Here is a 144,179-nt window from a genome sequence, read left to right as displayed (position 1 = left end):
CCCCACTGAACTCCACTGCTTTCTTTTTTCCCTCATTTAATTTTTTAAATTGGTGCATTATAATTATGCTTAGTAGTGGAATACATTCTGCCTTACTAGTCCATGTACATAACATAATTTAATCAATCTCATTTCCCAGTACCTTCCCTTTCCCTCCCTCTTCTCTCCCCTAAACTACTTGCTCTACTCTACTAAACTCCCTTCTATCATCATCATCATCATCATCATCATCATCATCATTATTTTAATAAGTACATTATAATTATATATAAAAAAAGGATTCATTGTGGTATATTCATACATAAACATAGCATAATTTGGTAGATCCAAACTTCTGTCTTTAGAAGGAACTCATTATTGTTCTTATTCTGATTATAATTGCTACATAGAAAATTAACCCCTAGAGTGGGAGCTTAAAACAATCACTTTATTTTCCTTTTAATTATGTGAGTCAATCATTATGGAAGATTCATGAGACTAATTTTGCTTGGGGTCTCTTATGTCATTGTAGTTGGAGGTTGACTATGGTCATTTGAGGGGCTAGCTAGGCTGGCCATCCAAGATGGTACTCTCAGGTGTCTGGCAGATGATCTTGGTTGTAGGATGGATGGAAACTCAGCTGGTTCTGTATACTGAACTGACTCCTCTCTAGTCTGGTGTTCTCAGGGTAGTGTGATTTTATCTATCCCCAGAAAGCATCCCAAAAGAACCAAGTGAATACTGGATGACTTTTTTGGACATGGAAGTCACATAGCCTTAGAAGTCACTTCTGTTGTATTTTCTTGGTGCAAGTTAGCCACTAAAATCAGTTCAGATTCCAGGTGAAGAGAGAGAGAGAGAGAGAGAGAGAGAGAGAGAGAGAGAGAGAGTCCTACTTTTCAATGGAAGGAATACTAATAAATTTGTGGGCAAGCTTGAAATAGTTCTTGATTTTTAAGCATGATGCTTTGTGAAGAATACATTTTTAAGAAGATAAGATTTTCACTGGAACTAAAATCATACAGAATTTGTAACTAATTGCACAGAGATGGATCAAAGTATCAGGATTATATCTTAAGCATACAAAGTCTAATAAAATCTGGTTCCAGGGAGATAGTGAGAGACTTGGGACCAACTCAAAGCTGCCGGGTGAGTCTCTCCTGTTGGGGAGGCGTCCCGGATGGGGCAGTAGCCCCGGAACGCGGGGAATTTGTGAAGTGGAGTTGCTCGGCGAGACGCCCCTCCCCCCGCTGGAGCGGTAAACACGGACAACTGGGATCATCGTAGAGGAGGCGGCTCAGCATAGCGCTTGGACTCGAGCAGCCGCTAGGGCTCCGGGTGGCTGCCTGGGGAGGAGCTGCGTGGCGAGCTGTTTGGACCCAGAGTGACCGCTTCCGAACACCGGGGGGTTGCCCGGAGGAGGAGGAGAGGCCCGACGGGTCGCTTGGGTCTAGGAGTGACTGTACCAGAGCCATGGGCGGTTGCCAGAGCAGGAGCTGCGTGGTGAGCTGTTTGAACTCAGAGTGGGCGCTCCTGAGCGCCGGGGGACTGCCCGGAGGAAGAGGAGGAGCGCGGCAGGACGCTTGGTCTGGGAGTGACTGCATCAGAACCACAGGCGGTTGCCAGAAGAGGAGCTGCGTGGTAAACTGTTTGAACCCAGAGCGAGCGCTCCTGAGTGCCGGGAGGTTGCCTGGAGGAGGAGGAGGAGCGCGGCGTGTTGCTTGACCTGGGAGTGGCTGCATCAGAGCTGCGGGCGGTTGCCAAAGGAGGAGCTGCGTGACGAGCTGTTTGAACTCGGAGCAGCTGCTCCAGAACACTGGTGGCCTGCCTGGAGGAGGAGAGCGGTGGGACGCTTAGCCTGGGAGTGACTGCATCAGAACCACAGGCGGTTGCCAGAGGAGGAGGCGAGTGGTGACCTGATTGGACTAAAAGCAACCGCTCCTGAACACCGGTGGCCTGCCTGGAGGAGGAGCGTGGTGAGTCACCTGGTCTCGGAGCCACCGTTCCTGAACACCTGGGGGGCTACCCCAAGCAGGAGGAGGAGAAACAGGTCGGGTCACTTGGACTTGGAGTGACTGCCTAGGGCTACGGGTGGTTGGCGGGAGGAGGAGACCCGAAGTGAGTTGTTTGGATTCCTAGTGACTGCGTCGGAAACCGGGCGGCTGTCCGGAGGAGGAGGTGTGTGGCGGGTCTCTGGGTCTCGGAGCTATTGTACGGGGCTCCAGGTGGTGGCTCAGGGGAGGGGCTGCATAGCCAGGCGATTGGTGCAGAGCAGGGTCCCAGGAGCTAGGTGGCTTCTTGCTGGAAGAGCCGCACAGAGACACGCCTAGGGGCGGAGCGAAGTTTCCAGGGCTGCGGGCAGATTCTCTGGGAGAGGCAGCCTAAGGAGACTCGCCTGCGAAGGGTGAGGCTCCCAGGCCCAGGACGTAGGTCCGGGCCCCTGGGATCGTTGCAGAAGAAGACAGCCCAGCCCAGGAGGTAGTTGTAGATTGAGGGGAACCTCTAGGAGGGCAACTGACTAGCGAGACGTCCCCACCGAGTGACTCTTCCCGGCCGGGGGAGGTTTTCCCACAGGGACGGTAAAGCCAGAGACATAGGCACAAACAGGCCTTGCCTCAGCCCACAGTCTACTTCCCCATTGGATGACCATTGGTCAACAAGTGGAGGCACCTTCGCCCACTAGCAGGGAATATACGCCACCTGAGGGTTACCACCCCTAGAGAGGCAGCTTCTTCGTGGAGCTCTGCATTATCAACCTCCTCCAAGACTTCAGGCTACTGAAGGATAAGAGGGGATATACTAGCAATCTTCAGGGACATTATAAGTTGATAGAGGAAATCTGCAATATCTTAATGACCCACTGATCCCTGAACAATATGAGAAAACAAGGGAAGAAAATGCCCCAAACAAATCTAGATGTTACATCAATAAAATCCAACGACAGCATGGCAGAAGAAATGACAGAAAGGGAGTTCAGAATGTACATAATTAAAATGATTAGGGAAGCAAACAATGAGGTGAAAGAGCAAATGCAGGCATTGAACGATCGCACCAATCGACAGTTAACAGAGCAAATTCAGGAAGCAAAAGATCATTTCAATAAAGAGTTAGAGATATTGAAAAAAAAACAAACAGAAATCCTTGAAATGAAGGAAACAATAAACCAAATTAAGAACTCCATAGAAAGCATAACCAATAGGATAGAACAGCTGGAAGACAGAACTTCAGATATTGAAGACAAAATATTTAACCTCGAAAACAAAGTTGAACAAACAGAGAAGATGGTGAGAAATCATGAACAGAATCTCCAAGAACTATGGGATATCATGAAAAGGCCAAATTTGAGAATTATTGGGATTGAGGAAGGCTTAGAGAAACAAACCAAAGGAATGAACAATCTATTTGAAGAAATAATATCAGAAAATTTCCCAAATCTGAAGAATGAAACGGAAAATCAAGTCCAAGAGGCTTATAGGACTCCAAATACACAAAATTACAACAGACCCACACCAAGGCACATTATAATGAAAATACCTAACATACAAAATAAAGACAGAATTTTAAAGGCTGTGAGAGAAAAGAACCAAATTACATTCAGGGGGAAGCCAATACGGATATCAGCAGATTTTTCAATCCAGACCCTAAAAGCTAGAAGGGCCTGGAACAACATTTTTCAAGCTCTGAAAGAAAATGGATGCCAACCAGGAATCTTATACCCAGCAAAACTTACCTTCAAATTTGACGATGAAATAAGATCATTCCACGATAAACAAAAGCTAAAAGAATTTACAAAAAGAAAGCCAGCATTACAGAACATTCTCAGCAAAATATTTCATGAGGAAGAGATAAAAAACAAAGAAGCAAATCAGCAAAGGGAGGAATTATCCTAAAGGAACTGTCAAATAAAGGAGGAACCAAGATGTGTCAAAAATTTTAAATATGAACCAAATGACTGGGAATACAAATCATATCTCAATAATAACCCTGAATGATAATGGCCTGAATTCATCAATCAAAAGACATAGACTGGCAGATTGGATTAAAAAGAAAGATCCAACAATATGTTGCCTGCAAGAGACTCATCTCATAGAAAGAGATACCCATAGACTAAAGGTGAAAGGATGGGGAAAAACATACCATGCACATGGGCTCAGCAAAAAAGCTGGAGTATCCATCCTCATTTCAGATAATGTGGACTTCAAGCCAATGTTAGTTAGAAGGGATAAAGAAGGACATTTCATACTGCTTAAGGGAAGCATAAATCAGCAAGATATAACAATCATAAACATCTATGCCCCAAACAGTGGCTCATCCATGTATGTTAAACAAATCCTTCTCAATTTTAGAAACCAAATAGACCATAACACAATAATACTAGGTGATTTTAACACGCCTCTTTCACCACTGGACAGATCTTCCAAACAAAAATTGAACAAAGAAACCATAGATCTCAATAACACAATCAATAATTTAGACTTAACAGACATTTATAGAATATACCATCCAACCAAGAGCGAATACACTTTCTTCTCAGCAGCACATGGATCCTTCTCTAAAATAGACCATATATTATGCCACAAAGCTAATGTCAGCAAATACAAGAAGATAGAGACACTACCTTGTATTCTATCAGATCATAATGGATTGAAGTTACAAATTAATGAAAGAGTAAAAAACAGAAACTACGCCAACACCTGGAGATTAAACAATATGCTACTATATGATGAATGGATAACAGAAGATATTAGGAAGGAAATTAAAAAATTCTTAGAGGTAAACGAGAACAAAGAAACAACATATCAAAATCTCTGGGACACTATGAAAGCGGTACTTAGAGGAAGATTTATTTCATGGAGCGCATTTAATAAAAGAAGTAAAACTCAAAAAATAAATGACCTAACACTACAGCTCAAAGCCCTAGAAAAAGAAGAACAGATCAACACCAAAAGTAGTAGAAGACAGGAAATAGTTAAACTGAGAGCTGAAATCAACGAAATTGAAACGAAAGAAACAATACAAAAAATTGACAAAATAAATAGTTGGTTCTTCGAAAAAATAAACAAAATTGATAAACCTTTAGCCACACTAACAAAGAGAAGACGAGAGAAAACCCAAATCACTAAAATTCGGAATGAACAAGGAAATATCACAACAGACACGACTGAAATACAAAACATAATTAGAAGCTATTTTGAAAACCTATACTCCAACAAAATAGAAAATTTCGAAGACATCAACAGGTTTCTAGAGACATATGAATTGCCTAAACTGAACGAGGAGGACATACACAATTTAAATAGACCAATTTCAAGTAATGAAATAGAAGAAGTCATCAAAAGCCTACCAACAAAGAAAAGTCCAGGACCAGATGGGTTCTCAGCCGAGTTCTACAAAACTTTCAAAGAAGAACTCATTCCAATACTTCTCAAAGTATTCCAGAAAATAGAAGAGGAGGGAACTCTCCCAAACTCATTCTATGAAGCCAATATTACCCTGATACCTAAACCAGACAGAGACACATCGAGGAAAGAAAATTTCAGACCAATATCCTTAATGAACATCGACGCAAAAATTCTAAACAAAATTTTAGCAAATCGCATACAAAAACATATTAAAAAGATAGTGCACCATGATCAAGTGGGTTTCATCCCAGGGATGCAAGGTTGGTTCAACATCAGGAAATCAATAAATGTCATTCACCATATCAATAGACTTAAAGTCAAGAATCACATGATTATTTCGATAGATGCAGAAAAAGCATTTGATAAAATACAGCACCCCTTCCTGCTCAAAACACTAGAAAAAATAGGGATAGTGGGAACATTCCTTAACATTGTAAAGGTCATCTACGCTAAACCCATTGCTAATATCATTCTAAATGGTGAAAAACTGAAAGCATTCCCTCTAAAAACTGGAACAAGGCAGGGATGCCCTCTTTCACCACTTCTATTCAATATCGTCCTTGAAACTCTAGCCAGAGCAATTAGACAGACCAAAGAATTAAAGGGATACGAATAGGAAAAGAAGAACTCAAACTATCCCTATTTGCTGATGATATGATGGTATACTTAGAGGAACCAGGAAATTCCACCAGAAAACTTTTAGATCTCATAAGTGATTTCAGTAAAGTAGCGGGATATAAGATCAATGCACATAAATCGAAGGCATTTTTATATATAAGCGATGAATCTTCAGAAAGAGAAATTAGGAAAACTACCCCATTCACAATAGCTTCGAAAAAAATAAAGTATTTGGGAATCAATCTCACAAAAGAGGTGAAAGACCTCTACAATGAGAACTACAGAACACTAAAGAAAGAAATTCAAGAAAACCTTAGAAGATGGAAAGATCTCCCATGTTCTTGGATAGGAAGAATTAATATTGTCAAAATGGCCATACTACCAAAAGTGCTATACAGATTCAATGCAATTCCAATTAAAATCCCAATGATGTATCTTACAGAAATAGAGCAAGCAATTATGAAATTCATCTGGAAGAATAAAAAACCCAGAATAGCTAAAGCAATCCTTGGCAGAAAGAGTGAAGCAGGGGGTATCGCAATACCAGATCTTCAACTCTACTACAAAGCAATAGTAACAAAAACGGCATGGTATTTGTACCAAAATAGAAAGGTGGATCAATGGTACAGAATAGAGGACACGGACACAAACCCAAATAAATACAATTTTCTCATACTAGACAAAGGTTCCAACAATATGCAATGGAGAAAAGATAGCCTCTTCAACAAATGGTGCTGGGAGAATTGGAAATCCATATGCAACAGAATGAAACTAAACCCATATCTCTCACCATGCACGAAACTAAACTCAAAATGGATTAAGGATCTCGGAATCAGACCAGAGACCTTGCATCTTATAGAAGAAAAAGTAGGTCCAGAGCTTCAACATGTTGGCTTAGGACCAGACTTCCTCAACAGGACTCCCATAGCACAAGAAATAAAAGCAAGAATTAATAACTGGGATAGATTCAAACTAAAAAGCTTTCTCTCAGCAAAGGAAACTATCAGCAATGCAAAGAAAGAGCCTACAGAGTGGGAGAAAATCTTTGCCAATCATACTTCAGATAGAGCGCTAATCTCCAGAATCTATAAAGAACTCAAAAAACTCTACACCAAGAATGTAAATAATCCAATCGACAAATGGGCTAAGGAAATGAATAGACACTTCACAGAAGAAGATCTACAAGCAATCAACAAACATATGGAAAAATGTTCAACATCTCTAGTAATAAGAGAAATGCAAATCAAAACCACCCTAAGATTCCATCTCACCCCAATTAGAATGGCAATTATCAAGAATACAAGCAACAACAGGTGTTGGCGAGGATGTGGGGAGAAAGGTACACTCTTACATTGCTGGTGGGGCTGCAAATTAGTGCAGCCACTCTGGAAAGCAGTGTGGAGACTCCTTAGAAAACTTGGAATGGAAACACCATTTGACCCAGCTATCCCACTCCTTGGCCTATACCCAAAGGACTTAAAATCAGCATATTACAGAGATACAGCCACATCAATGTTCATAGCTGCTCAGTTCACAATAGCCAGATTGTGGAACCAACCTAGATGTCCTTCAATTGATGAATGGATAAAGAAAATGTGGTATATATATACAATGGAATATTACTCAGCCATAAAGAACGATAAAATTATGGCATTTGCAGGCAAATGGATGAAACTGGAGAATATCATGCTAAGTGAGATAAGCCAATCTCAAAAAACCAAAGGAAGAATGATATCGCTAATAAGTGGATGATGACACATAATGGGGGGTGGGAAGGGTTAGTGTTGGGGTTGGAGTTGGGTTTAGGGAGGGGGGCAGGAATGGAGGAAGGAAGGACTGTATAGATGGAGGGGAAGGGTGGGAGGGGAGGGGGGGAAGGGAAAAAATGGCAGAATGAATCAAAGAACATTACCCTATGTAGATTTATGATTACACAAATGGTATGCCTTTACGCCATGTACAGACAGAGAAACAACATGTATCCCATTTGTTTACAATTTTATAATAAAAAAAAAAAAATCTGGTTCCAGAATATCAAGCACAATTCAACTATTGCCAGACTTAGTGGAGATAAAATTTATTAGTTATTTTAGTGTAGTGTAGTGTAGTGTAGTGTAGTGAATGCCAACCTAGGAAGGTCCTCAGTATCTCAAATGGTATAAAATTCCTCCAAAACATATTTTAACTTGAAAAAAATATGCTATGTGGTACTCTTTAGAAAAATACAGAGAGAGTGCAGTCATAAAATGTGATGATGTGTAGTTCATTGGGTTGTTTGGTGATCAGAATTTAAAAAGGCCTAAGACTGGGATCACTTTCAATTAAGGCAAAAATCAAGTTGCTATTTTGGAAAGTGGAAAAAAAAAAACAATTTAACTTTCCATATACAACAGGTGTCTGTAGGTTTTCCATTTGGGACTATTTAAAAACCAGGTGTTGGGGATGTGGCTCAATGGTAGAATCTGGCAAGTGAAAGACCCTGGGGTTTGATCTCCAACACTATAAAAGTACGAAAAAAAATTTTTTTTTAAAGAATAAAAACCAAATATTCTCATGGGAGAAAACACATAACAGTATACCAAAAATATCTGTCCTGTGGAAAAATGTTTTTGATTCAAATATTATCTGCAGAAAAGATCACAAATTGTAAAGCTTCTATGAATGATATTTTGAATAAAATACTTAGATGAAAAATGTTATGAATTTCCTACAGGACTCTCTTGCAGGTTAGTTTTATCTGTTTTTCCCCCCCATTTTTTCTTTTCTTTTTCTTCTTCCCCTTTGTCTTCTTCCTTTCTTGCAATATTTGGGACTGAATCCTGGGGTACTCTACTACTAGGCTACACCCCCAGCACTTTCTGTGTTTATTTTAAGAGAGGGGCCCAGGCTGATCTCAGACTTGGAATCCTCCTGCCTCAGTCTCCTGAGTAACTGGAATTATAGGCATGCCCCACTGTGCCTTACTTTTATCTGTCTTTAAGCTTTATGTCTAGAGAGAATGTTATAGTATGAGTTCTATTGTGATCTGGTTTCTTTTGTACAGGTTAAGTATAACGGTAATTCGTTCATTTTCACGGCTGTGTAATATTGTTAATAAACTAATGTGATTTTTATTTATTGTTTTATTGTTGCTAGGCCTATTAATCAGCTTTCCATTACTGTAATAAAATGTGTGTGATAGGCTACTTATGAAGTAAAAAAGGTTTGTTTTACTTTCACTTTTAAAGGTTCAAGGGCATGGTACCTTCATCAGCTCTGTTCTGGTGAGGACCTCATGATGAATGGCAGGTGGCAATGGTGGGAACCTGGGTTGGGATGAACAGACACATCTCGAACAGGGAGCAGAGAGAGAGAGGATGGGGCCAGGCTGAGGACTGTATAACAACTCTCTTGTGAGAAATCAAGGAGTCTTATGAGAACCGTCTTCCCAGACATGCTCCCCATGACTTAAAGACCTCCCTCTAGGTCTCACCTCCCAGTAGCATCACCTTGAAGACCACGTTCCCGGCACACAAATCTCTAGGGAGACATGAGCCAAACCATAGAAATAGATATTTGTATTTATATTATTCCTATTCAGAATAGGAATAATTTTCAACTAGGGATGATTTTGCCACCCATAGTGGGTATTTGGCAAAGTACAGAAACATTTTTTGTTGTTATGACTAAGGGTTGCTATTGGAATTTAGTGAGTAGAGGTCAGGATGTTGATAATCATCCTTCTAAGCACAGGAAAGCCAACAACAAAAATTATCCAATCCAATCCAAAGTGTCAACAGTGCTGCAGCCAAGAAATCCTGGTTTAGGCTTATTACAATAACTTGACCACAAACACTATTGTATGTGTATTTTGGTGAATTATGTATACATTTCTCTTGAGTAAACACTTATAAATTTAATTTCTGAGTCATGGAATAGGCGCATACTCAGTTTTAGAACATGTGATCAAACAGTTTTCCAAAGTTTTACCAATTTACATTCCCAACATCAGTATAGGAGAGTTCCATTTACTCTACATCCATGCCAACATAAAATTTCTCCAGTGTTTTTATTTTGGCCATTATGATGGTTGTGTTGTCATAGAGCTTTGTACTTTTGATTTCCATGATGGCTCATGATTATGAATACTTTTTCACATATTTACCAGTCATTTAAATATCCCCTTTTGTGGAATACCTACTCAAGTCTTTTGACAGGGTTGTCTGATGTTCGCTTATTCATTTACAGAATTTCTTTATAAATTTTTGTATATGTAGCCAGATCTAAGTCTTCTCTCTTGGTGTCACAGGGGTTCATAATATATCTGCAACCTGGAAATACAAAATGCTCTTTTAGGATAAAATTTTGAGCACCAGGAAACAGAATTGATGGATTGTTTCTTCTTTTTTATTCCACCCTAGATAAATATCCTATAATATATGTTTACTCAGTCAGTTCCATAGAATTGAGCAACCAGTTGCACATACCAGAGGCAAACTCAGTAATTTCTCCTTAACTTTAAAAATCAGAAGCACCCTTCCAAAACTTTCCTGATAAATGATCTGCTCCGGTTCAGAGTTGGAATACCATAAAACTTATAGGTGCTGTTTTTAAGCTGATCTTGATGGATTACTTGAGTGAAAAGGTTTTAGTCCCATGAGAAGAGATCTCAAGAAATCTAACTACATCCACACCTTCAAAAGAAGATAGCACCATTTTTTAAAAAGGAATAAATGCTAATGATGATCTTGCCTCTGTGCAGTGTTCATGTCAGAAGATCTCTTAGATCGGTCCTCTGCCTGCCGAACTCACCGTATCCTTTAACTGACTTGCTGTAAATATCACATAGCATTTTTTAATGAAGAGCCCAAATTTATCCGCTTATAATTTTTACACATCAGAAGATAACCTTGGCATGCATCTGTTATACTTATAACACTGTGCTAAACTTTTACATATCCGTCAGAAAATCTTAACTCTTGAAATAATGATAATAATTAGTACCATTTCACAAATAAAAGATTGCACAAAGCAGTTTAGCAATTTAGGGCAGATTATTTAGCTAGTATCTGCATAAAGAGAAATTCAAACCCAGATCTTTCCAGTTCAAAAATCCTGTTTGATTAAGCACAAAGTTCCACTGCTTCACTTTGATCACAGTTCTCAATCCAAAGGTGATACATTTCCTGCTGACATCACATGGCATAATTTCAAGGGCATGGAGACAGTCACTGTATTGTTTCTTAAGGTTTCTTTGCAGTGTTTTCATACTGCTGATGATGGTGGTGGTGAGCAGAGAGGAGGAGGAAGATAAGGTTTAAGATTAGGATGATGACAATGAATCACCTAGGCCAGCTTCCCTTATAAAATACAAAGTGGGGAAATCTCTGGGGAAAAAAATTGTCATCCACCACGACATGAACAGATGGCTCAAGCTTAGAAGGAGCTAGGCAAACATGACTGGGAAACCGGAGCCTGCTCCTAAGCGTACAGCCGGTTAATAAAAGAAAACAAACATTTAGTAACCAGTGCTAAATGAGATAACAAGAAAAAGAACCACAGCCATAATAATAGGGTGTTGAGCAAGCTAGGAAGAGCATAAAGTGAATCTTACCCATATAAGAGTGTGCTTGTATTCCGTTTTCTCATCTTGAGAATGTTAAAATCTCTGTTACTAATGACTCACTGAAGGAGAGGTTGGAGTTAAAGAACATGGGCTTTGGGACTGCACATACTTGGGTTTAAATAAAAGCAGACTTTGCCACTCACCAGCCGTTTGTCTGGAAATTTTGCTTGATCTGGGAGGCTCAATTTTCCATCCATAAAATGGGATTTATAAAAGGAAACTCTGCAGGGATTTCTTGAAGGTAGGCGCTTGGGATTGGTTCCTGGCAAACAGTACAGGATGACAATTTGCATGTAAAAGTTTTATTGGGCTGTTCTCAGGATCAACACCTGTGGGAAGGAAAGGAAGCAAGGCAGAAATATTATCTGCTCCTGCTTCTATAAGACCTCTGGAGCTGGGAGGACCATTCAGAGCTGTCCTAACGATGGCAGGGATCTTTATATTCTTCCCCATGATCTAGACATTCCAGGTGAACTGTTTACCCAGGTGGGAGTGTGACCTGGGGATAGATGGTTCTTTAGCTTAAGTAAAATACCTAAGGCCTGGAGGAAGGAGAGTTTCCCTTATAAAGGAAGATCTGAGTAACGCCCCACAGATCCACTGGAATAGGTATACTCCAAATCCTTGGTTCAGTAAGTATTCCTCGTTCGAACAGAATTTTGGGCATTTTCTTAAGAGATGATAATTGGACCTCAAGCTGCCACCGCTGGATTCCACCACAGGCTTCTTCTGCCTTGCTGGTTCTAGTCCCAGTTTCTTCCCTGTTAGACCTTATACAAGGCCCTGCCACTCAATACAGGAATTGCTACTAGCTTTTCAAGTCCACATTCCAGAAACATTTACCTTGGGCATCTTTGCATATTTCTACTCAGCTTTGCTTTTGTCCAGTTACTGGAGCTTAATTTCCAAACACAAATCTGTTCCAAGATGAACAGTACCAAAAAAAAAAAAAAAAAAAGAAAAGAAAAGAAAAGAAAAGAAAGAAAGAAAAAAAAAAACTGCCAATAGCCAGATGGATCAGGTTGGAACCCACAAAACAGGTCCCACTGAAAGTATTGATATAGAGGTCAGAGCTTTTCCCATGATAAGGTAGGAAGAATGTGTAACCTGGTTGGGAATAACTAGTCAGCTGCCATATGGCACTTTCACACAGCCCTGGGAATGGTTGTTTTGCTTCGTATATTATGCAAATCCTTCCAGAGCATCAGTTCTGGCTTTAATAGCAACTAGCATTTATTGAGCCTAGCCAGAGGTCTTGTGCTGGGCTAAGTGTGCCACATGAATGATCTCATTTTACACTCCCCGAGATCCTGTGAGGATCCCACGAGGAGGGTAGTACAGTCTCCATGTTGTAAGTGGGCAAACTGAGGCTTAGAAATGACTTACTTGTCAAGGGTCAATATATTTTGAATCCAAGAATTCTGACTTAACACTTACACATAACTTGTAGCCTAAGGCACTGGGAGAGACACAGGATCCACACCTGCTCCTGTAGGCCCATGAATGACTCCTTACCACCAGGGAAGAACTTGGGTAGTATGTAGTGGGCAGAGTAGTGTTCCCCCTAAACTTCATATCTCAGAATGTGACCTTATTTGTCTTTGCAGATGTAAGTAGTTAAGGATCTCAGGATGAAATCATCCTGGGTTTAAAATGAGCTCCAAATCTAAAGAGTGCTGTCCAAGTAAGATGAGTAGAGAACATAGACACTTGGAAGGAAATCATGTGAAGACAGAGGCAGAGATTGGAGTGACATGGCCAGAAACCAAGGGATGCCTGCAGTCACCAGAAGCTGGAAGAGACAAAAAGGATTCTTCCTGAAACTCTTCAGAGAGAGTAGCCCTGCCCCTCCTATGATTTCACATTTTTATGCCTCAGAACTGCATGAGAATAAATTTCTGTATTAATTTATTACAGCTATTCTAGAAAACTGATTCAATGGTATAATACAAACAGTGAAAATGGGAATCATTGACCTTATTCTTTGGACCAGACTTTTACTATAAAATGAAGAGTCTAAATCACCTCCAGGATCCCTTTTCTTTATCAGTGTGTGATCCTAAATCACATCCTTCTCTATAGCTATTTGTCACATTGGTTAGGACTAGCACCCAGGAACAGCAAGTCAGCTCCTTCATCATGTATTTTTAAAATGCTTTTCTCCTGCAATCCCCTTAAATAAAATGCATTCTAAAATGACTTCGATTTTGGAAATACCCTTCATCTGTTCTTGCCATTTGTTCACCTCCTGAGCCAGACACTTATGGTGCAATTGATGGCATCAAAGGTTAATGCAAGCTTTTGGATTTGACTGAATTTGTCACTTTTCAGCAGGCTATGTCACTAATGTTTAGGCTCCAGAAAGGATCTGACTCTCAGAAGTAGGTAATCACATTAACCTAAAAAAGGCTATGAAAGGCAGCACTTTTTGCAACCCAGATAAAATCTATGTGATTACCCTTCTTTAAACTTTCATAAGACAGAACTGTGACTGCCCCTCCTCATCACAGAAGCAGCAAAATCAAAACATTAGCAAAGTAGATTTCTATCCCTAAAACACTGTGATCCTCAGTGATTCCAAAGTCAGAATATTCCAAAGATATAGGTTGCACTGTCTCCTTTTAGAGATTCTTCTTAGTTTTCCATGCTGCATACTAAAGACAACAGGAAACTGAGGTAAAGACAGGTTATTTTGCTTGCTCAAAGTCACCCATCCAATAAGTAAAGGGGCTAGGTTCAAACTTATTGCATCTGATTCCAGCACGTGTGCCTTTAATCCTTACTCTATTCCTACTACTTCTCCACTTGGAGAGGGTATGAAATGGAAGCGAGTGTGAACACAGAGACTGTTTTGTAATTGTTGTGCTGTAATTGTCAAAGGCAACAAACACACACTTGAATAAAGGTAGAAGTAACATTGTAAAGGGAGTGGGTTGCAATGTTAAGGAGGTGAAAGAGAGCTAGGAATTGATTTGATGGAGAGGATGCAGGCAACAGAGGATGGAGAAGATGGCATCTACATTTGTGTCTCGGTAAAGGAGTAAAGGGTGGTGGGAGTCACCTGAGGAGTCTGGGAGGATGAGGAAAATACTCGAGTACAGTTTAAGATAGGCCAATTTCATTTCTTTTCTCGTGGAGATGTTCATTAGATAGTTGTCTAAATGGGTCTCCCCAGATCTTCATGGCTGCTTCTGCCTCCCACCTGGCCATGTGCTTAATAGAGATCCAGGACTACTGCCACTGTGACTGTCAACACTGCTGGTAGATTCAGTCACTGCTGGGGAGAACCAGGCATTTGGCAGCTTTCATTGTCCCCAGCACAGTGGGAACCACTGCAGTTCTGGCCTCCAAACCTGACTTGAATGAATCCAGAGTCTTTTTCTACCACTCTGAACTAGATGAAATGTGTGCTGGGAGGTTGCCAATCCCAACAGTTTCCCATAACACAGAAATACAGAGAAGTAAATATTCACTATGGTAAAATTTGACTAATGAGAAATGAAAGGTGGAAATAGCCAGCACACTCATTGTTCTCCTTTCTTCCCTACAATTTCTTGTTCCACCGCACAAGGGTCCTAACATCCTGTCTGGATGTGTCCCATGTGCATGAACAAAACAACTGTGTTTCTTGGAGGCTGTTGCCAACTTGGTCATATAAAGCGTTGTTTTTGTTTTCCCTGATTTCCTGTTCCCCTCATTCTGGATTTTGCCTCCTACTGGAACCGAGCCATATCTTTTTGCCATTGTCTCAGACTTTTTCCCAGGGAGCATGGGTTGTGACAATGTGGTATGATGCTTTCACATGCACTTAATCGGTGCATTTAAGGTACAAAGTGAAGGAAAGGAGATAAGACATCAAGTGAGTACTCAATTGGTAGTAGGGCAAGAATAATTATAAGATAATCTGAGTACAGAGTAGTTAATTGGCAGCTTAAAGAATGTAGGTGGATCATTTCTAATCAAAAATCTGAAACATTTAGTGCCATACTGGTTTGCTAAGTTTTTCCTTATTATTGTTATCATTATTATTAATGATTGTTGGCTTTCTGTTTTTCTGAACTTATCAAAATGATCTTTAATTGTTCTTCTTTAACACAATAAATTACTTTTATTGTTCTTTGAATGTTAAAACATTCTTTAATAATCTGAGTAGTTTGGAGATGTATCAATTTTTTTTTTTTTTTTTTTTGAGGTGGTGGGGATTGAACCCAGGGCCTTGTTCTTGCAAGGCAAGCACTCTACCAACTGAGCTATATCCCCAGCACCCTCATTTTTTAATCATTTGGTTTTGTTTGCCTTTTTAGTTTAGGATTTGTTATCTATCTATGGGAAACATTGATCCTGACTTTACTTTTTTAGTAATGTCATTTTCAAAATTTGATATTGAGCTCACAATGGCCTTAAAACTAGTTGGGAAAGGTTCCTCTTTTTCTAAACTCTGAAAGGGTTTGTGTGAGGTTGGCATTATTTCTTCCTTTGGTATTTAATAAGACCTTAGGATCTGGATATTTTATATGAGGAAATTTGAATAACAAATTCAGCTTCAGTAATGGTTTTATGACTATAGTTGTTGTTTCTCCAAGAAATATTTCCAGTTCATAGTCAAATCTATAAGTTTTGAGTTATTATTAATGTTATTGATTATTATTGTCTGTTGGGTCTGTAGAGATGTATCTTTTTTATTCATTATATTTGCTTATGCTTTTTCTTTCTTTTTTCTTGATTAATCTTGTTAGATGCTCTTTGGCTTCATTAAACACTTTGTAGATCTTGTTTTTGAATTGTTATTTTATTATTGCACACTTGATTTCATTTCATTGACTTGGGCTCTTACATCTTGAGATAAAAAAAAAGTGTTGAGTGAGGATCTGGGGATGTGGTTCAGTGACTAAGTGCTCCTGGGCTCAATCCCTGGTACCAAAATAATAATAATAATAATAATAATAATAATAATAATGATAATAATTTTTAAAATCCCTCAATCTGATTAAAAATTCATATTTTAAAAAAATTTTCCTTTCTTGTAATGTCAGGGCCTGGTTTTAGCATCACAGTAATGCTGAACTCATAGAATGAGATAGGAAGTGTTTCTTTGCTGAATTCATTTATTAGTTCTAGAAGTTTTCTGGTGGAATTTTTTGGATCCTCTAAAATATAGGCATGCACCACTATGCCTGGCAAGAATTGGTATTATTTCTTTTAAAATGTTTCGTAGAATTTACCACTGAAACTGTCTGGACCTGGTGCTTTTTGTTTTGAAAGGTAATTAATTATTGATTCAATTTCATTAACAAAGTTAGGCCTGTTCAGAATATCTATTTATTCTTGTGTGAGTTTTTGTGTATTGTGTCTTTCAGGGAATTGATCCTTGTAAATAGAAAGTCATTCATAATATTTATTGTTCTTTTACCTATGGCATCAGTAGTGATGACCCCATTTCAATTTCTGATATTAGTAATTCATATCTTTTCTTACATACACATTTAGTGCTACAAATTTTCCTCTAAACACTGCTTTTGCTGTATTCCACAAATTTTAGGGAGTTGTATTTTCATTTTTACTCAGCTCAAAATACTTTTTAATTTTCATTATGACATTTTCTTTTACTCATGTTGTATATAGTGGTATCTTACTTGATTTCCAAATATTTTGGAGTTTTCTAACTCTGCTATTGATTCTATTGTGGTCTGAAAAAATACCTCATATGATTTCAATTCTCATAGCCCAGATGTGTTCTATCTTGGTAAATGTTCTATGTGAGTTCGAGAAGAATGTGTATTCTATAAATGTTAATGAGATACTCTTTGAAGGTGTTGCTTAGTTCTATGCTCTCCTTATTTTCTGCCTGCTGAGTCCATCATTTGCTGATAGAGAGGTCTCCAGCTTGAAAAATGTTTATTTCTCCTGTGCTTCTAGCACTTTCTGTCTAATAGTTTCTTGCTTCCTTACCAGGTTCATACCTTTTAAATGATTATCTGTTATGTTATGTTTTCACAGAGACTAGATCCCTTTATTTTTAATGGAATGCCCATAATAACTTTTCTTACTCTTAAATCTACTTTGTCTAAAATTAATATAGCTATCCCTGCTTTCTTTTCATTAACATTATCATTAGCATAGAACCTCTTTTTCCATCTCTTTATTTTAAATCTGTGTCTTTATATTTGTGGGTTTCTTGCAGAAAATGGAGTAGTTTTCCTAATTTCTCTTTCAGAGGATTCATCACTTATGAATAGAAATGCATTACACTTATGAGTGTTGATATTATATCCTGCTACTTTGCTGAATTCATTTATTAGTTCTAGAAGTTTTATGGGGGAATTTTTCAGATCCTCTAAATATAGTATTATGTTGTCAGCAAATAGCAAATAGTTTGAGTTCTTCTTTTCTTATTCTTATCCCTTGAATTTCTTTCGTCTGTATAATTGCTCTGGCTAGAGTTTCAAGGACTATGTTGAATAGAAGGAGTGATATTGGCCTTGGGCTTAGCGTAGATAGTTTTTAAAATGTTGAGGTAAGTTCCTACTATTCCTATTTTTTCTAGTGTTTTGATCATGAAGGGGTGCTGTATTTTATCAAATGCTTTTCTGTATATATTGAAATGATCATATGATTCTTAACTTTAAGTCTGTTGATGTGATGAATTACATTTATTGATTTCTGTATATTGAAGCAACCTTGCATCCCTGAAATGAACCCCACTTGATCATGGTGCACTATCTTTTAAATATGTTTTTGTATGTGATTTGCCAGAATTTTTTTTAAGAATTTTTGCATCTATGTTCATCAGAGATATTGGTCTGAAGTTTTCTTTCCTAGATGTGTCTTTGTCTATCTTGGCATCAGGGTGATATTTTAGCTTCATAGAATGAGTTTGGAAGGGTTCCCTCCTTTTCTATTTCACGGAATACTTTGAGAAGTATTGGAATTAGTTCTTCTTTCAAGGTCTTATAGAACTTGGCTGAGAATCTACCTGGTCCCAAGCTTTTCTTGGTTGGTAGGCTTGTGATGCCTTCTTCTATTTCATTGCTTGAAATTGATCTGTTTAAATTGTGTATGTCCTCCTGATTCAGTTTGAGTGGATTGTATGTACCTAGAAATTTGTCAATGTCTTCAAGATTTTCTATTTGGTTGGAGTGTAGATTTCACTCACCTCTAAGAATTTTTTTTATCTTTTCCCTGATTTCTTCTGCTATTCATGCATCATTCAACAGTGTATTATTTAGTCAACAGGTGTTGGAGTAGCTTCTATTTTTTATTTTATCATGGATTTCTAACTTCATTCCATTATGATCTAATAGAATGCAGGGTAGTGTCTCTATTTTTTTGTATTTGGTAAGAGTTGCTTTGTGGCATAACATATGGTCTATTTTAGAGAAGTATTCATGTGCTTCTGGGAAAAAAGTGTATTCACTCACTGATGATGAAATATTCTATATATGTTCGTTAAGTCTAAATTATTGATTGTATTATTGAATTCTATGGTTTCTTTGTTCAGGTTCAGTTTGGAAGATCTATCCAGTGGTGAGAGAGGTGTGTTAAAGCCACCTAGTATTATTGTGTTTTTTTCTATTTGATCCCTGAAATTGAGAAGGGTTTGTTTGACATACACATATGCTCCATTGCTTGGGGCATAAATATTTACAATTGTTATGTCTTGTTGATGTATGATAGATAATTAGATAATATGAAATGTCCTTCTTTATCCCTTCTGACTAATTTTGGCTTGAAGTCCACTTTATCTGATACGAGGATGGAAATTCCTGCTCTTTTATGGAGTTCATGTATGTGATATGTTTTTTCCCATCCTTTCACCTTCAGTTTGTGAATGTCTTTTCCTATGAGATTAATCTCTTGAAGGCAGCATATTGTTGGGTCTTTTTAAAAAATCCAATCTGCCAATCTATGTCTTTCGATTAATGAGTTTAATCCATTAACGTTCAGGGTTATTATTGAGATATGACTTGTATTCTTGGTCATTTTGGCTTATTTTTGGGTTTTAACTGACTTGGTTTCTCCTTTAGTGATGTTCCTCTCTTTGCTGACTTTCATTGTTATTTTTCATTTCCTCCTCATGGACTATTTTGTTGAGAATGTTCTGTAGTTCAGGCTTTCTATTTGTAAATCCTTTTAAATTTTGATAGTCATGGAAGGTTCTTATTTTTCATCAAATTTGAAGCTTAGTTTTTCTGAATATAAAATTCTTGGTTGACATCCATTTTCTTTCAGAGTTTGGTATATATTCCAGGACCTCCTAGCTTTTAGGGTCTGGTTTGAGAAATCTGCTAATATCCAAATTGGTTTTCCACTGTAATCTGATACTTTTCTCAGTAATCTGATACTTTTCTCTTGCAGCTTTTAAAATTCTATCCTTATTTTGTATGCTGGGCATTATAATTATAATGTGCCTTGGCATGGATTTATTGTAATTTTGTATATTTGGGGTCTTGTAAGCCTCTTGTATTTGAGTTTCCACTTCATCCTTCAGGTTTGGGAAATTTTTTGATATTATTTCATTGAGTAGATTGTTCATCTCTTTGGTTTATATCTCTGTGCCTTCCTCTATCCCGATAATTCTTAAATTTGGTCTTTTCATGTTATCCCATAATTCTTGGAAGTTCTGTTCATGATTTCTTACCATCTTCTCTGTGTGGTCAACTTTATTTTCAAGTCTTCCAAGGGCTCTAGTCTGTTGGTGATGTTTTCTATTGAGTTTTAAATTTGGTTCATTATTTCCTTCATTTCAAGGATTTCTATTCTTTTTTTTTCTTCATAATCTCTATCTCTTTATTGAACTAATCTTTTGCTTTCTACATTTGCTCTTTTAACTCTTTATTAAAGTGATCTTCCATTGCCTGCATTTGCTCTCTTATACATCCTTTACTTTGCAGATCATTTTAATTATGTACATTCTGAATTCCTTTACTGACATTTTTTCTACTGTGCTGTCAATGGATTCTATTAATATAGCATGTTTGTTCATTTGGGGCACTCTCTTCCCTTGTTTTTTTTCGTTTGGTTCATGTCTTCCCCGCTAGCAGTGCAGATGCAAGATATTGCAGTTTCGACCCTATAGCTTTATAGTGTCCCTGCAGGTTTTCAATACCTCACCTTTAAGGGGAGCATCAATATTAACAGCACCCAATGCAATCAATATGCAACCTTAAACCAAATAGTGCCTATTAAGACATTAACAGTTTTGTCACAATAAACAGAGATGATGTGTTGGATTATTATCTATAACATAAACTGTAAGTTTGCAATAAAGTCTACAATTTCTAATGGTGGACACAGATAGAATGGGGAAGGGCTGTAGGATGTGATGCTAATGAGGTAAGAGGTGAGAATATAGAGGTACTAGAACACAGGAAGAGTGAAAGAGGAATCAAAGAAGTTGGTTGTTAGCAGGAGAAAAGAGAGAAAGATACTACAAGGAAACATTTAAATAAGAGGAAAATAGAGCAAGTAATAAAAAAAGAAAAAGAAATGTAAAAAAAAAAAATCTACAACAAAACAGTAATATACTATTCAAACCTCCCAGTTCTCAGTAGCCTGATTCATGAAAAGTACTTGATTATGACAGTGGGAAACGAAAAGAGAAAAAATAGAAAAAAAGAAGTCTTGAAGGAAAAGTGAACACTTGTTTCTGTTGGAGTTCAATATCTTTTCTGCTTCTCTTCTCTTCTGATAGGTGGGGTTGTCTGGGTAACTCCATCCGCAGGATGGTGAGACTAACTAACATGGGAGGATTAAACTTGGAAGTGGAACTCCTAGAGGCAGGGTATAGCAATTGCCAGTTCCACTGGAAGACTGCATCCCAGGACTCTCCTTTGGGGACCACTTGTATGATGCATAAGCCTGATTTTAGCCCCTTACCTCACTTTGGACCCCACAATTCCTTGTCTCCAATTAGTCTGTAAATTGAATCTCTCCTGTTCCAGCCCTTTTGACTTCCCAATCAGGATCCTCTCTTCCCGGAGGCCCTGAGAGCTAAGCTCTGGGGCCTATGAGCCTGTCATGGAAAGTTGTTCTGTACTGAGCAGATCAGGACCAGGCATTGAGCACATGGGTCAACCACATAGTTACAATAACTGGGCCACGTTTGTGGCTAGGGGCTGGTTGTGAGACTCGGGATTGAGGAGCAGGAGGTCTCTGTTGATTGCCAAAGTGACTGGACCAGGTGATCGATAAGTGCCATTTTGGGGAGGAAGTCATGGACCAGGCTGATGTCAGGTCCCAGCAAGTGGACCTGGGATCCAAGTTGTCTCTGGGATCCTGGTGGGTACCAGACTTGTTGGCTGGATGAATTGGGATCAAGATGCCCTCACATCCTTTTCTAACCTACTGGGCCATTGCAAGACTCTCTCTTGCCTCTGCAGCAAGATGGTGGCTATTAACATACCTAGCAAGGATACTTTAGATGTAACCAAGCCTGCAGGGACCTTGGTGATATTCTTTCAGGTCCTGGCTGTTATCCCTAGATGGAAGAGGCATGTCCCTGGTTGGTGGTGGCAGTAGTGGCTAACCCGTAGGTACCTTGATATTGGGCTTCTAATCTCTGGCAGATGTCCCAAGATGGAAGATGCCCCAATTAAAGATGGCAGTGGTGGCAGTGAAGGTAACCCAAGATGGCAGCAGAGGTGTCCCAAGATGGAGGCTGGCACGTGTTGGTGGATGGGGAGCCGCAGCGCCGTGATTCCATGTGGGCATGAGGCTAGATCCTTGGGGTGGGCACTGGGCTTTGTAGCAGCATCAGTAGTGCAGGTGGGTTCAATAGAGCAGAGCAAAAACTTGACTCTGAGGAGAAAGGAGAAGGCCTTTCACTCTAAAGACAGTTTCTCCATGCAGCTGGGCGAGGGGCTCCTGCCATGTCTTATTATTAATTTTATTATTGTTTGTTATGAAATGGTTATCTTTCTCTAATAATGCTGTTTACTTAAAGTGTACTTTTTTTAATTAAATAGCTATACCATCTTTTGTTAATATTTGCCTGTTTTTATTAAGGTTTCTAATCTTTTATTTTCAGCATTTTTGTATTTATATGTAAGGTGCATTTCTTATAAGTAGCATATGGTTGAACTATTTTCTTTTTAATCTACTCAATATTCACACTCAGCATTTATGGTCTTTATTACTAATGAACATGGATTGATTTTTGCATTGGTACTATTTTTCCTATTTGACACTGCTTTATTTTTTACTTTCTTGCCTCCATGAGGTATACATCAACTAATTAACAATTTTAATGTCAATCAAATCTTTTTATTTGATTTTCTTTTCTATTAGCTTGATAGATATCCATTATTTTACTATCCTGTTGGTGGTTACCCTGGAGAATTGCAACATGTACCTTGTCTTACTGTGGTCTAGAGGTGCTTAACCACTGAGCCATATCCCCAGAATTTTTGTATAGTTTATTCAGAGACAAGGTCTTGCTGAGTTGCTTAGGGCCTCACTAAGTTGCTGAGACTAGGTTTGAACTTGCCATCCTCCTGCTTCAGCCTCCCGAGCAGCTGGGATTACAGGCATGTGCTGCTGTGCCCAGCTGTTAGTCTGTTATATATTCTAAATTTCATAAAAGTTTTTCTTAACCCAAATATTCATTTTTACATATGCTCTTTCTTCTTCATTTCTATATTTTCTAACAATAAATTCTTTTTTTTTCTGAAAAAAAAATCCTATTTGAAATACTTTAAAAGATACATTCACTGGTTGTAGTTTCTAAGCAGTTATTTTCCTTCATCACCTTAAAACCATCATTCTGTTGTCTCCTGGTTCCTTATTTCTGTTGAGAATGTAGTTTAAGTTTTAAAGTAGCATGTCATTTTCTCTGCCAGGTTTTAGGTTTTTCTTTTATCTTTGGTACTGAAAGCTTCACAATTAAGTGCTCATGTCTTATTTGACTTATTTAGTCTATGGTTTACAGCACATCTTACATGTCATTTTTCTTTTCTCTGGAGAACTTCTATTATCATTTCTTTACAAGGCAGGTGTCCTGGTAAGAAATTTCCTCCATTATTGTTTATTGGAGGTTCTTTATTTCTCCCTCATTTTTGAAAGATTGAAAGATATTTTTACTGGTACAGAATTCTAGGTTGATGGTTCATCTCTGGGTGAATAATTTTGACCAGTTTTGGAAATTTCTCATGCATATTTTCTCTATATATGACTTTTACCCCTCTCCTTCATTTATCTGTGAATTGGAATACATGACTGTACCCCCACAAATACCTTCTACTCTTTTCTGAACTTCCTATTCATTTTACATCTCAGTGTTAATTTCTAATTATTTTGTTGATGTGTTTTTCAGAACAACACTTTTGTTTCTTTCTGTGTCAAATATGCTGTTGACACACCTGTTTAGATTCTTAATTTCAGTTATAGCTTATATTTTTAAATAAATTATAATTCTCTGGTGGAGGTTAATCCATTTTTCCATCTGTACCTGTATATTCTTGTACATGCTAACCATAGTGGTGACTTTAAAATCTTTGTTTGCTAACTTATTATCTAGATCAGTTTGTGTTTGTACATTTTTTTCTCTCCTCTGTTTTTAAAATCACATTACATATATATGTTTATATATATATATTATTTATATATATATGTATGTATATTTTAATTAAGAGGTATGTATGGTATACCAAAATCTATAGAACCTGTAGCTAAGATTTCACTGTAGCCTTTGCCTTTTCTCTGCTGGGCATATAGAATGGGGTTAGTGATTTTACTGCAGAGACTTTGCTGAGTCAAAGCTGTGTTTTAGTTTTTGAAAGGCTCTGTCTACCTCTTATTCATCAAAAGTTCAATGTGTAGATTTTTAGTGCCTTTTTGTAAGAGTCTGGCATATTCACTGTTACCCTTCCATGCTGGCAAATCCTGAACTTCAGTTCTTATATCAATATCACAGTAAGATTACAGAAGGCAAATACTCTGTAATTAGAAGACTTCTACTGAGATTTATAACCTCCCAAGTCTTTCTGTTTCTGAAACACAAAAGTTCCTAGAGAGTAAAATGGCTTTCCAAAGGTTTAATTCTCCACCCTTCCCTTCTCATTGGAATCCTGCCTCCTCACATTTCCAATTTGTGTCTCACTAGTCCTATGAGAATTTCATAGTCTTTTCTAGTTTCTATCCTCTAGTTGCAACCCAAGGAAAGTCCAAATGTTCACCCCCTTAGCTTGCACCTGGAATTGACAAATACCTTCATTTACGAAGTAGCTACCCAAACACCAAACATCATCTTACTTTTCTGCAGTTTTTCACTGTTCATATCCTCATCTCTTTTAACCCTTGCTCCTTAGACAACTGTGGGATGCTATTTAACAGATATTTTTAAATTTTACTTGGAAATTCTAATCATTTTCATAAGGACTACAGATCTGCAAGCTACTCTACCCTATTTGGCAACAGAAATCCAACTTACCATTGTTTAAAGTGGAAAATATTGATTTAGGAAATCTTTAAGAAGTCCCTTGATTTTCCTAATGACCTATAAGGTACAGAGATATTTGAACTTGAGCATTAATTTTGACATAGCTGACTTAAAAAGAAAAGTGGTTAGACATGGGGGCACATGCCTGTAATCCCAACAGCTTGGGAGATGGAGGCAGGATGATTGCAAGTTCAAAGCTAGCCTCAGCAAAAGTGAGGCACTAAGCAACTCAGCGAGATCCTGTCTCTAATTAAAATACAAAACAGGGCTGGGGGTGTGGCTCAGTGGCCAAGTGCCCCTGAGTTCAATCCCTGGTACAAAAAAAGAAGAAAAAAAAAAAAAAAAAAAAGGCAATACCAGATTCCAAATCCATGGAATTAAATGAAAAGAGAAAGTACTAGGTACCACATGGAATAGATATTAGCAAGTTTCAAATTGTGTTAACACTAGATGAATGACATGAGATTATAGGTCCTATGATGACTTCATTATTTTTGCTTGTATTATGAATTATCCTAAAAAGAGTAATAATTGTTGTTTGAATATATACAACTGCTTGGGACTAGAGCTAGGAGATGTACCACAAGATAACATAAAGGATCAGGCATTAAATACTAATGACTTGATCTTATTGAGTCCTTTGAGTCTTTTCAGAGAAGTGACATGAATTTACATGGAGACTTCTGTTAGAAAGCTTGCTAAGTTTTCCTGCTTCTAAGTAACTCTTCCTGAGACCGTTTATCTTATAAAGACATTTTATGGTAAGCAGTGTGCTGTGGCTTGGATAAACGCATCCCAAAGTCCCATGTGGTAAAGACCACCAGTTTGTGGCACTATTGAGAGGTGGTGAAACCTTTAAGAGGTGGGGTCTGGTGGGAGGAAGTTATGTCATTGGAGACAAGCCCTTAAAGGGGCCGTTGGGACTCCAATGACTTCCTGTTTCTGTCATTCACTTCCTGGCTGTCATGAGGTGAGTAGCTTCCTCTGCCATGTGCTCCCACTCTCACATACTATTTTGCCACTGGTCCAAAAGCAATGGGTTAATCAACCATGGAATGAAACCTTCAAACTGTGAACTAAATAAACCTTTCTGCTTTTTCAGTTGATTATCTCAGGTATTCTTTTATTGTCATGAAAAGCTGTATAACAGTGCAGGGAAAAAATTCTAATGATGGAATTCTTAGTACTCTGTAGTCATTCTAATTTCTCTAAAGATATTCAGATTTATACCTACCTATATAACTATTTATATACAGGAGAAATATGTACAAATAGACCTATGTCTGTCTATCAATCATCTATCTATCTATGTTTGGTTCTGCTCATTGGTCATGAAGATTTGTGTTTGTGGTTACACACAATGGTAGAGAATAGATTTAATTTGATGCCATACTTGGCACCAGATTTCACTTTCCCTGGGCAGAATGAAGTGAATTTATTTTCTCTGTTGCTCTTCCTTTCCCCTTCTACCTATGTCATCAACATTTGTGCTGGTTTCTTTCTCCAGGAAAAACTATAGTGCTAAGTGACTAGAACAACTCTTGGCTTGAGGTCAACATCTGATTGTAATATTACTTACTAATATTGCTTCATGAAAAAGAAATTCCAATATTCAGGTTATCAAACTCTATGTGAAGATGAGAGCACTAAGTTCACAGCTGCTTGTGAACTTAACCTTTTTTCAAATGCTGAATGTTTAAACTAAAAGTTTTTAGAAGTGATTCTTATATATAGAAGTCATTCTCAGTGGTTACATTATGTATCAACTGCATGATTTTCATTGGTTTTGTTAATGAGTTTGTGATAATTAGTTTTTGGAAAACTTGGGGAAAAAAACCCCAGTGAAATAAATTATTTTTAGTCCAAGGAAAATACTTCATTTTCATCCTCGGAAAGTGTGTTGTAAAATTACTTACTTCCAACTAGACAACAATAAGACTAATTTAAAATTTTTGTATGTTGACTTAAGTACTATTTACCTTATTTAAAATGGATTTTATGGTAAATTCCTCCCAATCACTCAATAGAATTTTCTGGAAAGAAAAAAAATAGTTGATTACTTTCCTGGAAGTCATTTAAGATTCCTGTTCATTTAACAAATGAAGATAGTAGGCCCAAAGCAGTTAAATGACTTACCAGAAGATACACGCTAGTTTGTGATTGAGAGATTGAGCGTAAGAAAGACAGCTGGCTCTGGGGCTTTCTACCCTTCATGTGGTTGTGACATCAGCATTCAGGTGGGTACATAAGCCTCTACCTCTCATACTAGTTGTTTGTTTTTCCCTTATTTTTTTGTTAGCCTCTTGGAATAATTCTACCTTAAACTTTGGGTAGTTAAATTGATAACAACTATTTTATTCAGAAGAATTCCTGAACATGACGTATGTCTGTCCTTCCTTCCTTTCTCTTATTTTCATTTTTTAGTACTGGGGATTGAACCAAAGTTCACACTATATCTGAGCTACATCCCCAGTCCTTTTTTTCTTCTGAGACAGGGTCTCATTAAATTGCTGGGAATGGTCTCCACCTCACAACCCATTGGAATTATAGGAATGCATGACCATAGATGCCCCCATAATGCTTTCTTATATAATACCTTGGGAAAATAATTTACTCCTGTAGTTTACAACAAAATAATGCAAAAACACTATTTTATGAAAATACTCTGTGTTGCCCTGTCACTCATTCAGACACCCAGTTTAGTTCCCCATGGGGCTGTCAGTGTTTATTAGATTCTAGGATAGCTGTGTAGATACATTTTATAAATGGGCAAGAGAGTAAGTTTTATGCATTTTAACCAATTTACATGTTTATTGGTGTTCAGAATGAAGTCAAGACCTCTCGTATGTAAGTGTACACTCTACCACTGAGCTATATCCATGGTCCTTACCTGCTTTTTTAGTAACTGCTTCTACTGTGACAATAAACAACTCCAAAATGTTGATGGTATGTATCAAGAAACTTTTTCTAGGCTTCTTCAGAGCAAAGGAAACAATCAAGTGCTTGAAGAGAGAGCCTACAGAATGGGAGAAAATCTTTGCCACCTACACTTTAGATAGAGCATAATCCCCAGGATATATAAAGAACTCAAAAATCACCAAAAAAAAACCCATATCAATAAATGAGCTAAGGAACTGAACAGACAGACACTTCATAGAAGAAGAAATATGAATGCTCAATAAATACATGAAAAAATGTTCACCATCTCTAGCAATTAGATAAATGCCAATTAAAACTACCCTGAGATTCCATCTCACTCCAGTCAGAATGGCAATTATCAAAAATACAAGCAACAACAGATGTTGGCAAGGATGTGGGGGTAAAGGTACACTCATACATTTCTGGTGGGACTGCAAATTGGTGCAACCACTCTAGAAAGCAGTATGGAGATTTCTTAGAAAACTTGGAATGGAACCACCATTTAACTCAGTTATCCCACTCCTTGGCCTATACCCAAAGGATTTAAGATCAGCATACTATAGCAACCACAAAAATGTTTATAGAAGCTCAATTCACACTAACTAAGCTATGGAACCAAACTAGGTGCCCTTAACAAATGAATGGATAAAGAAAATGTAGTACATATACACAATGGTATATCACTCAGCCATAAAGAAGAATGAAACTATGGGATAAATGGAACTGGAGACTATCATGCTAAGTGAAATAAATCCATTCCAAAAAACCAAAGGCTAAATGTTTTCTCTTAGATGTATATCTCAGGATGATAGGAGAAGTGAATATTTAATGACTAATGATGCTAATTATTCACTTAGTATGGTTAGTATATCACTAATTATTCACTTAGTATGGTTAGTATACTCATGTTAGAGTTCACTTAACATAGAATTCACCCTTTTAAAGTATATAAATCAGTAGGCTTTAGTATACTCTAAGAGTTACATAATCTTCACAGCAATGTAATTTTAGGACATTTTCATCATCCCCAAAGAAATCCTGTACCCATATTGGTCATTTTAATCCCCCATCCCCTAGCCTTCAGCTATCATTAATTCATTTTGTCTCTGTAGATTTGCCTATTCAGTATATTTCATAAAAATGGGGTTATATAATAGGTACCTTTTTGTGAGTAGACTTTTTGTACTTTGCATACCATACTCAAGGTTCATCCATTGAATCTCATTGTGGCATGAGCAGGTCCTTTATTCCTTTTTATTACTGAATAATTTCTCATTATATGGACATACCATCTTTTGTTTATCTGTTCATCAGTTGATAGACATTTTTGAGTTGTTTCCACTCTTTTGCTCTTGGGAATTCTGCTTTCATGAACATTTGTGAACAAGTGTTTCTATGTGGACATCTGCTTTCATTTTCTTGGGTAGATATCTAGGTGTGGAATTGTGAGTCATTTGGTAATTCTATGTTTAATGATTTAAAGAACTGCCAAAGTGTTTTCCAAAGTAGAAGTATAATTTGCAATCCATTTGCAATATATGAAGGTTCCAATTTGTCCACATCCTCACCAACACTTTTCATCTGCCTTTTTATTTTAGGTGTCTCAGTGGATGTAAAGTTTTATCTCATTGTGCTTATGATTTGCATTGTCCTAGTATCAATGATTTTGAGCATCTTTCTATGTGCTTATCAGTCACTGATATAACTTCTTTGGAAAAAAATCACTTCTCCACTCTTAAATGAGTTATTTGTCTTTTATCATTGAATTGTAGTAGATATTTATGTACTCTGGATACCAGACCATTATCCGATATGTGATTATGAAATATTTTCTCCTATGTGAAGGATGTGTTTTCACTTTGTTGATTTGAAGCACAAAAGTTTTTAATTTTCACAAATTTAAGTATATTTATTTTTTCTTTTGTTGCTTATGGTCTTGCTATCATATCTAAGAAAGCAAAGCCTAAACAAAGGTCATGAAGACTTACTCTCAATCTTTTTTCCTAAAATTTTAGAGATTACATCTTATATTTAAGTCTATCATCCATCTGAGCAACTTTTTATAAATAGTGTGAGATAGGGATCCAATTTCTTTCTATTACATTTAGATACTAGTTGTCCTGGCACCATTGACTGAAGAAAGTCATTCTTTCTCCATTGAATGGTCTTGCCTATCTTTTAAAAAAACAATTGACTTTATTTGAGCTGTCAATTCTAATCCCTTTATCTGTATGTCTATCCTCATGTATCCTTTCTTGATTTCTGTACCTTTGTAGTAAGTTTGAAATAGGAAAGTGTGTGTCCTCTAACTTCTCTTTTTCAAGATTGTTTTGAATATCCTGGGTCCCTTGAAATTCAATATAAATTTTAGGAACAGCCTGGATCTTGATAAGGATTGCATTGAATCCCCACTGATTTATATACTTTAAAAGAGTGTGTTTTGTGGGAAGTGAATTATATTCTAACATAATTGTTATTACAAATAAAACAACAACAAAAAACTTTATGTAATTTTCCACCAAATTGAGAAAGTTTCAAAAGTTTGGTAACACATTGAGTTGGTAAAATATGAGACATCTTTTCAGCTTGTGTATATGGACACAAGGGGGAAATTTTCAATATCTGCCAAAATTAAACATCTGTTTTGGGTCCAACAATTCAACTCTAAGGAATTTATCTTGTAGATAGAACTTGAATATATGTGAAGTAATGTACATGTGAGATTACTCACTAAAGTCACTATAGTTTTGAGTTGAATTTATTTAGAAACTAGATAAGACTTTTTTTGTATTACTAAGTTCACTTGTATTTTTATTATTTTTGAACTAAGAACTCATATCTTTGGTTCTTTTCTTGTAGAGTACCAGTTCCAGTTCTGTTCTTAAATTGCTCAGATTATATTTAGAAACAAGATGGACATGTTTCATAGCTGCAGAGACATGTTTGGGTAGCCCTAGGATGGCGGTTGGCATTGAGCCAAGAGGTGGCGCATAGTTAGTGTTAACACAGCTTGATCTACTTTTGCCTGATTAGTTAATGTCTCCTCTGCGCTAGTGGTCAACAGATATTCCTCATTCTTTCTTAATTGGTACCTTGGCGCATGCTCCAACCATCCTACTCAATCCTAAGCTGATTGGCTGCCTTAGGGTATATAAGACATTCTCTTTGCCTGGGAGGAGATGGCAGAACGCAGGGTTGCAGATCGCAGATCGCAGAACATGGAACTAAGAACACAACTCTAGATCGCAGGTTGCAGGTCACAGGACGCACCACTAAGAAGCACCTCTGATAGAAAGCACCTCTGATAGCACGCACCTCTAGCAAGCACCTTTAGGACGCAGGATGCAGGATGCACCTCTAAGAAGAAGCAGCAGAACTCTAAGAAATAGCTTCTTTGATAAGCGTAGCCTCTTTGAAAGAGTAGCACCTCTAAAATTAAGCAAAGCCTCTCTTCCTCTATAAACTAGCAAACAAGCAAACAAGAAAGAAAGCAGCCCACCAGATAAAAATAATAGAAGTAGTTCAGTTCCAGTCCACCTCCAATAAATTACCGCGGGATTGTTGCTGCGGTTGGCAACACATAGCTATGCTGGAATACTCATAAACACTTTTTTTTTCAGAATCCTCTCAAAAGGAACAGGTGCACTGGCATTGTGGTATAGAACATTCCTGATTAAATCAACCAGACAAAAGAAAGTAATGACCTTAAACATGCAAAAAATAAATAAATAAATAAACCCACAAAAATTCCTCAGAGGATCAAGTGTTGTTTATTTAAATGTCCAGGGGTTGAAAAATGTTCCAAAATAAGTTTCATCAAAATATTAAGACAACTCATCCTTGGAAGAGTATGAATGTCATTTTATAAGATATAGATTTATCCTTAACATGTATTTTTCTAGCAGTTTTTTCTGCAGATGTTTTTTTTTCTTGTTTTCCATGAAAAGAATTTGCATAACTTATGCCTTTCTTCTGTTTTGAAGGATTTCTTCCAGTTTTGTGTTGTTACTTCTCTCTTCTTCTCTTACCTAGCATTAACTTAATGCTTCTTTTGTATTTTCCAACTATATTTTGTAGATGCTATATTTAACCCAGTCATGCTTCTTGGAATAAAATGGCTTAGGAATATAACTATGTCTTGGTTCGAGAAACAAATAGATCCCAGATGTGTCAAGACCAGAAATTAAAGTGTCACCATGAAGACAGAACCGTGACGAAAGTATAGGGGACATCACCGTCTACACAGATCAAGGGTCAGTGGTCAATGATTTTTCTATTCCCTCAACTATGCTGGGAATGAGATTCTAAGTACAGGCCTTTGAGGGCTTTAGCTTCAAATACAAAGATCTCTCATTCTATTCTCCAGGAGTGCTGAAAGAGTGCATTTTCGTTCACTCCAAATGACATTTCAATGCCAGCAGGCATTAATCAATTCCAGATCACTAACGGGATCTGTAGATTACTAAATGACTTTGACTGTCCTTGATAACACATTAGAGAAATGAATAAGGCAGTGGCATTATAGTATAATTAATTTAACTCATGAGCAAGGTAAATGACCATGCTTTCTAAGCAACTTTTTTCTGAGAACTTGCTACTGTCTCTTCACATCTGCTCTTGGGAACAGCTAATGTTCATTATCTGTTCAGTCTCTTTTACCTTTTTAATATAGGCTGTCCTGAAAGGTTTCCAATTATTATTTTTGGTAATAGAGATGGTGTTGTTAGGTGTGGACCTAGGGACCCCCTGGGCATATAGCATAAAAATAAAAATAAGTATACAAATTCGAATGTCATTAAGTGTGGCATTTCCATTGAAGAATGATATGAATGGAACTTTGCTTGTATTTATTTAATGTCTATCACCTAAGGAGGATAAAAAACTTTACCAATGTTGCTGTGAATCATCTATGCATCACTCAGAAGTGGTGCCAAATTCCATAAAGTCTTTTAATGGTAATAGTGTTAGCAAAGGGAATGACTGATATTTACCACTTCTGGTTAACCATGTTCCCCAGGTCTTTTTGATTTAGTTGTCTTAGGCAACAAGATTTATTTCATATATGGCTAAAGTTATTTTATCAAGAAATTGAGGAAAGGAAGGAACAAACTTCTATAGAAGTCTTTTTATGTGCCAGACATCATGCCAGATAATTAAAGGTATTATCATGTTTGATGTCATGACAATGCTACAAGGCAAGTTTTATTTTCTCCACCTATTTCAAAAAGGGCGTCAGTGAGATTAAGGTCATGGCAGAAGCGGACTGAGTCCTGGTCTTTCTCTTGCATGTTTCTGATTTCCCCCTTGTAGAAGTGAAATAAGGAGCCTGCACTCAGGATGTCAGGAAAGTGGAATTAGGTTTTCCCCGGTGTCAGGGTCCCTCCTGGTCCATAAAATCGCATTTCTGTTACATTCCAAAGTACTTCCTTCCCCTGTAAGGTTTTAGAATGCATTTCTCAATACCTTTACCTTTTCTGGGACAGAGGTCATCTCACTGGAAAAGGGTTTTCTGTTAGAAGAGGCAAAGTCTGTTATCAGTGTGCTTACCAAGGCTGACTTGGGATGGCCTTTCTGGACCATTTCACTCTTCACAAATGGATCTGAGCTTAGCATGTTCATTAGAGGTGAAGCTGTGCTTTCAGTTACTCTATAAGCAGGAGCAGGGACTGCTCTTTCCTTGGTCCCACAATCATGCAATACTAGATAGCTTATGATTTTTCTATTTTCAATATATATACTTACCTTACGAACCTGATTTTTTTTTTTGTGTGTGTGTGTGTGTGTGGTGCTGGGGATTGAATCCAGGGCCTTGTGCAAGTGAGGCAAGCACTCTACCAACTGAACTATAACCCCAGCCCACTAACCTGATCTTTTTATATTTACCTTACTAACCTGATCTTTTCTTGAGTGAAGAAAAATGTTCTTTTTTAAGACACTGAGATTTGGGGGTGAAGGGGAAATTCAGGAAATCTGTCTGTGCAGACTCTTCTTCACCTTTCTGTACAGCATTCCTTCCTCCCAGGTATAGGGCAGGGCCTCTTCTGGAATGAGAGCCTTATGATCAATTATCAGATGAGGTACTTGGGAGAATTGCCTATTGCCAGCCCCTACACAGAAAAGCAGGGGAAGCTATTTCTAGGTGTTACAGCTGGTATGCGGGGAAAAGAGGTCCTGGTTTCTATGATTGGTCTTGGGGGAGAGAAACTCTGGTTTCTATGAATCACCTTGAGGGAGAAAGGGGATTGGGAAAAAGAAGGGCAGGAAAAGATCAGAGAGGTACTTTGCATCTGGGACCCTTCCAGTGTCCTTCAGTTCAAAGTCCTCAGGCTGCCGTACTTTGAGGCATCATTTTTCCAAGCTCCAATAATATATTTATTGGTATGTTACATTAAAAGTTTTCTGATGTTTAATTATCTTTGCAATCTTGAGATAACCTTGAGAATATGATGCAGGAATACAGAAGGATGTAATGAAATGTAATGAATTCACATTTTGCCTACTTTTTTTACTTTAACACTATACGATTGATCATGTGTTTTTCTTGTCCTTGTTCAGTTTTTTTCTAGTTTCAACTCTTTTTAAAAACTTTTTAAATTTGTTCTAAGTAGTTGTACATAACAGAATATTTGTCTAGATTTTTTACGTTTCAAATTCCTTTGATATTAGTTTATATTAGATTTGCTAACCGAAAAAAGCTTTCCCTCTTTTTCTATTCTCTAAAATAACTTGCATAAGAGAGATCACTTACCTCTTGGGTTTTGAGCAAAGAAGATTAGGCCCCTCCTCTGTTACTTCATGACAGAGTGGTTATACTCTTCCATATACTTCTGGCATGATATATTGCTTCACCATGGGTTCAAAAACAAAGGACCAACTAATCATGGATTGGAAACTCCAAAACTGTGAGCCCAAATAAACTCTTTCTTTTTATAAGTTTGAACCCAGGGGCGTTTAACAATGGAGCCACATCCTCAGTCCTTTTTATGTTTTCTTTAGAGAAGGGTTGTGCTAAGTTACTGAGGCTGACTTTGAACTTGCCATTTTCCTGAGATGCTGGGATTATAGGCGTTTGCCTCTGCACCCAGCTCAGATATTTCTTATAGTGATGGAAAACTGCACAGGAATGTAACAGAAGAGGAAGCTGGAGAGATGATGAGGTGACAGATGATTCGGGGCCTTGTAGGCCATAGTAAGAAATCTGAATTCTACTGTAAGGACAGAGAGAAACAATTACAATTGAAGGATTTAAGCTACTGAACAACATCTTTATACAATATATTTAAAATATGTCACTGAGTCTACTATTTGGAGAATGCATTAAGTGGTTAAAAATGGAAGCAGAAAGACTAGTTAGGAGACTACTTAAGTAGTTAAGGTAAGAGATGATGATGGCTTGGGTTGGATGGTGGAAAAGGAGGTGTGAGAATTAAGTTATCTTGATGTAATGTTTACTTTGAGATATAATACAACTTATTAATGGATTTCATGAAACAGTAAGAAAAAGGTATAACAGTTTACTGGAATGACTCCCAGATTTTTACCTGAATAATGGTTTAAGAATGACCTACTTACATGGGGAATAATTTTGGGGATGCAGGCAGGGAAAGCAGTAGTTCTGTTTTAGACCTGTTTCAATAGAAATAGTTATTCAATGTTATGGTGAAGATGCAGCATAAGCAATTGGAAATAATGTGTTCAGAGCTCAGGGGAGAAATTATGATATCATCAGTGTATTGCTAATATTTAGAACTATACAACTGGAAGAGACCACCAAAGGAGAGAGGAGAGATAGAGAATAATGAGTCCCAGAACTGATATCTGGGGCAGCAAAGAAAGAGACTGAGCTCATTCTTCCTGGTACTTCAGTAGCTCTCTGGTGGTCCTATTTTGGGTCTGAATGATTCTCCATCTACTTGAGCTGCAAGCATTCAGAAACTTGTCAGGCACAATGTAGGTGCTTAATGAACAAAGCATTGAATGATTCAGTGCTATTTCTGGGACAGGTGCTTTGGAATCAGCAAGAATTCTTATAGGTAGCTTCCCAGGCCTCTGTCTATCTGCAGTGGCTCAATGTCTCTCCTGAAAGAAGAAATGTTCTGCTTTGGACCAGGGTAAAATTATATCAGTCATGTTTAGGAGCGCATCTCTAGTTTCTTTGGGATGAAGAACTGGATATTCAGGATGGTCACATCTGGTATGCATCATATACACATTCCATTAGGGAGGGACAACCTTAAGACAGGATAAATCTAAAGGCCTGGAATGAGGGATACCTCACCAGGGAGGGATTGTTAATTGGTCATAACTTTTATCTGCTGATCCCTCAAGTGTATTTAGCTCTTTCTCAATTTCTAGGTAACTGAACAAAACAAAAGCAAAAATTTGTTTTTGACCAGTCAAGGTATAGGATAGACGTTGGATTTAAGAGCTATGGTATTCAGGGAACTCAGTGACATGAATTCAGCAGCTCAAAAGGACAAAAAGAAATGGATCCAGGGCCTTGGCCTACTACTGATTGGTTCCCAGATGGTCACAGATTAATCTGAAAACCTTGAAAAACAACCTTGAATAAATCTTATTTTCCAAATAGTTAATGTAACTTATTAGTGAAAAATAAATTGCATTAATTTCCATACCTAAAAAAATAATCTCTGAGGTTACTCATGATAAGAAAAAGTTCTCAAAAAGTAAGCTCAAATCTCCATCATGTCAGCTTAGGAACCAAATTCCTAAACAAGACTCCTAAAGCACAAGAAGTAAAATCAAGAATCAATAAATGGGATTGTATCAAACTGAAAAACTTCTTCATAGCAAAGGAAACAATCAAGGACATGAAGAGAGAGTCTACAGAATGGGAAAAAAATCTTTGCTACCTACACCTCAGAGCATTAATCTCCAGGATATATAAACACTCAAAAAACTAAACATAAAAAACTAAATAACCCAATTAATCAATGGGCAAAGGAACTGAATAGACAGTTCACAGAAAAAGAAATACAATTGGTGAACAAATATATGGAAAAAATATTCAACATCTCTAGCAATTAGAGAAATGCAAATTAAAACTACACAGATTTCATATCACTCCAGTCAGAATGGCAATTATCAAGAAGACAAGTAACAATAAATGTTGGCAAAGATGTGAAAAAAAAAGGTGCACTTATACATTGCTGTTGGGACTGCAAATTGGTGTAACCACTCTGGAAAGCAGTACAGAGATTTCTCAGAAAACTTGGAATGGAACCACCATTTGACCCAGTTATCCCAGTCTTTGGCACATATCCAAAGGACTCAAAATCAGCATACTATAGTGACACACTCACATCAATGTTCATAGCAGCTCAATTCACAATAGCTAAGCTATGGAACCAACCTAGGTGCCCTTCAACAGAAGAATGGGTAAATAAAATGTGGTATATATACACAACAAAATATTACTCAGCTGTAAAGAATGAAATTATGAAATTGGCAGGTAAATGGATGAGACTGGAGACCATCATACTAAGTGAAGTAAGCCCATCCCCAAAAAATCAAAGACTGAATATTCTCTCTGATGTGTGGATGCTGACTCACAACAGGTAGGTAGGGAGGGAGTTGTGGAGGTTCACCAGATTGGTCGAGGGGAATGGAGGGAATGGGAAACACAGTATGAAAAATCAGACATAACTTTCCTATGTTCACATATGAATACATGACCAGTGTACCTCCACATCATTTACAACCACAAGAATGGGAAGTTATATTCCATATATGAATGATACGTCAAAATACATTCTATTGTCATTTATAACTAAAAAGAACAAATTAAAAAAGAAAGTTCTCAGAATCTAATATTTAAAAAGAATTGGAAAAAAATATCCTATGTCAAATGGATTGAAAACTGAAAAATTTATATAATGAAGAGAGACACTTAATTCAGGTTCTAAGTTTTCACAATAGATTGCTTTATAGTCATTTAATCGCAATAGTATATTAGTGGTGACTAGTGACAATATTCAAAGTTAGTAGACATAATTAATTAATTTAGAAATAAGTTTAAAAATATTTTTCCATAATTCATAGAAGTGTATAGTGTATGTAAACATTTCACTTCCTCTATTTTTTTTGCTATTTTTTCTTCTTTTTTTTTTTTACATTTTAAAATAATGTTCATTATTGAAATTTTGAAAAGAACGGAGACATACAAAAATATCACTCACTGATAATAAGACTGCTGCTGATGACCTTGGTACAGTTTGTCATTTTTTTCCCAAAACAATATGCTTTTACACATATATTTAGAATTTAAACTCATCTAATTTTTAAAATATTTCCTTTTACCTTCATATTCTAACTTTTTATTTATTTATTTATTTACTTTTTGGTTTTTTTATTTTTTATTTTTTATTATAAACAAATGGGATACATGTTGTTTCTCTGTTTGTACATGGTGTAAAGGCATACCATTTGTGTAATCATAAATTTACATAGGGTAATGTTGGTTGATTCATTCTGTTATTTTTTCCCTTCCCCTCCACCCCTCCCACCCCTCTTTTCCCTCTATACAGTCCTTCCTTCCTCCATTCTTGCCCCCCTCCCTAACCCTAACTCTAACCCTAACACTAACCCCTCCCACCCCCCATTATGTGTCATCATCCACTTATTAGCGATATCATTGGTCCTTTGGTTTCTTGAGATTGGCTTATCTCACTTAGCATGACATTGTCCAGTTTCATCCATTTGCCTGCAAATGCCATAATTTTACCTTTCTTTATGGCTGAGTAATATTCCATTGTATATATATATCACGGTTTCTTTATCCATTCATCAATTGAAGGACATCTAGGTTGGTTCCACAATCTGGCTATTGTGAACTGAGCAGCTATGAACATTGATATGGCTGTATCTCTGTAATATGCTGATTTTAAGTCCTTTGGGTATAGGCCAAGGAGTGGGATAGCTGGGTCAAATGGTGGTTCCATTCCAAGTTTTCTAAGGAGTCTCCACACTGCTTTCCAGAGTGGCTGCACTAATTTGTAGCCCCACCAGCAATGTATGAGTGTACCTTTCTCCCCACATCCTCGCCAACACCTGTTGTTGCTTGTATTCTTGATAATCGCCATTCTAATTGGGGTGAGATGGAATCTTAGGGTGGTTTTGATTTGCATTTCTCTTATTAGTAAGAGATGTTGAACATTTTTCCATATGTTTGTTGATTGCTTGTAGATCTTCTTCTGTGAAGTGTCTATTCATTTCCTTAGCCCATTTGTCGATTGGATTATTTGCATTCTTGGTGTAGAGTTTTTTGAGTTCTTTATAGATTCTGGAGATTAGTGCTCTATCTGAAGTATGATTAGCAAAGATTTTCTCCCACTCTGTAGGCTCTTTCTTCGAATTGCTGATAGTTTCCTTTGCTGAGAGAAAGCTTTTTAGTTTGAATCTATGCTAGTTATTGATTCTTGCTTTTATTTCTTGTGCTATGGGAGTCCTGTTGAGGAAGTCTGGTCCTAAGCCGACATGTTGAAGCTCTGGACCTACTTTTCCTTCTATAATATGCAAGGTCTCTGGTCTGATTCCGAGGTCCTTAATCCATTTTGAGTTTAGTTTCGTGCACGGTGAGAGATATGGGTTTAGTTTCATTCTGTTGCATATGGATTTCCAATTCTCCCAGCACCATTTGTTGAAGAGGCTATCTTTTCTCCATTGCATATTTTTGGCCCCTTTGTCTAGTATGAGAAAATTGTATTTATTTGGGTTTGTGTCTGTGTCCTCTATTCTGTACCATTGATCCACCTTTCTATTTTGGTACCAATACCATGCCGTATTTGTTACTATTGCTTTGTAGTAGAGTTGAAGATCTGGTATTGCGATACCCCCTGCTTCACTCTTTCTGCCAAGGATTGCTTTAGCTATTCTAGGTTTTTTATTCTTCCAGATGAATTTCATAATTGCTTGCTCTATTTCTGTAAGGTACATCATTGGGATTTTAATTGGAATTGCATTGAATCTGTATAGCACTTTAGGTAGTATGGCCATTTTGACAATATTAATTCTTCCTATCCAAGAACATGGGAGATCTTTCCATCTTCTGAGGTTTTCTTTAATTTCTTTCTTTAGTGTTCTGTAGTTCTCATTGTAGAGGTCTTTCACCTCTTTTGTGAGATTAGTTCCCAAGTATTTTATTTTTTTCGAGGCTATTGTGAATGGGGTAGTCTTCCTAACTTCTCTTTCTGAAGATTCATCACTTATGTATAAAAATGCATTGGACTTATGAGCATTGATCTTGTAACCTGGTACTTTACTGAATTCACTTATGAGTTCTAAAAGTTTTCTGGTGGAATTTCCTGGTTCCTCTAAGTATATAATCATATCGTCAGCAAATAGGGATAGTTTGAGTTCTTCTTTTCCTATTCGTATCCCTTTAATTTCTTTGGTCTGTCTAATTGCTCTGGCTAGAGTTTCAAGGACAATATTGAATAGAAATGGTGAAAGAGGGCATCCCTGCCTTGTTCCAGTTTTTAGGGGGAATGCTTTCAGTTTTTCACCATTTAGAATGATATTAGCCATGGGCTTAGCATAGATGGCCTTTACAATGTTAAGGAATGTTCCCACTATCCCTATTTTTTCTAGTGTTTTGAGCATGAAGGGATGCTGTATTTTATCAAATGCTTTTTCTGCATCTATTGAAATAATTATGTGATTCTTGACTTTAAGTCTGTTGATATGGTGAATGACATTTATTGATTTCCTGATGTTGAACCCTGGGATAAAACCCACTTGATCATGGTGCATTACCTTTTTAATATGTTTTTGTATGCGATTTGCTAAAATTTTGTTGAGAATTTTTGCGTCGATGTTCATTAAGGATATTGGTCTGAAATTTTCTTTCCTCGATGTGTCTCTGTCTGGTTTAGGTATCAGGGTAATATTGGCTTCATAGAATGAGTTTGGGAGGGTTCCCTCCTCTTCTATTTTATGGAATACTTTGAGAAGTATTGGAATGAGCTCTTCTTTAAAGGTTTTGTAGAACTCAGCTGAGAACCCATCTGGTCCCGGACTTTTCTTTGTTGGTAGGCTTTTGATGACTTCTTCTATTTCATTACTTGAAATTGGTCTATTTAAATTGTGTATGTCCTCCTCGTTCAGTTTAGACAATTCATATGTTATTTTTTCTTCTTAAAAGCAAAATAAGTTGGTAGAAATTCAGTACTGCTAATGATTGATTAGTGAGGAGAGATAGGGAATATTGATAATCAGAATTTATAAGTGTAAGAAAATCATAAGAAAGGAGAGAAAATAACTGCAAGTGGCTTTTTGACTTGTGGAGAGCTGGCACCCTCTTATTCTGGACATGATAGCATTTATATCTTCTGAGAAAGTACAAGGTACTGGAAGATGCATTTAAGACCTCATGATAATAGATACAAAATGTTCCTGGGTTTGCAATAATTGACTTAAGATGCTTCTGCCATATTCACTCTTTAGCGTAGATTGTCCTACCTACTTCCCATCTATCTAACATTCGAGGCTAAATAAGTGTCCTCTCCCTCATGAGGTCTTTTCTGGTAGACCACTATTGCCCCAAATGAACTCAGTGAGAGAAGTCATCATGGGTATCACTCATCTGTCATTCTTCATGTCAATGAGATACCAATTTAGATTAAAAACATTTTTAAGCCCTTCTGAGGGAAGAGTAGTGTTTGTTTTCAATTTGCTTCCTCCAGGTCATCTCATTTAGGTTAACATGAGAATTAGAACTTCTGTGGCCGCTAAGCCAGCATCCTCAGTGTAGCAATGACTCCTCAGCAGCCTTTCCAACCCCGGGCCGTTCAGCTCTCCTCCGGCACCTTCAAGGATGTTGCTCATTTCCTCATTAAGGCCATTTAGACCAGCCCTAATTATTTGAAAGTACTTCCTTGTGTTGAACTAAAAACTGTCTCCCTGAAACTTCTACTGATTAAATTTAAATTTGTCCTCTGGGACTTAAAAGATTATGTATGATTATTTTTCAACCTAAGAGTCTTTCAATGTTTTAAGATAATTGTTGAAGATGTCTGAGACCTTTCTTTTATGAGAATATAATTTCTTCTGGTCAGCTAGCAACTTTGAGCACCTGCACCTTACTGCTTTCCTCCTGGTCATTATTCTCTCCTTCAGTGAATACCTGCCTTGCTCCTGCTGTGTGCTTGGCACAGGTATAGGCACTGGGTGGGCAATAGGGTACCATGAGTAGTAAAGACAAGACAAAGTTCTTCTGCTTGTGGATTTCTCATCAGAGAGGTGGAGAAAGAAGATGAACAAAAAGTTGGTTCTGGAAGGTTAGGTCCTGAGCACTTGACATCCATAACATTCCACCTATGTCTATACGGAACAGTGTTGTGATGGGCCCACTCTCTAACAACCTTGTTCTTTGGTCTAAACTTACCCACCACTGTCTTTCTATCTTTTAGGGGAGCAGATCTATACTCTTTTTAAACAATATTGAGTTTGCTTTCAAGTGCAAACAACAAAACCAAGTGTCTTTTTCACTGAACTAATGTTTAATCATATCTTGCCCATTTTACACTTAGTGCTAATCCAACCCTCATCTATTGTCTTAATCTATTCTGGCTGCTATAACAAAAATACCATAAAACTGGGTAGTAGCTTATAAACACTAAATATTTGTTTCTCACAATTCTGGAGAATGAAGTCCAAGATCAAGTTTCTGGCAGATTCAGTGTCTGGTGAGAGCTAGCTTCCTCATATATGGTAATCTTCTCACTGTCATTTCACACGGCAGAGGGAGGAGCAAGAACGAGTTCTCTTAGGCCTTTTAGGCCTCATTTTACTTATTCTACTTATGAAGCCTCCACACTCATGACCTAATCAGGTCCCAAAGGTGTCATCTCCTAATACCATTATTTGGGGGGTCAGGACTTCAATATTTGAATTCTGAGGGAACACCAACACTGAGAGCATTTTACACATCTAAGCATGAGATTTAACAAATGTACTTTTAAAATTTTGTCTTATTTGCCTCTCCCAGATCTTCATGGGTCCTCATGTCATTATCTAGCACATTAGTTACTTATCATGGCTTTGGGCCATTTATGAATTTGATTGGTGGGCTATCTGCTTCTTTCCTTGAGTTCCTGTGCCCAAGCCTAGTCAGAACAGGAAAAGTTTGAGAAGGAAACGCTGAATCTTCTCCATTGAATCTTCATGTCTACTGTGTCCCTGTAAATTAATCAGCGTTCTTTTTGTCTACCTTATTCAGCCTGTTTCAAGTCCAACAAACTGTTATTTGAGTCCTCATTTTACCCTTGTTTTTGCCGAACAAACACAAAGAACCTGTGAAAAGCTTTGCTGAATAGTCTATTGCTTTAATGTAGCCCTCATTTGCCAGGCTAGAGATGGTATTGAAAGAGGAAATGAGGCTCATCTGCCATGATGTGTGGGTGGTGGACTCAGCGTTCCCCACATTTCCCTTTAAGCGTTCAGGACTCATTCCCTTGTCATTTGTTAAGGCCTAGACTTCCCAGCCTGACTGTAGGTTCTTCACAATCTGTCTGCAATTTATAGACCAACTTAATTTCCATCAAGTTCACTCCAGCCATACCAAACTTTTGCTGTCCATCAAACTTCACCTTTATTCGTGCTTCTGTAATTTGGAACATGTCATCTTATCTACCTGAAATACTACTGTGTTATTCATCTTTGTCCATCTGGAAGATTCCTCAACAGTTTTAAAGACCCATTTAAAATATCACCTTTTTCATGGAAAATGTACTTGACTCTCATCTCTATGTTTTCCTGACCCTTCAAAAGTACCTTCCCTTAACATTTTGTACCACAGAGATTTACATGTCTGTTTCTTCTACTACACATTGCTATGGAAAAGGTCTATTCATCATCAGGCTACCGTGATGCTTGGTATGCAGTAGGAGAGACTAAATAAATAAGCATGTTGACTTTTTTAAAATGAAATTTCCTTTGGATGGGCTTTGGATACCAATTCAGTTAGTGCATTCATATTCTCCCTCATTTCAGCAAATTGGCTTCATTTTTTTATTTTCTTCTTTTCTCCATGTTTTAGTCAACTTTCTGTTACTATAGGAAATACCTGAGAAAACAAACTTAAAAAGAGAAAAGGTTCATTTGGGCTCACATTTTTGTAGGTTCCAGTTCATGGTTTGTCAACCTTATTGCTTCTAGGCCTTTGGAGGTGGGTAGAACATGATGGGAAAACATGACATAGAAATATCATTCACCTCATGACCAGGAGATGAAAAAGAAGAAGAGAAAGGGGCTGGAGTCTTATTATTCTCTTTATGGGTATGCTCCCAACAACTAGAAGACCTTCCACTGGGCCCTATCTCTTAACATTTTCACTATTTCCCAAGAGCACTATGGTCTAGGAACCAAGCCTTTAACAGGCAAACTTATGGGGATATCCTAACTGTAGGACCTCACCCTGCTTTGAAAAGTTGCTGAGAATTTCATTTCCAAATTCTCTATGTTCCAATGGTTGGGACTTCTCTGACTCGGAAGGGCACCATCAAGTGCCTTTTTATTATTTCTTCCTTTTCCTGGGTCACATAATGTGGGAAACACCAGATTTAGAACCTAAAGACTGGGGTTAGAACCTAAGATCTAACTCTCCTAGGTATGTGACCTTGAGAAAGTGAATTCACTTCATTAAAGTCCCAGTTCTTCATTTGTAATTTGAGGGTTAACCCTTTCATTTTTATTGTTATGTTTATTATCATGTCTAATCTACAGGTTGTCCCTCTTGGTTAAAATTTTGAAAATCAAATAGAAGATAAATTGCTCTGTGCTTCCCTACCCTTGGGGGTTATGACCTCATTGACCCCATCATTCAGGTGCTGGAGCTTTGGTTCCATATACTGACTGGTGAGAACTCAGGTGTGGTCTGTTTAAACCATGCTTAGTTCTGCAGGGACATGACCGCATCCCTTGCTGTGTTATTCTGATCCAGTCACCTTACCTTCTGTTATGGTTTGGATATGAGGTGTTCCCCCAAAGCTCCTGGGTTAATGCAGGAGTTGAAATGATTGGATTTTGAGAGCTACAAACTATTCAGTGGAATAATTTATGTGATGGATTAAAAATTTGAATGGATTACTGAGTGATAATTGTAGGCAGGTGGGGTGAGGCTGGAGGAAGTGGGTCACTAGGTCTGTGCCTTGGAGATTATATGTATTTTGTCCCTGGCTTCTCCTGCTCTCTCTCTCTCTCTGCTTCCCAGTGACCTTGAGCTGTAGCTTTCCTCTGCTCTTCCCTTCCCTCATGATGGGCTGCCTTATCTTAAGCCCAAAGCAGTGGAGTTGGCTGCCTATGGACTGAGACCTCTGAAACTACAAGCCAAAATCAACTTTTCCTCCTCTAAGTTGTTCTTGTCAGGTATTTTGGTCATAACAACTAACTGACACATCTTCACCACACCCTGGACACAGCACACTATTTGTTGGATGTACTACTTTCAATTATTGTATATATCGCAGCTTCCAATGTCTGCCCAGCAGAAGTAATTGTCTATTTCTAAGCCACTGCTTCTTCTGATATGGTCAGCATGATTGCTGCCAGGCTGTCTTTCCAGGTATTTGATTTTCCTTGTACTATAGTTTGGATCTTGAGTGCCCCCCCAAAGTTAAAGTTTTGATCCCCAGGGTGGGACTATTGGAGGGTGGTCACCCCTTTAAGAGGTAGGTCCTAATGAGAGGTCTTTAGTTATTGAGAGTGTCCCCCTGAAGCAGATGGTGAGACCACAGACCTTTCTTCATTGTTTAGAATTTTTTCACTTCCTTGTCATGGGGTGAGTGGTTTCGCTCTGCCACTTGCTTCCACTATGACCTATTGTCCCACCCCAGGCCTAAAAGCAATGGTGCCAACTGAATATGGACTGGAACCTCCAAAACTGTGAGTCCGAGTAAACTTTTTCTCTTTATAAGTTGGTTATCTCAGATATTTGTTACAGAGATAGAAATTTGACTAATACACCTTAGAATAAAAAGATTTTCACAGTAGAGCAAAACAAGGCAGATAATATGACTTGTGTTTTATAGTTCAGGAAACAGGCTTAGAGTGGTCAGGTCATTTGCCCAGTGACATTCCCTAGATTTTAATGCTAAAACTTTGCTCTAGTGGTATTCACACATGCCAAACAAAGGAACAAAGTCTCAGCTCTTTGTGTACTCCTTATTGAGCATTATTCAGAATCTCACCCATCATATGTACTTGATTAATTTGCCAGCAACTTGAGAAGTATACCATACTTAAAAATTGGGTTATTTTGGATGTGCTTTAAATCAGAATTCAAACATCTCAACCGGAAAGAGCAAGGAATAAATGCAGATATATAATTCTCATTTTTTATTTTTTTTCTTCTCCAGCTCTCTTACACTGGCATGGACGTTCTAATTAGCGAGGAAATGGCCACAAAATGGACAAAAATATTGTAAATGTGCAGAAAAATTCATTAATGAACATATTGTGCTGTGAATTATTGAAAGTTGACTATGAAGAAAGTGTTTCTTAAAAATCTGTCATTTGGGGTAAGACTTCTAAAAGTACATTTCATTCTTCATCTTGCTTATATCACCTTTAAATCAATTACCCTGGGAGAGGTCAAGGTAGTAAAGTTACTCCCTTTAACTTTATTCTTGTCTTTGTCACTTACAATTCTTTCACACAATAAAAAGCCTCAAATTAATAAAATGCTTTCTCCCAGAAAATCAAAATGCTTTCTCCATGTTACCATTTAATTAATTCTCAAAGCATTCCTCTGTGAAGTGGGTGTGTGGTGGGAAAAGGAATTGTTCTTTCTCTTTATGATGCATAGGAAGCAGGTTTGAAGAGCAGATCATTATTATCCACTGTGGAACATGGTGCTAATTCAGTTCAGTTCAAGATTGTTGGTTGGGTTCTTCCAGCCTATCCAGTAGTTCAAACAGCATTGTGTTCATGGACTTATTCTTTCAATAAATCAGCAGATCATTTCTGAATCCTACAATATGTTAGATCATGTCTTAGTCGCCAAAGATGCAGCAGTGAACAAAAGAGGAAATATCCCTGACCTCATGGAACTTAAATTTTTCTAGTCATAGTCATAGGTAAGTTGTACTGTTTTGTTAGAGGGGATAAATGTTTCGAAATGAAAAAAAAATCAGTATAAGGAGAAAGATGGAGAACATATCATTTTGTATAAGGTCAATACAGTAGGTCTCATTTGAGTGTCATTTGAATAAAGACCTGAAGAGAGAGAAAGAGAGTGATGTCCTAGGAAATAGCATTTCAGACAGGAGGAGCAGCCAGAGCAAATGTCCTGCGGTGGCAGCAAGCATGAAATGCATCAAGAATTCGGTGACCAGTGTGGCTAGAGCAGAGTAAGGAGAAGGGTAGCACAAACTGAGGTCAGAAATGGTAATAATGTTACTGTAGGGCCTTGCTGGCATTTTAAACACGTCTTTGACTTTGGATGTCATAGGGTGCCTTGAAAGATTTCTAGTAGAGAAGTGAGATGACTTATTTTGAAATGATCATTCTTGCTGCTGTGTAGGTAATAGACAGATGGGGAGGGATGCAAGTGGAGAAACCAGTTAGAGACCACTGCTAATGTGAGTTATGAGAAGAAGATAATTTTATCTTCTAAACTACACAGGAGACTCCTTGAGGACGAGTCACCAATGGCATTTCTTTATGTACTTTAAAAAAACAGAAGAGTGCTTCATGCATAATAAATAAATAACTAACTGTTGAATGAAAGGAGAGAAAAAGCAAATCTACACCAGTAGGTCATAACTTGAAATTCCTAAAGATTTGCAAAAAACCAGACACAGTTTCCTTCATTTCAAAAACACAAATACAATTTATTTTTTTTCCAAGGTAAAAGTGCTGAACTTGGAAATAAATATAGTCTTTGAATGCCTTTTTTGGAGGACTGGGATTGCATTTCTTTGGGTTACAGGTCTTTAATCACTACTCAAAAGTTTTATTTGGTATGAAAAAAATTATTTATTTAATGAAATATTAGAATAAAGGGTTCCTAAGGAAAATAATGAAATAGATTTTGGATGATGATGGTTGGGAATCACATCATATTTATATGTTTTCAAAGCAAGAAACAGAAAAAGAAAACCTCCACAATATCCATGCCTTTTTCTCTTATTTACAATATAAAGTTCCCACTAAATGGGTAGAAAATGCAAGAGAATATATTAAAGTCTTAAGATGGGTTTTGAGAGGTCTGGTCTGATTCCCTCCATTTATATTGAAAATTGTGAGTCTTTGAAATGTTAAGGCAATGAACATAATTTTTCCCAATGCACAGTGACACAAATTATGAGTTGTCTAATGAGGTTTAACAATAATAGTAGAAAAATGGTGAAATATGCTATTGCTCGAATCCTCCTCCTTAATATGTGCCTGGCAACTGTAACCGAATATCAACAATCCTTTAGGCAGTTCCCTTTAGGAAGAAAATGGTCAAGCCTAGTGAGCATGTCCCGTTATTCTCTCCAAATTTATTAGTCCGAACCACATCAACTTCCCAGGAGTAGATTGAACAGAGGGAAAGAATGATGGACTGAAGGACAAGAAGCAGGTTTTGGCTAAAGCAAGAATGTTAAGGAAATACTCAGAGAAGTTGAAAACAGGGAGTTTTGCTGAACAACAGGAAGTTTTGGGGAATTGGGCGAGAGCCAGAGAGGGCTCAGAGTGGGTGAAGTCATTTGGGATAATGATCTTCATCTTGTAGTACTTAGAACATTCATCTTGTAGTACTTAGAACAGGGGATGGTTGGATAAACATTTGTTCCTTTGAGTGACAACTGACAGGGCCTGGGGGAAATGCACTGTACACATGGCTGTGTATTTGAAGAGCAGTCCTGATCTGGGGTTAGGTCTACTCTGCTTGGACAAAAGGGTTAAGAAGGCCCATGCTTAATTATCTTCTCCTTCCCTCCTTTTCCCCACACCTGGTCTAGCAGAGTATTATAACTATCTCCGGTATTTACAACTCCCAGACCTTCCGCAAAAGTGACTTTTCTCTTTCACATCTTTATCATCCTTACAGAATTAGTGGCAGCATCCTGAAGAATACTGTGGAGTGGGGGAGAATCAGTAATTCCAGACCCTCTATGAATGTTGCTAGAGGGTGACTATGGGCAAGAGAAAAGTTCCTCTCTGTTGAAAGAAGCCAGGGGCGTTAGGGATAGTCCTCCAATATTTTTCACCTTAGGCTGGAGTCTCCAAATTCTTTCCCATTTCTTCAACTAAGGAGGCAACTGTGACAGCCTCAGGCAAACTGGGGGGCGGGAGTTGCCCAGTGATCTATTTGGTCCTGGTCGTTCCTTCCAGTTCTAGGATATCTCAATATCTCGCTACTGTTTGTTAAGCATAACAATTATCAGTCATCTGCTTCCCTAGTACTGTCAGCGGAGTCGTCAGGCACGTGATGAAACCTGCCAGCTGCACGGAATCTCATCCATCCATCCATCCATCTATCCATCCACCCACCCATCCCTCCGTTGCCAAAGCCCTTCCTCCCTTCCGGCTTACACTGGGCGTTAAGCTTGGATCTCCCGGTCCTCAGTGGAGAGGGCGGGGCGAGCGAGAGCGTGGGCTGGCCAGCCGGGGGCAGGGCCGCACCTCTCAGGGGCTAGAGGGTAGGGAGGCTGGGGAGGCCCGGGCGGTGTGGCAGCGGCGGAGGGAGCCCATCCAAGCCAGCACCTCCGGACGCCCCTGTCCCACGTGACTGTCGCCTCCTCCCTCCTCCTAGTCGCGCGCACGGGCCGGGCGTCTCGACTCCCGCGCGCGCTCGGCTGGTCCCAGTCCCCGGGAGAAGAAGCGGAGGAGGGAGCAAGTCAGCTAGGCGGCCCGGGGGAGCGGGCGCGAGCGGCGGCTGCCGGAGCCGCCTGTACACGGCGGCGGCGAGGGTGGCGGTCGCCTGAGTAGTGAGAGCAGCGGCGGCGCGGCATCCGCATCCGCCGAGTGTGATGAAGCTGCCCTGCTTCGCTGCTCCGCTTGCCGCCAGCTGACACCGCCAACACTCAGCCCGCCCAAGAGAGGAGACGCCGCGGGGCCGTGACCTTGGCCGAGGAGGTAAATAGAGGAGGAGGGCGGGGAGGAGGCGGCACCACCCGGAGTCCTCTTGATCCCCGGCCGGTACCCAGCCCTGTCTCTGCGCAGTAGGAGCGTCCGTGGGAACTGGGCGGCCGCCCCTGGGAGCTCTCCGCCCGGGCTGGGCTTCGGGCGCCGAGCGCACGCCGCGGTACACGGTGCTGAAACTGCTGCCCAGCTCCGGCAGTGCCTCGCGGCGCGGGGCACAGGCGCGCCTGCCATTTGCAGCTGCTATGGGAGCCAGGCAAGGGAAACTGGGGCTTGCCTGTTTCCTCCTCTTTCGCTGGTTGCTTTGAGGCTTCTGCCGTTAGGTTTCTATTCATGGTGATCCAGGTAATTGCCTAAAGGTTTGACTCCCACCAGTTCTTGTTGCTGGGACATATTTCCGATGCGTTCTTACAAAGATTTGGCAAATGACATCCTGACTGACCAGCTGAAGTGGGGTGAGAGGAAAGAGACAGTGGCTGGCAGGTGAAAAGTAGGCGAAGCATATATACCCTGGCTCTGTGTGGGAGACCCAGGGGAATAAGGAGGAAACACATGTGCTGGGGAATGACATGGGGAATGGGCCTCTCTGATGCTCCTGCGTGTGGGAAACTAGAAAGATACCTGGGAGAAAGTGTGCTGCCCCTGGGTGTTGCTTTTCCACTCTTGGAAAAACATGAGCAAGTGGAAATGTTAAGTATTGGGAAAGAAGACAACTCCGGGTACTATGGAACCCGGTAACCATGGGTTTTTAAGGTGAGCATTTCACGCTTTATAAAATGAGTACCCAGAAAATGAAGTCAGTTAACACTGTAGCCAAATAACTATTTCTAACTGGACGACTGTAATTTCTACATTCCCTGGGGACACTATAGGTGTAAATTGTTATTTTCATTTTTAAAATCTGTATCCCGTGTCACTTCCTCCAGCCCACCCTGGCTTTTAAGCTTGCTCCATGTGGAAGTGGGTCCTGCAAATATGAAGATATATCAGGGAGTCAACCCCTTTATCACTATCACTAGATCTCACTGAAGCTTCTCTAACCATTTGCAGGGAAGACTGGTAATTCTTCTGTCTAAGAGCTGACCAAGTTTTGGGTGACATGGCCCAGGGAAATAATTATGGGCAGACCAGCAACGGGGTCGCAGACGAATCACCCAACATGCTGGTGTACAGAAAGGTAGGAATTTCTTCACTTTCTTGGAAAAAGGGAAACTGGCTTTCTTGATTTTATTTTTCCACCTTACAAAAGAGTACATATCAACTTTGTGGCCTTGTAGATTCTCCAGATCACCAAAGATTGAGATGATCTGACATTCTCAATTGATTCATATGTGTTGGAACACAAGGACATAAATGAGATTTCACACACTCTTGCTGATTTTACATAGCTCAATCTGTCATTAGCAATGACAGCAAGTTTGGGCATTTCATATATTTTGTTATATATGATTTAATATTATTTATCATGATTTTGGAATCCTTTTTATACTCCTCCTAAATGTTCAGGTTATAGTAATTACATAAGTGTATCACATTTTAGAAATAAAAATAGACCACTTTCAGTTCTGTGGCAAGAATGAATTGTCTGTGTGAATATATGTGGTTTAATGTAGTTCAATGATTTTACTCCTAAGAAATCAATTCTAGTTTTTTGCCTTAGTCTTATTTTTGTTCTGTTTCTATGATTTTGCTTATAGATATTTATATTCTAGTGTCATGTGCCCATTAACTAAATATTTATATTCCAGAAGAATTTTTTTTTTGCCATGAACAGATCTGACATCTTTATGCAAATAATAGTAATGCTCTCAGCAGCAAACTTCTAGACATTGAGCCACTGTAATTAAGATGCATTTGGATATTGCCTGTGCTTCAGAGTGGTTGCTTAGGTAACTTCATTCTGGTTATAATCAACAAGCTTACTAAAATTAAGGCTGCCGTATTCTTTATGTAACTTTTGTACCAATTCTATCTATTGCATTTTATGCTGGGATTATTTTTCTTGAGCACATTATTTGGAATCTTGGGCAAAATTCCTTTAGGTAACACAACAATGGTAAAAAGGAAATCATATCTTGAAACCAAGAAAATTGTTAAAGGTTTTCATTAGAATAAGCCACTGAAGAGTCTAGGATGAGTTTGCATTTGTTTTTTCTGTGGTATCAGAGCTGATTATTAGAAAAGATGAAAGACTGTGTGCTACCTTGACCTGCAGGAAATAAAAACTTTTTGTCTGTGTAGCTCACAGTCATTAAAAGGTAGTGATGTTTATGTGGTGGAGGGAAGGTTGTTATTGCTATAATGAGAAGATGCCTGGCTCCTGGCATAATGCTAGCTGTCTTTTCTCTAGCCTGTGGACAGTACTATATTGTGCACTTGTGAATGCAGTTAGATGTGTCTGGGACAACACAATATGATGGGGGAAGAAAAATAGTTGACCATTTAACTTTTAAAGTATTTCAGTTAAATAAAGCAAGAGAATAATCCACTTGAGGTTAAATTATTACTATGGTATTTCTACTTTGATTGAAATAGCTGGATCCTTGCTTAGTTTAGATGTGAGAAAAAACATTTTGGTGGCAGTTAGGTGTTTTGAAATAAGTCACAGTGTTTTCTATTGTTTGGTATAACTCTGAATATTGTAGTTATGTGAGAATTTTAAATTTTGTTTTATGGGTACATGCAGCAAGGAGAATTGGAGTTCTGGGTAGAAAATTATAGTGGTTAGCTATTTTTGCTAGCTCAAACAGCTGGACCTTTTCTGTTTCCCTATGCAAGATGGAAGGATTAATTGATTGGTGGGAAAAACCCCAGTTATCTTGATTAGAAATAAACAATATAACATCAACTAGTGTGTCTCATTGAACCAATTACCATGAGAACCAAAAAATAAGGCAGAGGTTTTAGAAATATTGATGAATGTACCTGAGCTTTATATTGCTGATTCTAAATTTACTTTATAAATGGTTGTATAGCTTCAAATTGCTATTAGTTCTAATTTCAAGTTAATGATTTGGGATGATTTCAGTGAGAGAATCTAATACATTTTTTAAAGCACTGTTGCTGGTTAAGCTTGAAACTTATGATATTTATTTTACCCTTCTTTTATTAGCTCTTTGTTTAAGATAAGACACATGTCACTTATTTTTCAGGAAAAAGTTTCTCTAATAAGTGATTAGTGGAAAAATTAACTCAGCTCAATAAATTTTACTCATAATGCCTAACTATGGATTGCTTGGTTATCCTTTTATTCTCTGAGCACATATTTTTTTGTTTTTGTTTGTGGTATAAATAATATTATATAAATAAATGCCAAATAACTTACAAAGAAACAGTTTCCTTGGTTATCATTTGTTAGTTACAAAATCAAATGTTCTATGTCTTTGTGAACTTACATCACCATAGTATGAATTTCATGCGACTGTTACACCTCTGTTTCTTATATTTTATATGGACTTTTCATTTAATATCTCCTTAGTAGAGGGCAAATATGAATGTGAAGAACAAAGTGATTGGAGAGGGGTATAGGTTAAATATATATGTATGTCTCGAAATATTTCAACTGCTTCACCTTTATTAAAGAATAGGCTCTATATTACAATGTTTATTAATCAGGAATTCAATCAGAAGCTTAGAAAATAACTTCAGTTTCAAGAGCATACTGCTCAATAACAGCAGAAAGAATAGATGGAGAAATGGTTGTTTTATTGACTCATGCCAATTTTTCACTTCTGCATCACTATTGAAGCATAGTCTTTGAAAGCATGTTCTGAAGTAGTCACATTCATGGTATTCTCACCATCACCTTCCTTCTGCCTTCTCCCATGCCACCTCTTGTTTACTTACTGCCCAAGATTGTCATCCACACTGAAGATAGGTATGTGTTGTTTCTATTTTATCTTCATAGGCTATGAATGTATTCTTCTAGACACTCCACAGAGAGACAGGAATCGGTGAGTGGTTAGCAAAGTGGAGTAAAGAGAAAAGCTGGGGTGTATGAATTTCTATTTTGTCTTCTTTCTCTCTCCATCATGATTATCCTCATATAGGTTTTAGAAGTTCCTTCAGATAATGTAAAAATTCCAGGGATTGTCTTTCCATGGAGAAGTCCATGGAGATTTTATTGAAAAAAATGTAGTTGATAAAACTCTGATCATGCAGGCAGAGTGAATGGTATCATAATGAAGGCTTCAGGCCATAGTGATGCTGCCTCAGATCAGGATTGGTACCTGCAGCTCAGTCTCAGATGTTTGCCAGTACCTTTTGGCTTAATATGAAGTCTCTCTCTAGAGTTCATTTGATGTCAGTGGTATTTAAAAAATTGCTGTGAATAAAATATTTGCCTTACCAATTCTTCAATTTATAATGTTACCCTTTTCATAAGCAGGTGATTAAATTAGAGTGGCTATTTTATGTATTTAAGAACATCTTGCTTAAAAGTGTGTAAGATTATGAGGCTTGAATACTCTTATCCTGGAGCTCCTTAGACTCCCCTGGCAGGCCCTATCTAGATTGGACTGGAAATAATCTACTTCCTTGGTATTCGACTAGCTTCAACTTGTCTTGGATTCAGACCAGCGTCTTGAAGCATTTGTAGAGGTGACAAGACAGAATTGAGGCTTTTTTGTGGGGTAGGGAGTTGATGGATCTTAAGCAGTGCTCCCAGTTATGATCTGCTTTGAAGGAACCTCATGTTTCTGGGGTAGTAATGGTTGTGAAGGACAGTCGAGCTAGAACCCAGAGTACAGGGAGACACTCTAAATTTGGTGTCTGGCCAGCATGCTGCCCACCAGACAGTATATATCACTTTTGTCCTGCAGCTGACATTTGTGTATCAGAAATACAAAATTTCTAGGGCACTTTGGGGCCGCTAAGTATTTCAAGTTGGCTGTAATGCTGGCTCTTTACTAGCAAGAATGCTCAAACTGTCCATTAATTTCTGATATTATTACAGCAACAATTTATGCTCCAGCTGTCAGAAAAGAAAATGAAAATGTTTTCTTTTGTTATCTTACTGGAATGAACGTGCTTTTGGAAATAGCAAACCTGTCAATTCACAATGTCTCTCCCCTTTCCCCTCTCCCAGTCTTTCCCCCATTCCGCTCTCTTCCCTTCTTCTCCTCTGCTTCATATTTGATATAGTTATATGACTTCCACTTGCTTTTATTTTACTTTCTCAAAACACACTTAACGGTAAAGATATAAAATTCACTAAGATGTTCATTTTAGTTGTAAAAGAGAAAATATCTTTTACAACTGGCAGTTTTATCTTTTGGAGAGGAGAACAGATACCAACCAGCCTTGTTTGGGTGCCAGCCATGCACAGACACTGAGACAAGTCCTTTTGAACAGGGCAGCATACTGTGGTAGTGGCACAGGTTAGAATTTAAAAGTTGACTACTCCATTCTTGAAGAGCAACATGGGATTTCTGGCCTTTCTCACAGAAAGGTGTAATGTGAGCCAGTACCCCACTAGGAAGGTTACCTGTGTTGATTGACATGACCTAGAGAGATGTCTTTGAAAGCTGTTTCCTAAGTTAGCAGGAATACATACACCTGTGAGAAAGGGGAGTGGCTTATTTCTTCTTTTAAAGAGACTGAGCTTAAGACATGACTGATTTCATAGAGGTGAGTTAGCTGTCATTTTCTGTGTTATTTCAGTGCATTTGTCTCTATAGGATTGCCAGTCTGGGCAATCTTAGGGAAGTCATTATTTTCTGACTCAACTTCCCTTGTAAAAAGCAAGTGTGGATATTTTTTAACCTTAGTTAAAGGGAATTACTCCATTTTAGTAAAGGGAAAAATACAGATGACAAGACAAAGGCCCATTAAAAAAGGAAGGAATGTGTATAAATAGATAATCACAAAAGACATGGGCCGTTAAGCCCTCAAATTTCTAAATTAGGAGCTCAGGTGGGAGACAGGCAAATAGAAATTGTCCTACCATTTTTTTGAAAATTCTGAAATGGAGTGTCCTCTAATCAGTTATTTGAGATGTTGTCTACCATAAATATATTTAGACCTGTCTTTCCCACAGTGACACAAATACTGACGTGTGCCCTGAGTTAGGACAGGATCATCATTTATGACATCTCCACTGGGAGGTAGAGAAGAGCATGTTAGGGGTGATATTTTAGTGATGAATTTTGGATAATAATTAACTTGAGTTCAGAGCAGGAAAGCCTTCCATGGTTGAGCTCTTTCCTCACCAAGTGCTGCTTGTCAGCACTATTTGTGGGATTAAGATAAGGATTTGAGGCTTGAATTTTATTTCCTTCATTTCCCATTTCCAATCTCTGTGAATCTAATTGATCAAAGAAAAGTGCAGATATACAAAAGAGATGCTATCTAGGGATTTTATTGCCATCTAATAGCCTTTGTGGTTCTATTGAGTGATGGAAAGCAGGATATTTTTAGGTGGTGTGGGTGATAGAATATGATCATTGCAAAGAAAATGAAAATAGTTTGGATTTGGACAGTTTAATGACCTAATAAATGTTAAGTCTCCTTGAAACAGGATTGTGGAAAACAAGCAACCCAAAGAATTGGCCCATGCTCTGCACTTCATAGCAGTGATAAGGAAACATTTGAATGTCATGGTTGCAAAGACTTCTGTCCTATGAAATATCAATCTAATTATAAAATAATTGTAAATGATTGAGTGAGTACCTGCTTCCTCAGGAAAAATGAGCCCTGCTTTTCTGCCATTTGCCTAGGGCAAATAAAATTTTTACTTCTTCCCTTTTAATTCCCTTTGTCTTGTGTCTAACTCAATTAACACAAGTCTGAGAACATTGGAATTCTAATAGACAATCATGAACTTGATGCTGTTCCATTGATATTGCCCACCTGGTCTAAAGTAGAAAATAGTTTAGCTGTGGGACCTATCTAGAAAGATAAATTGTTATTCAGATTTCTGGGAAAAATGTGTAGGAAAATGGCAACTTTGTGACATTAGTTAGGAAGCCTTTCATTCTTGGTCTTTTCTGGTGATTAGCAAGTAAAATTTTTCTTAGAGACATTGTACTAAGAAGCATGAGAAGCGCATCCTGTGCACTGAAGTTTGAAAATCTTGGACTTTTTTTTTCTTTGTGTGCATGTGTGTGGTATTGGGAATTGAATGCAGGGACACTATTTCAGTGAGCTACATCTCCAACCTTTTTTATATTTTATTTTGAGACAGGATCTTGCTTTGTTGCTGAGGCTAGCCTTGAACTTGCAATTCTCCTTCTAAATTGCTGGGATTACAGGTGTGCACCACTGAACCTACCACGTATTGGTCTTAAAGCTCAGTTCTGCCACTTTTGTGGCTGTGACTTAACTCCTTTCACTTCGGTTTCTTTATCTGTGAAATAATGAAAAAGAAAAAAATTTCCTTTATAGATTTGTTTAATGATAAAACGAGTTACCCTTGGGAAAGCGTCTTGCATTGAACCTAACATTTTTTTAGGTCTTCAGTAAAGCCCATTATCATCATTAATGATTATTTTTATTATCTTATTACTATTTATTTGACAAAAATTGCTAAACTCTTTGCACTGGGTAAGTCATGATATGTTGCTATATTTTTTGATTAAGAGAAAAAAAGTGAAAAATTTTACCACCTCCAGTTGTTTCTTGCCATAGTATAGAGGAAGATTTTGTAGGATGTTTTGATAATACCTTTTTATGACTTTTACAGTGTCTTGTCTTTTATTGTTTAGCCCCATTTAGCTAGTTTCTTCTACTTCTTAGCAAGCTCTTTGAAGTTGTCTCTTTCATATCTTTGAAATTGGCAATGTTCCTTGGACATTATGTAAACTAAATAAAACCTTAGGACCTAACAATTTCAAAGATTACAGGGAACTCAGGATTTATCCACTTTTTCATTTTATACCTTATGAATTTTATTTATTATTATTTTTATACATAGTAGGTGGGTTCATCCCAACAAACTGTGGAAATCAAATTTAGTTCGTGATCCCCTTTTTCTCTCCCATCCTCCCTCCTCTCTCCTATTCTTTGTTCTTTACCTGTCTTCCTTTTGTTCATCTATTAATTTATATTTGATTTTTTCTTTATATTGCCATCCCCCTTTCCTTTAGCTCCCACATATGAAAGGTTTTATTCAACCTTCGGGTTTCTGAGTTTGGTTTATTTCACTTAGTATGATACTTCAAAAAACAAGGGATTGAGCCACTGTATGACCCAGCTATCCCACTCTTTGGTATTTCCCCAAAAGATATAAAACCAGCATAGTAAAGCAGTACAGCCACCTCAATGTTTATAGCAGCACAATTCCCAGTAGCTAGATTGTGGAATCAACTCAGGTGCCTATCAATAGATAAATGGATTAAGAAATTGTGGTATATATAACTCAATAGAGTGCTACTTAGCCATAAAAAGAATGAAATTATGGTATTTTGCAGTAAATGGATGGAAATGGATAATATTATGCTGGATTATGAATTTTAGGGTCAGAGAAGTCACATGATTTGTCTAAGGTCACACAGCTTGAATTCAGGTCTTTATTGTCTTTGTATGTGTTTGCTCATTCCCTTAATAAATAGATAAATAAATAAATATATATGTTATGTCTTTGGGTTTGTAGTTTGGTGTTGGTGAGTGATCAGCATCCTACTTTTTCCATAGACATCCCTGGATGCAGCAGTATGTCTGGTCACCCACTATAAATAGGCAGATGCTTTTTTCTTTTGACCTATACTTTTGCTCTTACAGCCCCAAGAATAATCAGATTGGGAACTTAGTTTGACCTATTCATATCATAGTTCTGTTCTTATTTGATTGCAAATTTGGATATTCTGGGCCAATAAAGACCCAGGATTTGATGCTCTGTGCTAGTACTGTTAAATGGAAATTTGTATCATGCTGGAAATATTAAAATATGCACTATGCAATTTGTACCCACTTCCTCATGGTGTAATTGTACACTTTGAAGTGTGTCAAGTGTTAGTGCAGACATGCATTTAAATTGCATTTCATTTTAATTAATTCAATTTTATATTTCCAGGTGGCTAGTGACTACTGGATTAGATAGCACAAAGATATGGAATAAATAACCTTAGAAAAATTGCATCATATTCAGGAGAAGAAATAAAAGAAGATGTTGTATTTAGCCTAATGCATGGTATGTAGTACTTAAGGTTGGGCTGAGAAAATGATTTTTTTTTTAAAAGAAATACAACAGAAGTAAAACTTTAAAGGAAGACTATCCTAATACAAGGAAATGGTTATCATTATGATAAATAGTATTGATTGTCTACTCAGTTTATGCTTTTTTGTTTTTTGTTGAAACCTGTAGTGATCTGAAGTGGGTGGCCTTTCTAAGGTTGTATGATAGAAGTTATCTTTTAATAAGATGAAAGCATTCATATGCCATGAATATACCATGCAGGGTTCTTTTAGGGTCTGCTCATGTTAAGTATTTTAACTAATTTCTATCTTGTGGGATTTCAGATGTAACTTAGCTATTCTATTTCCTAGCAAGACTGAGGAAAAATCTGGAGATAATGGGAAAATGGAGTTGAAATGACTGATATCCTTTTTGGAAATTTAAAATTAAGGTTTAACTTAGTGACTTGGAAGTCTGAGGGAGGAAGATTGGAAGTTTGAAGCCAGCCTGGACAACTTAGCAAGACCCTGTCTCAAAATAAAAAGTAAAAAGGGCTGGGGATATAGTTCAGTGATAGAGCACCCGTGGTTTCAATTCCCAGTACAAAAATAATTCTACATATAAAAGAATACATTTTATAAAATTCCCTTCTCTTTTTTATGTTTCAAAACTTTTAAAGAAAGCTTATGTGGAATGGTAACCCTGTAGGGTCAGAAGGGATAGATGTGAATTCTGAGCCCAGGCCTGAGTGTGTGAGTTTGGGCAAGTTTCTTAACTTCTCCTATTGTTTTGCAAGAAGAGACTTTGAAAAACACTTCCTGACAAGTCTTTTTCTGCTTTCTGGGTGTCCTCATGGCTGATGGACATTTAGAAACCCAGTTGATATGATTTCCCATTTGGTTATTTTTTATTGTCAAAAAGTGTACATGACCTTTGTTGGCCACATAAGCTCTCAAAGTCTGTCAAACTCACTCAGTGGAAAACTTTTCTGTAGTACAAAAATCTGTGGAAAATTTTTACAATTGATACATAAAATAAGGTGTGCTAAAGGATTTTGAAGAAAGCAAAGAGGACTCGTATAGAGGACTTGTTAGTCCTAATATTATTAACACAATATTCATAATAGTATTACTAATATTTATTTCAACTTTTCTAGGTGCATTTCCTCTGGAAATAAATGTATTTGTCAATTGTTCTAAGTTTTTTATGTATCGTTTTGTTCTTAGGCTCTTTTGTTAAGTATTGAGTACTTAGTATATGTCAGTTCTTTTACATATATGACCAGATTTCCTTAAAATAATGTTGCTTGTTGGTTATTAGTATTCTATTTTTCAAATAAAAAAGCTGAGAACTGCCTCATGAGCTCTCTGAGGTGTCCCTGAATATTGATGCACTAATAAATGAATTTAAAAATGAAGGAAAAAAAATGAACTCTTGCCTCTTTTGTTTAGATTAATAGGTGCATGGAGAAGACACTCAGTTTAATTTCCTTTATTACATACACTTTCAGTCTTGACTGGTATCAAGCAGCTATGTATATGGTAAACACAGAACACAGAGTTGTAGACAATTGGGACAGTCTGAGCCATCTCTGAGCTTATTTTACTTTGATGAACATGAATATCAATCAGTTCATCAGGGGGTGATTTATGCTTTGAAAATAGAACTGGGTAATGTGAAAATTTGTTTGATTTTGGTCATCTGGTTTTTAAAATAAATATTATGTTGATGTCTATCTTTTGTCTGCATTTGTAGTGCCTCACAGACTACCCAAAGTCTTAACAGCTTTTGAAACTTAGTAAGGGCTTATAAATGAGCTACACTGAGGGAATGCTGAAAATCTTCAGGAGTTTACTGAGACAGATGAGGCAGGAGTGTTGATCTTATCTCTTAGAAAACCAAATAACTCTTTTCATAGGCTCTAATCAAGCCTTGTTGATTTGAATATGAGGTGTTCCTCCGGAACTTCTGTGTTAATGCAGGAAAGCTCAGAGCAGACATGATTAGATTACGAGTTGAGTGCTGTAACCTTATCAGTCCATCCTCCTTTGAATGAACTAACTGGATGGTAACTATAGGCAGGCAGGTGGGGTAGGCTGGAGAAGGCAGATCTCTGGGGCTCCTGTAGGGTTCATTTTCCCTGTGTTCCCCCTACATGCCCCATTTCTGCTTCCTGGCTAACCCAGTGCATCTTCCCTCTGCCATGCTCTTCCACCATGATGCTCTGCCTCAAATCAGGCCCAGAGCAATGGACTCGGCCCACCATGAACTGAAACTCTGAAACCATGAGTCAAAATAAACTTTTCCTCCTCTAATTTGTTCTTATCAGGTGTTTTGGTCACACAGGCCTCCCTAATTCTGGCAACTCAGGATTGATTGATGAGTCTGTTTAAATTAGCTAGTAATAAAAATGAGAGAGATACTCTTATAATTAGAGAAACATACTTGTTTAAATTAGAGGTTTGTAAACAGACTTCCTGGAGTAAAATGTATTTCATTTGAATCAAACTACTTTATTCCTTTGAGTCTCAGTCTCTTCATCTGTAAAATGAGAATGAGAATAATAGATCCTTGCTAGGATTACTTGAAAAACCTGGATAAGTGGGACTTCTTCCCTAGGTTTATATTAATTATAATTATTAAAATTAATTATATCATTAATTATGACATAATTAATGATAAAATTAATTATATTAAATAATTCTTAATTATTTAAAATTATAGGACTTGGATTTTCCTACAAATGAACGTGATGGCATCTTAGGGACAATTTCCCTTTAAAATTTTGCTTACATGTGTTTTAGAGTTTGCTGCTTTTCATTGGCTCTTGATGTCTTGTTTTAAAATGTTGTATATGACAAATATACAAGTAATACTAAAAGTTTTTATTTGGGCACAGTTTTAACAAATTAAAAAATAGGAAAAATATAAAGAACCTTCATGCATCTGTCAGCATCATGTCATGTCACAAATGACTAACCATGGGCACATCTTTTTTCCTATATACTTCTTCATTTCTTCTATCTCCTGGTTGATTATTTTAAAGCAAATCCTAGAAAATAAATCATTTTGGATACAAATTCTTTGGCATATATTTATATTATATATAATTTTTGATATAAATTCTTTATATATTATATGTAATAAATATATAAGTTCTTCATATATTTTCAAAGAAATATATATGTTAAAGAATTGATATGTTCTTTGGTACTTCTAAAGAGCATAAAGGTAATAAAATTATAATTTCTGTATTACTTGTCTTGAGTCTTCAGAATAATGACACAGCTTTTATTATGAGCTTTTACATTTTTTTCATATTTTTCCAAATGTGACTACTGTTCTCTCTCTCTTTGTTTTGATAAAATATACATAACACGAAATTTACCATTTTAACCATTTTTTAGTCTACAGTTCAGTAGCATTTAGTATAGTCACATTGCTGTACAACTGTCACCAGCATTCATCTTTAGAATCTTTTCATCGTTCCAACTGAAGCTCTGTACCTGTTAAATAGTAGCTCCCCATTCTCTGCTCTCCCTGCCCCCTAGCCTCTGGCAACCATCCTTCTAGTTTCTGGCTCTGTGAATTAAACTACTTTAGGAACCTCACATAAGCAGAAACATACAGTTATTGTCCTTTTGTGACTATCCCTTAGTGCATCCTAAGGTTCATCTAATTTATAACATGTGCCAAATCTATCATTTTAAAGTCTGAATAATATTCCTTTGTATGTCTGGACCACATTTTGTTTATCAGTACATCCCTCTATGGACACATGGGTTACCTTTACCTTTAGATATTGTACATAATACTGCAGTGAACACAGGTATACAGATATCTGTTCAAGTCCCTGCTCTGAATTTGTCTGACATATAGTCGGAAGTGGAATTGCTGGATCACATGGTAATTGTACTTTTGAGGAACTACAATACTGTTTTCCACAGCAGCTGCATAATTTTACTTTCCTGCAAGCAGTTTTCTAGGGCTTCATTTTCCTACATTCTCAGCAGCACTTTCTATTTTCTATTGTTTTGTTAATAGTTATCCAAATGGATGTGGGGTAGTTTCTTATTGGGGTTCTGATTTGCATTTCCCTAATGACTGAGCATCTTTTCATACTACTCATTGACAATGACAATTTGTTTACCTTCTTGGGAGAATCCATAAGCTTAATTTTAAAAGGAAGGTTGAATTGTCCTTGGTTAAGAAGGGTTTGATCTAGGGGCTATATGATCGCTCCAATTTCTGTCTAACCAAAATTCTGTTATTTTTGTTTGGATTCTTGAGATAGGTTTTTCTTGGGGTGGGGGTGCTGGGATTGAACCCAGGGGTACTTTTCCATTGAGCCACATCCCCAGCCCTATTTATTTTTTATTTTGAGACAGGGTCACTAAGTTGCTGAGGCTGGTCTTGATCTTTCATTCTTCCTGCTTCAGCCTCCCGTGTTTCTGGAATTGTAGGCATGCACCACCTCACCCCACCTGAGACAGGTTTCTAATAATGAAAAGGTCTTTAAATTCTTTATTAAGTTTTAAAATTGCCTTACATTTATTTATTAGGTCAGTGTCCACTAAGGAAAGATGAACTCTCAGTTATAAGTTACTTCATAATTTCATTAGCAATTGAAATAATTTTATGGAGGGTTTCTGTCTTCTTGCAGCACACTAGTTAACTAATATTACTTTCATTTACTGAAATCTCCTTTATTGCCATTGATCATTAAAATAATATTTTATGGGGACAATTTTTTTTACCTACTAATGGGCTAATAGGCCTAATATTTTTCTCTTTCTGCTTCTGATGAGATTGTGGCGACGTCCACTACTTCCCTAGGACTGTTATTTCTAACGGACCCTTCTCAGGGCATTATAAGGATTAAGATTTCCTGCCTGTTCAAGGTGGTGTGGCTTTGACTTCAGACTCTGCCGTTAACTAGCTGTATGACTTGGTCAAGTTGCTAAAGCTTTCCAAGACTTACTTTTCTTAGCCGCCAATTGGGGTAGTAACTGTACTTGCCTCATAGAGCTGTGGTGAGGATTAAGTGAGTAAAGACTTAGCTCAGTGCCTGGCACACAGCATCAGCCATTGTTACTGGGTTTGTCTATTACTTCCTTTTCCTCCATGTCTTCCTCTCCCCCTCCCCCTCTTTTCTTCATTTCTTCTTTTTCTGTTTCTTCTTTGCTTCCTTTTCTTCCTCCCTTTGAAACATTTCCATCCTAATAGTTTAAGGAATAACCAGCACGTAAAACTCTGTTGTTATTTTACTATTCTCAGCTTTCAGGGTTTTAGTCAAAATGTGAAACCTCAATAATTGACCCTTTTTGACTGATGGTGGTGAAGCAACTTAATTAGTAAAAACTTGAAAATAACTTTTTTTTTTTGGTCTTAAATCTAACTTTTCCTGGAGTTGTTGGAATGAGGCAGGCAACCTACATTTCTTTTTTTTTATTTTTTAATTTACTTTTATTTATTTATTTTTTCAACCTACATTTCTTAAGAATCTTGTAAATACTTTGTGGTATTTCCCAGACTCTCAAAATTATTTTAACATTTGTGTCTTTCTTTGGCTTTGTTTAGTATTCTCATCTTTTTATTCTCAATGTCTTTATGCTTGGGCAGTATTTGTGACATTAGAGCTTTATTTATTCTGAAGGTAAGAAGAGTAGGTAACTGATTATTACTATAATTACTACTAGACTAGTGTAGGAAGATTTCATATGGATCTTTCCTTTCATCTTAAATCTTGATCTTATGAAGTTATTTATTTTCATAACATTTCTTTTAATTGATTTGAAGTACCTTGTATTAAGTCTTAGTATAGATCATTTGGGAAGAGCATTTTAGTGGCTTCAATCAAAAACAGTTTATCTGTTGGAAGTGGATTATAACTCTTCTCATTAATTAGCATTATTTATACCATGTGATATTCTTGCTCTGAAGGTTTATTAGAAGCTAATTAATTTACTTGCTCCATATTGATTTGACTCAAAGCTCATTGTCACTTTATAAAACTGTGGTCAACACCTCTGCCCTTAATATTTCCCTTCTGTTTCCATAACAATAGCACTTGCCGTTTTCATCTAAGCATATGGCCACTAGGATTAAGATTGCATTTCCTCAGCTGCCATGTAACCGCGCACAGCCACATGGTATGTTCTGACCAGTGGAATGCAAACAGATGGGATATATTATGTGTTGTGCTTTTTCTCTTTCCTTTCCCTCCTCTGCCTAGAGTGCAGGTATCTTGCCCAGAAGGTGGAAGCTGAGAGTTCATAGCAGAACAGCAAGAGTATGAACCTGGGTCCTTGATGATTATAGAATCACTGTACTGACTTGATCTGTCTACATAAGTTTTATGTTAGAGAAAACTTGTGTCTTCTTTAAGATATTGTATTTTGGTTTTTCTGTCATTTGTGATTAAACTGAATTCTAACTAATTCAACAACTAGATCTAATGGCTTTTATTTTTAATCTGCAAGATAGTAATAGAACATTTTTAAATTTTTATTTTAAGAACAGTGTTTGCTTTCTAGGAATAAACTTAGTTTCTTTTACATAATTTAGCTGAAAGACTGACACATTAATTATGCATTTTGTTCAATTTAGCAAATATTTATTGAACAATTATTATATATAAGAATTTTCTAGACGTGTCAGGGCATACAGAATCAATTATGATAATAATGTGCTCTTTGTCAGAGGACCGCACAGTTCCAAGATTGGAGGATCAACAAAGTTGCAAGTAATTTTGAGGTTTTTTTTGTGTGTATCTATATCTATATCTGTGTCTATATGTAGATATATATAAAATAACCTCATAAAATTGATGGGATAATCATTAAAATTTTTAAAAATCATTTTTATATAAGAAAACTGGAGAATGAGAAGGTTATTATTTGCCCATATCAAAAAATAAATGTCAATAAAAATATTCTGATTTATTTTACTGCCAATTCAGTATGTTAGGGATAAGAGGAAAAACTTTTATAAGCATGTGAATTTATTTCTTTACCCTATAAATTGATTGATTATGACATAGTGTCACCAGAGAAGAGGTGTTTCTGGGGCAGGGTCCCCAGGAGTTCTTTGAAGACAGGAGTGGAATCTGACTCAGGACCAGTTTGATTGTTGACGTATGTGATGGAAAAGAGTTTCCATGTGTCAGAAGAGGCACAGACAGATATTTATAGGAGAACAAGGAATGCATATTCAAGGGAGAATATGGGCCATCCTGGGAGTGAGAATCATATTTTGGGGGCTCCTGGCTCTTTTAAAGGAAAATTGGTGAGGGGTGGTTTGGAAAGTTATGTGGGGATGACATTCATTTTGGTGACTTCAAGATATTTCACGGTGGCCTGGTCATTCTCAGGATCCTTAGGCTAACCTTGTCTCCATTATCTGATCCAGTAGCAACTTTGAAAAGTTCCCTAAATTATAGATTTCTTAAAATGTCCTATCTTTCTCTATTTAGTCTGTTTATTGGTGGGCTAAATTAACAGTGCACAAGGTAGATTTACAGATTTCACAGAAATTTGGGACTGACAGGCCTGGCTTGGGAGAGATACTGGCTTGGGGAGTGACAGGCCTGGAAAATTATATGGAACTTTAAATTAAAATTATATTTCCTTGTCCTTCCTTTATGTCTCCTTTCTTCTATTTTTTTTTAAATTTCTTTTGTCCTACCTATAGCTACCTATAGCTGAAAATGCTTTTCTTGCAATGTCTTTGCTTGATTTTAAGTTTAGCTGATTTAAAATGGAATCATTTTACATAGTAAAATGAAACCTGCTTAAGATTGTAGAGAGGCCAGCACTGCATAGATGTATATGAATACTATATTTAAAACTATTTTATATTTAGAATCATTTATTGAGAATATTTATGAGAAGTAGCATGAATTGCCCTTCTTCCCCCAGGTATTGACTAGAAGAAATTGTACATTTCTAACCATGGAGATGAGGCACTGAGTTGGATTTTTTTTCCCTCAACATTTTTTAGTGGTACATAATGGTAAGATTTGTTGTTATATATTCATACACTGAGTTGGATTTTGACAAAGAGTCAAATAATTAATAAGTCTATTAATTTGTGGTGCCTCAACATACAAAACTTATCCATATAACAAAGCAAAATAGAAGCTTTTCTACATCAGCAAAATTCATGTATTCCTTTAAAAAATCCACATTATGAAAAAAAAGTCACATATTAAAAATCATTGGCATTTTGAAAGAACTAGAATTGGACTAGAACACTCAAAACGTTTTAGTCACTCAAAACATTAATGTTATAATTAAGCACTAACCCAAACAACAGTAATCTTATTAGAAACAAACCCAGCTAAAAAAGCATATTAACTTCCCTACAAGTAAGGAAATAACACAGTAAATATAAGACTATGTTTGAAAGGTAAAGGAGACGGCAGCTTCATGGAAGAGTTATGGAAACAAGATTAAAGGGACATTTGCACTTATTGTGGCTTGGATAAGTGTCCCCCAGAGGCCACTTGTGGAAGGTTTTGTCCGCAGCCTGTGGTGGTATTGGGAGGTGGAACCATTAGGAAGTGGGGCCTTGTAAAAATTAGGACAATGAAAGGTGTGCTCTTGGAGGGGATATTGGGACCCAGCCCCTTCCTCCTCTCTTTGCTTCCTAGCTACCATAAGGAGAGCTCTCCTCTCTGCCTGTTCTCACACTATGATATGCTGTCTCACCACAGGCCCCAAACCAACAGGGCTAAGTGAACATGGATGAAACTTCTGAAACCATGAGCCAAAAGAAACCTTTCCTCTTTATAAATTGTTTGTCTCAGGCATTTTGTCACAATGATGAAAATCTGACTAACATAGCATCAGAATTTGCAGGAGGAGGGCCAGAGACAGCCTTAGCTTGAAGTAGTTTTGGCTCTTAGCATTATCTTTTTTATACAGTAGTCCTCCTTTTCCCGCATTTTAACTATGATTTCAGTTATCCACTCTCAATTGCAGTCAGAAAACATTGGATAGGAAGGAAATGATTCTTGATCACCTGAAACAGGTGATCTTCCTTCTGAGGTAGTGTCAGAAGATCAGTAAGTAACCAAATGCTACATCACAATTCCTAAATCATTCACATCACCTCATCTCATGAAGTAAGCATTGTGTCACCTCACATCATCATCATAGGAGGGTGGGTACAGTATAATAGGATATTTTGAGAGAGCCTATTTGTATTACATTTGTTAAATTATATCATAAGTGTTTGATTTTATTATTAATAATTATTTTTAATCTCTGTGCTTAATTCATAAATTAAACTTTTTCATAGATATGTCTGCATCAGAAAAAACAAAGTATATACAGGATTCAATACCATCCCTGGTTTCAGACATCCATTGGGAGTGTTGGGATGTGTCTCCTGTGAGTAGGGGGGACTGTACAAGCAACTGAGAGAAAAGTGCAATTAACACCTTTACATCTTTCCCCAAGCATTTAGCCAGATTGAGCCAAGAGGAGGAATGTGGTATAAAGAGCAGTGTGAGCGATGCTGTATTCCTCCATGACTTGCTCAACCACCTGTGTACTTTGTGTGTGTACTTTGTATTTGGTTGCTAAGAAAAACTGCAAGAGCCAGTGGGATTTCTGTGGATTGCTGCAGTTCCCTGCTGTATCAATTTTTTGTGGACTAATTCTGGTTACAGCAGTATACTCTGTAGAAGTCATTGTCCATCAAGCGTCTTATGTTTCTCACTGCTGGAGTGGGGAGGCTTGCTGCAGCAGGGCAAGAAGCAAAGTGAGTGTGTTTGCATTAGGGCTAGTGCAAGGAAAAGAGGCACAGGGCAACAAGGCAGAGAAAGGTAGAAAAAGGGAGCTGAATGTTTTGAGAGCCATTCCTAAGCCAAGTTTTATTTTGTTTGATTTTCGTAACAGCCCCATGAAGTGGGTATCATTTCATCATTCTACCAATGACAAAAATGCCTGGAGAGCAGAAGGATGTTGCCCAAGATTGCACAGATGGGAAATGGTGGTTTCAGGATTTGAACTCCAGTCTCCCTAACTCCATGTTCTATTTTGTCTGAGCTGTCCCAGGCTACTTCCCTATTGGATTGGAATGTGAAAACTGAAACCTGTGTATTCAAGGCACTCGGTGGCTTTGTGAACTTGAGAGAGCCTTTTAAATTCTCTGAGCCTCTTTTGCCTTACTTGGGAGGAACTGGGAATATCTTACTTCAGAGAGTTATTGCTACAACTATGTATGAAAATTACAACTCATACAAAAGTGCTTTGCAAATGTTCAAACCTGAGGCAAGCAATAAGGCGTTCTGTTTTCCCTCCTCAAAACTTCCAATTCTTTACATTAAAAGTGATTATAAATATAAATGATTTTTAAGATTACAGGGTTAAGAATATGTAGTCATAAGGAATAAAAAAGAGAAAGAAGAAGGATTTCAGGGACGAGGCAAAGATGTTTGGTTTCAAGGCAAAATGAATCTGTTAAAAAAGCTGAAGGAGGAACCATTAATTACAGCTGCAGACACTGTTGAAATTGAATCACAAAACCAAACAGGTGGCACATCATTCAATCCTTTGTAGACATTTCTGCAGAAGCATTAATACTCTTGCCTGGATTCCCTTATTTCAGATATCATCCTTTTCCTAGTTCCCACTTCCCTCCTATCCATCCAATTTTTTGATGGAATATTGAAATCATCAAGAATGTGTGTGGTAGGAGTAGGTTCTGTAAGTAAATTTTGTAAGAGATGGTTATTGAGTTTTGGAGCTCCAGAAAGTTGCTAAATGAAGTCTTATGATGCCTTTAGGAAGTTGGACACTTTATATAGCATTTCCTTTCTTAGTTTTGCTACATCATGTACTAAAGCCAATCCGTGTGCCTTCAAAGTATTTCAGCCTCTGTACTCCTCAGATAAGTCTGATAATGCCAGGACTATCTAGACAAATAGTTTGGGATAAGACTCTTACTACGAGTACCAATAAAAAATGTTCTTTGGAAAAAATATTGGATGTTAAAAACTGTAAAGAAGAAAAAACAGCCATAATCCTACTAACCTCAGATAATAACTATGAATTGTGTGGTTAGTACATCTACACTCATATCAGTAGGACATACACATCAGTCATGTTGCCCTAGAGCTGGTGTAGACAGCCTTGTGTATCTCTTCCCACCTCAGTTCCATGTTCGCTGATGTTAAAGATTGAAATCAGTCACATCATGGAAATTAGAAGATGCCAAAAATCAGAGTTCCTTCTACTTTTATTGCCTGGTCCCTGAAAAACTAGTTGTTGGCTATCTACCAGCACATTATTCCTGCTGTGTTTATAGTTTATCTTTTGATTTCTTTAAACCAGGATCTCTTTGTGATTTCTCTTGGTATCCTTATAGAACCTAACTTATTGCCTGGTAGATTTAGTGGATGTTTAATAAATGTCTGACAGATTAAGGAAAATATGAAGGAAAGAGAGGTTAGAGTTGTGGTTAAAATAATTATAACAGATTGAAGACATTGGATGACTATATTTTATTAAGTAGTTCTGTAAACATAGACACAACTGACAAGTTTTATTGTTTGCAATCTTGTGTAACTTGTTGAATAGATAAAAGTCTCATTTGTTCCACTTCCAGGAGGGTTGAACATCCAGGTAAGCCCTCACAGAGTGGCAAGTACAGAGGTCCAATCCAAAATCCCTTGTCCTGACTTTGCTTGTTGTTACTAGTGGGTTGACTTAGGCAATCAAGTTTAAGTCCTGAATATGTGCATTTGCATGGGGTATAGTTGATGTAAAGATTTCCATGCACTGCCACATTTATTGTTTAGGGTGCTGGAATATAGCACCTCTATGATCCAGTAACCTGAAAGTTGCCATTAATCTCCCACGGTTATGGACTCCCCTTTGCAAGTGGGAACAGTCTTTAGTTTCTTGCCGTGTTGTCATAATTTTATTTGGCTTAGCCCTTCTTATTAGTGTGGAGATAGGAATAATCAATGTGCAGGAAATTAATTGCCCCATCGATATTATTTTTGATTGTTTAGAACATCAGACTGGCAAAACCCAGGGTCCCTGCCTGCTGATTGTTAATGACTTCTAATATGTCATAATTTAATAATGCTTGTGAAAATAAATGCTTGCTTTGTTTTATTTTTATGTATATTAAAAACATCCAAGTGTAACTCAACTAGTAATTGTTGAAGTGATATTATAACTAGAACTGGTGTTTGGGCTTTCTGCCAAGAAGCGTCCCTTTTCAATTGCAGTTTCCTCTTTAGTGATGATACAGAATGGTCATAGCATTTAAAAAAGTGAAAAATCCATGTATATTTTAATGCTACTTTTAAAAACTCAAGTATGGAAAAGGAACTTTATGCACTGGGTGGGTACTACTGTTTCGGAGAGTACTGATCAGTTTTCTCTATAACCCCTGCCCACCATAATGCCCTGCAATATAAGTAGAGTTTTCTAATTAAGACTGTTATTCCACTGTAGAAAGAGCCCTTCAGGAAAAAACCCATGCTTTCTCTCTTGAGAGCTGCACTAGCTCAAAGGGACAGAGAAGTGACTGTGTCATGGAGATTATTAAGGAATCCCATGTATTAGAATGATCTTTATGAACCAACCAATCCCATTTCTAAAGAACTAGGAATCTCTGAATACCCATTTTCTTCCAGCAACAAGGAAGTGCAAATCTGAGGGTAAATTTTTCTATTTTAACCATTCGCCTTATGATTAGTGGAAAATTTGATTACTCTTTAAAGGACAAATTTTTTAACTTCTTAATTAACCTCCATTTTCATAACTATAGTCCAGAAACCGAGAGCCCTGAAAAACTACTATTCTTATCAATCATCTGCTATTCTGGATAATTTGCTCTCTACCTTACATTATTTTTTTAAGAATGGGGAAGTAAAACATTTTTCAAGAATATTACATTTCACAAATTTATTCCACAGGTATCAGATTTCTGAGCAAGTTCCTTTGTAGTTATGGCTTTTGGTTTGTTTAAACATTTTAGTACCAAACAACGTTCATGAAACTATAAGGTTATAATTTCTGCTTATGTGAAATCATTTACCTATCACAGAAATTCACTCAGAGAAAAATTGCCAGAAGCAGTTGGTACATACCTGAAACTCCAGTGACTGAGCAAGCTGAGGCAGGAGGATAGCAAGTTCAAGGTCAGTCTCAGCCAACTTAGCAAGACCATCAGCAACTTAGTGAGACCCTGTTTCAAAAAAAAAAAAGAAAGAAAAAAAGAGTTGGAGATGTAGCTCAGTGATAAAGCATCCTTGGTTTGATTCCTGGTAACAACAACAATAATAAAAATGAAGAGAGAGAAAAAAAATTGAGGAATATTTTTTTCCTATTAAAAAGATGAGAAAACTAAGTAAGATGCAAAAATTAAAATGATCTAGATGAGAAACATTTGTCCCTCCCTGGATGACTGGTGGCAAATTTCTACATTTGAAGTCTCTTTCATTTTCAATAACCCCATTTTACCAACTGAGCCTGTGTCTGTCAGGACTTAGCGGGCTCTCTCAGTAGTAGAGAAAGCAAAGGGAGGCATATGACAATATTTTAGTAGTTGCTGCCTTTAAGAAGCTCCTGAGTCTGTGTCCCTGTTGATATGCTTTGGAAATTCTTTCTAAACTATAACTACTGATTTTTTTTCTCTGTACAACACCCTTTAAAACAAAAAAAGGACCTTATTTTTTCTTATCCTTTTGGGCACAGCCTGACATCACTTTTCATCATTTTGGGATAAACTAGTTCTTGTGGGAGACAGTGAAAACAATGAAGAGGAAGGAAACGGGGCTGTCCCTTGCTTTCCTATGGTGTCACACACCTTTGCAGATGATTCAGAAGTTGAAATTTTAACTTCTCCCCTTTCTTCTGTTCATGTAAATTTGTGTGGAGAATCAACGTTGACTATTACAACTAAACTCTCCAAAGGTTGTCAACAGTTCCTACTTTTAGTTTGTTTACAGATAAACAAATAAGAGACATTAAACAGTCAAGTTTCCAAAACTGCTTTTTTTGCAATTAATTAGATTTTATTTAAGAAGAAATTTTTTGCTTTAGATATTTCATAACCTCTTAGACTATGTGGGGGCCATGGGAGTCATCTCCCCAGAAGGTGAGGTTATTCTCTTTCTAAATATCTTTTACTAGAAAGCAGTCTACACCCCCAGGAGGAAGTCATGCTTGGACATTCCAAACCATTATGTTAGTTCCTTACATTAACATAAAATCTATTTTTTTCTGGCACTCTTTCCCATGGTTCTAATGTACTTTTCAGGATTTACATAGGTTATCTAATTCTTTGATAGGTGAGCATTTAACCTGTACCATAACATCAATTGGGCTTCCCTTCTTTTTTCTAGGATTAATGTTTCTATTTGATTTAACTGTGTCCACCTGATGCGGTTCATAGACCCATTATTATTCTTGTCAGCTTTCTGTAGCTAGACTGTAACTGGCTGATGCTTTTTTCTTTTTCTTTTTAAAAATTCTACTCCTATGCTGACACTTTCTGTTACTATTCCTCATAGGATTACTTTGGAAAACTACATGGTACCGTTTGAAATAAATGTTTAAAAGTCAGCTTCATAAAAAATGTGAGACTATAATGGAGGTCAAGGGTGCAGTAGGTGAAAGGGAGATTCTGCCATGAAAGTAATCCAAAAACAATTTTAAAGACTAGACTGTTCTCTTGGATGATTACAGTTTAAACATTCCTGGGCCAATCAAATTCCTCCTGCATCAGCTGACCCCCCTCCCCAATTTTATTGGCACTGGTCATTTCTCATCTTAAATCACCATCAATCTCTTTGTGTTGTGAATGGATAATCACCTTATGACTTCCTACCTTGGGTATCTGAATATAAGCTCTTTTGCTCATTTTGCTTCCGTAAAAATTGCTGGTCACACTTCTAGTCAAGTAATCAATTTTCCTGGAGCTCTTTTCGCTGAATGATTGCTTATTTACATCTCTCCTCTTATAGAGATCGTAGATTAGGTGAAACTAGTAGGTAAATATAGAAATAAAATATCAAACATAATTGTTAGGTCCCAGGTTTTAAAGTTAGTTTCACAGGATGCAAAAGTGAACTAATGTAATAAAAATAATATCAATAGCAGCATAATAGAGAAAATATATTGTTCATTGTGCTAAGCACTTTACAGGTGCTATTTAATACTTAAACTACGTACAGATTTGGAGGCGTTAAGGGGTATACCACAGCTAAATTGCATGTGGTAGATCCAGGCTACTAACCCAGATCTTTTTTTTAAACCTGTGTGATCAATCATTCTATTATCATGCTTAAATTCAATACATTCTCAATAAATTTTCATTAGCATTCTTTCTTCCTGAAAACAAAGCTAAAGGTTTTGAAATCTTAGTGATGACTTTCTGTGCAATAACAAACAGTAGCCCAAAGGGTGAGTGTTTAACCCAGAAAAATGCCCTTTTTCTTAAATTAGACTCTTGCATTTTTGATAGAGAGGATCTGTAGTTGGCAGCATATTTGAAATGCCTAATTAGCTGGTTTTTGACATTTTCTGGAGCAGTTTAAAAAATAAAAGGAAAAAATCTACTGAAGAACACATCTAATCTAGGAATCTTGGAAAAGCTAAACAAAGTAGAGATGAACTGATGGGCCAGTGACAATGTGTGTTGCATACAAATAGAAACAGAATGTTTCTTAATTGTGTGGTGTGTGTGAGTATGCTTTAGTGTCTAGGGTGAAATGCAGGTGTAAATTATACTACTGGTGTAAATTTACTACTGACTACTCAGGTGTACAGTGGAATTCTTATCACCTGTTTTCTGAACACAATCATTCACAATTATTCAAGAGCTATTTTTATTTTATCAACCCCATTACATCTTTATGTTATACTGACCTTGCAATAAAAAAGACTCCAGGTATGTTTTCAGATGAACTTCTGTATAGCCGGACCCTCTTCACATTCTCCTTTGGTGACTGATTACTTAAATCCAAATCCTGGCATTTTACTTAAATCAGTTTAATTGTGGTATAGAAAATTCAGTTCAGCTTTTCCATAAGGCTGGTTTCTTTAATCTGATAGATCAAATGATATATTTATTACCTTTCACCCTCAAATGGATGACATCTGTCACTTGAAACATTGCATTAGGGGAGAGAGCCATGGGGCCTTACTTGAGTTAAAAATTGACTCACTGGTCATTCTTTGTGGTGTTCAGCTGTAAGCTAATTACAACCTCTGTGTGTTTTATATCTACATCTCATGCACTAGCAACACACAAGAAACTTTGTCAGATGTCTCCTGGGATTTCATCCAAATTTCTAGAGCTACAGGATATCTTCCTTTTATCTAGTATTAAGGACATTATTGCTACATTATTTAGCAATTAACAACCCATGAGAATCTGTTTCTTACATAATTTTTGATGATTATGCCCATATGAAATAACATTAAGAGGACTTAGGGCATGCTGATACAGCAAGTCTCTATGGAAGACTGGCTCTTCATTGCATTTTCACAACCGTGAAGTCTCCAGTGGTTTCTGTTGTGTAGGATAGTGTCAAAGGAGACAAGCTTTCCCCTATTAGGGACAGATATGCCATCTGTGAAGACTTCCAAGCAGCTCTAACTGGCTTCATAAGCATTTGGAAATTTTTAATTCCTTAAGCAACCAAGTGTCTGTTGATCTCTGCTGACAGAATGCTTTTCTTCCATCTGAAATAGGCTTTTCTCTCTTTTCTAATGATAGTATCTTTGTATCCTATCAAGGTAAATTTGGAAAAAAAAATCTGTAATTCTGTAGATTTCATTTGTAACTCACTGGTGTACTTTGCCTGTAGAAAGTTTTGGTGTGGATACAGGATCTATTCAAAACCCCTAAAAATAGTGGATAAATGAGAGCCTTATATGATTGGCCACTGAGGAAGGCCAGAGTGGTTATTAATGGCATTTTATAGATATGAAGGCCTTTTATTAAATGGAAGCATAACAAATATATAAAAATGTTTATTTCTATCTCTCTTTATTGCACATATGGGAAATGAGAAAAGTATTGTTTGTAAAGGTAAATAGTGATGATTTCTTTTTCATGCTTATTGATTTTTAGATGTGAGTCTGTGCCCAGATGCTTTGCAGGGAGAAAAAAAAAATCCTTTCATTTCTGATAGACCATTTGCCTGAGCATCAACTTTATTTCAAGGGTGTTTTCACAAAAGAAATCACCCACTGTAGATTTATTTTTGGGTAGTTAGCAAAAGTTCAAGATAGTCTTTTCTAAAATATTCATAGAAGGATCCAAGATTTAATCAACTGAGTGCTGCAAGAAGAAAGTATAAGGCATTAAAGCAAAAATCCCAAAGAGTAGCTAAGCCTAGAAGATGAACAAGCATGCTGGAGTGCCTTCAGAGATCAGAACAGATAGCCATCATACAGTTTGCTCAAGGGGAAGGTGGAAATTAGAGGTGAGAGCAGGAGGGAGGTTGAGATTCAAACAAATTAAATTAATCTGATTAAAGTACTTGCCACAAGAGTGTGGCTGAGTTTGCATTGGCACAAAGAGTTGATTTACAATTTACCAGGACAGATAGAAATCCCAGGTTGGAAGTGGACCTGGGCCTGTAGTTTCTGGTAGTTAAGTAATTGTGCTTTGATTTGGAGTTGGTGAATAGTGTTTTTTTTTTTCAATGAACCAGGTAATTCTTTATTTTATGTATGAGGAGATACAGTTTTCTAGAATTTAAATGATTTGTCCAAGGTTGTAGCTAGGGCAAAGGCAAGACTGAACAGAGTCACCTACCACATGTAAAAAACTATTAACTAGATTGTTATGAAAAACTCAGGTGGGCTATTTTTTGATTAGTCCTTAAGAGGATCCACCTCTAACCAAATATATATTCAGAATTTTTCTGTGATCATTCTTCATAAAAATTTCCCAAAAAGTCATTAATGACAAAATCAAATGTAATTTCATGTATACACATATTGTAAGCTTTTATAAATGTAACTGCCCAATTCCGATATCATTTTTAAGTCATATATCCTTATTTCTACTTTGAAAAATATGGTCAGTTTGCTTTATCATCTGTACTATAATGAAATAGTTGTACCCTAAGAAACATTTTTTTTCTCTCAAAAATTGAGTTATGAACATAATTTTATTGGGAAAATGATAGTAAAGCATTTCAGATTCTGAATCACATTTATTTTTTCTTGGAGGAATTTCAGCAATAAGAGCTTCAAAAATGCCTGTAAGTGGATAGCCATCAAACCTAAATACCTCTAAATAAATTTACTTTTGATTACTTCTGACTTTGGACTAGTGTAACAACCTTTCTTACCCTCACCAGAACTATTATGGTATAGCATTCTTTCACATTCTCAGCACATTTATCAATGAATGGCACAGCCTGTCAGACTGTGGGAACTGGGCTTGATGCTGCTAGTTCTATCATTACAATAATAACTCACACAATGGAACTCAAGTAATTTAAATATTGCTGTTCAGATGCTTGGTTGAATTATGAAAAGTTATGCTATAGGGTTTTCTTCTTGTCTGTTATGTATTATTAAAAATTATCCTATACCAGTGTTTTTACTCCTCAGGCTGTCTAGTTTATCTCCTTTAACATTGCACTATTATGAAGTTTATTTCTGCTACTAGTGTAATTTTGCCTCAGACTCTAGGATACTTATCTATGGTCCATCTCTAACAGACTGTAAGGGACTGTGTGGAAGGTATTCTAACTGTAGGTTGTCTTGGTACTATTTCTACTGCTGTTTTTGCTTTCCTGAGTTTTGCTAAGCATTAGTATTTAATGTATCTTTATAGTTGACCTTTCATATCGTTAAAAAGATAAAATGTGATGTAAACAATAATTTAGACAAATCTTCAAGACTTTTCAAAACAGAATAAATTGAAGTACAAGCAATAAATATACACAAAATTTGGTAGAGCATTTTTGAGCAGACCTATGGACATGTAGAGAAACTCTAATAGAGAAATGAAGAAAGGTGATAACTGGAGGATTCTGTACATTTAATGAACTGATGTGCAAATGAAGAAGTGTCCATGTATACCCACAAAACAGTGTATGGTTTACCCATTCTTTCCGGAGAGTCTTGAGGAACAGCCAGGCTGAGAGGTGGTTCTTTACTCCTCCCTCAGGAGTACATGTTACACTCGCCAGGAGGGAGTTGTTGAGGGAATTCTTTCTCTTAGGTGTTTCCATCTAGCAGTGAAACCAGAGATAGGGCTCCTGAAGATACACTATAGGGGAAAGTGAGGTTTGAAGGGTTTTATTACTTTCTTGAGGAAGCTAATAGTCACTGGGGAAACTGACCTTTGCTGGGTAAAACAGAAAATAACTTATTTTTTTTTATCAGTAGATCCTCATTACCCCATATTTTAGTTTAGTTAGCAACATAACCTCTTGAGTAGAGGGTACTTGGAACATTGTGAAAAAAGAAGAAAAAAGTGATGGGTGTTTGAAGTCATTCTGTTTGCCTTGAGAAGTCAGAAAAATTGCATTTCCATGTAATTGACTTAACAGATGTTCTGTTCTATTTCCTCCTCTTCCTCCTTTTCCCATCTCTCTTGCTCCATTTTGATAAGGATTGGAGAAAACTAATAGCTTCTGAGTAGAATGTTGTCCTAAGGCACAAGGGACACATGCACCACAAATATCAGATTTGAAATCTGTGCATGATACCATGGAGTCTGCCAGATAGTCTCTATATGAAGGTTACCAGTGACCCAAGTGAAGTGAGAACATCTTGCCAATAGGCATATGTTGCTCCTTTCCACAGGACTGAGTGAAAGGTGGTAAATGTTTCTTTAGAAGCACGTTCAAGAGTGTGAATTCGTGTCTGGCAATGTTTTAAGAGAACATGAAAGATGCCTTAAAGTTGTTCATATCCTTTAATCTTCTACTTGAAAGTCTCTTATTAACAGTATACCCCTTTTACTGTCCTATGGTCATTCAGCATTTTTGTATTTACAGCTTTTTGTAACTGTGGAGAGCCATGCTGTGAATTCAATCAGCAAAATAGTACTTAGTATATGACTTCTGTATTACTAGTAGGTACAGAGATCCCCTGCTAGTTTCGATCATGATGATCACTTAGGAAGAATTAATTTAAAAGAGTCTCGTTGGCCCCATGCATCTTATTTTACTTTGTTGTGCTCAAGAGCGCCAACTTATTGGAAAAATTTGTCTTGTTGAAATAGAGAAAATCTTTGGTGTTTAAATATTTTTTCTAATAGGAATTTTAAAAATATCTTCACAATTAGTTTGTAAATGGGAACAGTTGGACATTAAAATATATCAATAGAATACTTTCAAACATGTTTACCAATATTTTTCCCTATCAGGGTTACTTTCTTTGTTCCTTTACATTAAAATGAAGCTTCAGCTGTTTTAGAATGATGTAATCATAGTTTTAAGTAATACATGATGTGTTATAATAGAAATTGTAATAGAATTATATGCACAGAATTAGTAAATGATTCTAGGGAATGAAAAAAGCCAGAAAAAAAATGAACTGATATGATTAAGGGTCATGGCAAGTTGGTGGAGAACAGTAAGGGATGAAGCTAGGAACTGAGATCAGATTGTGAAGGCCATAATAATTATTATAAGGGAAACTTGACTTCATTGATCTGACAGTGGTGTACTACAAGTAAGTTTTTTTTTTTACAATTTATCTCTGATTTTTAAAACTTAATTTTTTTACAGACTACATTTTTATTCATTGTACACAAATGGGGTACAACTTTTAGTTTCTATGGTTGTACATGATGTAGATCCACACCATTTGTGTAATCATACGTGTACATAGGGTAATAATGTACAGACAGGTTTTTAATGGAGGAATCAATTTCTTTTGGATCTCACCTATCTCCAATGCATTCTCTGTGTGAGATATTAACTATAATAGTCTACCCGATTTTTAAAAAATATTTTAATATTCTTATTAGTTGTCAATGAACCTTTATTTATTTATTTGTATGAGGTGCTGAGAATTGAACCCAGTGCCTCATATGTGCTAGGCAAGCACTCCACCAGTGAGCTGCAATCCCTGCCCTGCCCCCCACTTTTTAAGTAAGTGAACTGGTTTTAAGTTATTAGAAAATTAGCTTAAACTGAAAGCTCCTTTATTCCTCTATTGAACCATCATGCCAGTATGAGAAAGAAAACCACCTCATTGCTGTCATTATCACATCAGTCACTATCTGACAGCACTGAAATCTGTTTTTGCTAATTACTGCACACCCTCATCTCATTATTATTCACAATAACACTTTGAAGCACTGTTATGTCCATTTTCCAGATGAGAAATATGAGACTAAGAGGTATTAAATAACAGAGAAGGATAGACAGAAGTTAGATAGGGTAGCAGAGCACTGTTAAATAAGAGGTATTAGTTCTGGTTTTCTGTAGCAAACTAGGGTAATTATTGGTTACAACCACCTATGATATATTTCAAGATAACTAGGAAAGAAGGGTAAGAATGTTCCCAGCACATAGAAATGATAAATCTTTGAGGATATAGAAGTGCTTGTTACTCTCATTTAATCATTACACATTGTACATATGCATCAAATTCTCATACTATTCCCTATAAAGATGTTCAAAATGTTTAAATATTATTTATAATTATTGTTAAAAAAGAAATTACTGTTTGCCTGTGCCTCTTTGTCATATGGATTTATCAATGAGTTAAATCATATGATTGTGTGCTTCAGAAATCTATTCAAATGATTTGGGTGTAGATAAATCATAAGGCTCAGTGGAATTGGAGTTTTGAGTCTATTTTAGAATAATTGTAAGTTCACAGGTCCACTGGAATGACGAGCAGGGAATGTCAGGACCTCGGACAGCTCTCATGTCTACTTTTTTTCTATGGACTTGTCTTTGCCCTCTGCTTGTGTTTTCAATTCCCTGATAATGTTACTTACACTGGCTCACTCTTCTGATTTTCTAATCCCAAATTTTGAGGTTGGAGCATATCTTTTCAGTTTATCTTTTAATACTTGAGCATAACTTCATCACTGCTTAGTCTGTGTATTGGCTGTCTTGGGTTGAAGGCTCACTTCTTATTCCTATAACTACATCTGGGGTGGGGGAGGCTGTGGTATTAAGCCTTCTCCCCCTACCCCTGCCCCATCAGCAAGGGCAGTGAATGGCACAAGTCCTGAAAGGCAGCTTTTTAGTTTAGGGAAGGTGGATGGCATATTTTTGCAAATGCACCATATTGACTGAAAAAAATTTGTTACAACAGATGTTATGACAAAGTTTTGTGTATCAGTCAGAACTTTAGAAATTTACTGGTAACGAATATTATCAAGAAATATTGTATTATCATAAAATACTCACTTTTTCTTCTTTCCAAATGAAAATATCTGAGTAGTTTGAGGGGTTATAGTATATGAAAACAAGTATGATATTTAGGTGATTAAATGAAATAATCAAAATCATTTGGTTTTTATTTTCTACCTTGATCAAATTTACATTTCTGTTTTTACTGGCAGAAAGATTTAGAAATCATTTTATTTCCTGGCTCCACCCAATTGATTTCTGTCCTTCAGCATATTCTAAGTTTGCAATATAAAATTGCAAAGTCTGATTCTATTTTTATTTGTCCATTATATGGGAATTCTTGAATTGCAATATTTTATATTTATATTTTATAGTATGTTTTGCTTAGAAAAGCTAAAGCTATTAGAAATAGGACTGCATGACTCTATCTTGATTCTTAACTACTCCATGATCTAGAAGGATTTCCAGATTAGCATCTTCAGAAGTAACCATGTTGGTATTTATCATTCTATGCTATAAGAACTTTAGAGTTTTCTGCAGTAGATGTGAAAAACATCTGAGGGGTTATTTATCATCACATCTTAGTTTACCCACAAAGAACAGAACATGCAAGAAATAATTGAATTTAGGGTGGCAGATGCTCTGAACTCCTGTTTAACTTAAATTTGTACAAGTAAGGTATTCAAACAGAATATTTTTCATTTTCTCTCTTTGTATGAGAAACAAATAAGTGGCAGACATTCTACTGTCAGAGATCGATTCATTAAAAGAATTTATGTCGGTTACAGGGTGAATGTAGAGTCAATCAATAACTTAAAACTCTGAACCCATCAAATAATGGTAATGAATTTAAGTGGAGAAAAGATATAATTCTGAAATGCCTTCTGAGTTATTATTTTAAGAGATCCAGTGACTCACCTTTAGTTCTGTTTTTTATACCTACTGTGTGTTAATTGCTGTGGGAGGAAATCTAAAGATGTGTAAAATATGGTAGAGGTGGTAAGAGAGAGAGAAACCAGAAGGTTGAGAGTGTGGAGTACAGAGGCATTAACCTCCCATGAGATAATCTAGACAGGCTACATAGAAGAGGGCTTTTGATGAGCTGGGTGTCGACAGGGGAAATGGGAAGGTTAGTCTAGAGGAAAAAACAGAGAGCAGATGTGGAGGCGGGAGAATTATCTGAATACTCAGAAAACAACAGGGTTTTTCTTGCGGGGGAAACAGATTTTACAAGGGACATGTGACTCAGTCAGCAAAAGAGACCTATTGGAGCCAGTTGTGAAGAGTCAGAATTTCAGGCCAGCAGTTTGGACCTCATTCCACAAGTAATGAGCAAGAATTTTATACTGTCAGAGAAACATTTTTGAGCTATGTTTTAAGAAGTCTGTCTAGACTATGTGTGGAATAGATTACAGAAATTTATTTAGGGCTGTGGTTATTCTAGGTAGTTTGTTCTTTAAAGTTGGTAGTAAATGTTTATGTGGTAACTCGGGCATAAAAGAAGCAAGCACAGCCTCCTCTCTTCATGTTGTTCTGCTTACATGACAGTGTTCTATACTTTGAAATGATATTTTGAGAAATTAAAGTTTTGGAGATATTAAAATTGAAGTAGTTAAAAAATCTAGCTTTGCAATCCTGATGAAGATTTTTTCATCATACCTTTGAGAAGTGAATCTAATGTGCTCATCCAACTTTGTATGTGTGGAACTAACTGTGGGGAGCCAGAGTGAGATAGAAGGGAGATCAGATTTGAATCCAGTTGGGGATGCAGTGGCTTGGAAACATACTGCTGTGGGGACAAAAAACAAAACAAAACAAAAATGCCAAAAAAGCCAAACATTCCTCATGCTTATTAGGGTTTTCAGAAAGATATTCAACAGTGGAATCCAAAAGAATGATACCCATGATAGTACAAATGAAGGGGAAATTTATACACCATTCCTTCCTGCTTAACTCTGAACGCACTAATTGAATTTGGGAAATAATAAATTAATACTGGGCTTAAAAGTTTATAAAATCTTCATAGAGCTCTGCATTCCAAATTTACACTTTGTTGTGAGTGGCAGTGGAAGAGTTTTCTGGTCTGCCACATGAGCCAGTATGAGCCAGCCCCTCTCTCCCCCCTTATTAGTGGATTTTACTGCTTCCTTTGTCCATTCAAATCACATGACATTGGTTATGTACATTGAGTATACTAGTCAGGCAGTTGTCTAGTTCAATCTCTATTTTGTTTTGTACTGTAAACACAATTACAGTTTCATTTTGTAGTTGTTTTAATCAAGAAGTCTTGTCTCCACACCACATGTACTCCTTTTATTGTTGCTACAGGAAGTGCATATCTCAGGACAGCATTTACAACACTCCACCGTGACTGTGGATTTACCTCTCTCCTAGTCTCTCAGTTTGTTGAAGAAGGAGGCACTGTCTCATGTGTATAATCAGAAAAATGAGAGATTACACTCCATTTATGTATGATCTATCAAAATGTATAAATGCATTCTATTGTCCTGTACAACAAATTAGAACAAATTTAAAAATTTTTTAAAACAAGAAAGGAGGTACTGTCTCTCCTTTTTATATTCCAGTGCTTAACATAGAATCTGGCTTTCACTATAAAATTCATGAATGTCTATTGAATGAATACTATTAGTTAAATTAATGGATTTACATAAATAACTGTACCCTTTTTAAGTTGTCAAAACACGTAGTTGGTTTAATACTATAGTAAAACAGCCAATCACACAAATGAGAGAGAGAGAAAAAAGGTCAGTCATTTGTTTAAATTATGGAAATGTCAAAGTTGTGTATTCATTCATTCCTTTATTCAATAGGCACTGTGCTAAGTGACTTGGGGAGAACACACTTTCTAGTTAGCACAGTGAGTGTGCTTACCGTTTATGAATGCAGAGAGGGCTCTCTAAAGAATGAGCATTTGTAATGTACTGGGGAACTCAGAAGGGCTTTCTGTCGAAGGCTTTAGACTAGGAGTTACTTGAGGAACATAGAGAAGGGTACTTAAGAGATAAGAAACAGGCACTGAGGCACCGAGTTGGAGAGAGCATGATGATTCAGGGAAGTACAAGTTGTTCAGCATGATTAGTAAAAAGACTGGGAAAGTAGATGGATTTTTTTTTTTTGGACATATAAAAACTTTTTAAAACAAATTAAATTATAAAATATTTTTCTGGGAGATATTTAGTAAGTGATGTAGAATATGATTATGTTCTCTCTCCCTTCATCTATCTTTATTAAAAATAAAGTTTTATTTTTTCATCCATAGTCATTAATGAAACTTGGGTAACATGGAAAAAACAAAATTGAATGAAATACCACCTGTAATCATTCTATTCAGAGACACTACCACAATTGGTATTGGTTATGTTTTCTTATAGATTTTTTATGCCAATGCTTAACATTAGATATCATTAACAGTAATACTCTGAAGCATTCTTATATTTTCTTCTTAAAACCAATATATCCTATCTGCATTTCATGAATGTGCAGCATGGGAAAAATCAAAGTCAAGTTATATATTTGCATTTTTGTTTTAAAAAGGAAAAAAAAAGCTAACATTTATTGATAATTTAGTAGGATTTTCATAGAAAATATTATTAGTCAACCAAGTTAAAGTTGCAAGAGGTATCCAGATCACATTCTAGAGGTTGAGTAATACCTGTAGGTGCTATCATTACATGGATTTCCTTTTACAGCCCAAGTGGTTTGTTAATAATTTTTACAATCCAATGAATCATTTGAAAAATCACAGTTGACCCCATATCTTATTTGAGGAGTAATTTATGGATCAGTTCTCTTTATTTGATCATCTTTTTCTATATTCTGTATTCTAAAAAAGTCAAATAGCTTGCATTTTTAATGTGTTAAGTCTGTGCAGCTTTTTATAAATGAGGGAATTGAATAATTAAATACTTATTGTTTTATAATGATTATAAATGATAACATAAATGTTGATCATTTCTGCTTGAAAAAAATTCCCATATTCAGTCTTCATAATAGAAGCACTTAAATGCTGGCAAATATACATATGTGCATAAAGTAATGTAAAATGCTATCAAATTTAAGAACTGGGCTTTAAAAGTAAAGCTGTTTGATGCCTCCTGCTTGAAAAGTTCCAACCAAGTCTTATTTTATACTTAATGTGAAAGAACATAGATGTTTATAGTTTTATCATTTTATTATTAAAACTGAGATGATTCCATTAGAGGTGGAAGTTTGGATTTCAATACTGACTTAATTGTTGTTTTTCTTTTGTGGTGGTGGGAATTGAACGAAGGGCCTTGCACAGTCAAGCAAGCACTGTATCACTGAGCTACTCCTCAACCCTGACTTGATAATTTTAGTCTTTTGTCTATAAATGTCTTTGCCTGCCCATGTCTATTACATGATTACTCTTCACCTGTGAATCCCTGAATGGCAGGGGGATATATCTACAATACATAAACAAATGTATTATATCAGGAATATGTATTAAACTCTCTGCTGAGAAGGTGAAGTGAGTTAGGGCCATCAGGATGGCAAGTGATGGTTTTCATATGTAATACACACAAAACGGTTTAGTTTATGTAGGAAAATCAAGGCCTTTAAAGAGAATCTCATAAAACTGGGATGGCATATGATTCAGTGTTTATTGCCAAATGTTATCGCCTGCTTCAGCATAGGAATGATGATATTATTGTCCTTGGAAGATATCCTAAGAACCTAAAAATATATCCAACGCAGCAACTGTTGATGGGTTGAGAAACAGAAATCGATAACCTTGATAATACAAGGAATCATATCTGTAATGTCAACAATACAGGTGTTTATTCCATGATGCTTTATGAAGGGTGCATACTTTGTTGTATGGATAGCCACTGAGATCTTCCTCCTCAAACCATCATTATGATCTTGCCTCGTGGAGCACATGGGTTCCTTGGAAGATCTAAAGAAGCCTGGCTTAGGGTTTAAGGTGTATATCCTAAGGTGCATGATTGATAGTAGCTTCCCTTGGGCTCATTGGGAGACCAAGGACAAGAAGAAGGCACAAAGTAGGAGACAGGTCTTTTCTCCATGTTTGGCTGCAGATCATCCTAACAAGTTGCTTAATGCAGGCCAGGCTATGTGATGTCCAGAACCTGACAGGCACTGTTCCAGAGGAGCCAGTTGGTGATCTCAGGAAGTATATGTTGGGTGTTAAATATGGCCTTTGTTAAATATTAAATTACATAAACTTATGATTCATTAAATTGTATTAAAGGGCAGAAATTCTCAAAATGTATTACTTAATGGTTATTTCATTACATTTTGGCATTATCTCTGCTTTTTAAAAATATTACTTTTTAATTGACAAATAATTGTCTGTGGTTGGTAATCTATCAGTTAGTGATCTTAATTCCGTAATCTAACATTCTTTGTGAGACTGAAAGATAATAATATGCTAAGGGAGATCCAGGTGAAGCAAAGTTCACTTTTGAAGCCGTTAATTTTTTAAGGTGTCAGATGTTTGCCTTTCTGCTGGTAAGGGATGCTCAGAGCAGCTCAGCTTCTGTGTATGTGCTCTTTTTGAGTAGCAGGAGCAAAAAGAATCAGCCAATTTAATGATTTTGGAGTTTCATTTTCCATTTTGGGGACACATTCCATGATACAGTCAGTTCTGCCGTAATGTTCATTTGAAAACACAAATTTGTTCCAACACAATTGATATATTAGGAAGCAGTTCAAATATAATGTGAATTTCACATTTGTTTATGCATAATTTCATTTGTGAGTGAATGAAGGCAACTGTAGCCAGCTGAATGGATCCAAATAGAAATAGAGTATAAGTCCATTTCTCAAACATCTACCAGCAACTTCACAGCTCAGGACTGTGATGAGCCACACCTACCTCCCACTCCGGCATGACAGTCCTCTATTTCAGACCACCTTCTTTCCACCATGTCATAATAACTCACAAATTATAGCTCTTGCCATGCCCACTTGCACAAGCTGACATCACTTTCGAGATAGAAATTATGTATTACCTGCAAAACATGGAACTATCTTACTGTTTATGTATTTCGTAACCAATTAACATGTAAAATCCTTCTATAAGTTTTATTAAGTCCCTGTTTGGTTTTTGTGTCACACGTGAAGTTTTTAGAATGTTGTATCTCTAAGCTCAGTTTTTTCCCTCATAGGCTCTGTGGTTTTTATTGCACGATTTTGCATGATGTGTGATATTTGGGAATGCCTGTTATGTTACAGCAGTAATAATTTGTTTTCAAAAAGAACCATCGAAATGTCTAATAGTGGTAAGACTTTATGATTTGTACTCTACAGTGTTTTCTTTCATTATTTTGTTTTTTTAGTCTTTGAGGAAGATATTTATTGAAGAATCAAAACATGAGAGGGCGAGACCTTGTCAAAGATCAATATTTTGCAAATATTAAAACAGTAGTCAAACCTAAATCTTCTCCCAGGGAAATTCTTCTACCCACCAACTCCATGGTCCAAGAAGTAAGGATTCAGACTCATTTCTTTGACCACTGTCTTTCAAGGGTGCAAAGTCTAGCCCTCTGTGGGTAAAATATATCTGTCAGTCAAAGAAACAACTGTAATTGAGCAGTAAATTAAAAAACAACAACAACAACAACATAAGATTCTTAAGTGAAAGACACTTTAATTGCAGGTAATAACAGGTCATATAATGAGGAGATTTTGGGGAAAGAAGCCTTTAAAGTCTGAGATTGGGTCACTCATTAGTCATTCTTAGAAGCTCCTTTTGGATGGTCATTGATCCCCTTGGAATTTTACGATGCCTGTGATATTACACTGGATTTTGTTAACTTTCTTGCCTGTAGTGAGTGATAAAATAGGTACAAAGGGTGCATCCCTGTATTCTTAGGTTGCATATCTTTTCTCCTTTCTCATAACCTCTCCCACCATTCCCTCTTTATTCAGTTCTTACTTTATGATTTTGGATCCTAAGATAAATATATTTATCAGTCAAAGGTTGACTTGAGTAATCTAAGATGGTTGTGCTGTCAGCAGTCAATTTCTCAAGCTCTTGTCTTTTTAATAAAGAAAGGAATGAACAAAAGTATTGGTTTCTTGTTCTTGTAAAGAAAGTTCTTTGAGGAAAAAAAAAGTCTACCTTTTAGACATTAAGAGGAAGCTAATGTGTTGTCTGCCTTGGAAATATGCCTTATTAACTTGTAATGGAATTGCTCACAGGATAGCATTACTGTCATTCTTCAGCTGACACATCTCTTATCTCGCTCAGGAATGCTAATGTAGTTTTGTGAGTAGCATCGACCATGGTGTTACAACCCTGCTCACTGGAGGTTTTAAAGATACTTATGCCAGTATGACAAATTGATTCTTTTAAATTAAATTAAGAAGAATCTGGGCCCTGTGTGGTGAGCTGTTAAACTGAGGCAATCACAGTGATTGGTGAATCTGTGCTATTTCAACGCACATGCGAAGTGCAGTGTTGTAATATGAGATTAACTCTAACATTTGCATTTTGCCTTGCTTCCTATGCCAGAGAATCAAATGTCACAATCTGTGTTGCTTTCTTAAATTTTCAGTAAATCAGGATTCCTTTATAGGAAAAGACACTGTAAAATCTAACACAGACAGCACTCTAGTAATGATTTAAAACAAGCTTATTGTCTAAATCTTCCATATCCAGTGGCAAATGTCAATGCACATGATTTTAACACCAGAAGCCACAGCACTTAAAAAAATGGTTTTGAAGGGCTAGGGGTGTTGCTCAGTGGTAGAGCACTTGCCAACCATGTGCACGGCCTTGTGTTTCATTCCTAGTACGGTAAAAAATGCTTTTGGTAATGAAATTTCTTTGCAGCAGCCTGTAACGTGACTCCTTAGGTTGTTTCTTCTCATCATGTTCTATTGAGTATTTGTGATCCTTGAATATTACAGGAGAGGTTAATGAGAGATAAACAAATGAAACAAAGTGAGAAATTTCTGAGCTCCTGGCTGGCTCAGTACTCATCCATTAATGTGCCTCTGACGTAGGGGAGCGCTGTCCTCTATGTAGAGAAGATGATGGAAAACCAAGGACAAAAGACTACTTGGTACAATTTTCAAAATTCACATAGCGTGATTATAGTCCACAATATTGTATCCCATAATCCAAAGTAGCTAGAAGAGAAGAATGCTGTCATCATAAAGAAGTGATCACTGTTTGCGATAATGAATAATCCAAGTATCTTGAGTTGGTCAATATGCAATGTATAAATCTACCAAAAGGTCACACTGTACCCCGTAAAGATGTACAATAATGATCTGTTGATAAAGTTTTTAAAGTAGTCCAGCTATTTTTTTGGGAAAAATCTACATTGGGTAACTTTTCTTTAATAAATCCGCCTTCCTTTTCCTTGCTGAACTGTCTTTTCTGTGTGCATTAAACTAAAAGGACTCAAAAAACAGTAGACTCACTGTAAGTTCTTGTGATGGGAATCAATGAACAGGCCTGGAGAGCATGCTGTTAAAAGCAGCCCACAGTCATGGTCAAGTCTACCAGATTGAGGGCACTTGTATCCAGGCCATGAAAGAAACCTCAAAGAATACTTAGCAGCCATCCTGTGCAGGCCCGCCCGAGTACTCATACAGCTGAGCACAATCCTTTCTCGGTCTCTCAGGAAAAAGACCAGCTGATAACAGACAGTTTGCTCTCTTGTCTATTAGGTTTGCTGTCATCCCGCAGGACAGATGTCTAAAGTGCGATGCTTTACCCAGGTGCTTAATTCACACCAGTATAAAAACTCGAAGTTGCTTTGTTTTTGCCCTTATGTGTGTTAGTGATCAATAAGTTAAATAAAACTGAAATATGTATAATATAGCTGTTTTAGGCTGATATTTTGGTGATTGTAGACTGAATACCAAAGTGTGATCATGGCTGCTTCTATCCATAGACTGCAAGGGATTGGATTGGGAGGCCAGACTGGCCCTCTTTCTCCATTCTGGTCACTGTGCCCTGAGCTGCAGGCTAAAGAAAGCACTCAATGTCCCCCTCACCCCTGCATTCTTCTCATCTCCCTAGCAACTGCAAGGGCACTGTTTCTAAGTAGCATCAGTGCCTGAAACAAGCCCTTGAAAAAGGAAAAAGATCATTGTCTGCGAAGTTATACCTGATTTTCCCTCAGTAAGGTTGTGTACATCCATATGCACAAACATTTTAAGTATGAAATCATAAGAAGGAAATCACTTGTTGAAATGAGGTGAGCAGCTGAGTATTACCATGCAGCAGAAATAGTCCTTGAACACATTTCCTTATTTTGCCTCATATTTCTCCACCCTGAGGCAGGAGTAAGGTGATTTTTGCCAAGGACATCCACTCAGTGCTGTTGAGCTTTGAACCAACCATTTCTCTGGGAGTACAATCCATTTGTTCAGCCATTCATTCATAACTATTGAGTGAATATCAGTTACATAACAAATACTGCAGGTGCTGGAGACAGCAGAGACACAAATGAATAAAGCTCTTACTCTTACGGAATTTTCTTCCTTCTTTCCTTTTTCTCTTTTATTTTTGAGATAGAGCCTTGCTATATTGCCTGTGCTGGTCTTGAACTCTTGGGATCCAGTGATCCTCCTATCTCAACCTTCCTGAAACTACAGTGTGCACCACCATGCCTGGATACTCCTGTGGAATTCAATTCCATATAAAGGCTTTCATGTCTTGATAGACCTCATGCATAGTGTCCAGCAAAAGACCTGCCACGTAAGGGGTGATCAGTGACTGATACTTCCTTTTTATCTTCTCATTACCTAGATTTTCATTTTCTAAAGGACATCCTTGTCTTTTAGTTGGCTTCAGTGAATACCTAAAGCTATTTCAGCAGTTTGTTGGAATCTTCTGTGAGCTAAAAGAAGTATATTCAAAAGGTCAACTCACTGCCTTCACATAGTGGGTAACTCCAGGACCACTGATGCACTCAGTTTGGTGTTTATTTTTGTATAATGTTCATTTGTTATTTATTTTCCATTTAGTTGGTTATACCAAATTTCCATTATATTTTCTGCATTGTGGCATTACGAATTGGTCAATGAATTTAGTAAGCTTTCCTTCAACCGTTTTTAAAATCATTAGGAAAGGGTAGAGAGAATGCGCATTTAGGGCCACTTATAGTATTTTGTATGTTCTAGAGTACTCCCCTATATCCCCTATAAATGACTAATTCAATAAATTTCAAATACATATTGGACAGGAATAAAGGGCATTTTCTGTGGTCATATTTATAACTGGAAAAATAATGACTAACCCGTGAGAAACACAGTGGAATTTTTCAATAAAAACCCATTTAAGCAAAACACAGTTAACAGATGAACAAATACTGATTCACTTTCCAAGGGCTTTTGTATTATCTTTACAGCCTTTCTTCCTTACAAACCATCTCATCATCTTGTTGTTAGGAAATTCTGGACAACTAGTCACGTTTTTGTGACTATTTTGCTGGTTAACATCTTTTGTTTCAAAGTAAGTGTCAGAGGAGGGGGATGTACATGCATGTGTGTATATGGTTACATGTGTGTGTGAAAGACAGAGATGGGGGTCATATAGTGACTTGGAAAATATTTATCTGCCTTTTTAATCCAGTCTGAATCCCATGCTTTGAGACTCATAAAACCATTTTCAAATTCATTTCTGCTGGCTGGGTAGAAATGGACACTGCTGTTAGATAAATCCACTTCATTGTCTTACACCTTTTTCCTTCAGTAAAAAAGAAAGCAGGGAGAGTGAACTTTATCAGAAGATCTTTGTGGCCCATCAGCTTTAAGATTATTTTATTCTTCTTTTATTTTTAAATTTATTCTGATTAGTTATACATGACAATAGAATGCATGTTGTCATATTTACACAAATGGAGCACAACTTCTCATTCTTCTGGCTGTAGTATAGTCATATATGTATATAGGGTAATAAAGTCCATCTCATTCCACCGTCCTTCCCACCCCCATACCTCCTCCTCTCCCCTCACTCCCCTCTGCCTAATCCAGAGCTCCTTCATTCTTCCATACCTGCCCCCCGCCCCACCCCATTATGGATCAGCATTCACTTGTCAGAGAAAATATTTGGCCTTTGTTTTTTGTGTTTGGCTTATTTTGCTTACCATGATATTCTCCAGCTCCATCCATTTACCTGCAAATGCCATAATTTCATTCTTCCTTAAGGTTGAGTAATATTCCATTGTGTATATATACCACATTTTCTTTGTCCATTCATCTGTTGAAGGACATCTAGGTTGGTTCCATAGTTTAGCTATTGTGAATTGAGCTACTATAAACATTGATGTGACTGTGTCACTGTAGTATGCTGATTTTAAGTTCTTTGGGTATAAACTCAGGAGTGGGATAACTGGGTCAAATGATGGTTCCATTTTGAGTTTTCTGAGGAATCTCCATACTGCTTTCATAGTGATTGCACCAAATTGCAGCCCCAGCAGCAATGTATGAGTGTACCTTTTTCCCTACTTCCTTGCCAACACTTATTATTGTTCGTATTTTTGATAATTGCCATTCTGACTGGAATGAGATGAAATATTAGAGTAGTTTTGATTTTCATTTCTGTAATTGTTAGAGATGATGAATATATTTTCATATGTTTGTCGATCTATTGTTTTTCTTCTGTGAAGTGTCTGTTCAGTTCCTTAGCCCATTTATTGATTGGGTTATTTGTTTTTTGTTTTTGGTGTGTGTTAAGTTCTTTGGAAGTGTGCACTCTGTTCCCCTGCACTCATCCACTAATGCTCAGCAGAGACAGTTGTTCTGTCTGAGACTATGAGAGTGTAGATGATCAATGAGGTAGAATTTGATCCAAAAACCTGAGATTTTTGAGGTGAAATTCAGAGCCAGTTTTTCACGAGTGCCTGCTTCTCCCGTTTCATGTTTTTTTATTAGTCTGTTGGAGAAAACTAGTCAATGAGGTTAGAAGTACTGGAAAAAAATATACATGTTTGTAAATTATTTCATTAAAACTTAGAAAAAGAAATTAAGTGGGGAAAGCAATTTTAAAAATTCTAAAAGAATCTACCTGAGAAAACATGAAATTCTTAAGAGAAATTAAGCAATTGTACATTTTTTAAACAGAAGGTCTAAAAATTTTTAAAGCCTTTACAAAATATGCCAGATAAGATTTACTATCAATTTTGGATGCTAGATAATAGAACAATTTGTTTTTGACAGATCAAGAAGGTTATAACAGATTATTATTACTTTACTCAATAATTGTGTTAATTCATGAAACATCTAAAGATATATAATTAAGAGTACAGATAAGAGTGTGTTGGTAAGTAGGTCTTTGATACTATCTTCTCCAGATTTCCTCAAACCTCACCTATTTGCAAATACATGACTTCATTAGCTTGTTCATTTTTTTTTTATTCTCAAGCTATCATGGTAGCTATCTTTCATATTCATCACCATGTTTCAAAGTAAATAACAGTATTTAAAAAAAACAAACTGCATACTTACTGGTACTTTATAATCCAGGGCTTTGATAAGATGGGAAGAGTGGATGGTCAGCCTTCTCCACAGTCTCTGCCTCGATGTTCCTGCCTTACCATCCTGCTATGGAATTACTTTTATATCCACCTTATAGTGCCAGAGCTTCAGTTTCTCTCAGTTATGTTACAAACTATTAACCATCAGGGGTCTCCTGGACCACCTGCAAGTAGCGGAAGCCACCCCTGCAGTCCATTGGAAACTGTTGCTGGATGTGCTAGGATCCGATGGTTCTCCACTTTCTTGACCTTCACTTTCACCTTGGCTCTCCTGGCAGCCGAAACACCCTCTCAACTCATCCCTCTGCTCCCACACTGGCCTCCACAGTCTTTTCTCCTGACAGCAATCAGAGTGATCCGGCTAATATATAGATCAGTCAAACAGTGGGGGGCAGAATGTTCTCTGGTAGACATAGTCTAAATACTGAATAAAGGGCTAGTGAAAGAAGACAAAACATTATCATTCTGAGATGATCATCAGTAGGCCAATTGCACCACAGAGTGAAACCTACCTGCACTTCTGTTCCTTCTGATGGACATATATCCCTTTTATTGATGAACGAGTCTGGTCCCCAAACTAGATCTTGCATCTGAGCAAGCTGCAGATCTAATGACCAGTTTATAGGAGACAGAGGAAAAGGTGAAGTGAAAGAAACTACAGGCACACAATTAGCAAGATCCAGACTGTGGAGAAGTCTGTAGCACAAATGACCCCGTTTCTTCAGTAATGAAAAACAAATGCAAGAAAGAACAACAACAACAACAACAACAAAAAAATAGAAGATATTGGGGATCTGATGGATTAAAAGAAACTTAAGAGATATCAAATAATCACAGTGTGGATCTTATTTTGATCTCTTTCAAAAACAAAAAAAAAAAAATAAGAAAGATTGTAAGTGTTCCAAGGAAATAATGACCTTTGACTAAATATGACCATCTAATGATATTAAATAAGCATTCTTAATTGTGTGAGTGTGAATCAGAGATGTGATGGTAAATATTTAACACTTGGGGCTCCAGAAACAAAAGTCTTTAGTGTGTGTTGATTTCTATGGAGCTTACTCCTCGCATGATCAATTTCAAGCCATCCACTTGAAATCATGGATCCCTAATTGGGAAAAGATGTGCATACTGATTTCTCATAGGCCAAGCAGGTCTGAGCTTCTCCAGTCTGCAGGTGTGGCAATTGTAGTAATGTTGTTAAAAGAAAAAAATAATCAAGAATAGTTGTTATGGTTTGGATGTGAGGTGTCCCCCAAAAGCTCACATGTGAGACAATGCAGGAAGGTTCAGAGGAGAAATGATTGGGTTGTAAGAGTCTTAACCCAATCAGTGAATTAATCCCTAATGGGCTTAATTGAAGTGGTAGGGTGTGGCTGGAGGAGGTGGGAATTGGGGTGTGCTATGGGGTATGTATATTGTATCTGAAGGGTGGAGACTCACTCTTTCTGCTTTCTGATGATGCAAGCTGCTTCCCTCTGCCACATTCTTCCGCCCTGAGCCCTGGAGCCCCAAGTAATGAAGCCAGCCTTCTGTGGACTAAGACCTTGAAACCATGAGCCCTCAAATAAACCTTTTCTCTTCTATAATTGTGCTGGTCACATCATTTAGTCACAGCAGCAAAAAAGCTGACTAAATAAATAGTGCATGTCTTTTAGAGATCTCTATTAAAATACTTACGGTTGAAATGACGTGATGTCTGAGGTTTTCTTCAAAATGGTCTAGTGTGAGTGTGGGATTAAAAAATGAAATACTATTGTCTGTAAGTCAGTGATCTGAGACTCAGTCATAGGTACACTGAAGTTTATTATAGATTTTTCTGTTTCACCTGTGTGTAAAGTCATAAAATAGAAAAGACATACAAAGTAAGTAATTTCTTTCACTGAAAACTCTCCAGGTACTCCATATCCGAGTAGAGGCTGAAGTCTCAATTGTGGCCTAAAATGCCTTCACCTAGGGGAAGGTATTTTGAGCATAAAAAACAACTGATGCAAAGGCCCTGCAGTGGGAGTAAGCCTAATACACGGTGGGAACAGCAAATAAATCAGGAGGAGCCAGTCACACTCTGCTTATTGTATGATCCAGCTGTTGTACTGTGAGCTAGAAATTTATTTGCACCCCAAAACCTGTGTACAAATATTTATTCATAATTGCCCAAATTTGAAGGCAACTAAGATGTCTTTCTCTAGGTGAATGAATGAACAAACTGTGGCACATCCAGGCAATGGCATATTATTCAGTGCTACAAAGAAATGCTCTACTGAGTCATGAAAAGACATGGGTCAATCTTAGATAAGTAACTTAGATGTTACTAAGTGAAAGAAGTCCATCTAAAAGGGTCACATGCTTTATGATTACAACTGTATGACACTCTGGGAAAGGTAAAATTGTGGACACTGTGAAAAACAAAATCAGTGTTTGACTGCAGATCTGGCTCAGTGGTAGAGATTTGCCTGGCATGCATAAGGCCTTGGGGTTGACCTTCTGTAACACACACACACACACACACACACACACACACACACACACACAAATAATTATAATAAAAGAAAAGAAAAAGATCAGTGGTTGCCAAGAGTTAAGAAGGGTGGGAAGGATGAATAGGTGGAACACAGAGAAATCTTAGGGCAGTAAAAATACTTTGTATGGTGCTATAAATGTGGATACATACCATTAAATGTTTTTTCCAAGCCAAAAGAATGCATACCAGAAGTGAACCACAATATAAAGTAAGAACTTTGGGTATTTATGCTGTGCTATTGTAAGTTCATTTGTTGAACTTACAAAGTAATAAATTTGCTATTTTGATGCAGGATGTTGGTAGTGGGTGAGGTTATATCTGTGTGTATGGGAGTAGGGGATATATGGAAACTCAGTGACTTTCAATTTTTCTGTGAACCTAAAAAACATTAAAAAAGACATTAAAAAAAGTCTTTTTTTTTAATGGCCTAAAAAAACTGGGAGGAGAGTACCTAAGTGGTTCTTTAGTGTGACTAGTTAAGAAATAAAATGAAGGGCTTCTCCATTGGTACTTCAATGTAATTGTACCAGGTTGTTATCTATTGATTTGCAAATAGGAGCATAAATAGATTTCAGGAGTGAAAACTAATGCTGTATTTTGAAATTTAGAGTGGATTAGATTTTAGAGTCGTTTTTGTTTCCTGCAAAAGATGCTGGTTGTATAGTGATACTCATTTCAAATCACCTCCGAAATATTCTAGTTGCCATAGCAGCCAAAGCTGATGATGGAATTTATATACAAAGCTCTCAGAAATGAGATATACCCAGAAAGTCTTTGGAATTGTTTAAGGTAGTTGGATTCTTAAATTCTCTGCGTTTGTTCTAGCAAGTAAGACAGTAGTGTTTTTGCACTAAAAATATTTATCATCTGGGAGGCACATGTAATATGGTCAGTGTGTGGTAGCAGGACAGAATGGGAAACACTGGAAGTGTCAGAGTTTTGAATGGGTCACTACACAGTTTTCAGAACTCTGCTGGCTAGGTTAATTAACCCTCTGTCTCATTAAATATAGTATTACTTTGGAACTGATCCCATACTTAAGTTTGTACACAGTAAAGTTAAAATTAGGATGGATGTGGAGTGCTCCTCATGTCTACAAAGTTTAGGTCTGACCACCCCCTGAGATGTAGTTCTGCAGTCTGTTCTTCGGGTGCTGAGTTACATAATACAAATGTCCCCAAATGTAATAGGCACAGGTCAGGTGACTTTACTACATTTGTTTTATATTGCTTCTCTAGAAGCTTATATTAAGGTAGTCAAAATATCGTGAAAGGAGTGAAAACAATTTGCTCTAAACTTTTTCTCCATGACCATGCAATTTCCTTGGAAGATTAGGTGGTGAGAGTATTGGAGACTTTGGAAGAGTATTGAACTTCACTGACCTTGTTCTGTCAATTGCTATCAGCATTAGCTTCCCCAAACTGGTGCAGGTCAGGTGTTTGCATGATCTTTGAAATATGAAGAAAGAAGGAGACCTGTTTGGGGAGGATAGTGTGTGTGTGTGTGTGTGTGTGCGTGTGTGTGTGTGAGAGAGAGAGAGAGAGAGAGAGAGAGAGAGAGAGAGAGAAAGAGAGAGACAGAGATTCTTCTTTGGTCTGTTCACTGTAGGCTGCAGAATTTTTTCTAAAATTGTACCTTGGGTCCTATTTACACTAAACATCTCTATAATATTATACAGGTGTACAGATAATTGTGCTGAGTTCTATGAAGCAGCAGTAGAAGATACTGTCAGAGTATATATAGAAAGACCTGAATTAGTTGGAGGTTGAGGTAGGGAAGTGCTGTCTGAAGTGGTGACATCTAAGTGGGGACTTAGGAGCTTGAACTTGCCAATCAGGAAAACTAACTTTAATTAACTGACCTTAGTGCTGTATTTCAGACATAATACAAGCTCTATTCTCAAGGTCTTTATCCAGACTACTTCTTTGGCTTGGAATGTTGGTCTCCTCCTAGTTTTAATCACTTCTTTCCATGATTATTTAATATTTGTCTTCCCTGGTAATCCCCAATCAAGGGATTCATTTTTATTCTTTGTCATTCTGATGCTGAGTAGTTTGGTCTCATTTGTGATTCTTCTTTTATATTCCATTGGTCACTGTCCAGCCAACTTCTTTGAAGGGAGTGATTTAATGTGCTGGTAGCAGATTCAGTGAGGACAGAGTGAGACTTGGCTTACAAATCTTCATGTGCTTTTCAAATTCCCTTTAATAAATGATTTTGGTGGTTTTCTGATTAACATTTTTCAAAAAGCATTAATATGTTGTTTTGCCATTTATAGTGATAGCACACTTGTGTTTCAATGTTTGGTTTATATCTAGTAGTAATTAAGCTTTGTAACATATTGGAGTTGTCCCTTCACCATTTCACTGGATCCTTTCAGACCAAAGTAGTTGTATGGACGTGTTGCCCTTTTGAGACATATGCTTTGATTTTACTTTTTCTGTATATTTTTCATTAGAAAATGATTGTATACTTACCTCTTGGGATTAGGATATTTCTAAAACATGATAATTTCTTATATCAACTAGTTATCAAAGACTGGCTTAATGAGAGCCTTGAGGATTTATAAAACCAAAAGCTATCTATGATTCAGTACTGAAATTTTTCCTATAGCAATCACAGAAGTTGAAACTCTGTTGTGTAGTTCTTAGCACTGGCCAATTATACTGTTGGGTTTTTACATGGTGCTGATTTTCCTTGTGTCATAGCCATTATTATTTGCTAATAAGTTCCTAAATTTATGAAATGAGATTTATAGGACCCCAGAGTTTATTATATATTTGCCCCTCAGTAGTGCTTAAGAATCAAATTTATATCCAAGCTACATATTAAAAGGGCAAGTGATTATATAATACCATATCTCTTTCACATCTTCTCCCCACATAGGTAGGACGTTCTTGCCATATCCTCTCTGTGTACTCCCCATACTCTTGTTCTGTAATTCTGAGAATCCATTTTCATAGTCTGTCTGCCCTTTCTACTCCTCATTCCATAAATCTATTCCATAAGTGTCTACTAGACACATTCCGTGGACCAGATGCAAATCTAGTCTCTCAGAATACAGCAGCCAATCTAAGATCACTTTCTTCATGGAATTCACATTCTAAAGGGATGAGATGATGAATAAGACAAATAAGTAAAATATGCAGCTTGCTAGATGCTAATGAGTGCCAGAGAGGAGGATAAAGGAGGGAAATGGTGCTGTAATGGGCAGACTCAAAATTTACATACACAGTGGCCAGGGGAAGAGCCCCCTGAGAAATGGACATTTGAGTAAAGACATAAAGGAAGCAAGAAATCATTGCCCAGGGAAAGAGTGTCCACACAGAGTAGCAGGAGGTGTCCTGTAGGAGGAACAGTACCTTAGCAAGCTTGGGGAACAACAAGCAGACCAGAAGGGGCTGGAGCAGAATGACCAAGAAAAAGGGGATAAAGCTAAATCTGTAACAGGACAAGTAAGGCTTTGCTGGCCATCACCAGCACATTTTAGCTTTTATGTGATAGAGATAAAAACCCCTGGAGAGTTTTGAGGGGAGAAGTGTTGTGATCTGATTTGCTTATGAACAGATTTATTCTGGATGTTGTTTTGGAAAATAAGCTGATACAATTGGAAGTAGGGAGACTAGTTAGGAGGTCATTGCAGTAATCCCTGCAGGGAATGGTGGTTTGGACAAGGCTGTGGTCACAGAGGTGGAAAATTTGGAGTATATTTGTAAGGTAGACCTAATAGAATTTACTGATCAGTTGGATGTTGGATGTGAGAGAAAGCAACAAATCAAGGGTGACTGCAGGGTTTTTAACCCAGGAAACTGGAAGTGGAAAGTTACTATTAAAAGAGCTGGAGAAGATTGCAGGAATACAGATTGGTAGATGTTTTAGCTTTCCATCACTGTTACACATGCCTGAGATAAATCTATTTATAAAGAGAAAAGGTTGTTTTAGACCCACGGGTTTGGAGTTCCCAGTCCATGATGAGGCAGAACCATTACTTTCAGGTTTCTGGTACTGGAGCCTAGGGACATGTAGTTCAGCAGAATTGCTAACCTCATGGTGGGGAAGTGAAAAAGAGTAAAGACCTGGGGTTGCATTATCTCCTTCAGGGGTACACTCCCAGTGACCAGAAGGTCTCTCACTAAGCCCCACCTCTTAAAGGTTCCACCACCTCCCAATAATGCCAAACTGTGCCATTAACACATAGGTCTTTGGGAGATACCAGATCCAAACTATATAAGATCAGAAATGTGAGATAGGATCTCCTTGCTACTCCCTTTGTTGATTGCCGGAGGTGTTCTCACTCATTCCTGAACACACACACACACACACACACACTCTCTCTCTCTCTCTCTCTCTCTCTCTCTCTCTCTCTCTCTCTCTCTCTCTCTCCCAACTCTCCCCACTCAAGGTAGCTGGAATGTTCCCAATAGCTAGAGTCTGAACAGCGAATCCTGGACAGAGAGGTTGTGGGGAGGGGGAGGGAGGATATGTGGAAACACAGTTGCCTTTGTATCTTTTGAATTTTGTAACAAGCCCTGGAGGGCAGGGTCTCCAATAAATAAATTATATCACAATTCTTGTTTCACTTTAAATCAATATAATGTTTGAGAAGAATGAAATAAGGAACTTTAATTGTAAGCTTTCTCATGTGCTTGGTGTGTGTTTTCCTCTTTGAAGTCAGTGTTGAGATCTCCATCTAGAAGCCATTCCTCTGGGATTTCGCGGTTTAATTCCCTTATGCTATCCTAACCTCCTGAGACCCTCCTGTCTGGTTTTTGGTCTTGCTCCCAGACCAGTTGGGTAGGTCCATATTTTCTTGTTCACTGCTGCATCCCCAGGTTCTCTCATAAGACCTGTGCCATAAAAAAGCCATCTGATTGTAGCAGGTTGTTCTGTCCTTTTTTATTGGGTTTTCTTGACACAGAAGCTTTACATTGAGAATGGACTTTGTTGGGAAGGGGGTCATTGAGATATGGGTTCATAATATATCATTCAACGATAGCAGAAAAATAATGTGCCACAAGATCTTGCAATTGTATGTGAAATCTTAAAAGTTTCAGAACTCTCAGAGGTGTTAGAATGTCAGTGATGTGGTGAATTTCATTGTATCTGTCATGTTTCCTTCATATTCTAAGGTTGATTGCATGATTACTTTGAAAGACATTAAGCCACAGAGTTTATTTAAATTAAGTAAATAATAATACACATGGGTCACAGTTGTAGCAAAAACTGTGAAGGTTGGGATGTAAATGTGAGGTTGGAAACACTTTAATCCAAACATCCAATTGATAACTGTAAATATTCTTCTACGTCTTCACTCAGTGGTTCTCCAGTCCACTGTGGTATCTTATGAGGGCTGGAGATTTTGCATACTGCGAAGTCATTGTCAGATGATTAGGAATTATTAGAGTTCTATACTAAACTATTGGTATATTTCTGTTGAATCTAACAATGGAAAAATTAATACATGGATCTTGAACTGAACTGCCTCTCAAGCAAGTTGTATTTGTTCTTTATTTTAGCATTGTTGTTAGTCATAATTAAATGGATAGTGTAGACTCAAATAATTTTTAAAAGTCATGTTGGTTCATGGATATGAATAGAAGATTAAATTTGTGTGAAAAAGAGCATAGACCTAACAAGTTATTCTTATCTTCATCTTGAGTTGGCCTTGGTGGACAAAGTGAGACATGAGTAGAGCCAGCAGGTTTGTTTGGCAGGAATATCTTAGGTATGAAAAATGTTCTCTTTAATATTAAGGAAAAGATAAAGGAGTTGCAAAAACTGTGGCTTAAAAAGAACTAATTAAAACAAATCTGATTGGACTTGATGAATATATATTTTTAGTTCAGGAAGCCAGGAATTAATTTGTCTCTCTTGCCTGCAACCTTAAAGCATGACAGGTTTCATCATTCCAGTAATTATAGAAAACACCCGGAATCAGGCAGTGTTCACAGACACCTGCAGCCAGACTGAGTGCCACCCAGCCCTGTCTGAAAGCACATCTTCATTCCCATGCAGGCCACAGACTGGGATGTAGTTAGTGACGGGCAGAGTTGTTCTGTTGGTTGCTGTGGTGACAGCCTCAAACTGTTAGCACTCAAGAGAGAACTTCTCCAGTCCATCTGGAAAAAAAGAAATGACTTGATGCTTAGGGTACTGGACTCCAGATGTGTTTTAAAAATGGCAGTTCTCACAGAGAATTGTCTTTTTCAATTGCAGTGAGACATGTTGATTTGGTTTTTTACTCTGACATTCTTTTTTAATGTCACTTGATTTCCTAATCACTATTTCCAGGAGACATTTCTTCATGTTCAGCATTTTGCCCAGCACTTGGCACTGAGGACATGTCTTATGCATTCTCAGCTCCTTATCTATGGTGCTGAGATCCATGCTCACCTTTCTGTTTGCTTCTTCTGGCTCCGCAGCGTGGGTCTCTGACTTCTTCTCTATTCCTTTCCTGTCTCCTCTGCATTCCTTCCTCTTCCTCCTTGCTCTCCTCCTGCTGTTCATCTCTCCCATCTCCTTCTTTATTGTCTTCTCATGTCTGTGTGATTCCCAAATCCATGTCATTGGCCAGGCTTCTCAAGTTGCAAATTCACATTTCTACCTCCCAGTTAGAAACTTCTCTGGATATTCCATTGACACTTTAAACCTAACACATTTAGAATAAACTTCTAATACTCCCAAGACTTTTGAGAATAATACAGGGCCCTGACCAGCAGCCCAGTATCCAGTCCTTGAATCCGTCTTCAATCCTCTCCTCCCTGAGGCTGTTTACATTCATCCATTGGTTGAGTCTTTGTACTGGACACTCACATTTACCTCATCTTCTCCTTTGTCATTGAGACCACTTGGTCAGGCTGGTACTGCCTGACCCTTGGACTATTAGAATAGCCTGTCACCTCCAGTCCACTTAAGAAGCTAGTTGTGGGAGTAATCTCCCAGAGCACAGTGCCACCACACCTTGCTGACGTTCAGAATATCTGCTTTGGATGGGAGAAAATCTTTCATCCTAAATGCAACCTTGAAGGCCCTTTACAGTTTGAGTCCGGTTCCTGTTTCCTGCCTCACCATGGCTGTTTGCTCTCTCACACTCCAGTTTTCTAGATGCTTTCCAGTCATGGCTTATGTTTTCTCATTGACTTGTCTTTGCCAACATTTCCTCTTTGAAAGCTTTTTGCCTCAAACTGTATTATCTGTATATTTGTATATTATCTATTTTAAAACATGACACGTTTTAAATTATGAAAGTAGCTTCAGAGAAATTTTGGAAGAAATAGAAAAAAGTAGCCTGAAGGCATAAACATTCATGAATAATCACGTTATTCAGATGAGCTCACTACCATAACATTTAAATTTATTTTCATTGTTGTGTGTGTATCACAGGTGTAAAGTTTTGGAAAATTGACAAGCACTGCACATACAGGTTTGCATCTAGCTCTTTTCACTTAATATTACATTGTAAGAATTTTCTGATGCATTAAATGTTACTTGGACAACATGAGTGCCAACATCTGCAAAATATTAGGTCACGTGGATGCGTTATAATTTATTCAATATCATCTGGTTTGTGTAGTACATAGTTTTGAAGTGGTGAACTTTTCCTCTGAAACTTCAGGATCATTGTCTCTGTACTATCTTTCAACACCCCTGGTTTCTTTATTTTTCTGGGTGAAGAATGTTTGAAGTAGATGAAGTGTTTGGCCATGGCAGGGTAAATAGCTTGTCATGAGCCTGCCCATTCTTGGCTTGAGCACTTGTAGCCTCTTTTGTAAGTGGGAGTGCCACAGATAGCTTTGAACCCCATGTCTTGATCTGTTCTGTTGCACTAATGGGATCCTCTTCTGCCACACTCTTTGTCTCTGTGGTTGACTAAACAGCAAAGTACATGAAAATCTGGAACCTCCAATGTCCACTGCTAACAGGGCTCCTCTCCAGAGCTCACTACACAAGTTACACCCTATTTCTCTTTAAGATCATGACTTCTTTCCTAAATGAATCCCCTTTCCAACCTCCCTTTTCTTTTTGGGAATTAGTCTCTAGAAATCTATAGAAAGAATAGTGTACATTAAAATACAGGTTCTCTCATCAGTTGTGCTTCAGATGGAGAGCTCTTAGTTGAGTGGAATGTTGGGAATTCTCTGAGCTAGAAGGGGAAGGATAAGTCTTGCCCTTCCTTAGGTTGGCAGTAGTAGCTTTGTTTTTTGGCAATAAGTTTTTATCTGCCCCAGTTGTGACCCACGGTTGAAGTATAAAGGTTGGCAACCAATGGCTATTCCTCTTGGGTTTATCAGTGTGTCATTATTCATTGTCTCTACTTTCACCCTCTTTCTCTGAATGGATTTCAGCAGAGAGGCCCATTAAAAGCTGTGAGCCTCACATCAAGAAGGTTCCTGCCACTTCTGTGAGACTCATCTAAAATGGTCTCTTCGTGAAGTTGTTGCAGATGTCCCAAGGGAGCATGACTTATGGTCTTCCTCCTTCTGTTCTCACATTGCTTGAGTTTATTTTGTTCTCAAAGTGTATCTTATTCGCTCTAATATGAGTATGTTTTATCTCCTTTATCAGTTTAAGTTCCTTAAGGACAGGCCTTGTTTTCGTTATTTTTCTAGTTAGAAGTTGTTAAGTCTGGTAAGGAGGTAGAATAAGTGAGAAAGAGTGAGTGAGTTCTCACTCTGTACTAGGCCCTGTGCTCGATATATTATTTGTGGCATTTTATGCTTCTGTTATATTCTGGTTATTTGTAGACATGCTCACAAATCTCATTTCTTTCAAGTTCTAATGACATATTAAAAGTAAAGTTCACATATACAGGTATTTGAAAATGACAAATTAGTAATCCATCCAGTTATTCCATGAAGTGCCTGTTGTCATCCTTATTAACATTTGAGAAAATTGAGGTTTGGAGAGCTTTAGTAATTTTTTCAGATGTACATAGCTATAAAGTGACAAAACTGGTCTCCAGAATCCAGGTCAAACCAATGCTAAAGCCTCTTTGCTCCATTCTTGCCTATCATATCCCTCCCCTTTATATGTTTATGCTAATGTTGTTCAATTAATGTGCAATTGAGTAGATGATTTATTATTCTAGGAGAGTTCATCCTCTTATTTAATCAATCAAGCAAACTAACTTGAAATGAGACCAGGACAAAATTTCCTTCCTACTTAGCATAAATAAAAATGAAACAAGTGATTTTTTATTGTGTATTCTGAGATAGTGGAATAATGAGAGAGAGAGATTTGGATTTCATGTAAGTGTGCCAATTTTCAAAGTTGATGCTCTATTTTAGTAAACTTTGGTCAGAGAAGTCATTCATATCTTTTGAAAATTCAGTCTGTTATCTAGTGGTTCATATCTTAGGGAAATTTGCCCAGATTCTTCGGAATGCCACTTAATTTTCAAATCATTTGAATCATACATCTTGGCATCAGCTGTTGATGTTTGATTGTCTTGCCTATAGCAGTTTTGGGTGAGACATTACATACATGTTTCCTAAATTATGGGCTTCTCATTTACAAACACCTGTACATAAAAACCAAACTTTCTAAAATGTGACATTTGAATTTAAAGAGATTTGCATGCATGGTTGAAACTAACCAGACTACAAAAATTCTAAGATAAAAAGTGCAAATTGCTAGAGCCTTCACATCAATTCTAATGATGCCTCTTCAGGGAAGAAAAGTTTCACAGAGGATTCACTCTGAACTGCAATAAGTGATGGAGCCAAGATCAAGGATGATGTATTTAAGGACCTACAAATGATTTGAATTGACCAGAGAAAGGGGAGAGTTAGATCCTAAGATTTGATAGGGAGGTGGGAGAGGGACCACAGAGGGCTTATGTGCCACACATCTCATGGAAAGACTGATTTGCATTGTCCTGGGTTTGGGGGCTATTTGGAGATTATTATCTCTTGCCAGCAGGAAGAATTAGTATCACAACTTATTTGGCATATTAAGCCTTGTACAGCCAGAACACAACAATAACGGATGACCAGAGCACTTACAGAGACTGATTGACTTATATAACCAGTGAGCAGTCTGGTTGTTTTGGTCACTGAGAGACAGCCTTGTGATAATTGTGCTCCAGAAAGGCTTATTCCTGTTGAATAACTGGAGGGTTGTTGAGGTGAGATCATCTTCTGTAAATCTCTCATCAAAGATGGAGCATAAATTCTAGACATTGAAGAGGAGTCCTATCCTGCAAGTTCTCAAGGTCTTGACCAGAGGTTTTGGGAGAGGTGAGTGAAGAGAATTTTCAAGACTTCTCAGTAGTTGATTTATTCTCTTATGGGTTTTTGCAATTGTTAGCAGTCTTCAGTTTGAGAATGGGGTCAGACCTTGTGGTTTCCTTTACTTTTGCTTTCTGATGGGTAATCGTGGGCTCTGAAGCAAAGCACCTACCCATCTCCAGTGTATCTGGGGATCAGAGAGAAGTCTCCGTTTACAACCCACCACACACTTCAACACATCAGCCCTGTTCTGATGATGTTTGGAGGATGATCTACTGAACTCTTCAGACTATTGAGATATTCTCCTGCAAGTCTTCTGCAAGGAAAAATAACCAGCTTTCTGGGCTCCCTAACCGCTCAGAGATGAAGGAGCAGATAAATGAGAAAGAACCTATGGAGTAGGACAAGACTGGACTCAAATCCAGAATCTTCTCATTACTAGTCTTGTGATCTTGGGCAACTTGCTTACCCTCTCTTAGCCCGGTTTTCTCATATGTAAAATGGGGGTATTCATTATTCCCTAGATAATGAGATATCAAGTGCTTGGTCACATGAAGTATACATCTGTTGATGATCATTTCTTTTGCATTTTCAAAACTTCACAATTTTTGTGCTTTAGGAATTTTTGCTATTTTCCCATAAGTTTCCACATCAAGTAAAGTGTATGAAAGTAGGTGCTCACACCTAGTCAATTGATAATGCAATTTTCTAGGACAGTCTAACTTTTAAATAATTTATTATATGTCATATACTTTGATTTTTCTATCAGAAAACATGGCCACCACATATTTCTAAATCTGACAGTTGCTTGCTTTAGAACAAGGCAGGAACATGGTTCCTGACAATGCATAGTTACACAAGAGAAATCTCTCTCTCTCTCTCTTTCTGTGTGTGTGTGTGTGTGTGTGATAGGTATCTGTAGATTAAAGGATAACCAGGAAGCTCATTCTCTGCCCAAGATCATTATATGAAACAGAACATTTTGTGGGTTACAGAAAAAGAGAACTGGGGAATCTAGAGCCAGGGACTAAATGTCATAAGCTCTGTGGATGACCTCACTGCACTTATCTTTTATGCCCTGAAAAAAGGGTTCTACCTTCACTGACATCCATCATGTTAATGGGCAGAGGCTGCTCCTTTTGTGCTGAGGCTCCTCAATGCATCATAACTTTTCTGGGCATTGATCAGTTTAGAATAATTTTGTGATTCTACATTTGTCAGTGTCTGGTGACTTTTTTTTTTTTTTAATACTGCAGTCAGCTGAACTTTGAGCTTTAAGTACAGATTATTTCATCATGACACACAGAAATCTATATTGTTTAGGCTTTCATAAAAGTGTTCAGGCAAGGTCTTGGCAAAGACTTGGCACTGAAATCTAGATGACCCTTTTTGATTGTGCTGGGTGGTATAGGTCACCAAATAGGACAAGAGGGCTGCAAGTGGCATGTTTATGGGTTTTGAAGTCACTTTAATGATATTGCTCTTCCTTGAGCAATATGGCATAACCGGAGTCCTCTGGAAAATTACTGTAGTCAGGCTGACAGCAACAAGCCACAGGGGGCCAGCTCTTGTTCAGGAAGCTGAAAAGACCTGAGAGAAAGATTCTACTTTTGGCCTGATGGAGAGGAGAAGGCACTCAGAGGTTGAATGGGACTGATTCTTGGAGAGGCAGGTTTGATCTAATCTCTTCGTGACTGAAGAAGTAGATAGTGTGCATTCAGGCTTGTTGATAGGATGACACCGCTGTCCATCTCTTTCTCCTGGCCTCCCTGCTCCTTCCCTCTTTTACAATTGGAATCTTCTTAGTGGTGTTTCAGAAGTGGGTTCAAATGGAAAGAATGGAAATGGCATCGTATGTGAAATAAGATAATTTTACACTTTTATTAGAGCTGAAGAAGGGAGTTAGTATGTAGCACTGTGTTCTAGTATTAGTTTTGCCACGGTGAAGCTGTGAAACATCACTAGTCACTTAGGTATCACCTGTGCAATGACCCTAAGGCTCTTTCCATTTCAGTGCTTCTGTGATGTTCGGTGGGGGAGAAGGTAATAGAATGGGTAACATTATATTGAAAGGAATGGACATGACTTAGGATGAAGGCTGAGAGAATAGAAGTGTTAAAGAAAAGCCTTCTAAAGAATGGTTACCTTGAAGATCACACAGCAAGAATTTGCCAGAAAATAAAAAGTATTGAGTTAAAAAAGATGTGATCAATAAACAAAAGCATTATGATTACATTTGTGGCGCTTGATTTGAGTTTCTTTTTTTCTTAATTTCATTTTGGGGTGAATTAGCTCTTATGATGAACCTTCAACAGTAAGGAAATATGATTGATAATTAATAATTTTTATGTGTATAGTCCTGTGTCTTAAATTTGGTGTGTATTTGTAGGTAGGGGTAGGGAAAGAGTGGGGCATGTAACCTGAAGAACTATGTTCTGTAGGGGGTACTCTCAGTTATTATAAAACAATCTGGAATCCAGTCCTTCAGGGATAGGTCAAGCCAGAAAAATGAAGAGCTTCCTCATGACAGTTTATTACTTGAAAGGAGTTCTTGTATACTGCCTGAAAGAATGACTTGAGCCAGATTTCTTGGTTTGAAACCTGGCTCTACCACTTATAGCTTGACTTTAGACAAGCTAATTAACCTTTCTCTCATTCACTTTCATTTGTAAAGTGAAAATGTCAATAATTCCACTTCAGAGGGTCATTATGAAGATTAATTAGTAAATGTAAAATATAAGAGAGACTCCTGCCTCCAAAAAGATGGGTAGACAGTTTTCTTCATTGGCCCCTCTGTGTACAATTAAAGACCCCTCATACTACATAGAGCAAACATAAGGAGATGAAAGGAGGAGAGAAGACAGACTGACAGGGACATGAGGAAGGACATGGGAACGAGTTGCCAGGGTTTTCTGTTGTTTGTTTTTTCTTGTATCCCAGACCTGCAGTAGAAAAGGCCAAAAAAACCTCCAAATGATAAGAGAGACAAAACAAGTCCCCAACAAAGGCCAGACCTTTCTGGTCAAAGAACCAGAAATAGGGCCGCTTAGAAATATAGAAAATTTTGATAAGAAGTGCTGTTCCAGCCAGATACCATGGAAGAATCTGTAGCCTCACTTCCATCTATTCCAGTAAAGGCTGAGAGGGGAGTTTAGATCCCTGTCCCATGAGGCTGTGGTAAGGCCCAGCATGCTCCTAGGGTGGGGTCAGAGGAGACCAGATAGGAGCTGGGGCTCTCATCCCTGTCAAAATTGTCAAGACTCCCTCCCATTGTGCTGGGGAGACAATGTGGAGAGCTGGACTTGGCCTTCAACTGGCAGTAACAAGCACCCTTCTCTGTCTCTGCTGGGTGCTACGGAGCACAGTTAGCTCTTGCAGCATGGTCAGGGTAAGGAAGACACCTCCACTGTGATATCAGTGGACACCACCTGGGGAGCTGGAGCAACCACTCTACTCACTGGTGTTGGGGAACCCACCCTTCACCTCACCCAAGTGTTCATATAGACCAGCTTGTAAGAGTGGATTTCTAACTCCAACTAACAGTGATGAAGTGGTACCCTCACCTCTTCCCTGCCAGAGCAGTGTCAAAACAGACAAAATAATCACACAACAAAACTGAAATGTAAGATGTATGTATGTTATAAAATTTCATAATACATTACAAAAATATCTAGAAATGTCTAGCTTTCAATCGAAAATCACACAGTGTACCAAGAATCAGAAACAATTAGTAGATGCCAGCACCAACATGACAGAGATGTTAGAGTTAGCTGACAGAGATTTTAAAGCAATCATGATAAAAAATACTTTAATGAACAATGGAATCACACTTGAAGCAAATAAAAAAAAATGGAAAAACAAATTTAAAAAAATAGAAGGCCTTAGCGAAGAAATACAAAATGAAGTGTCAGCCACGAAATATAAGATACAAAGAAGAACCAAATGTAAATTTTAGAATTGAAAAATACATTAACCAAAAGAGAAAATTCAGTGGGGGGGACTCAACAATAGAATGGAGAAGGGAGAAGATTAAACCACAGAAATGGTTCAATCTAAAAAAAAAAAAAAAAAAAAAAAAACACAGGAAATAGATTGAAATGTAATGAACAGATTTGGGGATCTGTCTGTGACACTACAGCATGCATATCATCAGAGCCCTATAAAGAGAAGAAAAAGTGTGGGGAGACAAGTGCTCAAAGAAATAATAGCTGAAAACTTCCCACATGCAGCAAAAGACATCACCCTACAGATTGAAGAAGCTGAGTGACCTGCACACAGAATAAGCTCAAAGAAATCCATTCCAAACACACCATAATTAAACTTTTGACAACTAAAGAAAAAAAAATCTTAAAGGCTGCCAGAGAAAAATGACATCTTACTTATGGGAATTAGATTTTTCAGATTTTTCATCAAAAGCATCAGAAGCCAGAAGAAAATGACACAATATTTTTCAAGTGCTAATAGAAAAGAATTGTCAACACTCTTGACAATAGTATCCTTCAGTGATGAAGGAAAGGTCAGGACATTTTCAGGATGAAGTTAAAATATAGAATTTATAGCCAGCAGGTGCTTACCCTAAAAGAATGACTAAAGGAAGTTCTGTGAATGAAAATGAAAGGATGAGTCGGGACCTTGGAACATTAAGAAGGAACAAAGAATATAGTAAGTAAAGTATAGGTAAAGTAAAGTATAGTAGCACCTCTTTCACCTCCTGAGTTTTCTATATATGTTTGACAGTTGAACAAACACTGTCTGATGTGACTCTAAATGTACGTATATAATGGAAATATTTAAAGCAATTATGTTGTAGAAAGGAGAGCATAAACAGATGTAAAGGGAAATAATATTTCTATACTTCACTCATTCTGGTGAAATGACAGCATTAGCAGACTGTGCCAGATTGTATGTATACAGTATAAAACCTAAATAACAACCATAAAGTCACATAAAGAGGTTGACTCAAAAAGACTACAAAGACATATAAAATGGAAATTCTAAAATATGTTCAGTGTTCAAATAGCCCAGAGGAAGGCAGGAAAAAAGAAATCATAGATAGGAAAAGGCGAGATAGGAAAACAAAAATTACAATGGCAGATGTGAACCAATATATCAATGATTACATTGAAAGTAAGTGGCATAACCCACCAATAAGAAGACAGAACTTAACTGAGTGGATTTACAAACATCACCAACTCTATGCTGTTCATATGGTACTGACTTCAAATATAATGTTAAGCAGATAGAAAGTGAAGGATGGGAAAAGGAATTTCATACAAATGTTGAAGGAAACAAAGTGAACATAATCATATCAGATAGAGTAGATTTCAAGACAAAGAAATTTACTAGAAATGGAGGGATAGCATACAATGATCCAAATGTCAGTCTACCAAAAAAACAGCAATTCCAAATGTTTATGCACCAAAAAACAGTTGCAGAATATTTGAAGCAAAACTGGTAGAATAAAAAGGAGAAATAGACATATTCACATTTATAACTGTATACTTTAAATATCCCTCTTTCAAAAGTGGATGGAAGAACCAAAAACCAGTAAAAATATAGAACTCAGCATCACCATCAACCAACAGTATCTAATCAATATTTAAAGAGCACCGCATAAAACAGTAACAGTACACAAATTCTCCTCAACTTACAATGGAGTTACATCCCAAAAAACCCATCATAAGTTGAAAACATTGTAAGTTGAAATGCACTTAATATACCTAAACTACCAAACATCACAACTTAGCCTAACCTATCTTGAACATGCCCGGAACTCTTACATAGGCCTAGAGCTGGGCAAAAATCTTCTCATCCAAAATATGTTATATTGAATCTACTCTATTGAATCCCTGTTGCCCCCAAACACTACAACACTGTGCAGCATAGAGTGTGCATTGTCTGTGAGCTGCAGCTCACTTCTGCTGCCCAGCATGAGAGAATATTGCATTGCACATCACTAGCCCAGAAAAAGATTAAAATTCAAAGTGTGGTGATTGTGGAATGTGTATTATTTTTGCACCAATATAAAGTAAAAGATGGTAAGTTTAGCCATCTTAAGTTGAGGACTGTTGATATGTTTTCTCCAAGGTCCTGTTGAAACTATATCAAGATAGACTACATCTTGGAATGTAAAGCAATCTTCTATAAATTTTAAAGAATTGAACCCATATGAAATGTGCTTTCTGATCAAGTAAAAACAAATTAGAAATTGATAGTAGACTGATAACAGGAAAAAAAATCTCCAAATATATGTGGCTATCCAACAACACGTTTCCAAATGAATCAGAAATCAAACAGGAAGACAAACAGGAAACACTTAAAAAATATATCAAACTAAATGAAAAAGAGCATAATATATCAAAATTTGTGGGGCACAGCTAAAGCAGTGCTAAGAGAAAAATTTATAGCACTGAATGTGTGTGGTGGAAAATAAGAAAGATATCAAATCAATAATCTTTCCCAAGAACTTAGACAAAGAAGAATATAATAGTCCTAAAGCAAGCAGAGAGAAAGAAATGATGCAGGGCATATATTAATCACACAAATTAGAAACAATAGCTAAAACAAATGAAACAACTCACAAGTTCTTTGAAAAGTATCTATCAAATTGTAAAGTTGGCAAAAATTTAGGAAAATTGATCAAAAAAGAGGCTATTTTATAAATATATAATAGATAATAGAATATTATAATAGATAATAGCATATATGTACATATGTATACACATGTATATGTGTATACATATATACACATATGTATTTATATATATATAAAGTAGATAACAGGAGCAGACCCTGCAGTTAATAAAGTTAATAAGGGAATACTCTAAACTCTCCATACATAAATTTGATAATTATAAATTTGATAATTTAGACAAAACAGACTACTTCCTCAAAAATGTTACTATAACTTATTCAATATGAAGTTGTTGATTGTAATAATACCATAACTATTAAGAAAATTGAATTCATAATTTTAGAATTCTCAGAAATCTATAGACTCAGATTATTTTATTGTAGAATTTACCAAATGCTTAAAGAATTGATACCAATTCTATACACTTTCTTCCAGAAAATAGAAAACTTTTTTTTTATTCAAGAAACTGGTATTACCCTTATACTCGACAAAATAATCACAAATAGAATTCAGCAATATAAAAATAATTGTGTACTTTGACCAAGTGAGGTTAACTTCAGGAATGTAAGGCCATTTTATTATGTATTTATTTTTTTGGTACCAGGGATTGAACCCAGGGGTGCTTAACCACTGAGGTCCATCCCTGAACATTTCGCTTTTTTATTTTGAGTCAGGATATTGCTAAGTTGCTAAGGCAGATCTTGAAATTTCGATTTTCCTGCCTCAGCCTCCCGAGTCTCTGGGGTTACGGGTATACACTACCACACTGGATCAAGACTATTTTAATTCTTGAAAATCAATCATTATAAACCACCATATTAAAAAGTTAAGAGGATAATCTCATAGTCATATCAATCTCTAAAAAAAAAAAAAGCATTTGGCAAATTTCAGCATCTATTTATGATTGGAAAAAAAATCTCAGGAAACTTAGAAGGGAACTTCTTCAGTTTGATAAAGAACAGCCACAAAAACCTTATTGCTAATATTATTAAGGGTACTCAGTAAACATAATCTTTGATAAAAGACCATTTTTTCTTCTAATTTTAGCTCTTCAATTACAGAATGCATTCTTTTATTATTATTATTATTATTATTTTGAGACATAGTTTCCCTATTTCTATGTTGTTGAAGGTCCCTTTTATGATCCAGTGAGAAAAATGCTGCTTCCAGTTTTCTCAGGAAATAAAAAGATTAGAAACAGAAAGCAGTTCCATTTTCAGTGGAACTTGAAGCTCTATGCCATCTTTTTTTTTTTTTTTTAATTTATTTTTTTACGTTTACATAGGGTAATGATGTTTCTTTTTTTTCCCTTCCCCCCCACCCCTCCCACCCTTTTCCCTTTATACAGTCCTTCTTTCCTTCATTCTTACCACACTCCTTAGCCTAACTCTAAACCTAACCCTAAACCTAATGCTAACCCCTCCCACCCCCATTATATGTCCTCATCCGCTTATCAGCGAGATCATTCGTCCTTTAGTTTTTTGAGATTGGCTTATCTCACTTAGCATGATATTCTCCAATTTCGACCATTTGCCTACAAATGCCATAATTTTATCATTCTTCATTGCGGAGTAATATTCCATTGTATAGATATGCCACAGTTTCTTTATCCATTCATCAACTGAAGGACATCTAGGTTGGTTCCACAATCTGGCTATGGTGAATTGAGCAGCAATGAACATTGATGTGGCTGTATCTCTGTAGTATGCTGATTTTAAGTCCTTTGGGTACAGGCCAAGGAGTGGGATAGCTGGGTCAAATGGTGTTTCCATTCCAAGCTTTCTGAGGAATCTCCATACTGCTTTCCAGAGTGGCTGCACTAATTTGCAACCCCACCAGCAATGTATGAGTGTTCCTTTTTCACCACATCCTCGCCAACACCTACTGTTGCTTGTGTTCTTGATAATCGCCATTCTAATTGGGGTGAGATGAAATCTTAGGGTAGTTTTGATTTGCATTTCCCTTATTACTAGGGATGTTGAACATTTTTTCATATATCTGTTGATTACTTGTACATCTTCTTCTGTGAAGTGTCTGTTCATTTCCTTAGCCCATTTGTTGATTGGATTATTTGTATTCTTCGTGTAGAGTTTTTTGAGTTCTTTATAGATTCTGGAAATTAGCGCTCTATCTGAGGTATGGTTGGCAAAAATATTCTCCCATTCTGTAGGCTCTCTCTTCACATTTCTGATAGTTTCCTTTGCTGAGAGAAAGCTTTTTAGTTTGAATCTATCCCAGTTGTTGATTCTTGCTTTTATTTCTTGTGCTATGGGAGTCCTGTTAAGGAAGTCTGATCCTAAGCCAACAAGTTGAAGATTTGGACCTACTTTTTCTTCTATAAGATGCAGGGTCTCTGGTCTGATTCCGAGGTCCTTGATCCATTTTGAGTTGAGTTTTGTGTAGGGTGAGAGATAGGGGTTTAATTTCATTCTATTGCATATGGTTTTCCAGTTTTCCCAGCACCATTTGTTGAAGAGGCTATCTTTTCTCCATTGCATATTTTTGGCCCCTTTGTCTAGTATGAGAAAATTGTATTTATTTGGGTTTGTGTCCATGTCCTCTATGCCATCTTAAATAACAATATGTGAGCAAAGAAAGACAAGTGCTACTGCATGAAGCCAAGGTAGGGTATGGAGAGAGACTCAGTCAGGATGATTCCTGAGTGTCAACACAATACAAGTCTGTATTTCAACACAACACTGTATTGTGTTGACAATACAGTGTCAACACAAAACAAGTCTTCAAAGTGGTGTCACAATCTGAGGAGCAAAACCACCATTCATTGTGGGAGCAGTGGTGAGGTACGTGGGTAAATGGGAGAGGAGCTAGGCCACAGTCGTAAACTGGGTTTTGAGGGAGGATCTGCACTGTGAGCCCCGTGAGGGTGCTGGAACATCCCTCACTGGATCCTGTGACACAGAGAACCTCACTAATCCTTATAAATAGCTTCTCCATGGAGAACTCCTATGGTTGAAAGCCAAGGGATAAATTAAGGGGTGAAGAGTGGGGAGAAGGAGAGAGCCAAGAACAGGCTCTGAACAGAAGTAATGTAGAAAGGATTAGGAAAAAAATATATAAATGTCAGATGGAAAACATACACCTAAAATAATCTTCCCATGACAATGTTATTTGTTTTAAAACAGTAGCCTGTGTTAAAAAAATTTTGTTTTTTAAAGAAAGCAATACCTTCCATCAAAACTTAAACCAATCACATAAGAGGTTGTGACAGATGTGGTGAAGCAATGAAGAAGATGACACGTGAACTAGTTGAACTTAGGAAATGAGTAACAGAAAAAAATGAAGACCGCATGAGCAAAGGGTTAAAATGATTTTTAAAAATGAAAAATATGGAAGACAAAGTGTTTAGTGAACAAATATTTGCTCTTTCTGAAGAAGAAACTCAAATAATGAATTGAAAAAAGATAATCTAAAAAGACAGTTTAAGAAAAGTTTTCATACCCCAAAGAAGGCTGAGCCTGATTTGAGTACCAAGAACTGTTAACACATAATGAGTAAAATAGAGATACAGCCTAGTAAACTTACTAGACTTAAAAATTGAAAAAAGTAATTCTTTGGGATGTAATAAGTTGGAAAGATGATCTTGGTCTTAAACTTTTCCACTGAATAATTTAGAACAAAAATAGAGTTGGCACCATCCATACAATGGCATATAATGAGCAAGTATGTAGCTATTAAAAGTGTGGCAATTCTAACAGCAATGATAAAGAGTGATTCTACATTTTAGGTGAAACATAGGTGCCATTTTGCATGTGTATTTCAGAATATATTTTAAAAACTGATAATAGAAATTATTTCTGGGCCAGAGGACAGAGATACCTCAATCCTCTTTCATTCTTTTTTTTTAATTGTTGCATGTACTATTAAAATAAACACTGAAGGGAAATGGTAGGCTTGTTTATTCAAACTATCTTTTTTATATGAGCTTGAAAATTCACCATTTGATTTGCTTCTCGGTTTTATTCATTGCCTTCCATTTTAAGATGTAAATTTTCCTAGACCAGGTAGCAAATTATGAGTCCCTTAGGAAAGAGGGACAATTACATTTTTTTGTTTTTTTTTTCTTTTTCAAAATACTTTTATCTGAGATAAGATGCTCAGTAAACACTGATTGTCTGGACATTCACTAAGCTAAAATGAAGCGACAAAAGAAGACACTTAAGATGATTCATACTGTTGTTTAAGTATGCAAATTTTAGCAGATTGTCAGCATTGCTCCTTAAACCCATTTAGCAAAATGAAACAGGGAATTGAGAATTGGAAATAAAATTACCATTTCCAAGCTGTCTCTACTCTGCTTTAAGAACTGATTTTTTCCTTTGTTGCCAGAAAGATCTGTGTCTGTGAATGGTTGCATAGATTCATATTCACCTCTCAGACTTTTATCAGAGCTAAATGTACTATTGGCAGGAGTAGCCCATGTGGATTTTGTTTAGGTTAACCCATTCGTAGACAGCTTTGATCATTGCTCATTATTAGAGCAAGGGACAAATGAGGTCCCAAGGGTCTTCTGTGCAATGATTCATTCTGAACTGATCATCAAGTCTGACTCATTCTTCAGTCATTTCCAAAGTTCTTTAGGACAAATATCACTGTAACCTCCACATTCCCACTATCAACTTAAGAGTTAAGATCAGAAAAAAGCTTTCAAAGGAAGAGGGTGATGATATAATGGGATGCCTTCAGTGTATCAGAGACAATCGTGCACTCAACCATTAGCCTGGCACCTTTCCATTGTGGTTTAACCCACACAGGCCTGTGTAAGGCACCTAGTTAGACTCATTAAAAGCTTCAAATGACTGAGTCTCCATGTGAATGATGAGTTTTGCCTCAATGATAAACCTCCTCCAAATAAATACATCTTTCTCTTTCTACTCATTTTATTTTGTTTGGAGTGGTGACTCTTTGAGAAATGCATATAAAAATGATTTTCAGAAAGATTACAATCAGAATGTTCTCTGGAATGGCAGTGCTTGCACCCAGGCTTGTTAAAAGTGTGTATGCTTGGTTCCTTCCTAGTTGTCAAAGTAGGACTCTGTGAAATCACTGGAAAAAGGAATTCCCTGATAAACTTACATGCATAGATACCTTGCCTGCTCTTAACTCTAGTTTTCCTGTCTGGGGACCATTAGTAAAGATCTGCCGGCTGATCATAATTGCTGTGAGGGAGAGAAAGATGCTCTCAAGGGTCATTAAAGTTACCTACCATGGAGGATTTTAAAGAATCCAGTAAACATCTTAAACTATCACAGGATGCAAACAGGAAGTCAGCATACTCCCAAGGAGACCAAATATCCTGTCAAGGTGTGTTATAACAGGTATTTTAAAGATGCAAATGACTCATTGCACAGATTGTTCCTGCCAAATATTACCTTTCCTCAGATTGAGAAAATAGACAGCTTTCTTGGCTCATAATCAGAATTAGTAGGTACTGACTGAGCAATATTTTGTCAGTCCTGGGTCAGAGCATTGTGGCTGGACTGTGGCTATTAATGTGTGGCTATATCCATATCTGAAGTGTCTTCTTAATGATCCACTCTGTTCCTAACCAAAGCTGAATGGAAGCCAGCTATTTTCAGTCTTCGTGGCGAGGGACGTCTGAATAATTGTTCTGCTGAGCCAGTCCCAGCTTGCCAGCAGTATTTGATGCCGTCAGTACACTCATAGTCCACTGACTGTTCTGACCCTTGCTTCTCATTTCTGTCTGTAACACCGAGTTGCTATCCAGATAATATAGGAGCGTGTTCACTGGGCCAAAGTTAATTTGAATAATCAATCCATTCTGTACAAGGAAATGTCTTTTCAATGCTCTGGTTGTGATATCATCTATTTTCTGGAAGTGCACATTTAGAAGGGGAACGATACAGATAATTCAGTATAACTTCTTAGCTTACTATGAATCAGGGGAAACCAAGGCTTACAATTTCCCATAGTCAACCATGATATTGAGAAGAAATGATAAATGTAACTACAGGGCATTTCCATGGGTCATAATGAGGTTTTACTAGTAATATAATTGTATTCCTTTTAAACCTGGAAAAGTCATGAGTAATAAACCAGTTCAACCCTTCCATTTAAAAAGATTTCTAACTTAATTTCTGTATTTTCTTCTTAAATGCATTAGAGTTCACTTTTTCCTTCTCAGTTAATGTCATAATTATATCTGTGTAGATTACATTGATTTTTCTTCATCTGAAAAATCTATATTGATGTCAGTGCTACTAGATCATAATAAATTCCAAGTACAAAGTTGCCTTACAATGGTAGCATTGTTAAAAATGACTTAAATAGTTCGGTTATTTGTGTACTCTTTGGCTCTTTAAAAATTTAGGGCAAATTTAGTTTAATCTTTGTCCCTGATAAGTGTATGGTTAATATAGCCTATGAGTTGTGTAATTCATAGTATTGTTGTTCTTTTTTATGTATTCAACAAAAATTGTATTGAGTAACTACCAAGTACCAGTACCAGTCTAGATGCTAAAAATGTAGAGAGGAAAAAGAAATAGTGGACTTTTCTCTTCCAGATAGACATAGGAATTTAACAAGAGACTATCTTGCCTACTCTAATCTTGACATCAAATCAGATACTCAACAGCATTTTGGCATTTGAACCCATCAGAGCAGCATATACACAGACAATTAATTACATTCCTGAAAGCAATAGGTCATTTCTATAGGAGAAGAGACCCACAGTGGCATTAATTCTTGGTGGATTAATAGAAGAAAAATCTACCACAGACAAAGGTGTAAGAGAAACCAGCCCAACTTTTGGTGGTTGCCTTTGAACTGGGATGTAGGTTTGGACTCTTAAGGAACCCCAGACACAGGGAATCTGCATCTATCAGCCAACTTGTTTCCAGGGACCATCTCCAAATGCATAGAGGTACAATGCTAAGTGATGAAGTCAAAAAAGTCTTGCCTAGTTAACTTACCCCTGAGGTATGAAGGACTTTCTTTGGTTATAGAGCAAGAGGCTGCTGAAGGTCAGGGGTAGGGCAGGAGAGAGGAGAACATTTCTTCTCAGGCATTTTGGGCTTTTGTCAAGCACTGAAGCCCTGTGAAGGCTGGGAGTAGGATGTGAAAACTGAGACTAATTGCACCAAGGTCATAGGGGTCTTCACATGACGTGTTGCAGAGGCCCTGCCAACTGGGAGTTGGGCAGCAGTTCTGAAAGAGAACACTACTTTCTGAGGCATTCAAAGCCAGAAGTGGGGCCATACAAAAAGAACTCACCAGGGACACACATGAAGAAACTGGCAGATGAGCTAAAAATAGAAATTTCCCAGAGCATGGATATTTGATGGTGAGACTGTAAAGCTTGATGTTTCCAAAGATTTCCCAAAGCTCAGGTATGTGATCTTGCTAAAGAGAAAGGCCTGAACAATCTTCATACCTTTAAAACCAGTGGTTAACCAAGTCTAACTCAAGCTAAATTGAGATCAGACCTATTTCAATTATAGATCAGCCTAACTCAGCCCTGACAGAAGAAAGAATAAATCCTTTTTGGGGGGACTTAATATTATTTTAATATCATTTTGCCTATAATATCTGAACCATAATTAAAATTGAGAAAGTGTGCAAAAAAAATCAAGAAATATGACTCAAGCTCAAGAGAGAAAATAGTCAATAGAAACAGATCAAGGGATGGACCAGATAGTGGAATTATCAGATAGATTAAGATATTTATTTGTTTAAAAGATCAGAGGGAAAATGAATAATAAAAATATGGAGGAAATATCAGCAGAGAGAAACTATAAGAAAGAATCAAGTGACTATGCTATAAGTGAAAAGTACAATGTCAGAAATTAACACTTTATTTGATGAGCTCCATAGTAGACAGGAGATAGCAGGGGAAAGATCAGTAAACTTGGACAAATGGATAGAAATTATATAAATTGTAAAATACAGAGAAATAGAATGAAAAATGAAAGAGGCTACTTGAGACATGGGGATAATACCAAGTGCTTAAGGATAGTTAATTGGAGTCTAGAGAAGGAGAGGAGAAGGAGAATTGAGAAAAAAATGTTTGAAGAGATGATGACTGAGAATTTAAAGCCCTCAACCACTGGAAGAAAAGCTAGGGAATGACTGCATACAGAAGGATTTAGAAACTTCTTTTCAGAATGGGTGTTCAAGGAAAGCCCTTATGAGATACCACAATTTGAGCAGAAACCATAAGCCATAATAAAATATAGTTGAGTGTACTTTAGGCTAAAGAAAAAGGGTGGAAGCCTTAAGTGTTTAGAAATCATGACATGTTTATAGACAAAATGGGAATGGGGAATTGTAGGAACTAACTTGGAGAGATTAGCAGGAGTGAGCTCATCATGTATTAGGGCTCTCCAGATAAAGAGCCAATAGGACATACACATACATGTGTAATAATGCATACAAGTGTGTATACATATATGTGTATAGACATAAGCATACATATGTCCCCCTTATCTTCAGGGAATAAGTTCCTAGATTCCCAGTGGATTCCAGAAACCATAGATATTATTAAATCCTGTACATAGTATTATTTTTTCCCATACACACATACATACTTACATTAAAATTTAGTTTAGAAATTAGGCACAGTAAGATATTAACAGCAATAACTAATAATAAAACAGAACTATTATATCAATATGGTGGCATGAAAATAATGTGACTGTAGTCTTTTTTGATCTCTCATTATTTTACTGTACTTTTTACCTTTTCACTTTAAGAAAACATTTTACAGTTTCTCTTTGGCATGTCTGGTTTTCCAGCATTGCTACTCTTGTACTTTGAAGTCATTATTAAGTAAAATAAGTGTTACTTGAACATAAGCACTGTGATAGTGAGTTGATCTGATAACTGAGATGTCTATCAAATGACTAATGAGTAGATTGTGTGTACTACATAGATACAATGGACAAAGGTATCATTCACATCCAGATGGGATGAAATGGGATAGTGCAGGATTTCATCATACTACTCAAAGTGGAATGTAATATTAAACTTATAAATTGTGTATTCTAGAATTTTCCACTGGATACATTTAGACTACAGTTCACTCCAGGTAACTGAAACTTTGGAAGGTGAAACCACAGATAAGGGCAAACTATTGTACACACACACACATGCACACATCTTGCACATTTATTATAAGAACTTGCCTTTCTGGACCCCAGTTGGTTAGATGAGGCTCACCCACACGGGGGGAGAACCTTCTGCTTTCCTCAGCCCACCACTTCATATGCTAATCTCTTCTAAAAACACTTCACCAACACAACCAGAAATAATGTTTATTCAACTCCCTGGGCACCCTGGGATTCAGTCAACTAGATCAGACATTAGAGAAGTGTTGTATCTTCTCAAGGGAAACCCTCAGGAAGTTGGTGTATTTAGTGGGAACCCTCAGATGAATTTTCACATTTGATTTCCTTTTTGTCCTTTTTAAGACATAAAAATTTCAGTTCGGAACAGTTGTTTTTTTTTTTTTTTAATTGGTCCTCAAGTGACATCAGTCTCTAGTCAATTACTTCAGGAAGCTCTGAGGTCACCCTTGGATAGGATCATAAGAGGTTAAAAGGTAATAAAATCTGTTTATAATTGGAACTTTTTAGTTCATGTTATAAAGGAGACATTGTAGTTGTGTAAATTTCCACCAGAGGAAAATGCACAGATCAGAAATGAGATGGAGAGTGACGCAGTGATGTTTAAAATGGTAACTTTGCAAAAGTGAAAAGGGACACTAGGTATCTGGGCAGAGAACTTCATTTCTATGAATGCTACTTTATAGTCATTATGAATGTTAGGTCTTCTGTATTTCTCATGACATAGGGCAAGAACCTTCCCTGAATAGAGAAAAGAACTTCCTGGATTGGATACATGGTTGAACCCAGTTGTCTTTTAAGCTCCAACTGGTGCTTAATCTCTTCAAACTAAGGCAGAGTTGATGTCTGAGGTTTTTGTTTTTGTTTTTAATGTGGTGCCAAGGATTGAACCCAGGGCCTCACACATGCTAGGTGAGTGCTCTACCACTGAACCACAACCCCAGCCCTTGATGTCTGAGTTTTAAGTGTACTTTCCAAGGCCATGAGGATAGAGAAAATGAATTCAGTTTTCATGTAAGCCATGGGAGTATGGCTTAAATTTTGCCTATTACAAAGAAGGTTAAATAGATTTAGGATGAAGTTTTATTCTTGTAGGATCTGTAATACAAGAAACAAAATGACCCCAAGATCATTAAAAGAGATTATTTCTGCATTCCAAGGTAGATGGAAGAAATACATTTGTATTGTTCCTTGTGTCCAATGTAAAATACGGCCTCCGTCATATCAAGTGCATGGGCTTGCTTGTGTTGTAGAGTAGAGCCCCACTCTATCCTGCCCCACTGAATTACAGATATTCGCTAGGACTTGGCCCCAGGGGAATGGAAAGCCACTCTAAACCGAAGCTTAATAGGAGGAGTTAGGAGGTGCAACAGGCAATAAAAAAGTGGAGCCAGTAGAGGTGTTGTGGCAGGTACACCAAGCTCCCATAGGGTTGAGGCTTATGCAGAGTTCTGAAGAAAATGAGACAAATTAACTAAGATTTTGTATCATTCAAGGTCCCTGAGTTTATTTTAAAAACATATATCTGCTCCTGTGTGCTATTCAACTCATTTCACTTACCAGTAGACACACTGCCAAAAGTAATGAGTCTTAGGAAGAATGAGCTATATTTAATTCAGATTCATAATGCTCTACATTTACCAACCAATTTTGAGTCCACAGCTCTAAAATGGCTAGGATGATGGGCGATACTGCAGGATTTACTCTTGTATTGTGAAGGCACACATAAAACCCATAGATTAAGTTTAAAAAAAACAATAGGTCTGCTTGAGGACACCAGTGATGCATTTAGATAGAGGAAATGGGACTTAGGGTTCAAAGAGTAGTAGATCATCCACTCATCAGAATCCTCTTTATTTTTCAGTTTCTTTTCTTTTCATTTTTTCCTCTTTCATTTTCCATTTTTATAATCCTTTTTTTCTCTTCCCCTTTCTTTGCTTTCTAAATCTTACCAGGAACATGTGGACATGCAAGCTGAAATATTATTCACTTCTGGCTATTATTCTTGGGAAATGCATTGGCAAATGAAGTGATAATCATATTACTATTCCTTCCACCTAGTAGAACTTATCATGACAAAAATATGCAATCTGAGCTGGTGAAGCTCAGTGGTATAATGTGTGCTTTGTATACATGAGGCCCTGGGCTCAACTACCAGCACACTGACCCTCAAAAAAAAAAAAAAGAAAAAAAAAAAGAGAGAGACAGAGAGACACACACTGAGAGAGAGAACACTTCAGCAGAAGACCTTGTTTGAGGACTTACCAAATTGGACACATGGTTGAACCCAGTTGTCTTTTAGGTTTATTTCTACTTGCTGGTCTCCTCCAAGCATTGCTGAGTGTGTCCACCAGGAGGAATCTACCCATGTATCCACAAAATGTGGTCTTGATCTAGAGCATATGTCACCTCTACAATCCTCCTTCCACATTCAGCCAAGGCTTTTAGGCTTATTTTGAAAGAGATGTTAAAACAAGAGACTCAAAGTCTGTCTGTTTTTCCTTTTCCTTCAACTATTAAGCTAATTTCCCTGAGACCATGAGATAGTTGTTCTAAATTAGAGGAAAAAATAGTATGGGCCATCAATATTATTCTATAATTGATCAGAATCTCTACTATGACTACTGAAGAAATCCCTTATATATTTATTTAAGCAAATAAATGAAGATTTATAAAGTAGTAGTACAAGTTTTTTTTTAATTAAACATTAATTAAACCTGGGGGTTCCTCCCCTCTCCTTTCCAAAAGGCCAAGTAAATGCCAGTAAAAGGCATAAAAGCCAGATCAACAGTGAAGAGGAGAGTAGTCAGGTGTGGGTTAGAGTTATGCACACATTTTTGGAAAGTGAAAAGTGGTTGGAAGAGTGGAGGCTGATTTAGCAGAGAGAGAAGACTGTATTTTATAGGCTATGGGCTGTCATTGAGCTGCCCTTGACAGACCCCTGTAATGGCACATATTGGAGGTTCCTTGTACCTCAAACAGCAGGATAACACATAAGGCAAAATCATAGAGAAATCTACTAACACATAGATCCCCACTAACTCTCTTATATCCCTTACCTCCAGGAAACCACCCCTGTGTTTCTTCCAGAGGAATCTAGAATTTCATAACTGGAGGAACAGTTGTAAATCTCATCCCTGGGGGAGGCCAAGCACACTGTAAGGCAGTAGTTCACCTCCAGGACATTTGGTGATGTGTGGAGACATATTTGGTTGCCATAATTGAGGATGCTTTGGGCATGTGGCAGGTAGAGGTCAGGGTTCTGCTAAACATCCTCCAATGTCCAGAACAGTCTTCTACAGCAAAGGATTATCTAGTCCAGGATTCCACTAGTGTCAGGGCTGAGAAACCCTACTCCAGAATGAGAAGTGGCACAGGGCTGAATGCAGGGAATGAAGCTGATTTTTGCATGCTGAACAGTGGGGGCTCTAGTTCCCTTCCCCACCCTACTCCCCCAAAGCTGAACCTCAGACAGGAGTGTGGCTGCTGCTTTTTCACACAAGATAACTTGCAAAATCTCAACACCAACTTTGCAGGTGTCCTAATATAAACACTCTTACTGGAAAAAGAAGAAGAAGAAAAGGAAGAAGGAGGAGGAGGAGGGGGAGGGGGAGGGAAGGAGGGAAGGAAGGAAGGAAGGAAGGAAGGAAGGAAGAAGGAAGGAAGGAAGGAAGAAAAAGAAGAAAAGAAAAGAAAAATTCCTACTGCCCCATCACCCAGTATCCCTACCCACCAGCTGATGAGCCCATCCATGTGAACATTGGTCTGGTCAGCTTTGGAAGATCTTCATTTTAAGTATGAGTGCCATGAAAGAATTTTAAAAACATTTTGAACCAGACATTTTGGAATAACCTCTAAGAGGAAAGGCATGTACTAAAATAACTACATTAAAATTTTAAGGGTAAACAGAGAAAACTAAAAGAGTATGAGATAAGGATACTTCAAAAAAAAAAAAAAACCTCATAGTTAATACCCTTAGATATTAGAAGACTCAGTGGATTCTTTGATAAAGAGAAAAGCTGGAGATCTTGAGTTATTCAAAACTTAAAATGTGTGCAAAAGACTGAATAGAAGAATTAAATCATAAAGTGGAATAAATCTAGAGAGTCAAATAAAAGGCAAGATTTTGACAATAGTGGATAAGAGGTAAGAAAACAAGGGGCTCTGACATGTGGTTACTGGAAGTTCCTTAAAGAAAACAGAAATAATAAGGGCAAAGAAATGAGTAGGAACAATAATGTACAACTAATTTCCCAAATCAAGGAACATGGGTCTCCAGAGGAAAGGGCTGCCAAGTCACCAACACCAAAACTGAAAGAGGAAAATTTTTTAAAAAATTATGAATTTTCAGAATACCAAAGAGAAAAAAATAGGCCCAAAGGATTGAAAATAGGAATGCAGCCTGGCTTCTTAGCAGCACACAGTTACACTGGAGGTCAAGGGAGCCATCCTTTGGTCTCAAAGAACAGTGGAATGACCTGATCACATTCATCTAAACTAGAATTCTAGACTTAGTCAGACCCTCCGTAAAAGATTAGGGTGAAATAAAATTAGGAAAGAGCATTTAAATCTACCTTTAATATTTCTTTCTGTGAAGAAGACCCTAGAAAATGGGAGAAACTGAGGGAGATGGACCTGGGAACCTACAGGAAAGCACACATCCTCAGGACCTGTCTGAGGACAGGTACAGAACAACTGTTGGTGGCTTGGCAAGTACCCAGTTTAACCAGGAGACAAAACCAGAGACTCCCAGCAGAGGTCTCCAGGGAAAGAAAAATGAAACAAACTGACGTTCTGATTTGTTGGACTAGTGGAACACAGAACACGGGTTTAACTCCAGCAAATTCGGTTTTTATTTACTTAATCATGGCATGTAGAGAGCAAAACTCAGTAAAGGGCCATTCTCATAAGCATAACCCTAGATCCAAGGTCTGAGGAGATTTCAGATAAAGGAAGAAAGAGAACTTTCTTGGGTTTTGCTATAGTTTGGATCTTAAGTGTCTCACAAAGTCTTATGTAGTAAAGGCTTCTTTCCCAGTGTGGCGCTATTGGCAGATGGTAGGAACTTTTAAGAGGTGAGGCCTAGTGGAAGGTTACAGGTGCATCCTCTAGGAGGACTGTGGGACATTAGCCCCTTCTCTCTTTTTTCTTTCTCTCCCCCTTTTGCTTCCCAGCCTTGAGGTGAGTCATTCTGCTTTGTCACATGCTCCTACCATGATGTACTGTCACAGGCCCAAATCACTGAGATCATGGATTAGAGTGACAGATAATAACACAACTATTTTGTTTGTTTGTTTGTTTGTTTGTTTTGGGTCACATTTTGTTTGTTTGTTTTGGGTCACATGTTATGTCCAAAAAGAGTACCTGTGCTCTTAAAATAAAATCGTATTCTTTACTAGGTTCCTAAAGTCTTTACTTAATGCTTAGCAAGTATTATCTATGCTGTGAATAAACACCTTATATATGGATCTTAGTCCTCTAAAGTGTGGAAGGATATATAAGACCTCACAGAAGCCTTTACAAAATACAACTGACCCTCTGTATCTATGCATTGTGCATTCACGGGTTCAACCAAGTACAGATCAAAAATATTCAAAAAAAATTGCATCTCTACTGACCATGTACAGACTTTTTCTTATGATTATTCCCTAAACAATACAATATATTGTATTAGGCATTTTAAGTAATCTAGAAATTATTTAAAGTATATAGGAGAAGGTATGCAGGTTATATGAAATACTTTGTCCTTTTGAATAATGGAGCATCCATGGAGTTTGGTATCCATGGGGAGTCCTAGAACCACTACACTGTGGTTACCAAGGGATAACTGAATATCAAGGAAAGACAATGCAAGTGAACTAATTCTGCCTCCAAATGAAAAGGCTCAAGAAGTGAATGAGTAGTGACTAAGAACTGGATTCAACTTTTGAATTAAAATGAAAGGAGATATTTAGCCATTTATTGAGCCAAAATAATCCTGATAAAATCCACTTTCAAAATTAGAGAATGGAATAAGCAAATGATCTTGATAATAATCAATTCCCCAGTCACAGGGTTTTAAGCTGACAGATCTAATGGGGAACTTGCAATTATCTTGAAAATTATGGAGGCCTGGCATGATACCAGAATCTGCAAATAGTTTTTAAAATAGGTGAATAGCAGTCTTGAAATTTTTTGTGTTAATTCTCAGACAATAACATGATTAAAATGAGATAAGAACAGAAGAATGGCAAGTAGCTCTGAGGCTCTCAAATCCCAGGGAGAAGGTCCTGAATTTTTCATGGCTCACAGTTCCTCTTGAGCTCTCCTCAAACTCTCTCTAGCATTCTATTCCAGTCTCTGGAAATAAGTTTGTCTTGCTTAATGAAAGACATGAGGAGAAAGGAGAAGGTGAATATAAATTGCTCTCATCTACAACACAGATAACTCAGGATCAAGGTGACCTGGTTGCTAATATTCTGCTTCATGATTCAATCTGAGTAATCAGAGTTCTATTTTATCCCTGAGACTGAGTGTCCATTGATTTATTTTTATTTGCCTCCCTATGCTTCAGTCCTTGTCTTGATAACTGGTCAAAGTTCTTTCATTGGTCTGACCTAGACAAATCTCACAACCTGATCTTGCCCTACCCCTCTTGCCTGAACTGTACATCCTGTGGATAGATGTTGATGTCCTAGGACTGACCCTGGGCTCTGCTGCCTTCTACCTACCTAGATTCCTTTTACCACACTGTCTTCCTATACTCAAAGTCAAATGTGTGTTTTACCTTTGTCCCATGAATGAGTCTTTTTTGATTGCCTCTCTTTACCACTTTAGTGAGAGGAGGATTCCATCATAGGGCTATGAAACTGGCCAAACACATAGCACCCAATACTGGGCAGGTGATCTCAACAACAGTTTATTAATCAGATATATTTATGGCCTGAGGAAAGAGGATTCTGCATCACACAGAGACACATGGAGGTTGTACCTGGGAACAGAGTGAGCAGGAGAGGGTGTGAAGAGGCAGGCTTTGTAGTAACAGGAGGTTGGGGTGGCTTGTGGATATGAGTGACTTGTTTGGATAGTTCCTCAGGCTGGAAGACAACTGAAGGCCACTACTGCCACTACTCAGGATTAAGTAGGAACCTTTTAATAAGGAGGATTGTTTGGTTAGAGGGCTTTATCTTCTAGGGAAAGAACTAAGAATTAGGTCATTAAATCCTCCTGGCTTCCCAGATCTCAAGGCACATGTGCTATAGAGCCTTAATTTTAGACCTTAGTATCATAAGTCCCTTCCTCTCTCTCCTGCCCTATTTGTGTGTTTGTGTCTACTTCATCCTTTCCTGCTGCAGCACTGCTTTTGCCCTTCGGCCTCTTACCAATCCCCACCCACCACATTGATCTACATATAGCAGAACAGAAATCTCAGGATGTCTGCTGGAATCACTTCATTTTCGAGCTTAGGGAACTAAGGTTTTGGAACACCCTGATCATAGTCACATAGCTAACTGAACAGAAAGAGGATTCTTAAAAGCATGACTATGATGTTTTAAAGTTTTTTCAGGGCTGGGATTGTATAGTGGTAGAGAGTTTACCTAGCATGTGCAAGGCCCTGGGTTTGATGCCCAACACCACAAAAATAAACTTTTTTTCATTAGTAAATAGAATTAATATCATATTTTTAGAAGAAGCTATATTCTTAAGTGAAATTATATGTTCATAGTTCTTGGAAATTAAAAAGTAGTCCACCACAAGTTAAATATTAATAGCTAAGTAAATAATGATATATATTGGATGAGCTCTTAAGACCTCTACAAATTCAGAGTGGTGCCCAGTGACTACTAATAAACAATATGAAAAGCTAACTTTAGGATTATTCTAATTTCTATTTATAATCACAGAGGAATTGTTTGTTTGAATAATCCCTGATGTGATCTTCCATGACTCTGACTTGTTCCTGCTGTTATTTTCCATAGATGTTGAAGTTTTTTTTTGTTTGTTTGTTTGTTTTTGTTTTGTTTTTCCTGGCCCCTGGGGTTTGCAATGTCAGGATTGCAGCAATTTAGGAAATATTGGCTGCATGGGCCTGGTATTTTGGACTTTTTTTTTTCTCCACTGCATACTCAGTTCAAGGCATTGGTAAATGCCTCCTAAATAACAAATGTATTAAGATTAATATTATTAATATTAATTCATTAATATTACTAAGGTTTCCACACAGGTCCATTTACTGGTAAAGGTTACCTCCTGGGATGTTACAGAGCCCACCTGGTTCAGACCAGTATTGTCTCTCCTGTTCTTGTATATTTGACTGACCCTGGCAAATGGATAGAAATGTTCTTACTTTGTGTTTTCACACAGTTAAGACAGAGAAGTGCCAAGGATCAGCCTTTTTGGTTTTACTATATCTATCTTACACAGATATTGCTATGCCTATGCTCTCTGGAGCCATTCCAGTGAAAAATAGAAATTCCTAATTGGTACCTGTTTGCCAGAGACAGGGCTATTGACTGAAACAGGTTGGAGAAGTTCCTGCAAGTGTGCCCATTATAAACTATTGAGGATATCTTAAATAAATAAGATAAATATTGTGATATATTAGTTTTCTTAGTGAAATGCAAATAGAAACACCCCAAACAGAGGCCACCTGTAGCCATAACTGTCTTGAAGAAGTGCAGTATCTCTGCTTAGAAATTGGGAAAGATTGACTCAGGAAGTGTTATTTGGGAATAACTAACACAAATTTTAAACTCTATGATTTTATAATGAAGTTGCCAATATTAATTCTGCCTATCCAGGAACATGGGAGATCTTTCCATCATCTAAGGTTTTCTTTAATTTCTTTCTTTAGTGTTCTGTAGTTCTCATTGTAGAGGTCTTTCACCTCTTTTGTGAGATTGATTCCCAAGTATTTTATTTTTTTCGATGCTATTGTGAATGGGGTAGTTTTCCTAATTTCTCTTTCTGAAGATTCATCACTTATGTATAAAAATGCATTGGATTTATGAGCATTGATCTTGTAACCTGGTACTTTACTGAATTCACTTATGAGTTCTAAAAGTTTTCTGGTGGAATTTCCAGGTTCCTCTAAATATATAATCATGTCATCAGCGAACAGGGATAGTTTGAGTTCTTCTTTTCCAATTCGTATCCCTTTAATTTCTTTGGTTTGTCTAATTGCTCTGGCTAGAGTCTCAAGGACGATGTTGTCAAAATGGCCATACTACCTAAAGTGCTATACAGATTCAATGCAATTCCAATTAAAATCCCAATGATGTACCTTGCAGAAATAGAGCAAGCAATTATGAAATTCATCTGGAAGAATAAAAAACCTAGAATAGCTAAAGCAATCCTCAGTAGCAAGAGTGAAGCAGGGGGTATTGCAATACCAGATCTTCAACTCTACTACAAAGCAATAGTAACAAAAACGGCATGGTATTGGTACCAAAATAGACAGGTAGATCAATGGTACAGAATAGAGGACATGGACACAAACCCAAATAAATACAATTTTCTCATACTAGACAAAGGGGCCAAAAATATGCAATGGAGAAAAGATAGCCTCTTCAACAAATGGTGCTGGGAAAACTGGAAAACCATATGCAACAGAATGAAATTAAACCCCTATCCCTCACCCTACCCAAAACTCAACTCAAAATGGATCAAGGAGGATCCAAGATGGCGGCCTAGAGGGAGACTGCACCTCCAGTCGCTCCACAACCCAGGAGTTAAGAAGGGGAGGCATTGAGAGACTCGGACTGAAGCGGAGCCACGGTTGAGTCTGCCCACTGGGTAAAGCTCGGCCCGGGTGGCAGGCCCAGATAGAGGTGGCTTATCGGAGCCGGGCAGGGCAGCTAGAGACATCCACAGGCAGTCCTGCGCACTCCGGCGGTGGGCCCCGCCCACACAGCCAGCTTCTCCAGGTTCTCGGAACGGAACTGGCCCGCTAGTGAGAGCCTGTCTGAACAGAGCAGGCTCCGAGTCCCGGAGCCGCTGCAGTGCAGTGTACTCCTGCAAAGAACCAGCGGAGAGCCTCGATCTGCAATCAGCCTCAGGGATAAGGGCAGGGCAGCCGGAGACCTCTTCAGGCGGCTCTGCCCACTCCGGCTGCGGGCTCTCTTCACGGGGCGATCCAAGATGGCGGCCTAGAGGGAGACTGCACCCCCGGTCGCTCCACAACCCAGGAGTTAAGAAGGGGAGGCATTGAGAGACTCGGACTGAAGTGGAGCCACGGGTGAGTCTGCCCACTGGGTAAAGCTCAGCCCGGGTGGCAGGCCCAGATAGAGGTGGCTTAGCAGAGCCGGGCAGGGCAGCTTGAGTCTTCCCAAGGTAGTCTTCCACACTCCGGCAGTGGGCTCTTCCCACACGGCCAGCTGCACGGTGCAGGCCCACAGTGAGAGCATTTCCGCACAGAGCCAGTTCCAAAACGTGGAACCAGTAGGGGGCTAGGGGCAGTATTCTTCGAATGAGCTGCTTTATCAGATTCCTCCAAGACATCAGGCTACTGAAGGCTGGGAGGTGATACACTGGAAATCTACTGGGACACTATAAGGCAATAGTGGAAAACTGCAATATCTCAGGGTCCCACTGACAACTGACCATTATGAGAAAACAAGGGAAGAAAATGTCCCAAACAAACCTAGATACTACATCAATAAAACCCAATGACAGCAGAGCAGAAGAAATGTCAGAAAGGGAGTTCAGAATGTACGTAATTAAAACGATCAGGGAAGCTAATGAGGAGATGAAAGAGCAAATGCAGGCATTGAAGGAGGAGATGAAAGAGCAAATGCAGGCATTAAATGATCGCACCAATCAACAGTTAAAAGACCAAATACGGGAAGCAAGAGATCATTTCAATAAAGAGTTAGAGATACTGAAAAAAAAACCAAACTGAAATCCTTGAAATGAAGGAAACAATAAACCAAGTTAAAAACTCCATAGAAAGCATAACCAATAGGATAGAACACCTGGAAGACAGAACCTCAGACATTGAAGACAAAATATTTAACCTTGAAAACAAAGTGGAACAAACAGAGAAGATGGTAAGAAATCATGAACAGAATCTCCAAGAATTATGGGATATCATGAAAAGGCCAAATTTGAGAATTATTGGGATTGAGGAAGGCTTAGAGAAACAAACCAAAGGAATGAACAATCTATTCAATGAAATAATAACAGAAAATTTCCCAAATCTGAAGAACGAAATGGAAAACCAAGTACAAGAGGCTTATAGAACTCCAAACATACAAAATTACAACAGACCCACACCAAGGCACATTATTATGAAAATACCTAACATACAAAATAATGACAGAATTTTAAAGGCCACGAGAGAAAAGAATCAAATTACATTGAGAGGGAAACCAATAAGAATATCAGCAGATTTTTCAATCCAGACCCTAAAAGCTAGAAGGGCCTGGAACAACATATACCAAGCCCTGAAAGAAAATGGATGCCAACCAAGAATCTTATACCCAGCAAAACTTACCTTCAAATTTGACGATGAAATAAGATCCTTCCATGATAAACAAAAGCTAAAGGAATTTACAAAAAGAAAGCCAGCATTACAGAACATTCTCAGCAAAATATTCCATGAGGAAGAGATGAAAAACAACGATGCAAATCAGCAACAGGAGGCGCTAGCCTAAAGGAATAGCCAAATAAAGGAGAAACCAAATCATGTCAAAAACAAATATGAGTCAATTGACTGGGAATACAAATCATATCACAATAATAACCCTGAATGTTAATGGCCTGAATTCATCAATCAAAAGACACAGACTGGCAGATTGGATTAAAAAGAAAAATCCAACAATATGTTGCCTGCAAGAGACTCATCTCATAGAAAGAGACACCCATAGACTAAAGGTGAAAGGATGGGGACAAACATACCATGCACACGGACACAGCAAAAAAGCTGGAGTATCCATCCTCATCTCAGATAATGTGGACTTCAAACCAAAACTAGTCAGAAGGGATAAAGAAGGACATTACATGCTGCTTAAGGGAAGCATAAATCAGCAAGACATAACAATCATAAATATCTATGCCCCGAACATTGGCTCATCCACGTACGTCAAACAAATCCTTCCCAATTCCAGAAATCAAATAGACCACAACACAATAATACTAGGCGATTTTAACACACCTCTCTCACCACTGGATAGATCGTCCAAACAAAAATTGAATAAAGAAACTATAGATCTCAACAACACAATCAGCAATTTAGACTTAACGGACATATATAGAATATACCATCCAACAAAGAATGAATACACTTTCTTCTCAGCAGCACATGGATCCTTCTCTAAAATAGACCATATTTTATGCCACAAAGCTACTGTTAGTAAATACAAGAAGATAGAGATACTACCTTGTACTCTATCAGATCATAATGGATTGAAATTAGAAATAAATGACAGAATAAAAAACAGAAACTTCTCCAATACCTGGAGACTAAATAATACACTATTATATGATGAATGGATAACAGAAGACATCAGGAGGGAAATAAAAAAATTCTTAGAAGTAAACGAGAACAAAGACACATCATATCAAAATCTCTGGGACACTATGAAAGCAGTACTTAGAGGAAGATTTATTTCATGGGGTGCATTCAAAAAAAGAAGTAGAAATCAACAAATAAACGAGTTAACACTACAGCTCAAAGCACTAGAAAAAGAAGAGCAGACCAATACCAAAAGTAGTAGAAGACAGGAAATAGTTAAAATCAGAGCTGAAATCAACGAAATCGAAACAAAAGAAACAATCGGAAAAATTAATAAAATAAATAGTTGGTTCTTTGAAAAAATAAATAAAATTGATAAACCCTTAGCCACACTAACAAAGATAAAGAGGGAGAAAACTCAAATTACTAAAATTTGGAATGAACAAGGAAACATCACAACAGACACGAGTGAAATACAAAACATAATTAGAAGCTATTTTGAAAATCTATACTCCAACAAAACAGAAAACCTTGAAGACATCAACAAATTTCTAGAGACATATGAACTACCTAAACTGAACGAGGAGGACATACACAACTTAAATAAACCAATTTCAAGCAATGAAATAGAAGAGGTCATCAAAAGCCTACCAACAAAGAAAAGTCCAGGACCAGATGGGTTCTCAGCCGAGTTCTACAAAACCTTTAAAGAAGAGCTCATTCCAATACTCCTCAAACTATTCCATGAAATAGAAGAGGAGGGAACCCTACCAAACTCGTTCTATGAAGCCAATATCACCCTGATACCTAAACCAGACAGAGACACATCAAGGAAAGAAAATTTCAGACCAATATCCTTAATGAACATCGATGCAAAAATTCTCAACAAAATTTTAGCAAATCGCATACAAATATATATTAAAAAGATAGTGCACCACGATCAAGTGGGTTTTATCCCAGGGATGCAAGGTTGGTTCAACATTCGGAAATCAATAAATGTCATTCACCATATCAACAGACTTAAAGTTAAGAATCACATGATTATTTCAATAGATGCAGAAAAAGCATTTGATAAAATACAGCATCCCTTCATGCTCAAAACACTAGAAAAAATTGGGGTAATGGGAACATTCCTAAACATTATAAAGGCCATCTACGCTAAGCCCATGGCTAATATCATTCTAAATGGTGAAAAACTGAAAGCGTTCCCCCTAAAAACTGGAACAAGGCAGGGATGCCCTCTTTCACCGCTTCTATTCAACATCGTCCTTGAGACTCTAGCCAGAGCAATCAGACAAACCAAAGAAATTAAAGGGATACGAATAGGAAAAGAAGAACTCAAGCTATCCCTGTTCGCTGATGACATGATTATATATCTAGAGGAACCTGGAAATTCCACCAGAAAACTTTTAGAACTCATAAGTGAATTCAGTAAAGTAGCAGGTTACAAGATCAATGCTCATAAATCCAATGCATTTTTATACATAAGTGATGAATCTTCAGAAAGAGAAATTAGGAAAACTACTCCATTCACAATAGTATCGAAAAAAATAAAATACTTGGGAATCAATCTCACAAAAGAGGTGAAAGACCTCTACAATGAGAACTACAGAACACTAAAGAAAGAAATTCAAGAAAACCTTAGAAGATGGAAAGATCTCCCATGTTCCTGGATAGGCAGAATTAATATCGTCAAAATGGCTATACTACCTAAAGTTCTATACAGATTCAATGCAATTCCAATTAAAATCCCAATGATGTACCTCGCAGAAATAGAGCAAGCAATTATGAAATTCATCTGGAAGAATAAAAAACCTAGAATAGCTAAAGCAATCCTCAGTAGCAAGAGCGAAGCAGGGGGTATTGCAATACCAGATCTTCAACTCTACTACAAAGCAATAGTAACAAAAACGGCATGGTATTGGTACCAAAATAGACAGGTAGATCAATGGTACAGAATAGAGGACATGGACACAAACCCAAATAAATACAATTTTCTCATACTAGACAAAGGTTCCAACAATATGCAATGGAGAAAAGATAGCCTCTTCAACAAATGGTGCTGGGAAAACTGGAAAACTATATGCAATAGAATGAAACTAAACCCCTATCTCTCACCCTACACGAAACTCAACTCAAAATGGATCAAGGACCTCGGAATCAGACCAGAGACCCTGCATCTTATAGAAAAAAAGTAGGTCCAAATCTTCAACTTGTTGGCTCAGGATCAGATTTCCTTAACAGGACTCCCATAGCACAAGAAATAAAAGCAAGAATAAACAACTGGGATAGATTCAAACTAAAAAGCTTTCTCTCAGCAAAGGAAACTATCAGAAATGTGAAGAGAGAGCCTACAGAGTGGGAGAATATCTTTGCCAACCATACCTCAGATAGAGCGCTAATTTCCAGAATCTATAAAGAACTCAAAAAACTCTACACGAAGAATACAAATAATCCAATCAACAAATGGGCTAAGGAAATGAACAGACACTTCACAGAAGAGATGTACAAGTAATCAACAGATATATGAAAAAATGTTCAACATCCCTAGTAATAAGGGAAATGCAAATCAAAACTACCCTAAGATTTCATCTCACCCCAATTAGAATGGCGATTATCAAGAATACAAGCAACAATAGGTGTTGGCGAGGATGTGGTGAAAAAGGAACACTCATACATTGCTGGTGGGGTTGCAAATTAGTGCAACCACTCTGGAAAGCAGTGTGGAGATTCCTCAGAAAGCTTGGAATGGAAACACCATTTGACCCAGCTATCCCACTCCTTGGCCTATACCCAAAGGACTTAAAATCAGCATACTACAGAGATACAGCCACATCAATGTTCATTGCTGCTCAATTCACCATAGCCAGATTGTGGAACCAACCTAGATGCCCTTCAGTTGATGAATGGATAAAGAAACTGTGGCATATTTATACAATGGAATATTACTCCGCAATGAAGAATGATAAAATTATGGCATTTGTAGGCAAATGGTCGAAATTGGAGAATATCATGCTAAGTGAGATAAGCCAATCTCAAAAAACTAAAGGACGAATGATCTCGCTGATAAGCAGATGAGGACATATAATGGGGGGTGGGACGGGCTAGCATTAGGTTTAGGGTTAGGTTTAGAGTTAGGCCAAGGAGAGCAGTAAGAATGAAGGAAAGAAGGACTGTGTAGAGGGAAAAGAGGGGTGGGAGGGGTGGGAGCGGTGGGAGGGGTGGGGGGGAGGGGGAAAAATATAATAAACATCATTACCCTATGTAAACGTAAAAAAAAAAAAAAAAAAAAAAAAATGGATCAAGGACCTCGGAATCAGACCAGAGAACCTGCATCTTGTAGAAGAAAAAGTAGGTCCAAATCTTCAACTTGTTGGCTTAGGATCAGACTTCCTTAACAGGACTCCCATAGCACAAGAAATAAAAGCAAGAATCAACAACTGGGATAGATTCAAACTAAAAAGCTTTCTCTCAGCAAAGGAAACTATCAGCAATGTGAAGAGAGAGCCTACAGCGTGGGAGAATATCTTTGCCAACCATACTTCAGATAGAGCGCTAATTTCCAGAATCTATAAAGAACTCAAAAAACTCTACACGAAGAATACAAATAATCCAATCAACAAATGGGCAAGGAAATGAACAGACACTTCACAGAAGAAGATGTACAAGCAATCAACAGATATATGAAAAAATGTTCAACATCTCTAGTAATAAGGGAAATGCAAATCAAAACTACCCTAAGATTTCATCTCACCCCAATTAGAATGGCGATTATCCAGAACACAAGCAACAATAGGTGTTGGCGAGGATGTGGTGAAAAAGGAACACTCATACATTGCTGGTGGGGTTGCAAATTAGTGCAGCCACTCTGGAAAGCAGTATGGAGATTCCTCAGAAAGCTTGGAATGGAAACACCATTTGACCCAGCTATCCCACTCCTTGGCCTGTACCCAAAGGACTTAAAATCAGCATACTACAGAGATACAGCCACATCAATGTTCATTGCTGCTCAATTCACCATAGCCAGATTGTGGAACCAACCTAGATGTCCTTCAGTTGAATGGATAAAGAAACTGTGGCATCTATATACAATGGAATATTACTCCGCAATGAAGAATGATAAAATTATGGCATTTGCAGACAAATGAATGAAATTGGAGAATATCATGCTAAGTGAGATAAGCCAATCTCAAAAAACTAAAGGACAAATGATCTCGCTGATAAGCAGATGAGGACATATAATGGGGGGTGGGAGGGGTTAACATTAGGGTTAGGGTTAGGTTTAGGGTTAGGGATAAGGAGTGTGGTAAGAATGAAGGAAAGAAGGACTGTATAGAGGGAAAAGAGGGGTGGGAGGGGTGGAGGGGAAGGGAAAAAAAATAATGAATCAAACATCATTGCCCTATGTAAACGTATGATTACACAAATGGTATGCCTTGACTCCATGTACAAATAGAGAAACAACATGTATCCCATTTGTATACAATAATAATTAAAAAAATGAAGTTGCTGCTAACAATAGTAACTATGTGAAAAGTGGCCACAATTCCAAACTATTGATTAAGAGGTTAACTCATCTTTTTTGTTTCAAACTTCACAAGTAGGTCTCTATTCCTATAGGATTGTGTATTAAGGGCAGGTAAAACAACCTTTCTTATGAGGCTTATTGAGATTATTGATAGTGTCCCTTGAAAGGTATTGTTTCTCTGAATATGAAGCTATCATGATAAAGTATTAATTTATTTGACAATAAGATATTTTGCGATTTTTATCCCAAAGTCATAGAATGCCTGAATCCCCACTTGCTGAAAAGGAACCCTAAATATTTTAAGAACTATAACACTGGGGTATGAGCAGCAGACATGTGTAACTCTGTAGTGGTTGGGACCCATTCAAAGTGACATCCTTCCTTCTTCCTTGTCAGGAACACTGTGAATTACCAAGACATTGCAAGGGGGGTGAGGGATGGAGTAAGGTGGAAAGACTCCAACTTTGTATATGAGGGTCTGCAGTTTCCACTTACAGGATATATGAAATAGGTCTTCATATCAATAGTAATTTCATTTCAATAGAAAAGTTCATTTTTTCTGCTGTCATTTTTTTCAGTCTTTTTTTTTCTGGCCCACCCACACATATGCAATACCTATTTATTTTAATTTCATTCAGAAAAATTCCCCAATTTTCTACCAACAAACAAACCATAAAGAATCAGGGAAAATAACACCTTTTATGTCTTTTTGTATTAACCATTGTGGTTTTCTATAGATCTAGAATTATAAAGTGGATATTTTTTTCATTAACATCATAGCTACTAGTCCTTAATTAGCTTCTGGTTTCTAGTTTTAAGGGAGTAGAATGGAATGATGGAACTGGAAAGAATTATGGTGACCATCTAAAATCATGGCCTCATTTTTGAGAGGAGCAAATTAAAACTCAGGAAGAGCTCAAACCAGAGCACAGGGTTTCTAGTTCCTATTGTGTGTACTTTCTAAGACACTCTGAGGCTGCTACGTTTGTGGCATGATCTGAGACAATGCCAAGGTCCCCTTCCCAAAACCACTCCTCTGCCTGTCCTTATCCACAAGGACATTAATCCTTTGAGGTTTGAGGAAGTTCTGTGTTACAAGTGTTTTGTAAAACTAATGTTTTCTGGGGGAGTCCCACCTGAAGCCTTTTTAACCAACTTCTTAGATAGCTTCTAGAACCTTCTCAGGAATTATCCTGAGGGGATACCCTTAGGGGATGGGGTACATTGAAGTTGAAGAAAATGGATATTAGTGTGGTTTGTTCTTGACATTGCCAGTTGTCTTCAATCTTTATAATCTGAGATGAGGAGTTCAAGATTCAGAAAAGTTAAGTACTTTATCCAAGATCTATACACATTTTGGACAAATATCTAAAAAGTAACCATCTCACACTCTACTCTTTCATAAGCTATACTTGAGCTGGGTTTCTTTCAAATTTTGAAGCCAAATGCTTGGGTAGGTTGTTCTGTGTAAAGAGGTATCACTTTGAAGACAGGTGTGGTATTTTCAGGGTCCAGAAGACATCTGGTATACCCATCCCAAATTGACAGAAACGGGATACATGGAATAACAGTTCAGCCTCTGAGCAGCTACTTAGAGTACCTTGCCTGTGTTCAATAGAATCCAGGATCAGATGAGTGATATTAAGCCATCAATTCCTACCCTCCCATTACCTATGGTGTACTTGTGTTGCCCCTGAGAAATCATTGAATATTGATAGGATAGTTGCTGCGGGTTAACCTGTGAGTGTTGTAGGGGCTCAAAAATGAGTGAGTCTGTGATTAGAAGAGTTCTATGGTAAAGGGGGGTCTTTCCATGGACCAAGCAGTGGAAATTTGGTTGGGGAACAAGAGACAGTACAGCGTCACCAAAACAGCATAGGACTGGAGTTCAGAAGACTTACATCCATTCTGGTCTTCACTATTCAACAAATTAATTATGAGAATTATGAACAATATTTTTTAAAATGAGGGAATAAGATGAGATGATCTCAGGTCCCTGCCAATACTGATATTTAAAAATTTTAAACTATGCCAATTAAGTAGAGTGGTTTGGGGTAAAACTGGGACGTGTTATGGGGACCAGGGATGCAGACTTCCGCAGATGGCACAGGGGCCTAGGGCCCTGTGTGTTTTGTCCTGGATACTTCCACTCAGACAGTAAAAAATATTGTTGCTATTATATTTGTATTTTAGTGGCATATGATTTGTTCCTAATTTTATTCTTTGTGGTTTCTTCTTGGTGCTTCCACCTGTCATACCTTTAAATGTCTCCCCTAAAAATCCATTGAAGGTGAGATTCTTGAAGGGTAATACCTAATTAACACTGTGCTGAAAACAGTGTCTCCAACATATTTGAAGCTCCATAACTATTTGCCAGAGAGAACTGAACAGAATGTTTCAAGTGTTTGTCAACTTTTGGGGCTTGAGGAAGTTGGAGCAGTCCTTAGAATTCATGATACCAACTGGGAGGTAAGGGGAGTGAGCAAAGAAAGGAAAAGTAGCTGTAATAATGTGGGGACTGGGGAGAAGGAACTGGGATTTTGCCTGTGTCTGTCTATAGTTCTCCTGCTGTGTAAAAGATGGTCCCCTGCTGTAACCTATATTTCTGTGTTCTTGAATGTAATTCCATTTCTGAAGCCGCCCTACTCTTACTGAAGTCTAGAAATTAAAAAAAAAAGTAAAGGTGTAGATTTTAGGCTAATTGCCTATTTTCTTTGAGGTCCTGTAGGCTAGCACCCTGGAAATGTGAATTAGCACATTGCTAGGCAAAGATCATTGGTGTAGAAAATTTCCCCTGTATCTTGCCTCTCATAGAAGATCATTTGAGCACATTTCTTTCTCCCCCTTGAATTTTGCTTGTTAAAACTGAGGCTTCAGTGATGTTCATGGAGTTTCTAGCCAAAATCAGTTCAATTAAAACGTCCCAAGGGTGTCCCTTCCTTGTTAGGACTGTAAGTGATCTGACTTAACGTGCTTTTTGGTCTTTGCTAATGGAAGTATAGGCTAAGAACAAGTTGTGGCGACCTGGAAAAGGGTGTTACATTTTTTTGATTTCCTTACTTTATCTACTTAATTCTATTCCTTAAAAGATGTGGTATGCATGTATAAGTATTGAAAGCTCCACACAGTTCTCCCTGAATATGTAAGTAAATTAATTGCCTTGGAAAGGTCATCGATAGCTTTAAACATGATAAATTATGAGATTCAAGGAAATGAATTCTGCCACTAAAATCCGTCCATTACTTCCTGTGTCTAAAACATACAAGACCTTTGGTGTAGGATGGTTTTCTCATTTCTCACCCACGTTGCCTGTCAATTTGTTTTATCTACATTATGTCTAGGGCTTTTCCTTCATTTTCTCCAGAGAATTTGGATTCACTGTGATTATCGTAGTTCTGCAATGAATTCCATTTCTGTAAGGAATGGAACTTTTTTCCAACTTCCATAAATCTAAATAATGGGATGAAATAAAAATAAATAAGTAAATAAATAAAACTCTTGCCAACCCAATACATGGGAATTATTAAAGATACTCTCAGTACATTGTCAGTAGACTTTATATCTGAGGTTCTCAGGAAATCTACATTATTGGGAGGTTAGAATCTATAATGTCTTCAAATGTACCACTCATACCATTCTACCTACGTTGTGTTATAGATTGCTAATTTCATTCACAATAAAGAAACTGTGATTTTTCTACTTACTTAGTACCTAGTCTAGTAGAGGAAAAACTAATTCTAATTCTAACCACCACTTTCTGCATGAAATCTGACAAGCCATTTCAATTCTTTGTGCATCTTGGTTCCTTATCTATGAGGAAAATAGAATAGGTATTCTTCTCTTTTTGCAGAACTGCAAGAGAGGTAGGAAAATAAGAGATGAGGAGAGAGCCTCCTTACTTTTAGAATACTGAATTAAAAGTTGGTACTTTACCCACACTTTGGACAGAATTTAATTCCCCAGAGGGAAATATGTTATTTTCTCTTAAAATAAATTATAAGCATTTTAAAGTCAGGGGCTGTGTCTTTTCCATATTACCTAAAATTGTGTAGGACATATCCTCAAAAATTGCAAATTTCTATTTCATAGACTGACTAATTTTGGTACAATCTCACTTTGTCAAATTAATTTTTCTGGATAGTGTTCCAGGGTGTCCATTAGGAGATAGGAATGTTTGTGTCCCTCCAAAATGTATGTGGAAACTTAATCTCCAATGTAATACATATTTAGAGGTGGACCTTTTGAAGGTGATTAGGCAGAGCCCTCATGAAGGGATTAATGCTCTTATGAAGGACTTGAGGAAGTCATTTGGTCCCTTGTTTGCCCCATGATTGTGCCCTTATAAGAAACTACACAAAGCTTCTTGCTGTCTGTGTTCTTGACTACATAAGGACATGGTAAGAAGACAGCTGTCTGAAAGCTTTTGAATGGAGTCTTACCAGAGACACCACACCTTGACAGCACCTTGATCTTGGATTTCCCAGCTTCAGAAGTGTGAAAAAATTAATTTCTACTGTCTAAATCATCTGGTCTATGGTATTTTTGTTAAAGCAGTCTGAACTAAGTTTTTCAAAAGGAATAACACAAATTGTAAATAAATGATCAGAAGGAATTCCTCACAGTTACAGTGGCCCCTCCTCCTCAATGACTGACTGTTATGTGTTTAAGTGGATAACAGTTTTGGATACATTTTTGTAGAGATAGGCTCTTTGAAATCCAACCAGGTATTGGATAAACATGGTGTTTAGAACAC

Source organism: Sciurus carolinensis, chromosome 12 (genome assembly GCF_902686445.1).
Source record: "Sciurus carolinensis chromosome 12, mSciCar1.2, whole genome shotgun sequence".
In the NCBI taxonomy this organism is placed as follows: Eukaryota; Metazoa; Chordata; class Mammalia; order Rodentia; family Sciuridae; genus Sciurus; species Sciurus carolinensis.
Note: the sequence above shows the minus strand (reverse complement) of the source record.